General features: G+C 30.9%; 9 protein-coding genes and 2 pseudogenes across 16 annotated transcripts; 6 read left to right on the forward strand and 5 right to left on the reverse strand.

Moving 5' to 3' along the window:
- The first annotated feature begins 6,872 nt into the window (after positions 1-6,872).
- LOC129312423 (inactive TPR repeat-containing thioredoxin TTL3-like) lies at positions 6,873-10,735 on the forward strand. The gene is made up of 7 exons (XM_054955045.1): positions 6,873-8,168; positions 8,635-8,830; positions 8,944-9,116; positions 9,195-9,528; positions 9,728-9,926; positions 10,024-10,130; positions 10,330-10,735. Exons 1-7 carry the CDS (start codon positions 7,216-7,218, stop codon positions 10,483-10,485), a joined length of 2,118 nt encoding a protein of 705 aa, XP_054811020.1. The 5' UTR covers positions 6,873-7,215; the 3' UTR covers positions 10,486-10,735.
- Positions 10,736-13,659: 2,924 nt separating this feature from the next.
- On the forward strand, positions 13,660-14,844 carry LOC129312520 (uncharacterized). Its single transcript, XM_054955164.1, has 3 exons — positions 13,660-13,901; positions 14,006-14,050; positions 14,229-14,844. The coding sequence occupies exons 1-3, from the start codon at positions 13,740-13,742 to the stop codon at positions 14,640-14,642; spliced, it is 621 nt and encodes a 206-aa protein (XP_054811139.1). The 5' UTR covers positions 13,660-13,739; the 3' UTR covers positions 14,643-14,844.
- Positions 14,845-15,762: 918 nt separating this feature from the next.
- On the reverse strand, positions 15,763-20,392 carry LOC129313306 (14-3-3-like protein D). 3 transcript variants are annotated; one of them, XM_054956262.1, is made up of 7 exons: positions 20,172-20,392; positions 19,049-19,355; positions 18,873-18,960; positions 18,096-18,205; positions 17,860-18,008; positions 16,340-16,392; positions 15,763-16,254 (listed from the first exon to the last, which is right to left on the reverse strand). In XM_054956262.1, the coding sequence occupies exons 1-7, from the start codon at positions 20,242-20,244 to the stop codon at positions 16,252-16,254; spliced, it is 783 nt and encodes a 260-aa protein (XP_054812237.1). In that variant the 5' UTR covers positions 20,245-20,392; the 3' UTR covers positions 15,763-16,251. The 3 variants fall into 3 exon arrangements, with proteins under 3 accessions (XP_054812237.1, XP_054812236.1, XP_054812238.1); XM_054956261.1 differs by having other exon boundaries at positions 16,340-16,395; positions 20,172-20,390; XM_054956263.1 differs by lacking the exons at positions 15,763-16,254; positions 16,340-16,392 and adding an exon at positions 16,410-16,656.
- Positions 20,393-26,215: 5,823 nt separating this feature from the next.
- LOC129312433 (heavy metal-associated isoprenylated plant protein 28) lies at positions 26,216-27,285 on the reverse strand. Its single transcript, XM_054955057.1, has 3 exons — positions 27,152-27,285; positions 26,950-27,025; positions 26,216-26,880 (listed from the first exon to the last, which is right to left on the reverse strand). Exons 1-3 carry the CDS (start codon positions 27,155-27,157, stop codon positions 26,531-26,533), a joined length of 432 nt encoding a protein of 143 aa, XP_054811032.1. The 5' UTR covers positions 27,158-27,285; the 3' UTR covers positions 26,216-26,530.
- Positions 27,286-33,791: 6,506 nt separating this feature from the next.
- Positions 33,792-34,262, forward strand: LOC129313268 (protein AGENET DOMAIN (AGD)-CONTAINING P1-like). Its single transcript, XM_054956223.1, has one exon. The coding sequence runs from the start codon at positions 33,792-33,794 to the stop codon at positions 34,260-34,262; it is 471 nt and encodes a 156-aa protein (XP_054812198.1).
- A 7,973-nt stretch (positions 34,263-42,235) lies between these two features.
- On the forward strand, positions 42,236-42,712 carry LOC129313269 (protein AGENET DOMAIN (AGD)-CONTAINING P1-like). Its single transcript, XM_054956224.1, has one exon. The coding sequence runs from the start codon at positions 42,236-42,238 to the stop codon at positions 42,710-42,712; it is 477 nt and encodes a 158-aa protein (XP_054812199.1).
- A 4,886-nt stretch (positions 42,713-47,598) lies between these two features.
- LOC129314587 (protein AGENET DOMAIN (AGD)-CONTAINING P1-like) lies at positions 47,599-48,345 on the forward strand. Its single transcript, XM_054958065.1, has 2 exons — positions 47,599-48,138; positions 48,212-48,345. Exons 1-2 carry the CDS (start codon positions 47,713-47,715, stop codon positions 48,230-48,232), a joined length of 447 nt encoding a protein of 148 aa, XP_054814040.1. The 5' UTR covers positions 47,599-47,712; the 3' UTR covers positions 48,233-48,345.
- Positions 48,346-61,961: 13,616 nt separating this feature from the next.
- LOC129313035 (phosphoenolpyruvate carboxylase-like) lies at positions 61,962-65,969 on the reverse strand (annotated as a pseudogene).
- Positions 65,970-66,967: 998 nt separating this feature from the next.
- Positions 66,968-68,014, reverse strand: LOC129313270 (phosphoenolpyruvate carboxylase-like). Its single transcript, XM_054956225.1, has 2 exons — positions 67,886-68,014; positions 66,968-67,327 (listed from the first exon to the last, which is right to left on the reverse strand). Exons 1-2 carry the CDS (start codon positions 68,012-68,014, stop codon positions 66,968-66,970), a joined length of 489 nt encoding a protein of 162 aa, XP_054812200.1.
- Positions 68,015-74,308: 6,294 nt separating this feature from the next.
- LOC129314351 (phosphoenolpyruvate carboxylase 2-like) lies at positions 74,309-80,986 on the reverse strand (annotated as a pseudogene).
- Positions 80,987-138,092: 57,106 nt separating this feature from the next.
- On the forward strand, positions 138,093-142,199 carry LOC129313356 (protein LIGHT-DEPENDENT SHORT HYPOCOTYLS 10). 6 transcript variants are annotated; one of them, XM_054956365.1, is made up of 2 exons: positions 138,093-138,863; positions 141,842-142,199. In XM_054956365.1, exon 1 carries the CDS (start codon positions 138,292-138,294, stop codon positions 138,817-138,819), a length of 528 nt encoding a protein of 175 aa, XP_054812340.1. In that variant the 5' UTR covers positions 138,093-138,291; the 3' UTR covers positions 138,820-138,863; positions 141,842-142,199. The 6 variants fall into 6 exon arrangements, with proteins under 6 accessions (XP_054812340.1, XP_054812343.1, XP_054812344.1 ...); XM_054956368.1 differs by having other exon boundaries at positions 141,855-142,199; XM_054956369.1 differs by having other exon boundaries at positions 141,864-142,199.
- The last annotated feature ends 1,928 nt before the right edge of the window (positions 142,200-144,127 follow it).

Raw genomic sequence — 144,127 nt, forward strand, 5'->3', positions numbered from 1 at the left:
TATCTGAACATGCTTAGAAGTTTTACCAACAAATGGTGGGTAGTTTGTGTGAACAAAATGCTATTCTTGAAACAAGACCATTTAATTTGGTGTTTTAAAAAAGAAAAAAAAAAAAAGAAAACGTTTAATCACAGTCATGGTCATCGGAGGCATGCTGATTTATTAATTATGATGACATGCAGGCACAACCATAAGATTCCCAAATCTAAAGCAAAAGAATGAAGGGACAGGCATGGATGAGACTTGCAAGTTGGCTTGCACTTTAAAAATTAAATAATCCATAACATATTTAATATGATTTTCTCCCCAACAAGACCAGGAATATGATTAAATTTAGTTAAGTTGCTTAAATACCTTACAAATTTAAAATTCTCTTAAAAATGTCCAAACTGGGAAGTACTGGACTATTTTTATTCCCCAAAAAAAGTTAATATAATTAGAAACTAGCACTTGCTTATTCACATGGACTTTTATTTAATAAAATAATTTAATTTTAAAATATAATTTTTTATAAATTTTAAATAGTCATTAAAAGCATTTAAAAATTCATCAATTACTTCTAAAATCATTGAAATAATTTATATTTTTAAACATCATAATTTTAAAAAGTAGTTAACTATATACTTCTTACGTTAAAAAATATAAGGTATTTTTTTAAAAATTTGATATTAAAAAATGTAAAGCATTTTTATTTTTTTATATGTAATCATTATTTTTTTTAATATCTCTATTAATAAATAATTTTATATTTATTCTAGAATATTTAATAGAAATAAATATAAAAAAATAAATTTAATTTAAAAAGTAAGTAATTATTTTATTAACGGATGAGATTCGATTAAAAATATTTTATTTTTTTAACAAAATGAACATATATATTTTTAATTGAATCCGTGAAGTTGATGATTAAAAAGTTGCTTTTATTGACGTCCTCTCTCGTTTAACCGGACACATTATGTCCACCGTCATAAAAGGTTAGGGCTATTTAAAATTATTTTTACTTCATTATTTTGAAAATTAATATTTTACAAAAACATGTTTTAAAATAAAAAAAAAAAATATGGTTATTCTTTTCATTTTTTTAATTTTTAGAACAATAATTTCATAATACTTCAAAGATTTTTTATTTTTTTATTTTTTGAAATAATATTTTGTTCTTTTATAATCCAAAACGCTCTGTGAAAACATTTTTTTTCATTCTAAAGAATAAAAAATAATTCTCAAAGAGATTGCCAAAAAAAACCCTAAGATTCTCTAGTCCCTATAGCCTGAGTTGCTAGTTAATTAATTGAGAATCCTTCATACTTTAATTTGATTGTTGTATTTTTTATTAAGATAATTTTATTTAAGATACTATTAAATATTAAATATAAATATATTTTTTAACATGAATTTAAATTACGATTCTCTATATTATAAAGGATTAGTAATGTAAAACAAGAAAGAAAAAAGAAAATAAAAAAAAAAAGATAGATAGTAGAGAAAAGAGAGTTAGAGATAAAGGAAAACACAAAAAATAAATATTTCAATATTCAACTCAATTTATTCAAAATTAATGTAAATTTAACTAAAAAACTTTAAGGCTATTTATAAACTAGAATATCAAAATAATAATAAATGAAACATTAACCTAATTTTAAAAGATAATTAGGATAATTTAAATTTACATATATAGGTATCCTATTTATTGAAAAAAAAATCTAAAATAATCATAATAAAGATACTAATGAGAAAATCTAATTAAACCCTAAATAATTTAATAGATATTTAATATCTTTATTCAAACAGTCCTAATAAAATAATTCTAAATATGAATCTTATTCATATTTCATCAATTAGCTACATCTAACGCCCATTGGGTGACCTTTTTTTTTTTTTTGTTAGCGCTGCAAATAGACTTAATTAAAAATCTCTCTCCCTCTTTCTCTTATTTTTTTTCGAAGACAAGAATAAATTCATTCTCTTAGGTCAAGAACAAGATTTGAAGCTTTGAGTTTGACAATTGATTACACTTGCCTGTACGAAGACGGACGAAAGGTTGTTTTTTGGCCCCCTTTGTAAAACTAGACAATTCAACAAAAATTAGTTCGTGTTCATTAAATCCTTAATCATAATTTTTATTTATACGATGTGGATATTGAACCTTCATCTATTATATTCTTTGTACTCTATTAGTTTTCTAACAGCTCATTCATCAGGCTTAACAGCACCAAACATGCGTGTCTAGTTATTTAGTAATTCAGATGGTTATTTCCCCCCCTGAATTCTCATCCAATTACCCAGCTTTTTTCACACGAATATCTTTATTTTTTTAAAATATTTGAATATAAGTGATATGAGAATATGAAAATAATATTTTTATTTATAAATAACTAATTTTAAGTTTTTACTAAAGACATAAAATTTTATTATTTAAATTAATAGAAGATAACAACTTTAAAAATAATTTTTATTACAATTATAGAAACTCAATATGATTAAACTTCTTATAAAACTTCTTATACATGTGACAACGGTAAATGTCTTTTAAAATCTATAAAATTGAAATAAAATGATTTGCAGCGTCAACGTTTGGCGCTGCCTCAAAGTTGATTGAATTGTCACAATCCTTGCTCTAAATTTCACCGACATCGCCGGCTCAACATGAATTAGAATTTAGAAAAGATAAAATAAATATACTTAATTTTTAAAAAAATATCTAGAATTTTAAACAAAACAGTTAAGAATAAAATTTTAATCTGAATTTTTAAGATAATAAGTTCAAAAATTCAAATGATTCATTATAAATAATTTCACCTTGCATTTTGTCTCTCTTTCTCGGTGTTCATCACTCACTTCACTATTTTATTTCACGCTTTTTTCTGGTCAACAGGTCAAACCTCTGCATATCTGTCATCCACAAAGCAAAAGCATGGAAGCTGGAGAGTGTCCTCAATGATTCTGTCCTTCCAAGACTTTTGCTTCCCGTTGATAAGACATTTTTTTAAAACATTTTAGTTTAATTAGTGATTTAGTGGTGCAATTTCTTTCTCCTTTACAAAAAATGCAATTTTTATTCCCTTCCAGATTTGTTCACATTGGAACATCTTGGGAGTTTATCATATCTGCATTTTGACTTAAATTTTCATTTCTATGTAGAAAATTGAGAGCTGGAAACGTTGCAATTAATTGGGTAACTTGGGTAAAAAAATATTAAATGGAGGAACAAGGAAAATTAAGGTCTTACATTTAGGCATGATACTTTTCACACTGTTCTAATTACAAGATATTTTTAAATAATATCACACATTAACGATAAATTTATTAAATATATTTTATAAATTTATTTTTTAAAAAAATAATATAAACTTATAAAAATACTATTCATTTAATAATTTATATTTTATGATATTTGTGAGAAAATATAATGAGAAATGTTAGGTTAAAAAATATCATTAATAAAATATTATTTTTGTTAAAATATTTTATATTTTAAGATGTTAAATGTTTTTCAAAAGCGTTTTATAAATTGAGTTAGAGGAAATATTATATTCATCAGATGGATTATTAATTCGTATGATAGCATGACAAATGTATAATGTTATAAACAAACTGGTGAATAGTTTTTAAAGTTCAAGAGTTGTTTGTTATTAGGTTTATGAGAGATAGGAAAAGGTAGATGAAAATTATTGATATTCTGATAATGTTGGTGCTTGAATTATTGTGACCAGTGATCGACAAGCGCGTTTCAAATGTAGTGATGTGAATAGTCGGTGTCTCGTTACCTGAGGACATGTTTGCCATTCATTATTTCCAGCAACCATACTATCCTTCTTCATATGCTCGCAAAACTTAATAAATTTCTAATCTTAATCATAGGAAGCAAAGATGTATTATATTAGCTAAAAAAAGAGTAATATATATGGCATTTTTTTAAAATATTTATGATCGTTTGTTATATATATATATATGTATATATTTTATTGTTAACTTATATTAAGCAACTTTCACGGTAAAACAATTTCACCCAACCAAACGTCCAGACCAGGTCATACACTCACTATTGTCGTTTATTAGATCATTAAAATTATCTGAAAATTGTTTTGGTTTTTAAACTTTACCCTTAAAAAATACTCCCTCCATTTTAAATTATTAAACACTTTTTAAAAATATTCAATGTCCTAAAATATAAAACCATTTGATAAAAATAAGGTTCCATTAATGATATTTTTTTTAATATTATCCTTTTTATATATTATTTTTTTAACATTATTTCATTGAATATTAAATGAAGGATATTTTTTAAAGTTTATATTTTTACTTTAAAAATGTAAAATTTTAAAGTATATTTAATGAATTTTATTAATATATAAAATTTTATTTAAAAATATCTTATAATTTAAGTTGGCAGGAGCACCATGCACTAGCCGGGGACATATATATATATATATATACTCTACCTAATAAATGATGAAAAAGAGTTTTAGGTTTGACTAACATATTATGATTAAACCAAATATTAATACATGTGGCGTACTGTATCCGCAGAAAAATAAAATGAAGCAGAGGACTAAATTTTATATGCGTTTCATATTTGTATGAAGCCAATAATTGGGCCAAGTTAACATGATTAAGCAAGAAGGTGACCTTGAAGTTTGAACCGTTCTTCGCCTCATTTAATAGTATTCATGGTAACTAAGTTTCTCAATAACTTTTACGGCTAATAAAATACCAATAATAAAGATGTTTTTCTTTTTGTGTATACATTTATTGCACGTCCTGCATGCGCGTGCCAAGATGGATTCAAAATCAAATGTGTGAACTAAATCAGCCTGAAAAGGGAAATAAAAATAATATAATATCAGTTCACAGCGAAACTTTTTTTAAAGGAAAAATCACAACCAAGAAACATATTCACAATTAAAAACTAATTAATTTTAATTTAACATTACAGTCCTAAAATCATAATTGTAATTGATCATGATTGTAAAAATATGTAATTGCCCTTCATCAAGTATATCCTTATCATAAATAAGTTATTATTTATAAAATAATAACACTTTATTTTATTTTAACAAGAAATAATTCATATAGTGGCAAGTCTAGAATAAAGTCATTTTTATTGATAGAACCAAGCATATTCATGTGATAAACAAGTCACTATTCACAAAATAATAACACTCCATTTCATCTTAATAAAAAATAATTCCTGTAATAAAAATGTTTCCATTAGCAAGTGCATTCATGCAGTGAACAAGTCAACATTCACAAAATAACAACACTTTATTTCATTTTAACAATAAATAATTTTCATAATAACAAGTTCAAAATAAATCATTTATATTAATAGAATTGAGTGTATTCATGTGGCAAATAAGTTACTGTTTGCAAAACAGCAACACCCCATCATATTTTAACAAGAAATAATTTCCTTATAATTCATCAAAGATACAATTAGGATGTATTTTTACAATCACAATTAATTATGGTTAGGGCCTTAAGGACTACAATGTTAAATCAGAATTTGTTAATTTTTAATTGTGAATATATTTCTTCAAGGGTCCTTCTTGTGATTTTCCCTTTCTCAAAAGCTCTACACTAAAATTTCAAATTAATGTTGCTGACATATTCAAAAGCAAAGGAAGATCGAGCAATAGCGCATAACATATGAAGTAACTAATGGATTACATGTGTCAGCACATTAAAAATAAACATCACGATAGCCATTGTATGCATTAATTTAATTGCGAGATATCTATCTATTGTTTTCAGTATGATGGGAAGATATTTTTGCTATCGGCGGCACTTTCTCTTTGTGCTTAAAAAAAAGGTAACTATTATCCATTAATATAAAACAATTTGTGCGTGCAACGATAGTAGCGCTGTACATAAATAGTGAATAGTATAAATTGTTTTAGGTTCTCTGGTCTCATTTTAATAGTTAACTAATTATGATAATTATATATATATATATATATATATTATTATTTAAAAAAAATTATCAATGAATTACCAAGTACTCCTCCGATTTACTTTATAGGTTACATTTTAAAAAAATGAAGTGATTTACTTTATAAGTTATTAGATTGATAATGATATTTTATTTTAAATGAAACATCTAAATTCCTTTAAAAAGTAAGAGAGAGAAAAATAAAAAAAATATTATATAATTTATCTATCTTTTGAGTATTATCTTTATAATTTTATAAAATTTTATTCTTTATATTTTTATTATATTAATATTAATGAAATTAATAAAAATAATTTATAAATAGAATTACGTAACAATTGAATCAACGGGTCGAAATGATGTTATTATGATAGTGCATGCAGTTCCGTTGGTACATGCCCCAAGCAGTGCGGAATCTCATGCCTGAATGCCCGCCAAATTTAACTGTGGACATCAAGTACACGTAAGCACTTCTCTCTGCGTAGTGTAGCACCGGAATCGGCTCTACAAATAATGTCTATTCAATCTCGGTAGGACAGCAAATTTTGTACTTTATCATAAAACATAAAATCAAGTTAGGAGATTCAAAATTAAAAGCCTTACCATCCATTGACACTACACTTTATTATTTTCCTTACTCACACTAAAGTTAATGCTCTCTAATCATCACATACATTACTATTACATGGAAATACCGTCACTACTATCCCAACATAATTAATGATTTAGATTCTCAAATTTTATGAATTATCTTTTTGCAGGGTGATTGGGGTTATAAAAGGGGGCTAAAAATAAGAATACCGAAAATTATGGGCATGGATAGAAAGTGGAAATGCAAATTATGTAATAATGCTTCCTGTTCATGGGGGTGGTCCGTCGTCATCGTGTTTAAAAGGAGAGAGAAGGAAACGTAGAAATATCCTTAACAGCTCGGGAAGGGAAACGCGAGGGAAAGAGGGAGAATCACAAAGAAAAATACGGGACGGTACTTCTCTCTCTCCCTCTCCTGTCATTTACTCTTTCTAGCCTACCTTCATATATACGTTCTTTGCTTCCTCACGGGACGCTATCCCCTCTCTTACAATTTCTCACTCTCCCAGTTCTCTTCTCACACGCCGTCTCTGTTTCTTAATCCCCATATGCTCCTTCTACCATTATCTTCCTTTTCAAGTTTTTTCTGTCCTGCACATATCGGATTCGCTGGTATTTTCTTCTTGTAGTAACTGGGGCTCGTATTTCGGGGAATGATTTTTGGGTCAAACAACGCAGAATAAGAGACAAAAAGAATGTCGCAGACTGGGAAGTCGATGCGGGGACTGGGGTTCGATTCTCTCGCTACTCGATTCCGCGATTTGTTGAGTTCTGACGAAAACAAGCCTGATTTTAAAGAACTCGATCTGGGTTCCCCTGTTTCTCCATTGAAAACCCGCGCTTCAGTTAATCCTGCCTGCGCCGGCGCTTCCAACACCTCCAGCTGCAGCTCGAGCTCCTCTGCAGGTTCAGTTTCCGGCAGCAGAAATGCCATAGCCAAGTTGCCCAATAAACCAGACGGGAAGCCCAGCAACAACTGCGGCGAGTCCCGTGAGACCAACTCGAACGCCTCCGAGAGCCTTCGATCCGCTTCGGCATCCCGGCACACCAAGCCGGGTCATAGGAGATCAGTTTCAGCTGGAGCCCCTTTAATATACTCCAGGGGAAGTTTTAGCGGCTCGGTGAATAACAGTCATTCAAATGGTGCAACTTCAGGGACTAATTTGCTCCCGGCCGGCAATATTTGTCCGACGGGGAAGATCTCAAAAACCTGTTTGGCGCCTCGAACGCCCAATAGAACTGACGTTTTGGGTTTAGGGGCGGTAAACTACGGCCGAGGCAACATAATGTGCGGTGGCGGGAAATTGGGAAATGGAAGGCACATTATCGTCGATGACAATGTCAGCGGGAATTCTCAGCTCGGAGGGGTTTCGGGCATTGTGAAGCGGGCAATGAGTGACTCTGATCCTGAGGGGGTGAAAAAAGCTGGAAATGAGCTCTACAGAAGCGGTTACTTTGCGGAGGCATTGTCGTTATACGATCGCGCAATTTCCATATCGCCCAAAAATCCTGCTTATCGGAGTAACCGTGCGGCAGCGTTGACAGCACTGGGGAAGTTGGCTGCGGCTGCAAAGGAGTGTGAGGAGGCTGTGAAATTGGACCCTGGTTATGCCAGGGCTCATCAGAGACTTGCTTCACTTTATCTGCGGTTAGTGCTCCGTTCTACTCCTATCAGATTTTTTTTTTTCATTGATTATAAAGATGGATCTTGTTCAACTTATCACACGCTACTTGTATCATATCTATGCTTCCATAAGTTGCTTCTCTCTTGATTATGTCGTTGATGGACAAGTACTGATTTGCTCATCTTTTATCTCTGACCTCCTTTTGATATGTGAATGATGATTTTAGTTTTGGCATCTGTCACGTGGATTTGGTGCTGGTTACTGTGAAACTTGAATAGTTTTCCTAATTTTCAGCCTTATCTTTTATGTTCGAACTGTTTTTCTTTGCTTATTCATTCGATATTGTGACAAGAATTTCTTGTTCTGCTCTGCAGTAACCTTTTCCTTCGTCAAAGCATGTAGTATAACGTTATATTTATCTTTGGAATATCGAAATTTTTGCGGGCTCATTTAATTCAGGTTAACATTTTAGATGTGGAATTTCTTCAGCTTTGGGCAGGTTGAGAATGCCCAGAGCCACCTCTGTCTCCCTGGAAAACAGGTGGATCTATCTGAACTGCACAAGTTGAGGTTATTGGAGAAGCATCTTAAACGATGTGCGGAAGCACGTAAGGTTGGTGATTGGAAGAGCGCACTTAGGGAATCAGGCGCAGCCATTGCTGTTGGAGCAGATTGCTCACCTCAGGTATAGTCTACTCTTACGCATACATGATACATGTAAACATATATAATTTGGAATTCTCAGTGATACTCCACATATAGTTTCTATTCCCTAACTTGAGCGAGTTTTACTTGCAGCTTGTTGCTTGCAAAGCCGAAGCCTATTTGAAACTTCATCTACTCGAGGATGCTGAGTCTACCCTCTCAAACATTCCAAACCTGGAGATATGGTCTCAAGCCAAGTTCTTTGGCATGGTTGGTGAAGCATATGTTCCTTTTATTCGAGCTCAGGTTGAGATGGCCTTAGGAAGGTAAAAATCATCAACTTCCAATGCAAAAATAGACATGAATTTTAGGTGAATGAGGAAAAAATGATTCTTTTTTTGCAGGTTTGAGAATGCAGTAGCAGAAGCAGAAAAGGCTAGTTTGATAGATTATAGCAACGTGGAAGTTGCAAAAGTAGTGAATACTGTGAAAATGGTGGCAAGAGCTCGCTCTCGAGGCAACGATCTCTTTGGATGTGGAAAATTTTCTGAAGCTTGCTCTGCTTATGGAGAAGGCCTCAAATATGATAGTTCCAACTATGTTCTGTTCTGCAATAGAGCTGTATGCTGGTCTAAACTTGGGCTGTGGGAAAAGTCTGTTGAGGACTGCAACCATGCTTTGCGCATCCAACCAAACTGCACCAAGGCCCTTTTCCGTAGGGCTGCCTCAAATTCAAAGGTGAACCCTTTTGCAATGTGCCTGTGTTGTTTGTTTATTTCTTTTCCTTCTTTTTGGGCATTACAGTTCAAAGTGTTGGCTTTGTCTAATTGTGAATTCTATTTTTGAGTAAATTATAAGAAGACTTGAGCCCTGGTTGGAAGGATGATTGCTGCTGTTCTGTTGACTAAAATGAAGTGTTTCATAAATTTTGCATCAGCTTGAAAGGTGGATAGATGCTGTAAGAGATTATGAAGCATTAAAGGGTCAACTTCCCAGAGACAATGAAGTTGCTGAGTCTCTCCGTCAGGCTCAGCTGGCATTGAGGAAATGTCGCGGGGAAGAGTGTGGTTCAAAGCTTGGTGTTGAGGTTGAAGAGGTCTCTACATTTGATAGATTCAAAGCTGCAACTGCTTCTGGTATTTTCAACTCTTTGTTATTCTCTCCCCAGCAGTGTTAATTCAGGATTTCTCTTGCCTCGTTGGTTTTGTCTAAAGCGAAAATGTCAACTTTCAGGCATCTCAGTGGTTCATTTTAAAGAGGGATCTAATGAACTATGCCAAGAAATATCCCCTTTCATAAATAAGCTCTGCATTCGGAACCCATCTGTTAAATTCATCAAGGTACACTTTTAATGCCCTTTTGAGAGGTACAAACACTGATGATGCTAAACACTGACACAGGAAACAACCCAGATATACACACGTTGTAATATGGCAAAATTTGAAGAATCATTTGGTGTCACACCTGCAGTTTTGGTGGTTATTTTTTATGCAAATTACACTTCATGCTTTTTAGTTTGGTCCAAAATTAACTTTTCAGGTGGATGTGGAAGAGTGTGTGAGTATAGCAAAAGCTGAGAACATAAGAACTGTGCCTACCTTCAGAATATATACAAATGGAGAGAAGGTGATGGAGATGATAAGGCCAAGCCATCAGTTGTTGGAGGACTCTTTGAGGAATTGTAGTAGTCTGTAGCTTCCATAATTTATACCCGTTAAATTTTTTTAACTCACAGGTGACTCGGCCAAACCATACCAGTTGAAGAAGGTGCTCCAAGAATGCACAAAACTCTCCTTAGTTCAGAAATATTAGGAGGATCAGTTTTTACCTTGATACACAAGGTGCATACAAATTTTTCAGAGCTTTAGGCAGATAAACCTCAGAAGAACCATTTTCTTGTTGAATAGGATTTTCAATTATAAATGTAAATTTTTTTCCTTCTTTTCTTGGGCGTGTTTCTCTATGGCATGATCCCTCATGCCAGCTTTATCACAGCAATAATTAAAAACTCAAATTTGGAAAATTTGGAAATTAGGAACATGGCAGGAAGAGAAGGCTGTAAAAAGCGTCCAAAATTAATTATTGTACCTTCCGTTATGTTGCTTAAGAGTGAGACAGAGAAAAAGATGATGGAGAAAGAAAATGATTATGAGGCTTGGCTGGGAGCCATTATTTGGCATCAAGCTAGTACTTGATATTATAGTTTAGATTCTGTGAATAATGTCTAGTTTGATTCTGTGAATAATGTCTAGTTTGGCAATTCTCTTCTCTTTTTTTTTTTTTTGGATGGTCTAACTTGTCATTTCGGAACCATTGATTAATGAGTCACGGAAACAAAAGCCCCAGGATGGACCTACAACAACTAATTGAAGCATCATCTCGAAAAAGGGAAGAGAAAATAGTTTCTTTTACTGAAGAAATATTGTTAAGCTTGAATCCGAACCTACATTTCCACCTTATAGGTTGGAGAGTTTAAAATGCTTTTAATAAATTGACGAAGTTTTGAATAGTTTCATTGTATTAACTATTAAGGTTTATAATTTTTCAATATATCAATAATATTGGAAAGTTTCTGTTATGGTTGAGAATTTGATAATTGGGAAAATGACAATAAAGTCTCAAAAGATCAATTTTATACGAATTAAGTCCCAACTAATTTAAAAGGCCAATAAAGTCCCAGAGTCCTTAAATGGTATTTTGATATTATAGGAAAAGACCAAAACACCCTTCTTCAAGTAAAAGCTCGTTTTCTTCTCTGCCTGAACGAGTCTCAGTGTGCGACGCGAAGCTCTGTTCTCTAGGTCTGCGTTCTTTGATCCATACGGTGAACGAGGGCTTGGTTGGGCCAGGGGAGATTGATGTTTCTGGGGGCAGCACGCATAGCCGGCAACTGAGAGTTGAACACTTGAAGGAGAAGACGGAAATGTTAGCGGCGGTGACAGAAGTGAGAACCTAAATTTTAAAGGATAAAGCTCCAGTAATTTACAAGTGAGAAACTAAATTTTGCAATGCCTTTAGAAACAATTTGCAACTAGTACTACAAATTTTGAATCGAAGAACTATTAAATTTGTTGAAGAGTTAAATCCTTTAGGACAAAGCTCCAGTAATTTGCAAGTGAGAAACCAAATTTTGCAATGCCCTTAGAAATAATTTGCAACTAGTACTCCAAATTTTGGATCGAAGAACTATTAAATTCGTGGAAGAGTTAAATCCTTTGGGATAAAGCTCCAGTAATTTGCAAGTGAGAAACCAAATTTTGCAATTCCCTTAGAAACAATTTACAACTAGTACTCGAAATTTGGGATCGAAGAACTCTGATTTGTGAAAAATAACATGGGACTTTATTGGCCTTTTAGAATTACTTGGGACTTAACTGGTATAAAATTTGCAAGTCCCAAAAGACTAATTTTATACCAGTTAAGTCCCAAGTAATTCTAAAAGGCCAAAAAAGTCTCATGTTGTTTTTCACAAGTCAGAGTTCTTCGATCCCAAATTTCGAGTAATAGTTACAAATTGTTTTTAAGGGAATTGCAAAATTTGGTTTCTCACTTACAAATTATTGGAGCTTTGTCCTAAAGGATTTAACTCTTCCATGAATTTAATAGTTTTTCGATCCAAAATTTGGAGTACCAGTTGCAAATTGTTTCTAAGGGCATTGCAAAATTTGGTTTCTCACTTGCAAATTACTGGAGCTTTGTCCTAAAGGATTTAACTCTTCAACGAATTTAATAGTTCTTCGATTCAAAATTTGGAGTACTAGTTGCAAATTGTTTCTAAGGGCATTGCAAAATTTAGTTCCTCACTTGCAAATTACTGGAGCTTTATCCTTTAAAATTTGGATTCTCACTTCTGTCACCGCCGCCAACGTTTCCGTCTTCTCCTTCAAGTGTTCAACTCTCAGTTGCCGGCTATGCGTGCTGCCCCCAGAAACATCAATCTCCCCTGGCCTAACTAAGCCCTCGTTCACCGTATGGATCAAAGAATGCAGATCCAGAGAACAGAGCTTCGCGTCGCACACTGAGACTCGTTCAAGCAGAGAAGAAAACGAGCTTTTACTTGAAGAAGGGTGTTTCGGTCTTTTCCTGTGATATCAAAATACCATTTAAGGACTCTGGGACTTTATTAGCCTTTTAGAATTAGTTGGGACTTAACTCGTATAAAATTAATCTTTTGAGACTTTATTATCATTTTCCCTTGATAATTTGTCAGTAAATTATAATTGAACACTTGCCGTCAGTATCAATACTGTTATCAGCTAGCTTGCTAAAATGATACAACTTTTAAATAGGGAGAATTGAAAGTTAGGATCAAAACATTTTAAAATTTCACTACAGGATTGAGGAACTTATCTGATGTATTATGTTTATGGTTAATTATCAAAATGCTCTTTATCACCACCATTGATGGTTATCGGAACACTGCGGGCGATCGAATTAACTGACAGTAGAAGCTGTGGTTAATGTTTTTGGTTTATAAACTAATATTTGTATTAAATTTATTATGTTTTAATTATTGAACTTGGGGAAAAATAAAATATAAAAGCTATGAGAAAAATCGTATAACATTTTTTTAAAAAAATTAAAGGATATATTACTAGAATTGACCAACATATCATTTCAAAAAAATATTAATTTTTTGCAAGGTGGCTGTTGAATAAGTTGTGTTTTATATTCCATCGTTATCAATTATTATTTTACTAAAAAATATGGCATCAGTTATTATTTACTACTGGTAGTCGCCAAGGAGAGAGATGCAGGAGATAACAAACTAATTGTGACGAAGGAAAAAAAAATCAAAAAAGATATAACAAACTCAACGAACTCACGTGAAACGGAAGGTCCTATAAATACGCCTCATTCACATCTGATTTCCATTTCCCTCACTTGTATTCCTTTCTTAGTTTTCAGTTTTCACTTTTTTCTCTCACTCAGAGCTGCTGTGAACGATAATGGAGTGGCAATCGCATACGCACACCCAAATGCAAACTCAAGCGAGCAAGACCAGCTCCAGAAAACGACCGGTGAAGAAAGACAAGTTATCTTTGGAGGACTACCTCGATTTCCTTCACTCTCTCCAAGCGGTTGATCTCAGTATGAACCATCTCAATCAGGTTTTCTTTTCCTCTTATTCATTATTATTTATTGGTTAATTCCTTGTCTATTTCCGTGTTCGATTCGGAAGTTATTCATCCACGACCTTTGATTGATTTTGCAGATCATCTTTATCCACGGCTTCAGGAAACTCCACAAACAAACCAAGGTTATACACTTTCTCTTCGCACATGCTGGTTGTGTCTCTGTTTGGCTGCCGATAAAATTGAAATGAAAGAAATGTTACTGGTTTTCTGTTCAGTTTACTACTTTTCAAGAAATTCAAATTGAAATATCATGCAGAAAAACCGTAGCCGTCTATCATTGGTTTCTAATTGATTTCACAGAAAGTTCTGGTCGATTCTGTGAATGCGCTTGAACTTATGGATTTGCGGCGATCCACACTCAGCCAGAGTGTGTCTGCCTCCGCAACTCTCGCACTCGAGGATGTAATCGTTGATCTCAACGACCTAGGCTGGCAAGAGTGCTGTGTTACCTCCGTTTACAGTCTCAATTCTTGTACAGAGAACTCCCCGCCTCTCGATCAAAAACCGCAAGTCACCAGACACTTGCAGACCAGTTCTCGAGCCAAGACTTCTGAAAAGTCAATGGATGCTAATATACTCAGTGGCCTCCTCCCTAAAGCTTCGCAGAATAGCCGGCGAGCCAGGAAAATGGCGCCCAAGCGCAGGAGGATCAATGGCAGCGATGCTCTTGACTGTGCTTCGACTATGGATTCCGTCTCGCTCGCCTCTAACTGAACGCGGTGGTTCGTTTTTTTTTTTAACATACTTTAACTTCTAACGATAACGATATTGCTAGACGTTTCCGTTGTTAGTTTTTACCTTATTCTTTAATATTTTGCCGAGGTAAAAGTTTGATTACATCAGTAGCTGGAGAATACTGAATACATGCGCAACGTTACATCAATATTATTTCCATGTCCAAGTGGTTGAGCCCAAAGGGAATGAAAGTTTGGTGTACGGTTAATTTTTTTTTTTTTGGTCTCGATAACTTGAATATTTTGTTTACTTACGGGCATCTTATAGTGTGATTTTAAACTACTACATGAATGTTACAGAATTTTACTTATTTTTGTCCAAATGAAAATTGCTATCGCTAAGAATGCTAGCTATTATTGGTCTTTATACACTTCGATGCAAGTCATACAGTATCATGGCATAAGAAATTCAATTCTGGATACTCTTAGCACGACTTAAAATGTACCAAGAAAGTAAGAAATGAATCATTCACCTTCGGTATTCCTATGTACTCTGTTTACTATTAATTTGTTGAACGTGTCAGGTGTAGCATTAATTAAACATCTGTATAATTAAATAGAAATTCCTAGATTCAAATTTTATATAAACATTCATCAAGAAAAATTACCCGGCCGAGTGTTTCCCTCATGAAGAAAAATTTGTTGACTAATACAAGTAACATTCATCAACGTCAAAAATGGAGAAGGGCGTTGAGGACCAACAGCAACATTCCAGTGGTTTCATGTAGTGCCGACACTGCTCTACCACTCAAAGGAGTTAAAAAGTGACGACACTGCCACACACCCATAAAGAAAGAAGAGTGTGCTTAAAGCCCATTTTCGCTCATCTACTTTGCCTTCTTTATCCTTCGAACGATACTACATAGATATGCAGTCTAACTACAGACTAGAAAGATCCTTGAGTCTAGCTTCCACCTTCCACCACGTTATCTTCTACAGTATCAAGTTCCTTACTTTCTAGCACGACGGAGAGACCAATAATGTAAATGTGCTCACTGTCAACAAATCCTCTAATGACTTGATTGGCGATTATTTGTTATTATTAACATGGCACACACTTTTAGTATAATAGATCAACCTAAGAATCTTGGAGATTGAAATTAAAAACACCGTAAAAGCATTACGGAAGAATCTTAATACCAGTAGCTCCATACGCGGCTGCAGCATTTTTCATTGGTACACGAAAATACACCATAAACAATTCTCACTAAACCCTCCTCCCCCCAAATAGAAAAGGAGGAAAGCTTGGGATGAAACAGGCCATTTTCAAACACCACACAGAATGAAACAGACCATAGTATGGCGCAAAGTTTTTTCCCCTGCTGGGAAGTGTGGCCAATCGACGAGAAACATAGAAAGGGAAAAATAAATAAAACTAAAAATTGCGACCCTACCACTAGCTAATACACAGATGAGATACAGGCCCTCACGCCTAACCCCGAACACATATGCTCTTTTTTTTTTTTAATAAAAGAAGAGGAACCAGTCTAAGTCTGGTTCACAGTATTACAATCAGCAAATAATAAAGTCTTAAGAGAGTCTGGGGGACGAACACATAAGCTCTTTAACAGTGCTACCTCCCATCTACCTCACTGCACGGATGAAATGAGATGGATATATTAGATCAATCAGACAAATTATTAATGATATCTAATCATCAAAAAAGAAACTACTCACTTCTGCATCCTCGCCTCCGCCAACCTTGGCAGTGCCATTCACTTTCTGGGCATCTTCTGTAGCAGCAGCAAGAGAAAAATGCAGCAAAACTCAGAGTGCCAGAAAAGTAGTGCCAAACAGAACAAGATCCTCGTAATAATTGGTCAAAACAATCAAGTGCGATTTGCAAAAACGAACAAGATTCTGACAATGCTAGCTCCTCAATTCAAAGATCTTTCGGCAGAATCGGATATCAGCAAGCGATGAATAGTTTAGCATCACAAGGATATTAAAAAGTCACTCAGATTCCTCCCTGAAAACTGTCACTTATCTAGATTCTATACCAAAACAAATGTCCATTAATATTTCATAAGATAAATTTATCTCAAAGCATCATCATTTGAAAATTTACAAAACCCAGCTTTTTCACAAAACAGGGGAGGATAAGAAGTTACAATGTGCAGCCTAACCTACCAAATTCAGGTTTACCTTCATTTATAAGAGCCTCAGTTAAAGCTCTAAAGGACTGACTGCGTGGTGCACATGTGAAACTCTCGGCAAATATCAAAACTTCAATAACAGTGTACTTTTGCGTATTTGATTTTCTTTTCTTTATTGGCCCATAACATTTGTAAATTCGATTTCCATCCAATGGTATCCACCATGGCAAAGGCATGTAGAAACTTTTTCTTAACATGAACATAATTGTTACTTCATGACTGGAAAGACTATAAGGTAGATCGAATGAAAAACACTACCTAAGAAATAGATCATCTATTGTAAGTTAGTAAGCAGCATGTTACTCTTTTATAATCAATATTTCTAAAACATTTTCTATTTTTAAATCTATGTTACATCACTGAGAACAGAATCAACTAACGCCTAATACTAAACATACGTAACTAGATAGCCAAGTTCAATAATATAAAAATAAGCAGCAAAGTGCTGCATGGTAAGCATACCAAAGATAATAATGAAGCAATGCAACCAAAGAAAACATTTATAGTTACTGAAAGCTTTTCAAATGCAACAATTCAAATCTCCAGGTTCCACTAAATATCAAGAGGGATCATCAAATTAGTCCCAGTATAATGAAGAAACGGTCAAAAAAGACACTTGAGAAACAAAAGTGGTTTCCTTTGCATGCAAAGGGTGAATTTCTAATTCCATAAGAGGTAGTAATAGACTTCATATCGGTGATTCAAGAATACAAGAATCAATAACAGTAGCAGACAGTACAAAAGAAAAAACAGACATGATTTAAATTCCCCAAACTGAATGTGTATATATGCTAAGCACTTTCAAGTAACTGAAAGATATCAAAACGCATATGATAAGAAAAGCAGCGTAGATGAAAACAGACATGATTTAAATTCCTCAAACTGAATGTACATACATGCTAAGCACTTTCAAGTAACTGAAAGATATCAAAACGCATATGATAAGAAAAGCACCGTAGATGATTTCAGAAATTTATTCAACAAATTGGAAAGAAAAAGAATGAGAAAATGAGTGAATTATTGGTCTTTCAAATTAATTACCTCCATCTTCTGGGATGTCAGAAGTCCACAGGGTAAGGTTGTCCCTGAGAAGCTGCATAATCAACGTGCTATCTTTGTATGATTCCTCGTTCAAGGTGTCAAGCTCCGAGATAGCTTCATCAAAAGCTTGCTTTGCTAGATGACAGGCTCTGGAAGGATAAAAATACATTATCACAACCCCACATGAAACACAATAACATTAAGTAGCATTTCAGAAAGAAATAACACCTACAAACCTTTCAGGTGAATTCATGATCTCATAATAGAAAACCGAAAAATTTAGAGCTAGACCCAATCGGATGGGGTGTGTAGGGGGTAATTCAGCCTCTGCTGAAGCAGTAGCAGCCTACAATGGAACAAAACCACGTTAGTTGTCGAAGATAAATGCAACAAATGACACAGCACTCATAAGAGAAAATTAATTTGAGGAACAGCTCTTCCAAAATGAAAGTGGTTAAATATATGCCAAGAGAAGAAACTTCCAAGTTCTTTCTCTCAAGCTGAACAGACCTATTGTCAGATAGAAACAAAACAATTGATAGATATCATTATGAGATACAGTGGGGAATGTGGTGGATAAAGGAAAAGGGCCAAACAAACTCAGCATAAGCATAGCCAGCTACACCAATGAATTAACTAGAATTTCAATATGCCTTGACAAGAAAGGTTATTTAATCTCCAGATATTGATGGGATCCAGGTTCCAAACATGGCTTTGTGTTCTCGACATGATAAAAAACAAATAAAATAAAATCATGCACCAATAATTAAAAGATAATTTGGATAATGATGCTCATGAGAAAGGAACTCATTATGTCCGTTGGATTATCTAATCTAATAAAATAGAAAACCCCAAATCTATTCACTCAACCAAAACGAGAAAAAATAAGAAAATTTTTCCCATGGACCTCAACTATATTAAACAGGTATAACTTGTCCTAACTGAACCCAGCAAATAATAATCTGTTATCATGTAAAATGCTAACATCATAAATCAGAGAATTTGAATTGCACCTCATATGCTTTCATAGACTGATCAGCTGCCTCTTTCTTCTCGTTGCCAGATTTGAACTCTGCAAGATAACGATAATAATCTCCTTTCCTGCAACCGGAAATGCTATTATTTTCCTACAGAAAACAAATCATAGTAGACCAACATATTCAGGAGGGAATAAGACGTAAGTGCTCACATCTTATAGAAAAACACAGTTGATTCACCAGCTGTAGCAGAAGGTATGAGGTGCTCATCAATCACTCTCATAACATCATTACAGATGTTGGAAAGCTCTGATTCAACCTTGTGCCTGTATTCCTTAATCCGTCTGGCATTTACTTCATTTCCTTTTGCTTCTTCTTTTTGCTCTATTGAGGACAGTATCCTCCATGATGCTCTGCGAGCACCAATTACATTCTTATAACCAACAGAGAGCAAATTTCTCTCTTCAACAGTCAGCTCAACATCAAGATTTGCGACCTTCTTCATAGCATCCACCATCTCTGTTACAATTGGAGGCAGGAACAATATGTTGTAAATCAAATTTCGTAAATCATAACAAGTTAACTGTTGAAAATCTGCAGTCAAAATAAAACAGCCAAACACACTCCTTCTGAGAGGGGGAGAAAAAAGAAATTCGTTGACAAAATGACACAATATTTCATGGGTCCCGCCAAAACCAACATGCAGTTGCCCAAAATCTGATGTTTGTAAGGAATTTAAAGCAGTTCAGGCTAACACTAAAGCCCTGATTGTTGAGGTTATAAAACTTAAGAGACTGCCCAGGATAATTCAAACCTTTCAGCCGAGAAAAACTAATAGGTATATTGTTCAGGGAAGTTGCTCAAAATCATAAATTCCCCAAGATTATTCGAAGTAACCATAGCTACTGATTTTTTTTTCAAAAGAATGAAATCCTGCTTGGACCGATGGATACTTGATTGCATCAGACTCTCATTATATAACTCAACGGGGAAAAAGTCAAACTAACTGAAATCTCAGAAAATTTTTGACGAGCTTGATTTTGGCCCGACTTTGAATTAAAAACAGCCATATTTAGTCCAAAATCCAAATCAAGTAACTAACCAATACGAATTCGAAGCAACAAAGCTAAACCTTGGAACTAAATTAGCGGAGAATTAAACGGGATCAAACTTCACGGAGACCGAAAAAAAAAAAAGCATATGGATACTGATCAGACAGGAATCGAAGTAAAGCTCACAACTCTAATCTATGAGAAAACAGAAAGAAGACATTATATGCGCAAAAATCTACTCGATTAGCATACTAAGAGAGGAACACTAAGAAGAAGCCCTAACCATCGTATCGCTCGGCCTGCTCAGCGAGCTTGGCGACATAGACGAAATTCTCGCGCTCTTTGGAGGAAGCCATGGCCGATCTCCTGGAGATTAGGGTTGGGGGATTCGGGCGATCGGGGCACCGCTCGGCGGAATCTCAGCCCTTTTGCTCTTGTAGCGGAGGCCTGTGAGACAACTTAGAGAGCGTCGCTGTCGGAACAAAAAGGCAGAGTTGTGTGAAATGTCAAGTACCCCCTCCCCACTGCCCTTTTTTATTTCCTTGACCCGCCTTGTCTTTCTTGGAGTTCTCCACAGCAATCCCCTGGAGTTTTTTAAAATAGTATTTAATTTTCAATTATACACTTAATGCTTATTACTAATGCTAATTTGTTGAGGAATTTAACTATATACTTTTTTTATTTAAAAATATAAAATATTTTTAATTATTTTATTTTTAATAAAATAATTATTTATTTTTAAATTAATTATATTTTTTTATATTTACTCATATTTAATAAAATATTTTACTATAAAAAAATATAAAATAATTTATTTAATAAGAATAATTTTTTAAAAAATAAAAATTATTTTTTAAAAAAATAAAAATATCTTACATGTTTTAATATTTAAATTTTTAAAAAATATTTTATATTTTTTAACAAAAAAAATATATATTATATATTTAAAATTCTTTGTACATCAATTTTATCTCAATTTTAAAATTCAATTTTTATTAATTTAATTTTTTATATTTTTAAAAATTTAATGCTAGTTTTTTAAGTTTTAAAATATGAAATTACCTCTCAAATTAATATAATGTGTAAAATATATTAATTGACCTGACATGTATATATAATTAAATAAAAATAAATTAATTTTTAAATTAGTTTAATTTTTATCAACATAATCTCTTATATTATTTTTTGTTTTTTTTACTTTCTAAAATTTATGGATATGATTTTTCTAACCTAAATAATAATTATACTTGTTTACATGATTATACACGTTTTTATGATTTTAAAAATTTTTACTTTTTGAAACAATAAAGTTTAAAGGACAAAATCAATAAAAAAATAAATGTGATGCTGTAAATTAATAAATCAGAAAAACTTAAGAGACTATAAATTTTATTATATTATATTTTTTATTCTTGAAAATTTATATCACGAGGTTTAAGAAATTGAACTTAAATTTGATTTATTTCTCCCATCTCCATTTTTCTATTTGCTTTGCTAGAAGTGGTAGTAGTAGAAGCATGGTAAAGTGACTTCAACACGGGGAGGTTCAAATTATACTTGTTGGGTGGATAAAGTGAAATAAAACTATTTAAAAAATATTAAACTATAGTTATATAAAGTTAATAAACTGATGGGGGTATTATAAATAAAATAATTTTTTTGTGTTATTATTCCTTATGTTAGCACCAATCATCTCCTTAATAATAACGTGACGTTTTCACCAACTTTCTTCCCCCGAGTTTTTGTAAATGGCTCACATCTACTCCGTAGTGACTCAATTACAGGGCACTTTCTATAAATATTTTTTGGTCCATAAAGCAGGCCATGAGTTACTAATTATATATTTATATTATCTATATTAAATTTATTAATTATAAAAAATGTAATATAGATTTAAAAAATTTTAATTTAAGTAGGAATAAAATTAAAAGTTTATTATATCTTCAGACAAAATTAATAACTTAAATATCTTTTCTTAGTTTCAAGAAGATAGTTGAAGATGTCTTATACTCCCTCCATCTTTATATATAAAGTATTTTTTATAAGTGTATTTTGTTTTCAAATATAAAAAGTGTCACAATACTTTTAAATAATTAGATAATTTTGCCTCTATCTTAAAAAAAGAAGATATATTCATTATATGCTTTACCCATCACTACCGTAACATTAATTGATGTTATTAGAAACAAAGTTAAAAAATTACTATGATTTAATAGAATTTTAATTAAATTATCAAGAGGTCTCATGAAATTCATAAAATACTTTTAAATTTTAAATCTTATGCATTTATAATTTAATTAAGGGTATTAATAATTAGATAATGATTATTTATAAACTTGTTAATATTTTCAGTTAAGTTATAAATGTGTAAAATTTAAAATTTAAGAATATTCAAGTTAATTTTATATGACCTCTTGGTGATAAGTTGCTTTGTGTGGGATTTAGGTGTACTTTTCCCAACAAATAAATATGAAGGTAAAACGAATTGAAACGTGCCACGTTACCCCCCTTTGGCCAATAGGAATAGGATTCTTCTACAGGGTCGACAAGAACGGGGCTGGTATCGTCGCCGCACCCGATACCTTCGATAGCGTCGTCACGTGCTGTGCTTGGCTTGACTTTTGTTTCTTTTTATGTTTTTTGGATTAATCCTAAAAATAAAATAATTTGGTTCCTTCAAACATAAGCATCAAGTTGGCCAAGAAAATACAAGCATCAAATTTTATTCACTGGATATGTTTTAGTCCACGATTCAAATCTTTTCTTTAATCAATGGATGAGGATATTCATTCTTTCAATTTCATGTGGGATAATAAAGAAATTCCTAAATTACTAATTAATAACTCTGCTTATAAAGTAAAAATGAGCCAGAATTAGTTGAGTCCTCTTAAATCTGCACTTACCTAAGGTTTCCACGGGATTTATATTTTTGCGCTTGCTTTCTTGGGTGAAAAAAGATTATATATGAACCTACAAGTTAGAATTTTAAGTAGTCAAAATGTTTATGGGTAATTAACTTTGCAAAGGGTCATGATTTACCATTGAAAAATATCTTCATATTCAATACCTAATCATATCTTGTAATGGCAGAATTAAGACCCTAAATTAGAGAATGTAAGATAATATTAATTTAATAATTATATTAAGACTTAAATTATAATATCATAAATAAATTAATTATTGTTTTTAAAAAATATATTGAACAGGTTGATATTTTTTTTATATAAACATTAAAATATGCTTTTTATATCTTATTTTAATTATTAAAATATTATATATTTGATAGAATTTTAAACCTAAATATTTTTTTTTAATCGAGGGTGTAGGTGAATTTTTTTTTAAAGTAAAAAGGTATATTTGCGCGCCTTTACTTTAATGTAGCTAGCTAATATTTTAAATATAATTATTTTTAATAAGAGGACATGTGTATGATAAAAAGAAAAGACTAATGTCTAAAAGCTAAGTTTTTTAATCATTTTTTATTTTTTTGAAATTTAGTCTAAGACTAGAACATTTAAATTCATAAAGCCAGGGATGTATTGAAGTATCGAATGTCCCATTGCAACAAATATGCTGGTTTCTTTTTTTTTTAATCTAAAAATTTTGAATTCTTATGCAGGCATTATTTATCTTTCATTTTAAATTCTATTTTTTTAAAAAATAAAGGTTATAGAGTAAAAATACTATCAAGCATTTTTGTTAGAGGTGCCTAATATTTTAAACCTTTTTTAAAATAATTTCACTCTAAGACATTTAAAAATAGTACAGAGTTATCTTATTGATGATTAGATTGACTATATTTGTCAAATGGTAGCCACCTAGCACTAAGGGACAAAAAAGATTAGGAAAGTTTATCAAGAGTTACTAGCATCTCTATTTGAGCCATCTAAGCTCACCTCATGATCTTTATATATTGTTGAGATCACCAAGTTCATTGCTACTTTTATCTTCCTCCACATCACCATGTTGATTACTACAGCTTGACTGCCACAAGCTTGCAAGACCTAATCTTAGACACTCTTGCAGCCGCCAAAAAGCAACAATCTACAAGCAAAATATAAAGTCGACATAAAATATATTTTTTTCAAGCAGGATAGCCAAGCGAAGTTGGTTGAAACAAGTGAAGGCAATATTAAAACATTAAAACCTAAACAATTTCATATGCTTGTTTACAATTTATGGCCACCACTATGCTCACTTGTATGCTTGATACAAGTATTGATACCAGATAAGCAAGTAGAAGTTGTTTGTGTTTTTTTAAAGCACTTGTTAATAGAAATCACATAGATTGTACTCCAAAGCAACTTCTAAAGTTGAAAGAAATGGATGCAAACAATACTATCTTAAAATTGAAAGAAATAATTCAAGAAATTAGGGCCATTTTAGCCAAGGATAGGCTAGTAATTCTTTCGTTGAGTAATGAATTGCACGGCCCTCGTTTGCTAGAGGATTGCAAGATTTGTGATTATTTTGAGATTGAGATCAATTTGAGATTATTGACTATTGTCACACCAACGACAAGTAATGGGACTAATAATGGCAGAGGAGGAGGCAACATCAACGGTGGAGGATTGAAGAGGTTAAGGGTAATGATGCTGATAAAGTCTAGGAAGAAGAAGATGTGAGGACAAATGTAAGAGGGGCAAGGGGGGTGCTTCCCCCTCCCCCAATTTGATTGGCCCTTGAAAAAATTTTAAAATTTTTTTTATTTTACTTGTAAACAAAGTGAAAATTAATGTTAGCTCCCTATATTTTAAGCATTTTTCATTTCTACCCTCTCATATATTCTTTTCTAGATTCATGCATGAGAATATACTAATAAAAGTGAATCCAAGTGATAATGCTAGTTCTTGCATCTGCATATAGAAAGAGAAAGATTGTAATAAAGATAGTGCCTTAGAGAACACATGAATGTGTTCTTGTTTTAGTTTTTTAAAAATGTTAAGTGGCTACCAACTTGATGATTAAAGTTAAATTGACAATCAACGCAAGGCAATTTTCTAATCCTTTTGAAAGTTTTATGATAAAATTGTTCTAAAAAAATTAAAATATTAGGCATATATAATGAAAAAGTTCCAAAAAAAGTTTACCCTTTAACTAAAAAATTAATACCTCAAACATGGTTTGCTAAACAAGAGGAGCAAATGATAAAAATGAAGGGAAAAACGTGCATCTCTACGAATAATTATAATCCTAAATATAAGAACCAATTAACAAATTCATATAGATTAAAAAATGAATCAAATTAGTTGTTTGTGGAAAAGATATACACAACTGTCCCTCTAAAACATCCTTTTTAAAAGATTTTTTATATTAAAATCTTTTTTTTTTTTAAATGGACGCACACACATATACTTATCCCTTCTTCTCGAGCAAATGGTGACCCGCTAAAGAAAAGAGTAACAACACACACTCACTATACTCACAACACGCCCTCCCTTTCGCTATGCAGGATAAAGAATTCATTGCTACCGTCTTTAATGAGGATGTATGTTGCTATTGAGTCAATAAACTCTTGCTAAAATTAGCATTCTTGCATTATCCAATCAACAAGTTTAATTAACAAATAATAAATATGAAAAATTACAAAGTAAAATTTTACATTTGGACTCAGAGCAAAGTCTCAATCTCACTTTACTTGTACAATCATATGAGTAGTATTTATAAAATAGGAACGCCACCATCATCGATTCATCCTTATTATTATTAGGGTTTAGAAAGAGGCAACATTATGGCGTAGATGTAGAGGGAGAGTGATATCAATAACTATGAAAAAGCTCATCAGTCCTCGCTTTGAAATCATTAAGAAGTTGCTCCAACCAAAAAAAAAGAAAAAGAAAAAAAGAAATCAATAAATCATCATGAAGAAAACTGCACACCAGCCAATTATTGCCAGGTTGGGAGCGGGTGTGTGGGGTCCAGTTGAGCTTCGGACTGTAGTGGGATTCCCCTTGTGGGCCTCAATTTACAAATTGGGCTTATCGTAATGGGCCTACTGGACTCTCGTATATTTAAAATGGCTTTTATATTTTATATGTCTTTTTAACAAGACGAGAAAAATATTGGCCCCAAAAAAAACACCAGAAAAATAGATATTTTTGTAGACCCAGTAATATTCTTGGAAAATTAAATTAAATTAAATTAATCATATGGCTCAAAAGAAAACTCACATACTCAAAAGCATGATTGATTGATTGATTGATTATGAGCACATTAATGAACTAACATCCTATATTTTGGTGTATTTTGCTCCATCAAACCTTTATTAAGAGTCATCTTTAACAGAATTATGGGGAATTTTAAAATTGACCCAACAAAAAGTCACACTAATTAAAACAACAATTCACTTTGGTTTGCAATCAATTGCAAAGACCTTGACTACATAGCAGTACGAACAAAAAATAGAGGTCGTACATACATGAACCAAACCACAAATACCACATATACAGAAACTGAAGGTCTACGTACAAAGATCGATTTCTCGTATAAGCAACGTTAATCAGATTTGATCTGTATTCCTCAACATGAACGTAAGGGTCCGTTAGAATTCATTATTCTAAAGTTCTTAATTAATCAACCCGGGTTTTTTATTTTGGAAACTCTGCAAATATGTCTTAATTATAAGATAAGTGATTATATACATCACATAATGGAGCAAGCATGAGGGTTGTCATCACTGAAGGCAGAGCCAGCTTGATGGCCAATGACAGAAGAATAAGAGGGATAGTAATAGTGACGAGGATCGTCGCTGTCATAACCATGCTTGTAGTAGTTGTAGGATGAGCTTGGCTGAGACGCATACAATGTCACTGGTCCATTACAATGGTGCTGCTGATAGTACTGCCCCTCTTGAAACGCCGTCGTGTACGGCAGCTGCCACACTTCCGCCCTCCGCCCCGTCTTCCTCACCGCCTTCAGAACTTTCTTCTGATCCGCCCACCCCGTCACCGTCACCTTTTGTAAACTCATGTCCACGTCCACGTCATCCACACCTGAAAAAATAAACTCTAGAAACTTCACGGATTTTCTCTCTCAGACGATCCATTCCAAGGATTATATACCTTTGAGCTTTTGAAGTGCACTCTTGACCTTGCTTTCACATCCAGCACAATCCATGTGTACTCTCATCTCTATGATCTTGATGAAAGAAAATAAACGAGTTTCGTCATATGCATATCAGAATTCCTCGTGCAAATACATACATACGAAGAAAAATGTCTCTGCATATAATATAGAAACAAATGAAATCAAGAATCAGTGTACCGTCATGATTTTGGTGGTATTGATTCGTGAGAAGTTGTTGCGGAGAAGATTTGAGCGTTTTGGGTTGCGAAGAGGAGGTGGGTTAGCCTCGGCTTATATAGAAGAGGGGGCTTGTTCTTGGAATGTGTGTTTTTATTGTTCTTATTTTGAATAATGAATTAATTAGCGTAAGAGGGACATGTGAAGATTGAATTGAATACGGGCTTGACTTCACCGACTTTTATTAGTTTGAAGGGAAATATATTGAGATTTGAAGCAAAGGGGTCCAGCCTATGCCTTTGTTCATGGATCAGAGACCATAATTAGTACGTGTAATATCTCGCTTTGTTGTACTCGTATATATTCACTTCATAATTTATTAATTAAGCACTAATTGTAATTAATTATATACGTGGCTTTTGACTTTGTGTCTCTTTTCTTCTTTTTCTTTTTGGTGAACAGCGGGGCAAAACGCCCAATCAATTATAAGCAAACAAGTCTCGGGCAAGCTATTCCCAAGTTAATTGACTCTGTCTCTGATCAAACTGGTAGAATAAATTAAAATTACGTATATATCACGTATAAAGAACTTATCTATAAATAGGTTTCTAAATTTTTAAAAATATAACTAGATTTCTTGAAATTTAAGTGTAACTGAAATTTTAGGTGAAAAGATCTTTATGCTTCTACTTACGGAAAAAAAAAACCCCAATACACTAAAGTCATGTTTGTATTCATCCTTCACTTAAATTGTGACTTATAAATAAAAATTTTTAATTCATAAGTCATATTTTATGTTTTATAAATAATATATTGAAGTCATAGTTACTCTTGACTTACAATTATAATTTCATAATTTATAAATAAAAAATTTTAATTCATAAATCATATTTCATATTTTATAAATAATATATTGAAGGCATATTTACTCTTGACTTACAATTACAACTTTACAGTTTATAAATAAAAAATTTTAATTCATGAGTTATATTTTGTATTTTATAAATACAAGTACATTTTTTTTCCAAATATAATTTGATGTATTTTAATATTGTCTTTGTGCTCCAACTATAAATTACATTCAAGTCTCAATGAATTTGATTATAATTTTTAAATTTTACAAAACTTATTTATGAATAATTTTTTCATAAATTGAACATAATCTTTCTATAAGGATGAAGGGAGTTCATTGGCCACATCCTTATATATTACTAGCTTTATCTCTATATGTAAGAAGGTTTTAGTATATTTTTTAATAAATAGACCGTTATACCTCTTATTATATTGGAAAGAGAACAAGAAAAGTATTCATAAATTTACTTTGAAAAAATATTTATTTTTTATTTACAATAAATAAAGGAAAAATTAAAATATTGTTATGCTTTTAAGTAGATAACCAATTGCTGTTGATTCATGTGATTTATTAAAAATATCTTATATATAAGAAAAGAGAAAGTATATTAAATTTAAGAGATACTTATTACATTTTTTGAGCTTGGCACAAATTTTTTTGGATATATATATGGGCCGAATACTTAAAAAACATTACTCTATTTGATCCTATTTATAAGATATTTTTTAAAAATAATTTTTGGTCCAAAAATATGGGACGCCTTGTAATAATTAAATCACTTTTTTCAATTTTACCTCCTTTTGATTAGTGTAAATATATTTAATGTAGTTATATTATTATTTAAAATCAAGGGTAAAAATAAAAGTACATCTCATTTTTTTATAATATCAAGAAAAAACAAACTTTCCTTAAGACGCATGAAGCAATAAAAAGTGTTCTATGATAAGGACCGAAGAGAATATTTTGTTAAACTTGACTATACATTTTTTCAAATTTAATTATTTAAATTTGGCTCAAATTACCAACTAGATAACGGTGTGATTTGCCATACATGATGTGTTGTGTTTAGCATTTTGCTCTCTAATTTTTCCTTTATAAGAATAATATTTTTTTTTGACCTGAACTTTATAAGAATAATATACTACCGACGATGTAGAAATTATATCTACTGCAAAGTCCAAACATGACATGAGCATGAATTTTGTAGTGGCAAAAAAGCATGGGATTTTTTTTTAACCATCATGGAAAAATGTAGTTTAAATAAAATATTAGAAAAATTATATTTCAAAAACATTAAATATTTTACATAAGCATATAAGTTCTTATTTTTTAAAATTGAATTTTGAAGTTTTCTTTGGCCATCTAAAGAGTAATCAGTTAACAGTTATGCACTTGCTACTCCCTTCTTAATAAAGAAAACGGTAGAGTTGAGTATTTCGAGGCAGAGCACATGGGAGCGACATAAGCGGATCATGTTAATCATTCAACGCTTCGACGACTTTTTCCGTTTTTCGTTATCATAATCAAACACACCACTAATGACGTGAGAGTCCAGTTTTGGCCCCAAATTAAAAAGTTAACATCCAATAAGAAAATATAAGGAAAAAATTAATCATAAGTCGAACGTAAAAATAAATAAATACCGATAGATCTCTCTCTTTTTGTTAATAATAAGTCACAAAAACCTTGGGAGTAAATATAGAAATTACCTATTATTAATACACTTATTACTACTACATTTAATATGGTAGTATTATGAAAAAGTAAATTTAACTGTTACAAATTATAGTATTGCGCACGCATTAGTGAGAACTCAAGCTTGACCAAAAAATTTAAAGGCCAAGCTTGATGAATTTGAGGATATTGAGTAGCTTCTTTCAAGTTAACGCTTGTTTGTTATTTATGATTCACTATTATTTATGAGTTTATACGTATTTGTGTCTTGAGTTTTAATAGCAAGTTTGTATAGTTTTCATTGTCAGAGATCCGTAGACTTGTAAGGTGAATATAAGTTGCATAGCTTATGAGCTTCTCCACGTCGAAATTCCATATCAAGGCTATTTGTCCTAATCATTGAATAAGTTTACTTGAACCGACTCGAATAAAATAGGCTGGATTCCCCTATGGTCCTGCATTTATTGTAAGTCCGAAAATAACCACTTTATCAGCTCTCAGCGTAGAATGCAGAATCGAATCATGACTTGCAAAGTGAAGCCAACATGGCTCTGTGACCACCAAGCCATGGGTTTGATCCGCAGAAATAACCACTTAAGAGCTTTAGGAATAATGTCTCTTGGGCTCTTAATTAGTTTGAATTGGGCCTATGTGGAACAGGACCAGTTTCCATGCTCATATCAAGGATGAGCACTGAATCATTCAAATTTTAATATGAATAATCCATATTTAATATATTATTATATATTATATTTATTAAAATAAGAATTTATAAAAATTATAAAATAATTTGAATAAGTCTTTTACTTTTAGTTTGGCATAGATTTAATTTAACGGCTCTAATTTAATATTAAATTTTTTATAAATAATGTATATTGATTATTCAGATACACTCTACAATCTGCATAATCCTGAATTGTACAGAATAAATCTGAATAATTAATTTATATTAATTATAAAAATTTTAATATTAAATAAGACCCTTTAAATTAAATCTAGACTATATTAAAAATAAAAAATTTATTTAAATTATTTTATAATATTTATATATTTTTATTTTAATATATATAATATATAATATTATAATAATACATTAATTTTAGACCATTTAAATTTTTCATCTGAATGGTCTAAATCTCATTCTATGGATGAGGATGAGCAAGGAAATTCAATCCACTTGGAACAGGGGTCACGCAATGCTCAGTGATTCAGTAGTGATTTTTATAATCTCCCAAGTTCCTAGTTCCCAAGCTAACAAGAGAAGGAGAGAAATTGACAATCAAGGATCCATGACAATTACTGTTGCTGAATTATAAAGATTTCAATAATAAATCATGATCTTTACTTTTAATAAATTTTTTAAGTAATAATAAAAAATTATAAATGATTAGCTTGTGATTTACAATCGAGATGTTACAAATAATTCAAAGTATATTCAATGGATTTGTTTAAGCAATTTATTTATATATTAATATAATAGTAAAAAAAATATGAGTGATTGATTTGTAATTCACAACTAATTCTTGTAAATTTTAAAGTAACATTACAAATAATTTCAAGTGTATTTATTCAATTTCTTAAATGTTTTGTCTATATATTAACAATAAAAAATTTAAAATTCACAACTAACTCTCATAAATTTTCTATTGATGCTATAAATATTCATAATTTTATTTAATAGATTTCTCAATTGAATAGTTGCATCTTTTAATTGCAAAGGATGATTATAGTTTGTTGTTGAGATCTTAATAGTTCAGAGTCTATAATTATTATTAACTAGGGATGCGTACAGGACTGGATGAGATTGGTGGGACACCCCTGTCCCATATCTTATGTCGAAACAAAAAGATTGAAATTAAATTTTTATCTCATGTCTCATCACAAAAGTCGTCTCATCCCGTTAGGAATAGAGATAGGGCTAGGACAAGATTGGGATGTCCCTCCGTCCCTATAAATCGAAAAATGTTAGAGAAAGGTCTAAATAATAACATTCATTAAAATTTTAAATTATATAATTTATTAAGTTTAAAATTAAAACAACATAAGTATATAAATTACAATAATTTAAAGTCAATGATTGAATTACATTAATCACAATTATACATTATAATACCAATTATAAGTGATCGCTAGCCTGTAGGAGTAGCAACAACAGGTAAGTTAAGTACAATATCAAATCATTATTCTTCTTACTTTAATTGAGATGTACTAAGTTAATTACTTTTTCAAAAATAAAACAAGAAATACGATATAAATAAAAGTTATTAAATAGATAAAATTAAGAATAAATTATATTAATATAATTAATATATTATAAAGAAATATATCGCTATATTTACTCTATGTCATTAAAATTATCAATATAAAAATATTAATTTTAAATAAGAATTACAAATATTAAAATTATAATTAATATAAGTATATATTATATTAAGACGGAAAGTTCGAATAATAATCCCGTGTCTCGTCCCATCCTAAATCTATTTTCTGTCCCATTTCATAAAATCCTGTCCCAATTCTTTTTGGGCTAAAAAGAGACTCATCCTTATATGATCGAGACGGGTACAAACTGAACACCCATATTATTAACATTTTTATAAGAGTCTTAATTGTCATTTTCTAAAAAAAAAATCTGACTTCTAACTATTCCATTCATTGTTAGTAGATTTGTAGAAAAATATTAATAAAGATTGATCTAGTTAGTAGGAATTTATTTCATAACTTATAAAATTATAAAATTTAATTTCACTGCTAATATAAAAACTTTGATACTGTATATCTTATAGTTTTGATGATCTAGTGAGACCCAACTCAGTTGAACTTAAAAAAAAAAAATGGCGGCAAAAAAAGTTGCATTGGAATGGATCCCGTCCAACTCGTTTCTGTCTTGCTCTTGTTGGCTGCTGGTAAAGTTGGGGGAAAAGCTGGTCCTTTCGCCATTTTTAACCGCTGGATTATACAAACGGTGTAGATCAATTTCATGGAAAGACGTTGTTTCTCCATTATCCATATTTATTTCTGACGGCGACTCTTCAAAGGCGCCAAATTTTTGTTGTGTTCCTTTTTTTTGGCCCCTTCCAATAAGCACTGCTTTAGTCAGTATATTGGGAAAAAGTTGGGGGGAATATATATATATATATATATATATAGGATAAAAATATAATAAATACTATAAGAATTCAAATAACAATTATCATATATAAATTTTATTATAAAATTTATAATTTTTTTCTTAAAATTATAAAAATTTAATAACAATTACAAGTTCGCATCTGAAATTCTAATATTTCTTAAATATTGTAGATATCAATTGCTATTCATAAATTTTATTTTAAAATTTATAATTATTTAAATTATAAAAATTCAACAATAATTTATAAGTTTAAATTAATGACAATTCAATCATTTACCTTAATTTCTTAATAACAAAAAAGTCCCTAAACATTTTAAGGGAATTATGACATTTTAATCTTTAAAATGTCATTTACATGATTTAAAAAAATTTTATTATCATTTTTTCTTTTATTTAAACAAATTGATTGACTTGGGTTTAAAAAAAACAACCTATTTTGAAGAAACTATATTCAGCCTACATAAATAAAATTTAAAATTATTCCGTTGAGACACACACACACACACTCCAATAAATTAATAATAATTTGGGTTTTTTATTATTTATGGTGGATTTGAACGCCTTTCTTTTCAGATTTAATTTTGCTATACACATCAATTAATCTCACCAAAGGCAATATCGGATTAAAATTTATATCAGTTAAATTTGAATCTTCCCTGAATGAGAATGATATAAAATAAATAAAGATAAGTAGATAGCTTTCTAAAAATAAATCATGATTTTTTTTAAGAAATAAAAGCTACGTTACACCGTTTCAATTCTATCTAAATCAATCCTCAACCTCATATGATCACCGGCCAAAAATATTACAAATCATCGCAAACTTATTGTCCTCCGTGCAAATCAGGAGAAAAATCTCATTATAAAATTAGATATGTCTTATCTGATATATTTCTCGATTGAAATAGGCCTAGTTTATTTCAATTTAGGCATATTAATAATAAGCAAAACAATACATAATAATATTTAATCACTCGAACCATCTTCGTATCTCTGTATCAATGGGAATCGCTCACTTTTCTCCTTCTTCATCTCCATCCATGTCTCTCACCAGAGCCAACGGTTTCTCTATTGGCCAGACCGTTGAAGTCATCAACAATTCTCCCCTTTCTTACTTTGAAGCCACCGTAATCTCTCGCCTCCCCAATGGCTGCTACGTCGTCGAGTACAACTCACTAAATGACGACGACGAGGAAGACAACCACGATAACCGTTTCTTCACAGAAACCGTTTACCCTAACGACCTTCGTCCTCAGCCACCACCTCTCGTTGTTTCAGCCGCCGGTTTTTCTCTAAACCAAAAGGTGGATGCATACGAAAACGAGGGCTGGTGGGTTACCACTGTTATCGGGAGAAGAGACTCGAATTACTATTATGTTCGCTGTGTCACCGGGGACAGTGACATTGTGGTTCATTCTTCTCAGCTTAGGGTTCATCAAGACTGGATCGGTGAACGTTGGGTTTTGCCCTAGAGGTTACATTTTTTTAAGATTATTTATTTTATTTTTTTGAGATCAAGACTTTATTATCTGACAATAATTGTATATAAATAATTATTAAACTTACCAAATAATTATACACATGCACATATATATATGGATTTAAATTCTTAGAAATTGGGATTGGTGAATTTTTATAAAGTTTTTTTTTAGGATTTTTTTGGGTCAAATCTTCCTTTTTTAAGAAAGAGAATATTCTATATTTTATAACAGATAATGAAATGAGTGAAAACATTAAAAAAAAAGGGGAAAACTTCATCAAAATTCAGTCGTCCTAACCTCAGAAAATTTAAATTTAAATATTATATATGTATGTATGTATATTTCTTTATTTATATCTATTCTAAGGAATTTGATATAAGGCGTACGTGCTAATAATAATTTATGAATAATATTTGGTATTTATATTGACACGTTGTCTGATGACTAGATACTGATGAAAGTTGTGGCTTCTAAGTAGTACTACTCCTATTAAATGTTATATATGATACTCTCGTTATTAAAAAATTAAAATATTTTTAACTAAAATTTATTTTTTTAATAAAGTAATTATTTATTTTTTAACTGACCCTATCTTTTCTTATTTATCCTTATTAAACACCCTACAATAAATATAAAGTCATTATCAACGGGGACACTTAAAAAAAAGACAATAATTATACCTTAAAATACTAAAAATATTTTACATTTTTAAATATTTAACTTTTTAAAAAATACTTTACATTTTTTAATTTATAGAGTATTAAATTAAGTGTATGTTTGTATTGATTAATGGCCAAAATTTGGTTTTTGATGGATGTAGATGGTACTGGGCTTAAGACCATGCGTAGGATATTCAAGTCGGGCCTTGGCCTTTTTATGAAAAATGTTTTAGAATATGGAAATGATGGTTGGTTGTGTTTGCCCACCCTTCATGCTCAGACTCTAACCCATTTTTGCTATCTAATTTCGCCTCATGATGTAAAAATAAAATGTCCTCTAAATAGTGGGACATGTTCAAATCTACGAACTTTAATAAATTGATACAAATCCACGGCCCAAAAAAAAAATGCCATAGTTCATTATTAGTTATTAGCTGTTTATAATGTATAAATAAACGGAATTTAAATTTTATTTTTAACAAGGTCAACTCATGGAGTCATGTAAGCTAATATATGCCTGCTTCAAGATTGGTCATGTTTTTTTGCAAGTCAACCCTTTTTTTTTTGTGTGGGTTGTGGGGTCAACTTATTAGGTCAAACCTATTTTCCCAACTCTATATTTAAATAATTCTTAGATATAGAAAAAATAAAACACTTGTAGAAATCTCTTTTAACTGTTTATTAAAAACAAGAGACAAGATCGTATCATATTCATGTTGGGTACATCGTAGGCCTTCCAAATCATCGCTATTCACTCAAGTCTAATATAAGTCATATTTGCCATAAACTTCACAAAGACAACAAGGGGAGTTGAAAATAGGTGAACTTATTTAATCGGTAAAAAATACTAAATTAAATTCTTAGATAACATTAATTATAATAGAATATATTTCTCCGTTTTCTTATATGATTTTATTATCAAATCTAATTGATGATAGTTTTTTTTTAAAAAATTTAAACTTGAGATTTCATATTTAAGTGGTCATTGCCCATTCTATTAGGATCAACCACTGATGGTGGAATATATTTTTCATAACTTTTTTTTATATAAATTAACTCTCACATTTAATTTCAAACAAAAATAATTTTGAAAAAGAAAACTAATACCCCAAAACAGGACTTATATTTTAAAACAGAATAGAAATTATAGATTTGGACTTTTATTTTCAAAAATTTAATTTTAAGCGTTTAATTAAAAAAATTAATCTTGATTCCTGATTTCTTTTTGGCCCACCGTCTAATCCTGATTCATCTGCACACCAGACAATAAATACCCAATTAACACGAAGGCAAGAAAGAAAACCCAATCAACCAATTTGTCTGACCGCACAATTCGTTTTATTGAGTATTTTTTAATAGATGAATTTTAGAATATTATTATTATAATTAAGTCTATTAATTAGAATTTTAAAATATAAAATGTATCAAAATAACTAGACTGAAATATAAGCAGTCTAATTTTAGTTTGTTGTATCCAAATTAAGGACGGAATTTTTCCTTTTTTTATTTTAATTTTTATAAGGAACGGATTTTTTTTTTTAATAAGATCAGTCGATGTTTTATCAGTATATTTTTGCAATTCATTTGAATCAGCAGGGCCACAAGGGTAAGGTCAATTCTTCGAATTCATTTTTAAAAGACATGGATCTAAAACGATAGTTATGAATTACACGCAAATGATGCAATTTACAAACCACAATACGATTGATTCAGAATAAAATCTGAAAAATAATTTAATAAAATAAATGACGGCTGTTCAAACTTATTAATCAGAATCTGACTTAAATCCCTTATTTATATATTGCACTTTTTTATTTAAAATTTGTAAAATTCCTTTAAATTTATAGTAAATTTATGCCAGTAAGAAGAGAGTGACTCGATATACTTTGTAATCTTATTCGAAAAGTGCATTATATGTATTTTACTACCAGTAAGAGATATTTAGTAATCTATTTTTTTTTCCTGGTAATCATATTTAGTAATCTATTATTCTTTTTGTTTTTCATGGAATCGATGAAAAATGTAATGAGATATTTCTATTTCAACACAGAATTTAGAGATATATTGAGCTAGGCAATCTCATAATTTTTTAAGGGTTATTAAGCATTTTAAATCATAAGCTACTATGCAAATAGTAGTCTGGACCTTAAATTTTTGGAATATGTAAAAATTTCTTTTAACTTTTAAATTTTGAGCATGTGAAACCTCACCGTTAAGTTGGAGAAAATAAAGTTACGCTTATAGTTGTAAGTCTTAGTCGTAAGTTGACGTGGCATTGATTTTAATTTTTAAAAACAATAGCCATTTTTTCTAATTTAAAGGTGGGGTTTTGAGGGAGTTTTTACCCATTTTAAGAGCTTAAGATTAAAGATGCTATATTTTCACAGTAATTTAGAGCCTAGAATGTTCACTATCCATTTTTTAAAAGAAAATCCCATAACTATTATTTGATTTTTTTTTTGCCAACAACTATTTGATTCACACTTATCAATCGAAATATTTTAATACATTTAATCACTAATTGAACAAAATGGCAATGGCATGACTTAAATAGTTAACGTGATTTAAGTGATTGAACGAGGGGTTCGTGTTCGGTGCTCAGTAAGGTGCTCATTCATCAAATAAAATTTGGGCCTTCCAGATTTAATTTGGATGGCCAGATTTTGTTAATTATTAATTTAAATTTAAATTTATCAAAATAAAAATTTATAATTTTTTTATAAATAGATTCATCATCAATCTAAAGAGTACTAATTTAATTTAGGTAGTCTAATTTAATATTATAATTTTTTAAATTGACTATCTACATGTACTCTGAATAGTCCATATTTGATATTAAATGTTTATTTGTAAGATCCAAATTTAAATTTTTATTTTTTATTTTGATGAATACAATATTAAAAAATAAAATATATAATCTTTTAATTATAATTTTTTAAAAAAATTATAAATTAAAAATTTTAAACCTGAACTGTATAGAATACATCTGGATAGTCAATATATAAAAATATAAAAGTTTTAGTATTAAATTAGATCTTCTAAATTAAATATAGATTATATTAGTCAAAAAAATATTCATTAGAGCTTTTTTATAATTTTTATAAATTTTTATTTTTTAAAAAATATAAAATAAAAATATTAAATTATTTTTTTAAATCTGAACCATTCCAATTAAAAATCTAAATGATTCAAATTGCAACACCTTGATAAATACCACGGTGCCCATGAGGGTGATGAGCACCCAAAATGGTCCCTTGAACGACAGGCTTTATTTGTTTGTTTGTTTGTTTTTTCTCAAATTCATTGAATCGCTGATCATTATATATGCAGCGCGGGATATATATCCTTGAAGCTAACTTTTCAATTACTTTTAATAGCATACTTTTATAATTTAAAATTTTAACATAGCTCTTTTTTTTTTGTTGACAAATTCAATACATTGTATTTAATTTCTTTGACTTCAATGTTCATCATTCGCGCTAAATATATCATTACAAATATAAACATTCATAAATTCAACAAATTCTTAGAAAATCACTCAAATAGAAAAATAGCGCGCAATAATTAATGTAAAACAATATATAATTCACAAAAAAAGAGAGTAAAACAATATACAAAGGGGCAATGACATTAAAGGATCAAAAGATATAATTAAACTTCTACAAGGACCAAAATAATTGGAAATCTGAAACAAAGACAAAAGATTCCTTTAGTAAATTGGCACAAGCATTTGCTACTCTCATTACAACTACCAAAAACAAAAATTTACAAGTGAAATTTATTAATTTTTAATGAGAAAATTTGTCAAACATATTATCATTTTTGGTGATTGTCTCATCTCATATTATCCTTTGGATACTTATTTTAGATTTCCTAGTTTTTAAGTCCTCATTATTAAATAATTCAATCTTTAATCCTCTAATGTGATTTTCTCATAGAGTCTTGCTCAGTGCTCAATAGCCTTCAGTACACTCTCTGCATCAATGGGAATCGCCTATCTTTCTCCTCCTTCTTCCCCATTCGCAGCTTCCATCAGAACTCACAACTGCTCCATCGGCCAAGCCGTCGAAGTCGTCAACAAGCTTCCAGGTTCTTACTATGAAGCCACCGTAGAGTCTATTGTCGCAGACGGCTCCTACGTCGTCAAGTACAACGCAGTACTCGTAGATGACGAGAATTACAGTTTTTCCTCACACAATCGGTTTACCCTACCGACCTCCGTCCAGTGCCGCCGCCCGTCACCGTTTCACCCGCCGGCTTTTCTCTGAACCAAACGGCGGACGCTTACGATAATGACGGCTGGTGGGTCACTACCATCACCGGAAGAAGATCAGGCTTCGATAATTAACATTATGTTTACCGTGATGTCGTGTACCGTGATATCGAGTTCCAGTCTTCTGAGCTTAGGGTTCATCAAGATTGGATTGGTGGAAGATGGGTTTTGGCCTAGAGATTTCAAGTCTTGATTTGATTCGATTCGTCATCTGACTCTCTTTCTCTGGAGATTAAAATTTTTGGGCGTTTGGGTTGCAGTTGGAAGAAGTTATGAATTTCTGTTGAATTTCAAGAAGTTATGAATCTGTTTCCAACTTCAATGGAAAGCAAAATCATTTCTCCTCCATAACTTCCGAACTGACAATATTGAGACGTAACCAGTAACCACCGATCAATTAACAGGTAATCGGTTAAAAAAAAGAAAAAAGAAACAATTCCAGAACTTAACAGGAAAAAGATGATGGCTTGTTCCAAACGGCTTTTGAAAAATTACGGTCCCTAGTTAAGCACATGCAATTCCAGAGGATTAATCAACCCTAAGGATCTTGAAATCTTGAAGGAGCATTATCCAGCAACAAAAGGTTGAATGTGATTCTTATGTGTCATTCTGACAATTCAGTCCATTCTAGAGGCTTCCACGAGAAACCAAATACATGCATGCTTAGCTTGCAGTTTTATTAGCCATGCAAAAGATGCGATGTAAGTTGATGTTCCAGTTTTGAGCATATATAATTAGAAATTTCACAAGATTTTTCCCGTGGCCTGTATCATGACTAGATTGAGAGAATTTCAGCATAATTTTTTTGAATGATCTTTCCTTTTAATAAAATGATATTAATACCGATATTAATATTGTATTCAAAGTCATAAATAATGCAATTTATTCTTAGAACTCACCTATATATAGCTTAATATCAGTATTCCTGGCTAGTAATTGTCGTTCTTTGATTTGGTTTTAATTCCTTTGAAAATACTTAATTTTAAAAGTTACATATTTATTGAGTTAAAAATATGGAAAAGGTTAAATATTTATTTTTCGAAAGTATTTTTTTTTTTTGTTGAGGGGCTCAGCCATGAAACATAATTTATCACAAGTTCGGTTTTTTGGGGGAATGAACAACCTATATACACAAATCTTTTTTTTTTACTCATGATTTTTTTATCCAAACATTTTATTCAATAATTAAACTATGTACACATGTTAATTAATTTTCAATCTAAAACTAATGTAAAAATCTAAATAAGCAAATTTAAGTCTAAAATTAAAACTATTAAGAGGATAATTAATTATTCTTTTTAACTAGTTATTTTTTAATTTAATTTATCTATAAAATTAAGAAGAATAAAACTTTACTTCATGTATAACTAGCTATATTTTTCATGCATTACGTAGAGTTTGAGATAGGATATATATTAGTTCTGGTTTTATAAAAAAGTATGACTCACTATAGTTGTTATATTTTATATTTATATTAGTTCAATTTGTACTTGTAATAAAAGACTTATAAATAATACAAGGTTTTTATGAATTCAACATTTTATATCGAATAAACATTGATTGATATTCACATTGATCGAAGCACGTGCAACTATATGGCCGGAAAACACGAGTCAAAAATCCAAGTGGAGCGGACCCTATACGGCGCACACAAAGTTGGCCTTTTCTTTGAAGAAAAAATTGTTTAAAAAAATAATGCATTGGTATTCAAAAAAAGTATAGATATTGTAAAATTATAACTCATAAACATAAAATAAGTAAAAGATTTACAGTTTCAATATTAACAGTTTCTTATAAGTCTTATATTGAGTAAAAATTATTGTTAATATATTTGGCAAAAAATACTGATAGGCAAACTAGGCAAACATGAGTTAGATGCAAGGAGAGAGTTGATTTCAAAAAAGAAAAAAATCCGAGTTTTTTAGCCGACGAAAAAAAATCCGAGTTGAATGAGCCGATATCAAGAAAAATAACATGTTAAAAATCAGGCGATCATTTTTTTCCAAAAAAATATAGGGCTTGTAAAATTATAACTCATAAAGAGAAAAATATATATATTTATCCAAATCTATATATGAAATATTTAAACCAGGTTAAATCTAATTTGAATAATCAAAACTAGGGATAAGTTTCCATATTCACATTTTAAGATGGTATGAAATCTAAAATTAAATTACCGGGAATTGGTGAGAGTCATGGGATGAGCATCTAATCAAAATCAGATTAACACCAAAACTTTTAATAATGTACACCGAATATAACCTTCCTATTTTCACATATTAACTTTCCAAAAAAATCATGTTCCCCCCTGTTTCTTTCTTTCGTGCTATAAGTTTCCTATTTTCACATATTAACTTTCTAAAAAACTAATAATGAATAATCATCACCTACTCCCTTGATTTTTTTATTAGTCACTTCTAACTAACTCATCTAAATCAAAGCGAGTTAGTTAGAATAATAAAATTATCTTAAAAATAAATCACTTTTTAATTTGTCGTTAAATTTTTAAAAAATGATTTGACATGTGAAAATATTTTTTTTAAAATTAAATTATTATCCTTCTTTTATTAGAATTTGTTAGAGAGTAATTTTAAAATTTTACATTAAATACTACAAAAAAAATGAGTTATATAAAAGATCAAGAAAATTTTATAGGGTGTGATGAGTAATAAAAAGAAGAAGAGGGAGTATTTGATTTGAAAAATCTGATTACTTTCGACTTTCCTATTTTCAAATGTTCACTCCCTACCATTAAAAAAAAAAAGAAAAGAAATGTTCACTCCCTACACGACCACCCCGGTTCCTTTCTTTCGTACTATGAGTTTCACCAGCTCATCTTTTTTAATCACAAGTCACAGTTCAGGAACTTCTGATTCTTCCTCTTTTTTACCAGGTACTTTCCTATTTCTTAAAGAGCTGATAAATGGCCGTACCCTGTTTCTTCTATACCTAGTTTCATCTCTCTCTCATTCATTCATCAATAGCTCAAACTTTTCCTAATTCAGTCACAAAACCCTCCTCTCACTGTATCAATGGGAATCCGAACCTCTCCCGTTTGTTGTTCCTCAATGTCGATGCCTCCTTCTACAGTTTCCGTGGCCAGCTTCGCCCTAGGTGAAGTCGTCGAAGTCGTCAACAAGCCTCCCGGCTCTTACTATGAAGCCACCGTAATCTCTCGCCTCGCCAACGGTTCATACGTCGTCGAGTACCACACAAAGTTAAACGACGACGAAAATTACTGCTTTCTCACGGAAACCGTCTATCCTATGGATCTTCGCCCTCTGCCGTCAACCATTGACGTTTCAGCCACTGGTTTCTCTCTGAACCAAGTGGTGGATGCTTACGAACACCGCGGCTGGTGGGTCACTACCATCACAGGAAGAAAAGACTCCGATCCCGATTCCTATTTGGTTTACTGGCCTCCCGTGGACCGCGACGTTGAGTTCCATTCCAGCGAGCTTAGGGTTCATCAAGAGTGGATTGGTGGAGACGACTGGATTTTGCCCTAGAGATTTCGATGTTGTTGATTCGATTGGATTCTCTGGCTCATTTTTTTTTTCCTTTTTTTTTCCTGATTAGATTTCTTAAGTTGTATACTGATATTTCCCCGGTGTTTTGGAGGCAGTTCACGTTAGATGGATATATTTCTTGTGTTTCAAGTCAGTGGTCTTTGTTGTTTTTGACTCTGTATTGCTTACTGATAAGATTATTCGATTTTCATTTCTGGGAATTAGGAAATTTAACTTGTTAATTTTTCTGTTGAGTGGCTCAAATGTTTGATTTGAATTTTGAAAGAATTAATTTACGATGAGATTGCTATGGTCTTGTGGAGACTGGAGAGATATAGCAGTCAAACAAAAGAAAACAGAGCATTCGGCATACTGCTATTTAATTTAACTTGAAAGAGGGATTATTCAGCAACAAAAAATTGATTGTGATTATTATGAGTCATTCTGAAAATTCAGCCCATTCTAATAGCCATGCAAAAGGATGTATAAAGTGATGTTCCAGTTTTGAGCATGATCAGAGATTTCACAAGATTCCCCCGCCAATTTTAAATTAATTGTCTACTGTCTCTCCCAATTTTAAAAATTTAAATAATGGCATCAATAAACAATTTTAAGTTTTGTGTTAAATTAAAAAATTAAAAAATAAATATAAATTATGTTGAGTAATTTACTATATTAAATCCTATCATTTCCTTAAGTTTTTTAAGTGCGTGTTTAAAATATTATTTTAGCCAATTTATGTACTGAAATTTTGAAAAGTACTATTAAAATATATATTTATATAAATAAAAAAACATAAATAAATAGTAAAAAAATATATGAATGAATTTTTTCAGTATTTAAATTATTTTTGAATAACATTTATATTTAAAGAAGATGCTTTTTGATTCAATATATGTAACTTAACAGTCAACTAACAGTTGGATAGATGAAAATAAAACATTAAAAATAAAAAAAATTGTTTGCATTTTGTAACTATTTATACTTGGAGAGGTTCCTATAAGTTTCAAAAATACAAGAGATGTATTCGTAATTAAAATAAAATAGAGGGGAGGTCAAAGTATTTTACTCTTTTTTAAAAATAATAATGATTGGTATAAAAAATAATCATTTAAAACTAATGATATTAGTATTGGAGGATAGATAAAATTAAAGAACAAAATTAAAATTTTATATAAAGTTAGAGAACCAAATACTCCCCCCATTCAAAAATGTAAGATATTTTTAATTAAATCTAACCCTCAATAAAGTAGTTACATACTTTCAAACTAACTCTATCTTTTTATATTTACTCTTATTAAATATTTTACAATAAATATAAAGTCATTCATTAATATGTACACTTTTAAAAAAAGATAATAATTACACCTTCAAAAATTAAAAATACCTTATATTTTTTAACATCCAACTCTCTAAAAAATATTTTATATTGTTTAACAAAGGAATTATATAGTTTAGCCTATTTGTTAATATTAGCGCTCAAGATTAGTAATTGTCGTCTTTTGATTTGGTTTTGGGACAATAACAACCAAGTCCTAAGGGGCCATTTTATCCCAAAAAAGTCCCAACAAAATTTGAAATACAAAATAAATCCCATAGGTCCCTTAGCTGATATTATAATACATTGGAAAAGATTCAAATACCCTTGATAATTATACTAGAATATTTCAAATACATAAATTTGCAACTTATCCTCCAAAAATTGCAACTTCATTCCTTGACTTGCAGCTTGATTTCCTAATTTTCTTTATAAACACATTATTTTAACATTGAATTTTGAAATTGTTCACAACTCATTTTCTCAAATTTGCAAGACCATCTAATCAAACTTGCAACTCCCTATCTTGAAGTTATTTATGAACATATATCCCAACTCTAGCAATGAAAATCAAGTGGTACCACTGTGTCTTTCTCCACCATTTCCATTCACATAATCCAAAACACTAGACTAATAGGGGAAAGGTGAAGCCATAGGCGACAGGCCACCTAAGATGGAATTTGGCAAGGTTGATGCCTGTGAGATGCAGAACAAGAGTGAGATGATTGAGAGAAGGAGGAGAAGGATAGTGGAAGTAGCACGCGATGTAAACCAGGGCAAGATCGAGTGGTTGAGAAGTCGAGGAGAGTAGAGGTTGATGTTGACAATGTCACTGAAGGGAAGGAGGGGAGGCCACTGAGCTTTAAAGTTAAGAATAAGAGGAGGGTCAGGCAATAGGTGTGTTAAGTCACAGTAAGTTCGAGACATCGAGAGAAGAATCAGCTGCTAAAGTTTGGTCATTTAATAGGATGGCTTCACCTTTCCCATGTTATTAGTCCAGCATTTAGGCAATGTAATGGAAATGGTGGTGGAGGAGGAGGTGGTACCGCTTGGGTTTTCATTGTAAGAGTTGGGATATATGTTTGTAAATAAAATCTGCAAACATGAGAAAATGGGTGGCAAACAATTTCAAAATTTAATGTTAAAATATTGTGTTTCTATATAAAATTAAGAAATCAAGTTGTAAATATGGGAGGATAAGCTGCAAATTTTTATATTTGAAAAAAAATTATTATAATTACTAATGGTATTTGAGTCTTTTATGTTGTGTAATAATACCAACTAAGGACCTTGTGGCTTACTTTGTGTTTTTGAATTTTTTGGGACTTTAATAGGATTAAATAGTTCCTTTAGGATTTAGTTGTCATTCTCCCTTGGTTTTAATAGAAAAATCTTAATTTTAAAATTTAAATATTTATTTTTTGAAAGTAACAAAATTTCATGTGCTAATTTTTTGTTGAGGGGCTCGAATGTAACAGATATAATAATGGGTAAATAGACAAAAATCTTCACTAACGCTTTTTTTTTTTTAATGAGTACCCAATATTTTTAGATAAAGAAAGGCGCACCAATACCCATGAAAGAGCCTTAATGTGCGCACCCATCTCCAAACCATGAAAATTAACCAACATTGACTATTAAACTAAGATTTAGGCAAATGGGTGAAATTTTGTTGCTGATGACTAAAAGAATCTAAGCAAGTCGTTGTCTCCAACCCTCAAATCAATCACCACTCCTCCTAGATCCTTCATTCCTCTCACCATTTCTCCTTTAGTGCTTCCCTTCGTCGCAAAAGCCTTTTTTTGGGCTTTCTTGAAATGCCTCACTGCTCTCTTCCTCCATTCTCGAATTGCCACTGTACTCTGCCGAGTACACCCACTCTTGTCCTACCTTTGTGCAATTTACACATGTTCTCACTTCTTAATTTGAATTGACTACAACTATTTCAACAATGTGAGAATCTGTTTCTAAAGTATCATCAAACTTCCATTATTTATTCTGTGAAATAATTACATGTCGGAAGGTTGTAGCAAGCAAAACAATGGTTTTGAAGAATATTACATCACTACTCAATAAGCTAGTGTACATTGATGAATAGTCAAAGGAATCAATGATACTGAAGAAAGAGAAACAAGACAAATTAAAGTTTACACTGTGGATAAAAGAAGCTTTCACCCACTTTTCTCACTCTCCTCCAATCTCACTCTATAAAACCATAAAACAGAGAAATCCTTGCAGAAATGGCAATGGGGTCTGGCGTTTTCTGTGTTTCTTGATCCTAGTCATGGATGGAGCAGTTGGGTATCTTGGCATCAGGGCTGAAATTGAACAGAACAAGGTATAAAGATAGATAGAATTACATAGGAGATGACCGAGCATATAAAGATTAAAGGCTCAAAAAAGGAAGAAGATAGAATCACCCAGATCCCGATTGTGATTCTCAGATCCCTCATAGTTGCAAGATTCAACATTGTCGTCGTCCTCGTCAACATTGGCTCTGGCAGATTGCACGTCCATGATGGCATCACCATCAGCCTTAGAACTTTTTGAGTGGGGAGAGGGGGAAACCGGAAACATGAGAAGACTAACCAGAGAGCGAGAGGAAGGAGGTGGTCGATGTGGCACGCACCTGGCATGGATTGTGGGGCTTCAAGTTGAAATTAAACGACGTTTGGTAATTTTCATGGTTTGAGTATTCTTGCACCCTTTAAAATAACTTTAGAGAAACTCTTGCACCTTTTCACTTAAGAATATTAGATATTTCTGAAAAAAAAAAAACAGTTAGTGAGTAATTTAGCCCTTTTACCCTATAATAATTTATCATAAGTGAATTTTTGGATAAATAAAGCATACACAATTCTCTATTGTAGCCAATAATTAAACTTACAGATGCTAAGTTTTAATTTAAAAACCAATATAAAATATTTACGATTTCTTATAATTACGTTTTATATTTTATATTGAGTTAAAATTAATGTTAATATATTTGGCAAAAATATTGATATTGATACTAATTGATGTACAGGAAACTGGGCAAACATGAGTCAGATTCGAGGTGAGAGTTGATCTTAAGAAGAAAAGAAAAGACATCCAAGTTGAATTAACTTATATCACAAGTTGGCCTTTTTGAAGAAAAACATTTTAAAAATCAGGCAATGATATTTTTTAAAAAAGTAGTATACATCTTATGAATTATAACTCATAAATAGGAAAAAAAAGATATTTATCCAAATCTCTATAAAGTATTTGTGCCAGGTTAAATCTAATTTGAAAAATCCAAACTAAGGAGAATTTTCCATATTCGCCTTTTAAGATGGGATGGAATCTAAAATTAAATTAACGGAAAAAACTGAGAGTCATGAGATGAACATGCAATGGAAATCCCATCAACATTAAAACTTAATAATGTACACCGAATATAACCATCGATTTTTTTGAGAAAAAAAATTTGAGAATGAATAATTAATTGATTATCCAGTCCAAAAAAAATCATTGTTTGATTTGAAAAATCTGATGACTTGCCTATTTTCGCATACTTATTAACTTTCCAAACGGCCACCCCCTGTTTCTTCCGCGCTATAAGTTTCATCTTCTCCTCGTTTTTTCAATCACGAGTCACGTTTCAAGAACTTCTGGTACCCAGTTTCGATCATCCCTCTTTGTTCTCAAATCCCCAGAAACCATGCGTCCTCCAATCAAGAAGATCAACTTTTGCAGAGGCCAGAGCGTGGAAATCTCCGTCAAGGAAGACGGGTTTCATGGATCGTACTACGAAGCGAAGGTGGTTTCTCAGCTCGATAATGGCCTCTACGTCGTCCAGTACAAGACCTTGCTCGAAGACAACGAGTTCCAATTTCTGACTGAGACTGTGTACCCCAAGGAGCTTCGTCCTCTGCCTCCCGCCATCCCTGTTCGGAGGTTTTCTACTAACCAGAAGGTCGATGCTTTCGACAACGATGGTTGGTGGGTCGGCGTTATCACTCGAAAAGATGGCCCCGACGCCTATTTCGTGTATTTCGCCACCACAGACCAGGAGATCGCTTACCCTCTCTCTCAGCTCAGGGTTCATCACGATTGGATCGGCGGCAAGTGGGTTTTGTCTAAGAAAGTTCGTTCTTAGTTTCACTTTGAATATATATATATATATAAAATACATGTCACATCTCAGGGTAATCTTTCAGGAAGGGAGGGCTTTCTTGTGATTTCAATAGTTGTTATGTTACGACCCCATCAAAACTCAAAATCCACGACTATGGACATCTGATTGTAAGATTTAAGAATCAAAGGTTGTTCTGAAGGCCGATTATATCTTTCTTCTTGTGAGTTCCGTAATTAATTCTGCAGACAGTGCCTGCTTCGTCTTCATGTTGTTAATCCTTCGTGTTCTGGGATTTTCTTTCCTTCTGAAGTTTTATTGGTCCAAGAAACCAAAATTTTCACTGGCTGGCTAAGTTGCTGGCTCAGGGGCTCGTTGATTTTGATTCAGGCCTTGTATGTTTTTCGGCATCAAATCTTTTTTTTTTTTTTTACTGTGTGTTCTTCTGGACGTCAAAATAAAAAAGAGAGATGAGATTTGCCTTTCAATGTTGGCAAAAAAAAAAAAAAAAAGGTCTTTCAGTGTCTAAATAAATTGGGCAAGATATTTACAAGTTTTTATTCTGACGTCTCCTGTCAAATTTTGCCGATGGTGACTTGTTCTTCTTTGTTGTTTTGTTTCTAGTTCCAAGTTCTATAGTGTCTATCTGTCATTACTGATTGCCAAGGTTTCAGGCTGCGCCATCTTTTCCTTTTCGCTATAAGAAACCAATAAAAATATAAATCAATATAAATTATAATATATCATCCTTTGACCTAAAAAAAATCATCAATACTAAATATCAATATTAATATATATCACTATTCAATATCCAAAAGTATATTTAATTTTTCATGTCATATAAAATATATGACAAAGTTATGTTATATATAATTTAATTAATTAAGCTGTTTTTTAAAGGAAAAAATAACATATAAATCTTTAGAATAGACTTATTTACAAGTAAATCCTACAAAATTAAAAAACCACAAGCAGGTTCCTGAGAAATTTATAATTATTATTTTAATTTTTTATAATTGTAACTTCATATACTTAATAATTAAATCGATCAGGTATTAATTACAAGTTTAATACTAACTATATACAATTATATCATCAGTAATTTATAATTATCACTTCAATATTTTATAATTATAACTCACATATTTAATAGTTAAATTGATAATGCATTACTAATAAAGTTCAACACTAATTATTTACAACTATCTCTTCAATAATTTATAACTATCACTTCAATATTTTATAACTATAATTTTACATATCTAATATTCAAACCGACTATGCATTATATTACTAACAAAATTTAATATTATTATTTATGATTATTTTATTAGTAATTTATAATTAACACTTCAACTTTTTACAATTTATTTCAAATAGTTAAACCGATTATTTAAATGTAATAAGTAAGGGAAGTATTGTCTTTACATTCTAATTTTAAATTACACTCAAATCTCTTGAGATTTAATTATTATTTTTAAATTTTATGAAATTTATTATAAATAAATATGCCTATGAAACCTATATGTAATTTTTTTTTATTTACATGTTGCTCCAAACAACCAAGCTTATCAAAGAGGATTGGATCTTCTAAATAGTTAAATTCTTTAATTGTTAAAGTATTAAATTAATATCAATATATATATATATCATAAAACTTATTCCAAGGTTGATTTCTTGCTTTTCTTATAATATAACATATATAAAAGCGTGCAATTATAAATAATAAAAAGTTAACCTTTTTTCCGTTTTTGACAAAAGGAGTTTGTCCATAGAAGAGCCCAAATTTTTAAATCGAAATATGTGTTAGTTGCAGGGTTCTTTAACCCATGGTGTGAAGGATAATCCACGCGCGGTCCCCAGCTTCCATATCTTGATGCTCTTACTAATCATACTATATTCTAAAACCCAATTGGTTATTTGTAAACAGTCAGACACTCTATAAATATATTTCATTTTTTTATACTGATCAAAACGTTTCCACGAATTTCTTTTATTTAAATTATAGTTAATGCCTTTCTGTAAGTCTCATTTAAATCTCATATTTACATCGATGCAAGATGGTTCAGTTGAAAGGGGGGAAAAAAAAGACTTTGACCCCCACCTTACATAAGCATGGCCGGTTTAAGCTGATCTGTTATCAATACAAGAATTTTGTACTTTTGTTACTATCAATATCTCTATATTTTTTATATAATAAATGACTGGGTTATATTTGAAGTTTTGAACATTGCCATGTCGGATTGATAATACTCTTTTTAAACCATAACATAAAATATTTTTTAAAAACCTTACTTAATTTAAAATATAAGATATTGAATAACTTTTATAATTATTTTTTTAACTATACCCTTGTTTCATTTATTACTATTTTTACAAAAATATTCATGCATTAAAGTTTTAATTATTATTATTATTATGGCTTTTATATAACGGTATTTAATAAGGATATAATTAAAAAATATAATTTTTTAAAAAAATAAGATTTCAACCAACATTTTTAAGAATTGAGAATTCATTATCAATACTCTATATTTTAATTAGGAGGGAATAACTCTTTTATAGATGCCCTTTGTATTTATGCATTCTCAAATTTGAGATGGACGAATTTAGCTTTTCTTTGTTAAAAATGCTAAAGCTAATTTTTGCGCCCCAATTATAATGTTGTTTTGCATGTAGCACCCCATGGGTTCAATTCCAGATCTGTTCTTGATTTGAGACCTCATGGCTAAACGACGAGAACTCTTTTCATGTGACAGCTGACACTTGTTAATCGTGATTTTTTTAATTTTGAGATCAGAATTGATTTTGTTGATATACTCTCCCTGTTTTTTTAATGCAAAGCAAACTTTAAAATCTTTTCTTATAAGTCCTTCATATAAGATGAAGTTAATATTTATTACTGTTTTCGATTTTACATCTTGTTTATTTATTATTGTTTGAATTATCCTAGATAATTTATTATGATTAATAATTGTAAAAAAAGTGCAAAAATAAAAAGTTACATATTTTTTTAACACTTTTAAGATATAAAGTTAGTTAAGTTCATCTTATATTAAGAACGAGAGAGTATTATTATCTCCACAATCACATTATTAACACAGAATTTCAAACTATAACACTCAATTAACATCTAAACGTTACAATACTTCTTGTCCTTTAATTTTGTTTTTTAACTCACAAGGAATTAATTAAGATATGTTTGACAAGTACTTAATTAATCTGGCCTAAACATTAACTAAACTACAACTCTCAATTATTCAATGCCTCATCTCATATAACATATTTAAAATTGCAAATTAAACTGCATGGTTCAATATATTTATATATATATCCAAATTATTCAATGCTAGTTATATTCAATTCAATGCAGTCACATGTCAACTGTGACTCCGATATTCAGAGAAGGAAGGTGCGTTATAGAACTCCCAAAGGGACAATCGGCCTCGGGGTTTGCTTTTTGTCAACGTTAACGCCATGACTGAAATTTTATGTGTGCGCTCTGTCGACTGTGAAGATCACAAGTTAATCCACACAGGAGGAAGAAGAAGAAGAACAAGAAGATGGGAAGAACATAAGAATATTCCAAACTCTTCAATTCATTCCTTAAGATTCTGTAACTACAGATAATGGAATTTGAGAAACATACAGGATGTATATGAAAAACACATCATTTTCCCTTCTTTGACAATACAGAAACATACAGAAGCTCAAGGAAATTAGCTAAATAGCTCTGGCTATATATATATATATATATATTATATAATCAGTTGGTCCCATTGGGCGCACCAGAATGAGCATGTCCGTTCTGACGGTTGGAAGGGCCCGAAGGAGGAATCGGAAAGCCTTTAGGAAGTAAACTGAAGGCATCTTCCAAGCCGCTTAAGCTGATCTTCTTATTAGGGACGAAGAATCTTCTAGAATGAAAACCATCTTGCTCTTTAGCTGAGCTGTGAAATCTGGCTGAACTCGCCATGTCGCCATTAGAGGCCAGAAGAAGAAGAAGCATGAGAAGCAAACAGACCAATTTTGGGGAAGCCATTTTAACTCAAGGTTGCTTCAGTATCTGATGAGCATCGACAGAGTACAACAGTGCATATTTATAGTCACAGAAGAGGGAGGGTGTAACGCGTGATAATGGGCCCTTCAGAACGACTAGTGATTGTCTGTAGCGAGAGAAGACAAAGTCGGGGTAATAATATCAGCAGAAAAACTGGGTTTACTTGGCCACTGGAAAGTAAGGTAGGAGAATCTCAGTTATAAAGTTGATCTGTTACTTCTGTTCATGCTTCCCTCCCAGTTCCATTCACATGACTTGGGTTACAGCAACGCACAACTCCATTTTAAAAATATAAGATAGTTTTAATTGAATTATTCTCTCAATAAATTAATTAATTATTTTTAAACCAATATCATATTATTATATTTGTTCTGATTTAATAGGATGTCTCGTTTAAAGGTGAAGAGTTAAGTGATTTATTTATTAAGAATATTTTTGAATAAAACTCAGTATTTACCCACTGAAAAAATAAAAATGCATTATATTTTTTAATATATAATTTCAGAAACAATATTTTATACTCCCTCCATTCAAAAATATAAGATATTTTTAATTAAATTTCACTTTCAATAAATTAATTACCTACTTTCAAACTAACCTTATCTTTTCATATTTATCTCTATTAAATACCCTACAATAAATATAAAGTTATTCATCATTAGGGGTACTTTAAAAAAAAAGACAATGATTACATTTCAAAAGATTAAAAATACTTTACATTTTTTAACATCAAACTTATCAAAAAATACCTTCATTTTTTAACAGAGGAGAGTATTTTTTAATAGGAAACTATTATGGATGTTCTTTGGAGTAGATTTTGTTTGAAAAAACACGATTATCAGTCCTTGTAGTTTCATGAGATTTTTCTTTTAATTTTTATAATTTTTTAAGTATTGTCAGTCCCTATAATTTCAATAAGGTTGGGTGACATTTGTCACTCAGGTCCCTATAATTTTAGTATTTTTAGTCTTTTTTAATGGGAGACTATTATGGATGTTCTTTGGAGTATATTTTATTTAAGAAAGCACAATTATTAGTCTTTATAGTTTTATCGAGTTTTGCTTTTAGTCTCTATAATTTTTTTAAGTATGTTTAGTCCATATAGTTTCAAGAAGATTGAATGATGTTTGTTATTTAGATCCTTATAATTTCACCTTTAAGAAGAACTACAAGGACTAAAAGCAAAATTCAGTAAAACTATAAAAATCAATGATTATGTTTTTCCATTTTATTTTAATGAAATATTAATAATTTAAATAGTATTATTATTTACAAATATTCACCCACAATGTACAAATTAACTGTTGATATTGATAATTTTTTCAAAAAATTAATTTAATTAAGGGATTTGTAATTTAAAACTAAATGCAGTTTTTTGCAAATATAAAAGTTGAGTTGCTAAAAAGCATTCAGATCTTGATTAGACTAGTTGAGTTAATTTTTGAAAGAAGAATTCTAAATTTCAAAGAATATTTATAATAAAAATAATATTTAAACAAATAAATATTAAAGTATGAATACTTTAATAAGATATTATTAAGATAAATATATTATTTTTAATTACTTACTAGTATCTGTGTATCAATAATTGTAATCAATCACTAGGTAGCCAATCAAAATTAAATTTTAGTCTTTTACATGTAAAAGAAATACTCCCTCCATTAAAAAATGTAAGGCATTTTTAACCGAATCTTATCCATCAATAAAGTAGTTACCTACTTTTAAACTAACCCTATATTTTTATATTTATATCTATTAAACACTCTATAATAAATATAAAGTTATTATCAATAGAGGCACTTTTAAAAAAAAGCAATGATTACACCTTAAAAAATTAAAAATACCTTATATTTTTAAAATCTAATCTTTATACATTTATCACTTTTTATTTATTTGTAACTCATTGAAATTAATCTATGTTAATTTTCTTATATTGTATTTATTTATAATCATTTTGGTCATTTTTAAAAATTTTTGAAATTATTTTGTATAATTTTCTAGTCAATTTTCAAATGTTAGAGGGGAAGCTTACATCGTAAACGAGTTTATGATCCCAAACATTTGCATATCTATAGTTTAAAAGTAAATTTGTTCTTTAACCCAAAAATTATAATCATAACATGAAAAATTAAATGGCTTCTTAATTTATTTTTTTCTTTTATAATTTTTCAATTCCTTTAATTGAATTCAATTATTTACGTTTAACTTTTGACATCTTAATTATTATTTTTTTAAAATATTAATTTAAATTATTAAAATTTGATCAATACACTTAAAAAGTTAAGGTAAAAATTGAAAATATATAGATAAAGAATTGAGATATTGATGTCCAAAAAATGATTATTTGACTCATTTTAATGCACTTCTTTTAAATGTGTAGATCAAATTGTTAGAATGTACATGTATAAAAGAATTTGAGTTGACGAAGGAAGTTTTACATTAAATAAAATAAAATTTAATAACTAATAAATACTAAAGTAAAATGACCTTAAAACTTTAGTTTTGAGGTTTTGCATTAAGACATGTCATTCAACTATTACCATTCACGTATTTGTTTACTTCCTCATTTTTAACAAGTGATATCAAAATTATATTTTGTATGGGATCTAGAAAGCTTATATTGTGCGCATGTTATAGTTACAAAAATTGGTGTCACAACATTTAAAACTCAAAAAATTAGTTGACCATGATGACACAAACTGAGAGCCCAAATTCAAATTTCATGAGAGATCAATGCTAACAACACCATTCTAGACTCCTCCAACCTCCCTAGACCGCAAGGTTACCATTATAAGGCCTGAGAGATCACCCTTAAATGTGAAATTGTATTTGCTATGTAAGGATAATAATGAATGGATAAATTAAATGTAATATTTTAGAATAAGTTTGTTCACATTTTACTTGATTGATGGGGACAATTGATAAAAATGGGCCATTAATTCTCATAATAGATTAATTAGTTATAAGATTCGATCAGGAGGAACTGAACAGTTTTTCAAAGACAAGAAGAATTATCAATTAGTTGTGGAGGATGAATGTAAATTAAAGTATAGATTTATAGTTGATAAAATAAATATAAGATAAGTGACATTTTCAAGTTCTGATATGTTTGATCATTTGATTATTTGTGGTTGGGTTGAATAATTTTTATCTACAGTATGTTGGAGACCATATGCTTATTGTTAATGTGAGATTCTTTGCCTATTTTTTTACTTCCTCATTTCTTGTACTTCACTTTTTATTTTTAATAAGTGATATTAGAGTTAAGTTTTATTTGAGACATATGTGCCTGTATTGCACATGTCAGAATTCCCAAACTTGATGCACTATATTATTTAAAATTAAAAGAACTAAATTGAAAGAAGCTAAGATTTGGTATTTATGACATCTTTGATATAAAAAGCTGAATGATTTTTAAAAAATTATTAGAAGTCTTAAGGCTTCAAGTTAGAATGTAAGATTTTTTCATCATTCTAGCATAATTATTTTCTTCTCTCTTTTTTATTAATCTACTTACACTTCTTAACAAAGTGGTATTAGGATCATATTTTGACTTAATTTTTTTAAAAAAATTATAAGATAGACATATCATTGTTTGAGATACATAAATGACTTATTTTGATTTTAATAAGTGCTAGCAAAGCTAAATTTTATTTGAAACCTAGAAGGATGTATTGCACACACATCAAAATTCTAAAAATTAATGTTTTACATAATTTAAAACTTAAAAAGTTGACTAACTATGATAACAAGAAATAAAAGCATGAGATTTGTTATTTGTGGTATTTTTTATGAAAAATATACAATTTCACACTTAAAAAAATTAAGTATTAAATTTTCTTTGTTTCATATCATGAATGACTTTTACATTATAATTATTAAAGTAATTGTCTCTTTTTTAATCTAATTTCGAGATAATTAAAGTTGATAACATCATTCTCAACTCCTTTAGCCTCTCCAGGCTCCACGTTTGGCATTGCAAGACTTTGGACATCACCCTTAAACATGAAGCTATAATTGCTATATAAGGACAATAATGAATGAATAATGTAAAAGTTTTTGAATCATTTCTCTTCTAGTTAAGCATCAAGTGTAATATTTTAGAATAATTCTATTCATATTTTGCTTAGTCACTCGAGTGTAAGTGGTAAAGATGAGATAATTAGATATAATAAAGAGATTTATGATACACATTAGGCTTGTTATTTGGCAACAACTAATTCTCACAATAGATTAATTAGCTATAAGATTAGGTTAGAGATTGAATATATTTTTAGAGACAAGTAGGGTTACCAATTAATTGTAGAGGATAAATACAAATTAGAATATAAATTTATAATTGATAAAGATGAACATAAATGAGATTCTCACGTCTTGATGTGTTTGACCTTTTGATTATTAGTGGTTGTGTTAAAGAATTTTTATCTATAGCATACTCAAGATTATATATTCATTACCAATGCGAGATTCTTTGTTTATTTGCTTACTTCTTCATTTTCATGCTTTATTTTTCTTTTCTAACAAGTGATATCAGAGTTATATTTTATCTGAAACTTAGATGCCTATATTGCATAGATATTAAATTCCTCAAAATTAGTATGCTCCACTGTTTAAAACTCAAAAATTAAGTTGATAAAAGCCAAAATTTTATATTTATAGAGTTTTAATATGAAAAACTTAATAACTCACAACAAAAATAGTTAGAATTCTCAAAATTTTAAATTAAAATATAGTATTCTTTCATTATTTTAGCATGTTTGCTTTTTCTCTCATTTTTAGTTGCTCGCTTTCACTTTTTATAAAGTGGTATTAGAATCATGTTTTGCTTTAATTTTTTTAAAAAATTATAAAACAAGCATACCACTATTTAAGATGCATTGGATCTTCATTTTGGTTATAAAAAGTGATATCAGAGTTAGATTTTATTTGTGACCTAGAAGCTTGTATTACGCACTTGTCAGAGTCACAATAATTGATATAATATGCAGTTTGAAAGTTAAAAATTTAATTGATTATAATAATAAAAGTTGAGAGCACAAAGCTTATTATTTGCACTGTGTTTGATGGCAAAACATACAATCTCACACTCATAATAAACCTAAAAAAATTTAAGCCAAGCTTGATCAAGTTCGGGTTTGGCCCGGATAGCCAAATAAAAAAATAATGTTTTTAAAAAATACATAAAATGTAATAAATATTAATTAATTTTTTAAATTTTTTGTCATTTTATATTAAAATACTATGTATTTAAGTACTAAAGGTAATAATAAGCTAGGCCTTTAATAGAGGCCTACAGTCTAGCCTATTTTATGCTTAACTTGTTTTAATTATTAAATAGGCTTAGGTCAAACTTAGGCTTTTAATTAAGCTTATTTAATTAAACAGGCGAGGCTTAGTTTACGAGTCCAACAAGTCAATCTATATATAATATAATATATCACAAGTATATTAGTTTTACCATTTAATTTTTAATTAATCAATTCTTTTTTATTTTTAGTTATATTTTCAATCATGTCGCACTTATATATTAATCTTAATGTTGTTACTTTGTTGTTATATTCTATTGTAGTTGCAATTATTATATATTATAATTAATAAATCTGGTTATATATTGTATATTATAATATCCCAAAGTGTATTTGAGATATTTAAAATTAAAATGTGAGCCTATTTAAAAGGCTTACTCTTTAAGTGGGCTTTTAAATATGTTTTTAGATTAAGCCAGGTTTTACATAGGCTTATGTCTAAATCATAAAAAAAGCTTTATACAAGCTTCAAATCAGGCTCAGACGTTTGATTTACCACACATGTTCAGACCTATTTGGCCAAAACTTAACTTGACTTAACCTATTTTCACCCCTATTGAGTCCATGGCTATAGTTATTTTTTAAAAAAATATTTATATTTTTATATTTTTATTATTTTTAATCAATAAAATATCTCAAAATAATATTAAAATATACTTTAATATTTATTTTTATATTTTAAGACCTACTTTTTTTAAAAATTTTTTAGTCCTATGCAATGTTTGAGCATCCAAAAAATATATTTTATATTTTTTATAAAATAAGATAATTAATTTTAAATTTAAAAATTAAATTTAAAATAATTTTAAAAATAAAATTTGCGCAAGTACAAATTCTCATCTCTACTCCTAGATAAATATAATAAATAGAATAATATTTTTAGATAATTATGTAGTTATCGTTCACGTCATACTTAATTAAAAATTAAGAATAAATAAAGTAAATATCCATTATATGTAGGAGTTAAATAATATAAGTTAAATAAAAAATAATTCTACAAAAAAGTATTTTACTTATAATTAAATAAATTTTTTTATATAATATAATGATGACTATTTTTTTTCATTTTCTTAAAATCAAAATTACAATTTACTTAAAAGTTATTGAAAACTTTGAACTAATTGAAGCAATAATTTTAAGTTAATGGTTGAATGGTAATTGAATTTAGATCAATTTGATCATAATTAAAATAATATAATTTAATTAAAATATATAAAATATTTATATATGACCATAATAAGAGAAATATTTAAACAATTAAGACATTAATTTATAAGTGACGGAAACATTCATGAATAAGTTACATATAATACAACAAAACAGTAATAGAGTTACTTAGGTACAAAGTTGATAAGTTTTCATTTTTTATTTCATTCTTTTAAATTCAAAATAATTTTTATGTTAGGCCGAACAAGTCTAACCTACTCGAGTTACCAGCTCTAGGTCCCATGGAGCAGACTTACTTATAAATAAGTCCTATAAAATTTAAAAAGTATAGTTAGGTCCCTTGGGACGTGAATGTAATTTGACATTAGTGTAAACAAATAATAATGCCCCTATTAAACATATATACATTACACTAGTTAAATAATTTATAACTATAACTTTAACTTTTTATAACTGTAATCTTATATATCTAAGAAAAAATATAATTTTTAATCCTTATAGTTTCATTGAGTTTTGTTTTTAGTCCTTATAGTTTTTTTTCAGTGTTTTTAATTCTTATAATTTCAGAGAGATTGGGTGACTTTTATTTTTTAGGTCTCTATAATTTTTATTTTTTAGTGGTTTTAGTCCCTATAGGGACTGAAAACACTAATTATAGGGAGTAAAAGAAAAATTTGATGAAACTATAAGGGCCAAAGATTATGTTTTCCCTATATCTAATAATTAAACTGATTAGTTTAACTATCGAATATGTGAAGTTACAGTTATAAGTTGAAGTTATAGTTATAAATTATTGATAAATTAATTATAAAATTAATGTTAAATTTTGTTAGCAATACATGATTGTTTAATATTGGATATATAAAGTTATAGTTATAAAAAGTTAAAATTATAGTTGTAAATTAATTATTTAATTAATATAACGTATGTTTAATATGGATATTATTATCTTTGTAGTCTAATTCCAAATTGCACTCAAGTTTTGAGGAATTTGGCTATAGTTTCGAATTTCATTGGACTTATTTTGTGAATAAGTTTGCTCTATGGAATTAATATGTAATTTTTCCTTACTAAAACAAGTGTCTCTTCTTCAACCTGTTTTCTAAACATAGATTGAGCCTTTTCAATCTAAATTAAAATTCTATGGGAGATCAATGTTTGCAACATCATTCTCAACTCCTCTGGCCTTTCTAGACTGCATGATTGCTATTGCAAGGCTTGGGAGATTACCCTTGAATATGAAGTTGTATTTGCTACACAAGGGCAATAATGAATGGACAAAGTACAAGTTTTTGAGTTCTTCCTTTAGTAGCAAAGCATCAGGTGTAATATTTTAGAACAAATATGTTCACATTTTACCTAATCATTGGGGTACGGCTAGTAAAGATAGGATAATTACATATAATGAAGAGACTCATGATACACAATGGATGCCTTATTTAGTGGCAACTAATTCTGACAATATATTAATTAGTCATAATATTACTTGGGGCCTTTGTAGTTTTCCAAAAATAAGGAGGATTACTAATTTGTTATGGGGAATAAGTTCAAATTGGAGTATAGATTTGTAGTCGGTGGGATGAATAGAAGGAGAGAGAGAATCTCAAGCCTTATACGTTTGATTGGAGTGGCTACATTGAATATTTGTTATCTATAGCACGCAAGATACAATACGCTCACCGCTACTGTGGTGCATGAATCCATTCTATGCACTTTAAACTCGCTTTAAATTACACTTGGTAATACGTTTAAAAGATTGCAACATTCTTCCAAATTTTTATGTTTCTTCTTCAAAAAATTGTCCATCTCATTGTCCATGTGAGGGTTGTTTCCTAATTCAAATGCAATGTACTAATCCCAGCATAATGATATTAACATAATAAATGTATACAATTGTTGTAAATAAAGTAATTTTTTTTACCGTATATGCTTTACTATAGCCCTCCGTTTAAATGTTTTTTTTTTTCACTTGATTTGAATATCAAGGCAAAATTACTATCTCGACCAAGGGAACTTAGCTTTAATTTTAAATTAGTTAAAGTATAATTTGTCTTCTAACTTTATATAAATTTTAATTTGGTCCAGTAATTTAATAAAGTATCTTTTAAATCCTTTAATCCTAACAACCTTAGTTTCATATGATTATATTTTGTGTCAATTATGATTATTTTAAAAAATTAAACTTAATATGTCAATATTTAAAAATATTTTATTAATATTTAAAAGTTTAATATATGAATTTTTTGTTGATAAAACAAATGATGTTAGAATTAAAGAACTAAAAAAATACTTTATATTTTATAAAATTAAGATATCAAAATGCAACATTAAATAAAGTTAAAGGATTTAGCCTTTTAAATTTTTGTATTTATTGTCAAAATAAATGCATAATCTATAACAGGATTGTTAGTTGGGCACTAGATAATGATAACGGATTCTGTGTGATATATTATAAATCTGTTGTACCATATAACACTCAATTGTTTCATCAAACGTATCAAATGGGTGTCAATGAACCACATTTTTCACTCCAACTCAAGGATGCTAATTAGAAAAACTCTATAACTTCGGAGACTGAAGACACATTAATTCTTTAATTACGAGGGCACGAAGCTATGAAACAACAAAACAACCAAATAAAGAGTCAGAGAAGTCGAGGGGTTAAGACCATTTTGGCGCAAACCAAAACCCCAAGTTTTTATTTTTTGGGCAAAAAAAACCCAAGTTTATATAATCACTATAATATCCATATCTCCACTGGACATCGATCATAGAATACAAAAATATAAATTTTTTTAAACTGTATAAATAACATTTTAATCTCTTAAAATATTACAATTTTTTTAAAATTTTTAAAGACTTTTTTGTTATTAAAAAATTAATATAAATAGTCAAATTGTCCTGAATTCAAACTCGTGAATTATTGTTGAATTTTTGTAATTTAAAAAAAATTATAAATCTTAGAAAAAAACTCATGAATGATAATTGATTTTTACAACATTTGAGAAATATTAAGATTTCAAATGCAAATTTATGAATTACTATTAAATTTTATAATTTAAAAAAAAAGTTATGAATGTTAAAACGAAATTTATAAATGATAATTGATATTTAAATTAAGGACAATATATTATTTATATTAATTTCTTAATAACAAAAAAATTTTAAAAATTTCAAGAGAATTATGGCATTTTGAGGGATTAAAATATTCATTTTATATAATTTAAAGAGAGTTTATTGTTATTTTTCAAAAAAAAATTGTCACAAAATAAAAATAAAAGGGAAAACATCTTAGGAAATGTTTAACCAGTGTTTTGCATGCCAGCAGCAATACCCTTCATGGTCAAAATAAGAGTGTCCTCCAGATCAAGAGCATACTCGCTTGTTGGGTTACGATTTACAAACTCCGCTATTGGCTTGCTTGATTCCATGTACTCCTTCGACAAATGCGGCCTTAGTTTCACATGATGGTCTGGATCGCGGATTCGACTCATAGTGTAGGCTTGAAAAACATTGAGAGCTGTGATTAATTTAAGGCGAAGTCGGAGTCTTTGCATTAAGGATGGGTCACCTTCAAGAACGTCCTCGTGCCCAACAACCAACATGCATGATAGAAAAGGAAGCAACGTTAAGCATCATATGGATATAGAGAAGGTAAATTATATGCTTCAACGTGAAACAATTGGATAACTAAGACACATCTCTTTGAAAGTCATATGATACAATAGCAGCTGAACTACAGAATTTAAGGAATTTAAGCAACAGCAGCAGCGAAGTATACAAGAACACTAAAAGGCAAGTTAGTACCGTAAGATAAGTTTACCTGGAGAAGAAGGCTTTCGGTTTCTTCATATTTAAACCTTAAGCGCTCTCCAAGAGGCAGTAGTTCTTTCGACACTAGGAGTTTGTCATGAAAATCAGTAATTTCTGGGTCTCCTTTGGCGAACACCATCTCAATCAAAGCAAGAGTGACTCTGAAGAAAGGCCATTGATTATACATATCTCGAAGCATTTGGAGATTCTTGGGGTCCTTCTCAATCACATGCTTAAATGCTGACCCAAAGCCAAGCCACACTGGCAGGTGAAACCTTGTTTGGGTCCAAGCAAAGATCCAAGGAATAGCCCGAAGTGATTCAATGCCTCCACTTGGCTTTCTTTTCAAGGGTCGGCTGCCAATGTTCATACGTCCATACTCCAACTCAGGTGTTGCCTGCAGTAGCAACGAGAATTAGTGAGGAAAGACGTTGCAAGAGCCTTGGTGAATGAAAAAGAAAAAAAATGAAGGGGAAGAGAAAGTAAAGAAATTTTGCGATAAAAAATATTTTGAAAATAGTATGGGAAGAAAAGAGATAGTTAATTATTAAGCCATTATAGGCAGCAGCTCAGACCCAAAAATAAGATTCTGACATAAACTTTATTAATGAGAGATTTTCAAGAGTATCTTTCATTCTTAGGCTGATAAGAGATAGAAAGTGAATGGCACTTACGCGCCGGAAGTATTCAACAAAACGGGGTTCGTGGAAAACAACGGACCGGTACTCCTTTGTTGCAATAACTGCATCTCATTCATGAGAGCTCGCCATTCTGGTTTTGGGGACACAGGAGGAAGCATTCCATGCTCTAACGTTGCGGCAGTGAAACGCTCAAGTGTTCTGAAGCACAAGTGTTCTTCCCCAAACGACTGTTCAATCACTTCACCTTGAACCGTTACACGAAGTGAGCCATGAACGGTCTCTGGTGGCTGAGATAGTATTGCACGATGAGAGGGACCTCCTCCTCTTCCAACAGACCCTCCTCTGCCATGGAACATTGTAAGCTTAATGCCAAACTCCTTTGCAACCTTTATGAGCTCTTCTTGTGCCTTGTACAGTGCCCAAGCTGCAGAAAGGCGGCCAGCATCCTTTCCCGAGTCTGAGTATCCTATCATGACTTCTTGCTTCCCATTTATACGGTTTCTGTACCAATCTATAGAGAACAGACGAGCTAATGCAGCAGGAGCAGCCTCAAGATCAGCAAGCTTTTCAAACAAGGGGACAACCCTTAGTGGCTTTTTTACATGACACTCACGCTGTAAAAGCTCTACAGCAAGCACATCAGATGGAGATGTTGCCATTGAGATGATGTAGGCACCAAAATTGTCTGGTGGAAGTTCCGAAATGACACGGAAGGTTTCTAACACATTAGAAATTTCTTCAGTTTTAGGAAGATCAGGGCCAAATAGAGGACGCTTTCCACTGAGCTCAGACAAGAGCCATTCCTGCCGGCGTTCCTCAGACCATTCTCGATAAGAACCAATACCCAAGTGCTTTGTAATTGCGTCCATAACATCAGTGTGCCTTTCTGATTCTTGACGAATGTCAAGCCTCACAAGTGAAAGTCCAAAAGTTGAAACTTGCCGTAAGAAATCAAGGAGGCTTCCATCAGCTACTAATCGGTCACCACATGCACAGAGTGATCTATAGCAGAGTTCGAGAGGCTCCAGGAACTATAATGAAAACAAGAAGAATGGTTAGGGGAGGGGGATGGTGGCAAAAGACCATTGATGTAAGCTGCTATTACAATACAAAGGCAAGTTGGTTACTGGAAATTATTATATCATGCCTCGCATTAGGTATTTCCTTTGCAAAGCTGTAGGTTTGAGGTAATCTGAACAAAGTCAGGTGTTAGGCAGCTAGCATCTTATCTCAAGTCCGAGTTTCTATTACAGCTAGTTAGCTAACGATATATTAAGGAATGAAGTCATTACGTTGCTAGAAGTTCTATTGTTTGTTGAACCCCAATGGTAAATATTTAGCATGTTGCTACAATTTCTAATAGTAAATGACCAATGTATTAGAAGCGTACAAGAAAAAAATAAGCTCTGAAGTAAAGAGAGAGAGAGAGAAGCATATATTGTATTTCTTAACATTACCTGCTCAACATTTGTGAAGGTTGTCTCCTCAGGGATGTCAGAGGTCCCATTAACTAATATTTGACAAGCGTGTTCACGAGTATTATACAGTCTGTCTCTCACATCACAAAGAATAACACTATATGGCTCGTTAGGAGGAATCTGTTTTGAAAACTCTGCATCAATCAAGCATCAATCACTATGACATTCAAGGCCAATAAGAACTAGTTATCAAAATATTCAACAAGTACCAAATATCTGATAATAATAATTTAACCAACATCAACTATAAAAAGGTTCATCTTTGGTTTGGAATTGGTATTTTCAATTTTGAGATCTTGTTCAGTTTCAGTAGTCAACTAGTTTATGACATGTTAAGTAAAAGCAATTACATATTATGCTGTTATAAAGCCAACAAAAGTTAGAAGCATCCTTCAGATAAAAACATAATATCAGAGCTACTAACCAATATAACGTTTTGCATCCCTCTTTGACAAACTATAGAGTTTATCAGCACAAACATGGAGCTCGTCATTGCAGCGCCACATTGACAACTGCCAAACAGAAAAAGGAGTTAGAACTAAGCAAGTTGTGCAATAAGAGCAATGGCCTTGATGCTACACAGGAAAAATTGAAGGTATTAACCAGCCTATATTATACCTCAGACATAAGACCTTCTATCTGAGAGAAGTACAAGTTAACAGCCATCATTCTAGCCAGTAAGCAAACATCTCTAGTAACTTCTGGGGTTACTCTGGGATTTCCTGCAACAAACATGGGGCATATTGTAAGGAAGCAAAGAACTGTATAGTGCAAGATTACAAGCAACGCTTCAAATGGCATGCAGAAGAGAGTGATGGTGAGAGTCCATTGAAGAAGAATCAAGGGCCAGGTAAACAGATATCTTAGAATTTATGCCACATGAATACATAGAAAAATAAAAGGCAAGGAAATTCAATGATGTGAACATTACTTTATGAGGAAAGGTTTGGTAAGCAAAATCAAATGAATATGCATATTAATTAATTGCCTGAGGAAAAGAAAGATACCATCACGATCCCCTCCCATCCAAGAAGAGAATTGAATAACAGGGGCATTATATGGCACACGTTCATTTATTCCATTGTTCTTCAGAGCTGTGTCAACTCGCCTCAAAAACTTAGGCACACCTTTCCAGATTGTTTCATAAAAGTAGCTCATTCCTTCCCTCATCTCGTCTTGAGGGGTTGGAGGACTCCTTCTAATTTCATCTGTACAAAATGCAGCATGAATCTGCAGGTTAAGTAAAACATCATCAGAGTTATACCTTTTCCACATCCTTTGCCGTCTACAGTTTGGGCCATCAAATCATGGCTATAAAACACATTTACTTCCAATAATGTCAATAAATATCTCACTAAATAGATATAAAAAAGGAAGTTCTAAGGGGAACAGACAGATTAACACAGTTAAAGCCAACATCAATGATGACTTTCACTTGACTAGAGTGAAAGAAATAGCAATATATATGAAGAATCATCGGGCTCTGATTAATGTTTAGTGTGCACATGGCAATGACAAACTTATATTTAAGGATAATCACATTCAAGAAACTTATCAAATTCATTATTCGTAGGTGGAGTTTTATGGTTTGGCAGCGTCAACATATCACTGTATATCCCTTTGTCTCAGTGGAATATACGTGGTAGAAGGGCATGATTTGGGTATAAAACAAGTGGTCCTATTATATATATATATATATACATACACACACATATATATATATCATACTATTACTGTCTTTAAGTTAAATTACCTGTTTAAAACTTGCAAGTTCATTGGAGAAAAAGGTTTTTATTTGGGAAGGAAAATATATGTATTTGATATATATATATATATATATATTCTTCAAGTTTAGGAATTCATTGATTTTTTTTTTTGGTGAATAAATGTTCTATAATTTTGAATCATCAATGATTAAAAATATAGACACTTGACTTGGGTGAAAGAAAGAGCAATATACATGGAGAATCATCTGGCTATGATTAATGCATTGTGTACATAGGAAATAAACCAAATTATATTTAGGGAGAAGTACATTCAAAGACCTGACAAGAAACTTATTCAAAGACAATGACTAATATAAAATAGACCATTGTTAAAATGGGAATACGAACTTGTTTTTTCTTGAATAAGACTTGTTATTAGTTTTTGTCCGCGAATAAATTTCTTACCAAGTTTTTGGATGTAATTTATTACTCACCTCTCTCTGTAGCTTTACAAGAGGATCCTCCTTATCTATTGGTGTTATATCTTGAATGGGTTGGATTAAGATATTCCTTATCCTGAAAGAGGGGGTAATCTTTGTCAATAGAAAGATTAAAAAAGAAAGAAAATTGTTGAGTTAACATAAGAAATGAAATAACATAGCATGCTTTTCTAGCTACGGACAGACGGAGTAGGATGAGCAGTAAGGACCAAATCTACAGTTTGGTTCTTCAAAGCATCAAAAACTTCTTGAGGAGTCTTCTTCTTCACAAGCTTGTTGAAGGTCCGTTCAATGTCTGATTCAGTGTTCTCATCATCCGAGTCACAATTCTCTATTAACTCAGTCTTTCTTTGGTAGGCCATCTGAACTTCCTCAGCCAAGTTGGCCAAATTCAGCTTGTGAGAAAATGACTTGGCCACCATGATTGAGTCCCCAGCATCAAGACCAGTCAGCTTGTTCTCGAGCTGCTTCAACTTGTCAGGGTCATGCTCTTCTTCATACTCAGAAGACAGCTCATAGCAATCTTGAACCTATTCATCATCAGATCACTAATTCAGTGAGTCATAAAACGCAGACTCTAGCAGCAAATTTTATGTGGCCATGGGGTTGATGTGTTATGATTAAACATTTACATGCATACACATATATCCTCTGATTCCTCTAAGAAAGGTTAATTTATATATGACCGCAAATGAAAAATTTCCATAAAACCACACTCCGATTAACACAACTGCTCAAACCACGGAAGATCAAAATGAAATCTATATAACGCAAAAGATCCTTGAATTCCTTGGGGAATAATTAACTTGGGCTTCCAACACCTGGTGCATTACAAAACCTTGATCAAAACCGATAAATGCGTAACTTTATGGATGAAAAATTTGCAACATTGATCAGAATGAAGAAATAAGCCTTACCAGGTGACTTTGTTCTAATAGTTCATAACTTCATGAAAACTCATATGGGCTTTCAGAAATCAGTAAAAAGTCTGTCACAAAGATGATCTTTCCCTGACCCGAAAACTAACCTAGACATGAAATACCACACTGAAAGGCGTAGAATAAAAACGGGGCAAAAAATCATAATACCGTTTGTGTGATGTCTTTGCCATGCAAATCCTGAAGAACGTTAAGGAACTGGTCCATCAACAAAGCATCATAATCGCATAAATCTCCCGGCAGCGCCAGCAACCTCGTTGGAGTATCAATGGAACCCATCTTCTCAATATATTGTTACGGTGTGTTGACTCAATGCAGTGAGCTCAGTCAATGGCAAAGCAGAATTAAACTGGGGGAATCAAAAATTACAAAACCTGTAACAGAAATAGAGATAGAGAGTGTGATCAAAATCCTCGAAGACGAAGTTAATAGGCTCCGAAGCAGGTGCCTCTGATCAAGGAGCTAGAACAACGTGAAGCAACAAGGATACGTAGAAGGAAGGCCTCCAATTTATAGGCTCTCAGTTATGAGTGAGAAGAACTAAGAATTTTTTTTTTTTTTTTTTGGGTACAGAACTAGAGAATTTTTGAGATCATCACCCACGTTCAACACAAAATTCAACGGGCCCACGCTCGTTTAAAGTAAATAAAACCTGACATGGAAGGTGATAAATGCGGTTCTTTAAATTAATCTCTTTGATAAATGCGGTTGTTTAAACATATTTTTTTAAAAGAAATAGAAATCCGAGATAAATAAATATTATAAGATTGAGTTAAAAATATATCATTAGATATGAAATTATACATTGATTATATTATAATATATTGGTCCTGATAAAAAATTATAATTTACTATTGGTTATATTATTTTATGTATAAACATATAGACTTTTTGTTGCTTTGATAGTAGGCCATAAAAATGTTGCTTTGATTAAAAATGTAATATTAATTCATAATACAATGCAAGTAGTTGCAATTGAATGTTTTCTTTAAAAAAAAAAAATCATTCGGTTGACGCGTTGACATTAATGGTTGAAGTGCTCAAAGTAATAAATAGTGAAGACTTTGTTATCGTAATAAATGAAATGCTTTTTTGGCCCAGAATAAATGAAATTTTTACGATGCATATTTTGATTCCATTGATTGCATGTCATTACTTATTAGTTCAGGAAATGAGATGATACAGTAAAAATAAGGATAAATGACAATTTGGCCTTCAACTGGATATTCAAGAATATTTAGAATTCAAAACTTCCTCTTCTTTTTTGTTTAAAACATTTTTACTCTAAATATTTAAAATCATTGCAATCTTCTCCATCAATAACTTTAAAGAAAAATTAATCTTCGGATACTTATAGTTTCACCAAATTTTAAATAAGGTCCTTGTAATTTTCTGTTGTTTTAACTAGGTCCTCATACTTAGTCCTTCCGTCTGTAAATCTTTCGCATTCCGTTAGTTTAAGGTGATGGGGGATGACGTGTTTCTAAATAAGGTCTGACCAAGAACACATAAGGACATACATTGCCACGCATATTAAGTAAACATATTGAGGTGTTGCCAAGAGGAGTCGGGTTGTATAGATCGAAAGGAGAAAGCTGTTTGGAACGAGTAAGAGTTCAAGACAGGGAAGGGAAACCATCAAATTCTTCTCTGGGAGATCAAGAAAACTGTAGACAGGCCAGAGATCGAGGGAGATCATTGAATTCTTCTTTGAACTATGGGTCTAGATTTTTTTAAAAAAAATTATTGTCATGTTCCAATGGACTTTCCGATCCTGTGGAGATGATAATGCACATTCTGTAATGGCGAAAGAGTATCTCATATAGATGATTTTTCTAAGAACTGAATACACGCCCTTTTTTATGTTTGCATTCATATTTAATCATCTCAGCTCACACACACCTAACGCCTAGAATAGTACAATGTAAAGGATTCTCTGTATATCTCTGTTATTACGACAAAAAACCGAGGTTATCAAAATAACTTCTGAAATATACATGTATGTATGTTTATGTATATGTATATATAGTGTAAAGTTTTTTTTTTTTTTGGGGGTACGTCTAAAAGCTTATCTTGCAAGTATTGTCATGCACACGTTAACCATCTTGATCCACGTTTAGTGGCCATTAAAGCATTTTCTATTTTTCATACGGCTAATAAATCGTACTATTTTGGTTGTTATAGTAAGGACTTTGGATATGATTTTGCTTTAATGCATCACCAAATCATAAAAGGAAGCCAAAGTTTAGGGAATATTGTCAAAGAAATATAAACTCCTGAATTTATAGTATAATCACCAAAAGGACTACAATGGGGAATTAAAAAGGGAGACAAAGTGGCGATGCCATAAGGCCAATTGAATGTCAAGACAACTCAAAGACACAGTTGCAAAGACTTCAAAGATGAAGGTGGTAAGCACATTAGAGGAGATGGCACAAATCAAGGCATTGTAGTATGAATGGACTCAAGGTCGGCGAGATGCTTGGAAGAAGAAGGTGAGTAGAACGTTTTGAGGTCCTGTATTAACAATCAGTAGATCGTTCAAGGTTCAGCGTCTGGTGAGGTTTCTTAGTTGCCCTGTTAGCATGGGTTTCAATTTTGATCAAGCATGTTGTGCCACTTGCTACAACAAAGTAACTACATATAAAATTTTAATGTCATTTGTGCACGTCATGGTCCTAAAACTATTTTTCAGATTTCTAACGGCGTAAATTATGAGGGGTGTATTTTGAAGAAAAAATTATAGGGATCAGGATCAAAACAATGTAACACTATAGGACTGAGATGTGGCTTTCCCTTAACTTTAAGAGTTAGTTGATTAAAAAATTAAAAAAATATTTCAAAAATTATTAGAAAAAACTAAGAAATTACATAAAAGAAATTGTAGAAATCATAGTTTAAGAGTCAAATTGTTATTTGATTCTACAATAATGTTGACATGTTTAATTTTAAAATAGGAAAAACATGATTTTCAATTCCTACACTTTACATATGATTTATCATTTGTTTCTACACTTTATTTTAATATTTTAAGTCCCTACAGTTTTCTCCATTTTCACTTTAGGTCTCTACACTTTCAGAGGGGTGCTAATGTGATATTAACGGTGTTAATTTGCTGATATGGATAATAATACCGTTAATTATATAGTGACGTGTTAGTTAATGGCTAATGTGTACTTCTCCGTTCAAAAATATAAGGCATTTTTTAAAGAGTTGGATGTTAAAAAATGTAAGGCATTTTTAGTCTTTTAAAGTATAGTTATTTTTTTTTCAAAAGTGCCTATATTAATATGACTTTATATTTATTATAGAGTGTTTAATAGGGATAAATATAAAAAATAGGATTAATTTGAAAGTAGATAACTACTTTATTGGGGTAAGACTCAGTTAAAAATACCTTATATTTTTGAACAGAGGGAGTTTTTTTTGAAAAAAAAAGCTTGTGTGTATTTTTTGTAGGAAAAAAAACTGATGTGTATTTTTTAATAATTATTATATATATAACAATAGGATTTAAGATTACAAGAAAATGTTACGTGTCCATTTTTAAGTTCGCAACAATTCTTGCTTCAGAGTATTTTTCTTGTAATTTTGTGCTCCAAAGTCAGGTTTAGTGTTAGATTCGAGATGGTTTATTATTTTTCAATGTCTATAAAATATATTCTTTAGGTTTGGGATTAGGACAAATTCTTTTCACTTTTTGATTATTAAAAAAAAAATACTCCCTCGGGTCCTATTTACAAAACATATTTTAGAAGAATTTTTTTGCCTGAAAGATAAGACACTTTGTAATAATTAAATTATTTTTTGAATTTTACCTTTTATTAATTAATGTGAAAGTATTTAATGTAGTTATATCATTATTTAAAGCCAAGAGTAAAAATGAAAGTACATATCATTTTTTATGATATTAAAAAAATGAATTTTTTAAGATGCGTAAAATGATTAAAAGTGTCTTCTCATAAAGATTTGAGGGATTACATATAAGCTTTTTTTTTTTTGTCATAGAAAAAATACACATGAGCCACCAACTAATATGTCATCCTATAATTAAAAATGTATCTACATCAATATAATTAACACCGTTAATGCCTCATCCACACTCCTTTAAAAGTGCCAAGACCTAAAGTGTAGACAAAAAAAATGGTAGGAACTTAGAACACCGAAAATAAAATGTAGGAATTAATGGCAAATTACGTGCAAAAATATAGGGATTAAAAGTTGTGTTTTTTCTTTAAAATAAAATAAAGTTCATATAATTTTTCAAATACTAACAGAGATGATTTCGGACTTGTTACCATTACAGGCTCAATTCGGTCATACCTCAAACGCAAGCAAACTCTATTCTTTAGCAGTGGAACAGAGTTGGGGTTTTGCGAGATTCTTCCCAAAGAACCTCGCATACTTTTATGATTTTGCTGAGGATCTCCATGCATTGCAGCTGCATGGAAATCCAAAATGTTGCGCTGCAATGTTTTTCTCTTGTCTTGTTCTGTTTCGTTTGCTTTGTTCCAGGTTTTGCTTCCTTGATTCATCCAGATATGCTCTGTCCAATGTCATGGATTTTCCTCATATCAAGCTTTGGCTTTCAAAATCCTTGTGAGAAGATTTACTAAATCAAAACTTGTATGATTCAGTAATTTACTCGCTGCACTTAAATCAGTTCATTGTGAATTAGCTTTTAAGCCAGTTCTTCATATCATCATTGCGAGTTCAACTCAACAACATTTGCAAGATCAAGATAAGCATGATTTGAGCTTTGCTTCTCTGGGTTTCGTATGTTTTTCAGGTCTGTCTGGTGTCTTTATGGTGCTCGGTGCATGATGCCTACATGTTTCTTTTGAGCCTGCTTGTCCTCTGTTATTTTCTTTTGTCCTGCTATGTTTGGCCCTTAAATGTTCTGCCAAGGGGTTTTTTGGGTCTGTAATTTTTTTTTATGTATTAATAATATTTGACTTTATTTAAAAAAATACTAACTGAGATAAATATAATTTAGTCAGATTGGCCTGCACATTTATCTATTATCTATTTACTATCTACCGTATTATCTTCTTCTTCTTTTGCAGAATATTATCTATTATCTTTTATATTGTATAGGATATAATATTATATTTATGTCTCTCGCTATAATATATTATATTCATGAAGAGCTATGATTCCGATAATTGTAGGACGAGTTATTTTATTTTATTTTTATATTCATATTATTATTTTTTAAGCAAATCATAAAAATAAGTAATTGTTTATAGGGGTAATTGATAATCTAATCAAATTTCATATCATAATACAGTATCATTTAAAAGATAAACCCATAAAGATCTATTTATTTCAAATAATGAAATTGAAAAGTTGAAAAAAAAAAGTGTTTTGAAAATAAATTAAAAAAAGTTATGTCTCTTTCTTTTAAACAAATATATCAAATGCAAACACACCTCATACGCACATACCTACATAGTGACCCTTATGTTAAAAGAAAAGGTAACAAACATATTCCTTAACCGTATGGAGATAAAACCGATAACCTCTGCTTTTTTTTTTTTTTTTACTTAAAAACATGCATTCACATATTAATAATGAATACAAACAGTTAGTTCACATAATGAAAACTTTCATTAACCATTTCCCCGTATTAAAGTAACCTCCCTTTTTTTAAAAGGAGCATGACATGCTATAGAATTAAGAAGCTCTTGTTAAGTATGTCTTCTTTATTGACATAAAATCAACTATATATCCATACCTATTTATATCTACATATATCGATATAAAAAGTTAAAAAACGCAGCCATCAACTTGCCTCTAGTTGATCCACATGTTACCTTTGCCCCTGTTTAATTTTAAGCCGTGCCATCTCTTTCTAAGATAAAAGTTCTAAAACCAAATATTTCGAATTTTAAAGTCAAAGTTTCTCAGCTCAAAATTATTATTTCGAATAAAAAACATGAAATTAGTTGATTGGTGATATGATAAAAGCATACAAGAATAAATAAGGGAGGATAAGCATTAAAATTTTGGGATGTTCTTAATATTTTATTCTTAATATTTTATTTTTGTCAAAATGTAATAACTAAACATTTTAGTAATTTTCATTTAATTTTTTAAAAATAAAAATATATACTCATTTTATTCTATATCTTATGTTTTTAAAAAAATCTCCAAATGATAAACAAAAAAAAATTGAATTTAATAATCTTGTGTAAATTTTCCTCAAGAGAGAATTTTCATAATCATTCCAATAAAACGATAGGGAAAAACTAACAACAAAAAAATATATTTTAGGTCATAAAATTGTTCAAGTAAATTTATTTTTAGCTAACAATTAATTTTAGAAAATTTGGACACAATTTTTTTCCAAAAAAATAAGTCACCTGATTTTCTTAAATTGTATTAATAGTTGACTAGCTTCTACATTTAGGACCAAAAAGAATATAATAATAATAATTTAAATAATGTCAAATATTAAAAAGTTCTACTTTGGTTTTGAAGTGGTATCGTGTAAGACGTCGTTTAGTAGTAGTTAACCAGTTTACGACATGTTCAGTAAAAGCATTCAATATGTGCCATGCCATCATAAAGTTCACAAAACAAAGTATCATCATATCACGGAGATCATAGACAACAAGAACATTATATATATATATATATATATATATCATATCACGGAGATCATAGACAACAACATTATATATATATATATATATATAGCTGCAGCCGAAACATAAAAATCAAAGGAAATGTTTAACCAGTGTTTTGCATGCCAGCAGCAATACCCTTCATGGTCAAAATAAGAGTGTCCTCCAGACCAGGGGCATAGTCGCTTGTGGGGTTAAGCTTACAAGCTCTGCTGCTGGTTTGGTTGATTCCACGTGATCCTTCGACAAATGTGGCCTCAGCTTCACATGGTAGTCTGGATCACGGATTCGCTTCAGAGTGTAGGCTTGCAAGACATTGAGAGTCGTCGTGTATGAATCGCGAAGTCGGAGTCTTTGCTTTAAGTATGGGTCTCCCTCAAGAACATGTCTGTGCCCAGCAATCTTCAGGCAGCATAGAAAAGGAAACAACATGAAGCATCATGTGAATGCACGTAAACGAGGTGACAAACTTCAACTAGGCTAGGTGTAAAAGTACTGATTATGAGATCCTAATTTAGAAATTAAAAGAAAAGAACTATTAAACAGTAAAGAATTTGACCAGCATCATTGAGTTTTAAGACGTGCCTCATCCTTGCTTGGTTTAGATTGAGAGAAAATTTGAAAGAAAATAGGAAAGAGAGAAAACTAGGAGAAGAAATTTCCAGGATTTTCCATCCCTAGTGTTCCTTCCCCACTATTTTTCTCCCCATCCAAATAAAGGGTTAAGGAAAAAGTTTAAAATGTTTAACTCCAAAAACAGAGGCATTAAGGAGAAAACGGTCTGAAGTAAATACTATCAATGTCTATAATCGATCACTGCCAAGCTTTCAGCATATAGGCATGAAGTTATGATATAATAGCGGCTGAACTACAGAAAAGGAACTTAATCAGCAGCAGCAGCAGCAAATATAAGAACTCAAAGGAAAGTTAGTAGCATAAAATAAGTTCACCTGGAGAAGAAGGCTTTTTGTTTCTTCATATTTAGATCTTAAGCGCTCTCCAAATGGCCGTAGCTCTCCAGACACTAGAAGTTTGTCATATAAAGAAGCAATTCCTGGGTCTCCCTTGGCAAACACCATCTCAATCAAATCAAGAGTTACTCTGAAGAAAGGCCACTGATTATACATATCTCGAAGCATTTGGAGATACTTGGGGTCCCCCTCAATCACATGCTTAAATGCTGACCCAAAGCCAAGCCACACTGGTAGGTGAAACCTTGTTTGGGTCCAAGCAAAGATCCAAGGAATAGCCCGAAGTGATTCGATGCCTCCACTTGGCTTTCTTTTTGAGGGACGGCTGCCAATGTTCATACGTCCATACTCCAGCTCAGGTGTTGCCTGCAGGAGCAATGAGAACTAGTGAGGAGAAGAAAGAAATTGCAGGATCCTCAAAGTGAATGGAAAAGAAAAAAAAAAGAAGGGGAAAGAAGATAATTTTCTAAGCAAAATATTTTGAAAATAATTTGGGAAGAAACCAGATGGTAGCTTATGTACTCATTATGGAAAACTGTGAGCATAAAATAAGACTTTGTCATAAAACATCATTGATGAAATTGGAATATTCATCTTAACTATACCCTTGTTTTGGAAGAGTTCACTTGCATTGGGAGATTTTCAAGAAGCATCTTTCTGAGGCTAATACAAGATAGAAGGAGACCAATACTTACACATCGGAAGTATTCAACAAAACGGGGTTCCTGGAAAACAACAGAGCGATACTCCTTTGTTGCAGTAACTGCCATCTCATTCATGAGAGCTCGCCATTCTGGTTTTGGGGACACTGGAGGATGCATTCCATGCTCTAACGTTGCGGCAGTGAAACGCTCAAGTGTTCTGAAGCACAAGTGTTCTTCCCCAAACGACTGCTCAATCACTTCACCTTGAACCGTTACACGAAGTGACCCATGAATGGTCTCTGGTGGCTGAGATAGTATTGCAAGATGAGTGGGACCTCCTCCTCTTCCAACAGTCCCCCCTCTGCCATGGAACATCGTGAGCTTAATGCCAAACTCCTTTGCCACCTTTATGAGCTCTTCTTGTGCCTTGTACAGTGCCCAAGCTGCAGAAAGGCGGCCAGCATCCTTTCCTGAGTCTGAGTATCCAATCATAACTTCTTGCTTCCCATTTATGCGGTTTCTGTACCAATCTACAGAGAACAGACGAGCTACTGCGGCAGGAGCAGCCTCAAGGTCAGCAAGCTTTTCAAACAAGGGGACAACCCTTAGTGGCTTTTTCACATGACATTCACGCTGTAAAAGCTCTACAGCAAGCACATCAGATGGAGATGTTGCCATTGAGATGATGTAGGCACCAAAATTGTCTGGTGGAAGTTCCGAAATGACATGGAAGGTTTCTAACACATCAGAAATTTCTTCAGTTTTAGGAAGATCAGGGCCAAAAAGAGGACGCTTTCCACTGAGCTCAGACAAGAGCCATTCCTGCCGGCATTTCTCAGACCATTCTCGATAAGAACCAATACCCAAGTGCTTTGTAATTGCATCCATAACATCAGTGTGCCTGTCTGATTCTTGACGAATGTCAAGTCTTACAAGTGAAAGTCCAAAAGTTGAAACTTGCCGTAAGAAATCAAGGAGGGTTCCATCAGCTATTGACCGGTCCCCACATGCACAGAGTGACCTGTAGCAGAGTTCAAGAGGCTCCAGGAACTACAAGGAAAAAAAAAATGGTTGGGTGGGGGGGAAGGAGGTAAAAGTTCAATGCCATGCATCAAGTATTTCCTTTGCAAAGCTAAAAGTTCAATGTAATCTGAACATAATCAGGTTTAAGGCAGCCAGTATCTTATCTCAAGTCTCAGTATCCACAGATTCTTATGAGATTAACATTTTAGACATTAAGGGGCAAAACTACCAGTCTACCACTATAACATGACAAGACGGTTAGTGAAATTATCATATCATGCCATGGATCAAGTGTTTCTAAGGCTAAAAGTTCAATATAATCTAAACATAATCAGGTTTAAGGCAGCCAGTATCTCATCTCAAGTCTTAGTATCCACTATCCACTGATTCTTATGATATTAACATTTAAGACACTAAGGAGCAAAACTATTGTATTCCTACAAGTTCTATTGTTTGCTGAACCCTACAGTCAAAGTTTTAGCATACGACCTAGGTATTAGATGTGTTCCAAATGAAAGCGAAGAAAAATAAAGAGAGAAGCATATATTGTAGTTCTCAACCCTTGTCTTTATCCTTTCACAGAGTTTATTAGGTCATAGTAAGAACACTACCTGCTCCACATTTGTGAAGGTCGTCTCCTCAGGGATGTCAGAGGTCCCATTAGCTAATATTTGACGAGCATGTTCACGACTATTATACAGTTTGTCTCTCACATCACCAAGAATAACACGATATGGCTCATTAGGAGGAATCTGTTTCCAAAACTCTGCATCAATCAAGCATCAATCACTATGACATTCAAGGCCAATAAGAACTAGTTATCAAAATATTCAACAGCATCAAATATCTGATGATCATAATTTAACCAATATCAAATATAAAAAGGTTCATCTTTGGTTTGGAATTGGTATTTTGAGATCTTGTTCAGTTTCAATAGTCGACGACGACGATGACAACAACAACAATAATAATATCAGAGGTACTAACCAATATAATGTTTTATACCTCTCTTTGTTGAAACAACAATAACAACAACAATAATAATATCAGAGGTACTAACCAATATAATGTTTTATATCTCTCTTTGTTGAACTATGGAGTTGATCAGCACAAGCACGGAGCTCATCATTGCAGCGCCACATTGACAACTATCAAACAGAAAAAGGTGTTAGAACTAAGCAAGTTGTATGATGAGGGCAATGGCCTTGATGCTAAACACAGGAAAAATTGAAGGTAGTGACGAGCCTATATTATACCTCAAACATAAGATCTTCTATCTGAGAGAAGTACAAATTAGCAGCCATCATTCTAGCCAGTAAGCAAACATCTCTAGTAACTTCTGGGGTTACTCTGGGATTTCCTGCAACAAACATGGCACATATTGTAAGGAAGCAAAGAACTGTATAGTCCAAGATTACAAGCAACACTTCAAACAGTATGCACGAGAGAGTGACGGTGAGCGTCCATTGAAGAAGAATCAAGGACCAGGTGAACAGATATCTTAGAATTTATGCCACATGAATCCATAGAAAAATAAAAGGCAAGGAAATTCAATGATGTGAACATTACTTTATGAGGAAAGGTTTGGTAAGTAAAATCAGAAACAAATATGCATATTAATCAATTGCCTGAGGAAAAGAAAGATACCATCACGATCCCCTCCCATCCAAGAAGAGAATTGAATAACGGGGGCATTATATGGCACACGTTCATTTATTCCAATGTTCTTCAGAGCTGTGTCAACCCGGCGCAAAAACTTAGGTACGCCTTTCCAGATTGTTTCATGAAAGTAGCTCATCCCTGCCCTCATCTCATCTTGAGGGGTTGGAGGACTCCTTTTAATTTCATCTGTACGAAAAGCAGCTTGAATCTACAGATTAAGGAAACATCATTAGAGTCCTGGCTTTACCACTGCCATTTCTATCTACAATAATGTTAATAAGAATCTTACTAAACTGACACTAAAAAGGAAGTTCAAAGGAGAACAGACAAATTAACACAGCTAAAGCCAACATCATTGACAATTTTCATTATAGATCACAGATCACTTGAGTGAAATAGCACTAAACTTGGAGAATCATCCGGTCATAATTAATTTATATTTTATAGTGTATTTATGGAACAGCAGAGTTACATTTAATATTCACCAATTACTCACCTCTCTCTGTAAAGCCTCATCAAGTTCCTGCTTATCATCAGGTGTTATATCTTTAGCGTATAACTGGGTTAAGCAATTCCTTATCCTGAAAAAGGGAAAAATCTTTGTCAACAGAATTTTTTTTTTCAAAAAAGAAAAAAAAAATGCTCTGATGCTAGAAAGCATAGGCACTGCAGCCATGAGGCAAAACTGGCACGAATAGAGCAGAATGACAACATTTCAAGCATATACATGAACATTGATGTGCTCCAACATGTCCAATACAAGAGTCCAACACAGACATGGCTCTATCTTAAAGTATCCATGCATTATACATCTTCAATACCAGAACTAGGAGTAGTAGGCTATATCACTAGATGTTAAAGTTTATACTGCAGCTAATTGATAACGTAAGAAATGAACTAACCTAGCATGCTTTTGCAGCAAAGATCTACGGACAGATTGAGTAGGATGAGCAGTCAGGACCAAATCTACAGTTTGGTTCTTCAAAGCATCAAACACTTCCTGCGGGGTCTTCTTCAATTGATTCACAAGCCTCTTGAAGGTCTCTTCAAGGTCAGATTCAGTGATGGCCAAGTTCTCGTCAGCAAAATCACCCTTCTTTAATAACTTGGTCCTTCTTCGGTAGGCTATCTGGACTTCCTCTGCCAAGTTGGCCAAATTCAGCATGTGAGAAAATGATTTGGCAACCACGATAGAATCCCCAGCATCAAGACCAGTCAGCTTATTCCCAAGCTCCTCCAACTTCTCAGGGTCATGCTTCCCTTCATAAACAGCTGACAGCTCATAGCAATCTTGAACCTAACAACATCACAGCACTAATTCAGTAAGTCCAAAAAAAAAGAAAAGACTCTAGAAACAAAAGTTTGCGTGGACAGGGGAATGACCGATGTATTATGATTGAAAGTTAAAATTTAAAATTTATGTATGACAACAAAAGAAAAACATCGACAAACCCATTCCAATTAACACAATCGCTCAAACCACGAAAGATCAAGATGAAATTCATAAAACGCAAAAAAATTCTTGAATTCGTTGGGGATCATTAACGTGGGCTTCCAAAATCTTGTGCATAGCAAAACCTTGATCAAAACCGATAAATAGAAAACCTTGTGTATCACAAATTTACAACATTAATCAAAATGAGGGAATAAGCCTTACGCGGTAATCATGTTCAAAGAACTTCTTGACAAAGTATACAGGCTTTAAGAACAAAGTTAAAAGTCCGTCACAAATGTCATCTTTCCTTGGCCCAAAAAACCAAATAGAAAAGGGGGCAAAAATCGCAGTACCGTTTCTCTGATGTCTCCACCATGCAAATCGTGAAGAATGTCAAGGAATCGGTCCATCAACAGAGCATCGTACTCGACTAGCTTATCATCCTCAGACACCTTTCCCGGCGCTAGTAACCTCAGCTGAGCATCAATGGAACCCATCTTCTCGATGTCCCGAGTCGTCATCTCTCTCTATCTCCCACTCACTCTGAACTTATGTGGAACTCTCTATCTAACCCAGTCAAATTCAGTCAAGAAGGCCAAGTAATTAGGTAATGCTTGAAATTTAGCACCGAAAAACACTATAACGGTATGTTGATGCACTGAGCTCAGTGAATGGGGAAATAAAATTAAGCGGGGGAAGATGTTACAAAGCTAGAGACAGAAAGAGACAAAGGCCAAATTCCCGGAAGACCCAGATTATGATGATCCCGTGGGTTTGAAGCTAATAGGTTCCCGAACAAACTACTGTCGCCCTCCACCGGAAAAGCACAGTGAAAGGTGAAGAGCTTCACTGGGTGCCCCTGATCACGGAGAGAAACAACAATGTGAAGCACAACGGATTCATGGAAAGGCTTCCAATTTATAGAACTAGCCTCCGACTGTCACCCTCAACGAATGCCGAAAGATAAGAAATAAAATTATTTGAATGTAAAAAATAAAAAAAATTAATTGTTCGCAAGAAAACATAAATAAATAATTTAAATAATATTGACAAATTGTAAATGAACAATAAAATAACAGCGCATGTCCATTTTAACTACCGAAACGCATTTATCACTCGCAGGAAAAAGTTTTGCAGATCATACTAATATTAATAAATACTAGAAAAATAGTAAAGCAGTCATATTTATCTCTTTTATTTTTATATTTTATATTTTAAATTTGATTGCACAGAAAAATATCAATAGGATTAAAAAGCAAAATAGAAACTTCCAGAAAGAAGGGAATCTTTTTTTTTTTTTAATCAAAAGACGGGATTTCTATGAAGTTGGGAATCTGAAAGCATTTCACGTATATTTTTTATCTAAAAAGTTAAACATGCGTTATATTAAATCATAAACAAATGGTCTTATTGTAGAAAAATAAATAAATGTATGGTCTTATTATGGGTTAATTAAAAATATAATATCAATATACAAGTAGTTACCTTTTTTGCTATTCAAAATTATTTGGTTCAAATATTTAAATTTTTTATAATTTTCATTAAAAATGTAAGACATTTTTAATTAAATTTTACTCTTCAATAAAATATGTCTCCCGTTTCTATTTGTAAGAGAAAAATAATATTACACAATTTAAAAAAATAATTAATAATATAAATTGTGTCTAAAAATAAAAAATTAGACTACAATACCTTTGATTAATTGTGTTAATCAAGTCTTTATGCATTGTTTCTTATAATTATGAATGATAAAATTATGAAAGATAATTTAAAAAATTTACAATAAATGTCTATTGAAAAATATGATTTTGTTTATATGTAAAAATAAACTAAAAGTGATAATTTTTTTTATAAATAAAATCAGATGGAGTAGTTATTTATCTTCAAACTAACGCTATTTTTTATATTTTTTCTTATTTAATAAGAGTACTTCCCTTTAAAGTAAATATAAATAATTTATTCAATAAAGATACTTTTAAAAAAATAATAATTATACTTTAAAAAATTAAAAATATTTTATATTTTTTAACATTCAATCCTTTAAAAAATAATTTGCATTTTTAAACGGGGAGTATTTGTTTGCAAACTCCTACTTGATTCTTTTTAATTATTAATTGATTTGATATGTATATTATACTATATAAATTTTGAATTTTTAAATTGATATTAATTGTTAGTGGTTAATATTAATTGTTAAAGCATTATTCTTTGCCTGGATATGCTTTCCATTTTTTTGTTACTCATTAGTATCTTAATAAAGATAATTCTATTTGAGCACTCTAAATATGCCTACCATTTATATGTTTAAGCATTGTTTTTTTTTTTTTACCTGAATTTAAGCATTGTTGAATGCGGTTTTTTTTTTTTTTTGGCTACTGAGTTTCACTGAATAGGCTTTTTTGTTTCCCCGGGTCAGAGTGTTTTATTCAATGGGTTAGACTTTCGGCTTTGACGATAAATGTATCGCTTATTACGGTGCACTTCTTGGTTGCAAAGTCATGCTTTTGGAAGATAAGCTAAATACGTTTAAAATAGGGTAAAAGTATAAATTTGACCCTAATTATTTTTTCAGGAGCATTAAATAATCTATATGATAAGATAATATAAAATAAATTATTAACTTTAAAAAATGAAACATGCAACGGCCTCTGTTAATTTTTATTTGACAAACGTAAATTTTTCACATGAGACTCACAATTTTTGATTAAAAATGACACATAGCATCCCGCCTCAATAAATAAAAGTATAAATCTAATTATGAATTATTTTTTTAAAAATATTGGATAGCCTTATTACATAAAAAAACAGACCATCCAATGTATTTTCATTAATTTTAGCCAAATGTCATTATTTTCAGACTTTTTGAACCCACAATAAGTCAGTCTATCTAATTTTTTTACCTTTATTTTTAACCTTAGCTCAAAGAGAAAGGATTTAAAAAGTTTTTATTTAAAAGTATTTACGAAAACAATACCAATAACGTAGAGAAAGAGAATAAGATTTTGTTTATCCTTTAAAATAAAACAAATAATTCATATAATTTTTTTCAATTACTCAAAGAGACGAATGCATGGGTTAAGTAGTTGAATTGGTCTTCGGACATGACCTTGAAATTAAGCTTAACTATTTTTGGAAGATAATTTTTTGACGCAATTTATAATTTTTGCATGAAATCTATTTATTCTCAGGGTGTAAAATTGAGGAATCGCTTCGTGTGATATAGCTTCTCCTTGTTTTAAAAAAAAAAAATTTGCCCAGCGATTATAGCTAGTTATTATAAGAAGAAAAGCCGCCTTTTTATCAAATCTATCTGGCTATTTATTTCTTAAATTTGATCTTTCCTTTCCCGATCACATTTTCATCAATACGGAATTAGATCCAATATTTAGAGTGTGTTTGGTTTTTCACCATTTAGCATTTTAAATCTACCTTTTAACATTTCAAGTGTTAAATGTTGTTTAGATTTTTTTTTTTCATGTGAACAAAATAACTTTTTGAAAGTGGGTTAAAATGTGGTTGAAACATGGATTTTGTAACATCCTAAATTTTAGATAAAAAAAATTATGAAATTTAAGTTTTTTTTTAAAATGATGATAATAATAGGAATTTATATTATTTGAGGTTATTTTAATAATATGGGTAGGCATTTAATTATGAATTTAAAAACTTAAGTTTAAAATTATATAAGAAATATTTTGTTAAGATATAATTTTAAGATTTAAAAAAAATTATGTGTGTGTGAGAGTTTAAAAAAAAAAAAGAAAAGAAAGTAAAAAAAAAACGGGGAGGGGGTTTAGTCCAACATCGGTTAGATGTGGGAATGAAAGGCACCTCCGTATGAAAAGAGGAGGTGCATTGTGGAGGAAGTATAAGGAATTATTTATTGCAATTTGTAAAAATTGCAACTAAGAGCCCAAGATGCAATTTGTGAAAATTGCAAGTAATGGCCCAAAGGTTTGAATAATTAAATTCAAACCTATAATTTTTTTTAATATAATTTTGGGACCCACAATCCTATTTTTATATTATTTTTCTCTCTTCCTCTCACGTTGCTCGGCGTCTTCTTGCAAGGGGGGATTATTTTCTTTTTCTTCAGGTATGTTCTAACTTTCCTGTTTAGATTAGCATTTAAAAAATTTATTTAATTACAAAATTAATTTTATAGTTATTTTCTAAATAATATTAGCTTTTTAGTGATATGATTATTTTGTAGGATAGAGTAAATATTCTGATTAGGATTTTTTTTCTATAGGATAGTTAATCTGATTATATGATGGATTAAAAATATAGGTTAAAACTCTTAGGGATATAATAAATATTATAGAATACTTTCTTGAGTTTGAAACTCATGTTTAAGAATTTTTGAGTTAAAATCTAGATCTATATGGTTGAATTTATGTGGAATTTGAGATGTAGGGATGAACTTCTGATTATTAAATATTTATTTAAGTATGAATAGGTATTTTTGAGGTTATAGAAAGGTGATTTGAGACTTCAGGATAATTTTAAAATTTTTAATTTATTTTTGGATGATTTTTAGAATATAGAAGGATGAAATTGTGATACTAGAAGTGATTTGAGGATAAAAAAATAGTTTATTAGGGTACGAGAATTTTAAAAAAGAATTTGCAAAGTTAAATGAGGCATAAATCTTAAATTAGTGTTAATATGAATTATAGATCTAAGACTTTCTAACTCTTTAAATTAGAGTTATTTATTTTAATGTAAAATTAATATATAGTATTATGAAATAACTATGTAGATTGTGTTGACAAAGATAGTAGTGAAAGAGGAGTTGTGAAGGGGAACTTGTTATTCAAGACACAAGGTAACCATTATTAATGTGTTGTGATGAGTGTGTTGTGAATGGTTATGTGTTGTTTGTTGTTGAAAAAATATGAATTATTGAAAATAAATACTGTATATACTTGTTTGAAATTATTGCCAAGTGGTAGAGGAATGTGTAACATCCCAATATAAATTTTAATAGTTAATTTGGGTTAATAGAAAATTAAAAAAATAATAATTTAAAAAAAATAAAAAAAATAATAATAAAATAATATTATTAAATTATTATTATAATAAAAAAAGGTGTAAAAACAAAAGAAAGGAAGGAAGAAGAAGAAAAAAACGAATTTGCTTCGTCCGCCGCCTCAACAGTAACAGTAATAAAATAATAAAAAAAAGAAGAAGAAGAAGAAGAGAGAAAATAATTAAAAAAAATGTGGGACCCACTGAATTTTTATAAAAACTCACCTGTTCCTTCATTTCTTCATTCCTTCTTTCGTGCGTGAGCTTCGGCAGAGAGAGCATCTGTGAGCCAAATTCACCGGTGCAGGGTTTAAGGTAAGAGTTTTTAATAGGATATTTAGGATGTGATTTTAAGCTTTTCAAGACTAAGTAAGTGTTCTAAAAATTTTTCTTAGTCATCCTTTTTCTTTTGTTTCTGAGTTTGTAGTGGTAGAAAATTTAAGATCTGGAAGAGGGATGAATTTATGTTGAATAAATATGGTTTTTGAGGTTGTTAGTAGTATAATAAATATTCTAGAGTATAAATTTATTGGTGATCTTTGAATTTGTGGCTTATGGATCAAATTCTAAACTAGATCTGAAAATATATGTTGATTTATTGAGGTTTAGATGATTATTTGGGATGAGAAATGAATTATTATGGTTATAGGATTATGATTCTAAGCTAGAGACTTAATTTTTAATTTTTGAGTATTTTAGGTACGAATTTATGAAATAAAAGAAAATTTTGATAATAGAAATTAGTTAGAAGTTGATTTTTAGATTATTAATGTTTGTTGATAATTAAAAGAGGAGTTAAAAATTATACTTAATAGTATTAACTATAGATTTGTATTAAGATTGAGATTAGGAATATGTTATATTTTAATTCTATTATTAGAATTATTTTATTAGTTTCAAAAATTGAAACTAATATTTATAAATAATATGTTATTTGTAGATTGTATTACTGGTGAAGATTGTGGTGAGAGAGAAATTTTAAGGAATAATTTATTGAAAAAGCCACAAGGTAACCATGCTTTTAATTTGTGATTAGTGTTACTTCATGTTAATTGGGTGATTATTGAGAAAATTATGAATTTTGTAATATTGTATAATTGTGCAATATTATTATGAATTTGTTTGATTATTGTGGGAGGTGTTGGGAGACTTGCTATTGTTGTTGTATTTATGTGCCACGTGGTACGCCCCTATTGGAGCTCAATAGGTGGCTTGTAAGGGCTCGGGCTAATCTACCTTTGGCCGGGTAATTTAGCACCGAGTGAGGGCTACGGCTCGAGGTTAATGGAGGGATATAAGGATGGTTGTTTGTGTTTATTATAATATTCCTTATATTGTTGGAATTATATTATTTTTAATTCTCACTTAGTAAGCACACACTTAACTGTTTGTATACACTATCATAAATTGGCTTTGGTTACTGGGACTTTTGAGTCTCATTATGTGGTTAACAATTTTCAGGAGAAGAGCCACGAGTGACACGTGGAGGAGTCCCAGAGGCTTAGTGGTATAGATCCACTGTCTCTTTTGAGTATTTAATTTATGATTTATAATGTATTATATTGCCAATATTAGGGCTTTTTGTTTATTGTCAATTATATGAATATATAAATGTAATCATGCCTTTCAAACTATTTCTATTTTTATTACAATTTGGATGACTGTAATTTTAATATTTGGTTTACTTTGGATTGGTTAAAATGGCATGATTATAAGGCCAAATAACTGGCTTGTGTTGAAAATTTATTAAATTGCTTATTTTACTTGTTGGGAGTATAAGGATGGACAAATGTGATTTAGTTTACTTGTTGGGAGTATAAGGATGGACAAATGTGATTTAGCCTAATGGCATGTGGGAGGTAAAAATTTATCTGAAATGTTAATTATAAAATATTTTATATTGAAATTATTGATATAAAAATGTGTTGGGTGGCTGTAACCCAACTATGGTTGAGTTAAATTATTTAAAAAAAAAAATTTTGGTGTGTTACAGAATGGGTGAAGAGACTCGAATCCATCTTTCGAGTAGTCACATGCACCAGCAATCAAAAAGTACAAGTAGCATTAGTACTCCTAATGAAAGGAGCAAGAGATTGGTGGGAGACAGCAGGGCCCAGGGATGATTCTACATTCACCTGGGAGGAATTCAAGGAAAAATTATTCAGGCATTACTTTCCATCAGAGTTAAGGTCTGAGAAGGAAGCGGAGTTCCATGCCTTTAAGCAAGGGAACCTCGATGAGGACACATTCATTGCTAAGTTTCAGGAGTTATCTAAATACTCCACGTACCTGCAGTATAGAGATGATTCTGAATGGAAGGCCAAGCGCTTATTGGAGAAGGCTAAACCAGAATTGAGGGAGCAATTGGCTCATCTAGATATCCGAGATTATGACGACATGTGCATAAAACTACAAGTAGTAGCTCGCAGTAAGAAGGAGGTCAGAGAGAGAAGAGGGTTATTCATATAGTAGACCCCCAACCTACCCTCGACCCACCGGAAGCATTATGAAGAAAAACCATCAGGGTTCGAGTAGCTCATGGAATCAAGGAAGGCAGAAGGGCCCATTTCAAAGGGGCCAAGGATAGAGGAGCTATCATAGTAGTTATCACGGGTCATGGAGGAGCCCAACAATATCTACCCCTACCCCGAGTACAGCGAGCTCTCAGCAGTGCACTAAATGCGGGCGTCGTCATTTCGGACAGTGCTGGGTCTGTCACATTTGTGGGAAACCCGGTCATATTGCAAAGTTTTGTGGGGACAACCAGGGCTCAAATATGAAGAACCCTTCCCAACATCCTACTGTCTCTGGCCGTGTGTTTGCTCTTACTCAGGATACCATGAACTCCCCAGATACCATTAGAGGTAACATCAAAATCCTTCATCATGATATTGTTGCACTATTTGATTCGGGTGCTACACACTCTTTTATTTCTGAAACTTGTGTAAAGAACCTTGATTTGCCTATGTGTATTTTACCTTTTGATATGAATGTGTCTACTCCTGCGGGAGAATCTATGAGGACTACTAAGGCATGCCTTAACCTAGTAGTCAAGTTTAAAAATAGGAAAACAACTATGGACTTAATTATCCTACCATTGAAAGGTATGGATGTAATTGTGGGAATGAATTGGATGGCTGCAAATGGTGCTATCCTAGATGTAGAGAGAGGAGTGTGTCTTTATCTTCTTTGTCAGTGACCCCAGTCGAGACTCAAAATCATTTTTCTTGTCGGTGGCGCAAGTTGATAGATGTATGAAGAAGGGTTGCCAGGCCTACATGGTTTTCTTCTCTATCCAAGCTGAGATTGATGAAGGCGTGAAGAATGTCCTAATTGTCAAAGAATTTGCGGATGTATTTTCAGACGAAGTCTCCGGTTTACCCCCAAAGCGCGAGGTAGAGTTCTCAATTGAATTGGTACCCGGTACAGGGCCAATTTCTAAGGCTCCTTATCAGATGTCCCCTTCAGAGTTAGCAGAACTGAAAAAGCAAATTGAAGAGCTACTTGAGAAGGGTTTCATCAGACCAAGTGTTTCACCTTAGGGATCTCCAATCCTTTTTGTAAAGAAGAAGGACGGAAGCCTCCGATTGTGCATTGATTATAGACAATTGAACAAAGTAACCATCAAAAACAAATATCCACTTCCGAGAATCAATAATTTGCTGGATCAGCTTGTGGGATCCGCAGTTTTCTTAAAGATTGATTTAAGGTCAGGGTACCACCAATTGAGAGTAAGAGCGGAGGATATACCTAAGACAGCATTTCGGACGAGATATGGGCATTATGAATTCATGGTGATGTCGTTTGGACTTACGAATGCTCCTGCGGTGTTCATGGATTACATGAATAGGATCTTTCGACCCTATTTAGATAAGTTTGTAGTAGTGTTTATTGATGACATTCTTATTTATTCAAAGGATGAGGAGGCTCATGGTGAGCATTTAAGAATTGTCTTGCAAGTTTTAAGGGAAAATAAGCTTTATGCCAAATTAAGCAAGTGTGAATTTTGGCTCCAAGAAGTAAAGTTTTTAGGCCATGTTGTGTCCAGAAATGGAGTTGCAATAGATCCTAGCAAGATTGATGCAGTGATGAAGTGGGAACAGCCAAAATCTGTGATGGAGATACGAAGTTTTCTAGGTTTAGCAGGTTATTATCGTCGCTTTATTAAGGGATTTTCGCAAATTGCGATGCCCTTAACTAAGCTGACTAAGAAGGATGCCCCATTTATTTGAACTGACAAATGTGAAGCTGCTTTCCAAGAATTGAAAAAGAGGTTAACCACTACTCCAGTGTTGACTATTCCTGACCCTGTGGTGCCGTACACTCTGTACACTGATGCTTCTTTAAAGGGTTTAGGATGTGTTTTGATGCAAAATGACCGAGTGGTTGCCTATTACTCCAGACAATTGAGACCACACGAGAAAAATTACCCTACTCATGATTTGGAGTTAGCTACAGTTGTGTTTGCTTTGAAGATATGGAGACACTACTTGTATGGATCTAAGTTTCAAATCTTCGGTGACCATAAGAGCCTGAAGTATTTATTTGATCAAAAAGAGCTTAATATGAGGCAGCGACGATGGATGGAATTTTTGAAGGATTATGACTTTGAATTACATTACCATCCGGGTAAGGCTAACGTAGTAGCTGACGCCTTAAGTAGGAAGACTATTCATGCTGCACATTTGATGGTTCATGAATATCATTTGTGGAACAGTTTTCATGATGTTCCAGTGGATGTGATTGAACCTCAAATAGCCGCACTCCAGGTAGTAGACTTTGAGAGCAAATTTTGGGAAGATCTCAGAGTCTCACAGCAGAGTGATGACTACTTGAAGAATATAAGGAAGGAGATAGTGGTAGGTAAAGCCCCTAAATTTTACCATCTCTGATGACACAGTGATGAGATATAAAGGTAGAGTTTGTGTACCTAATGATCCAAGATTGAGGAATATCCTTTTAGAAAAGGCTCATAGGAGCAAATATACAATTCATCCAGGTATAACTAAAATGTACCATGATTTGAAGCGAGGTTGGTGGTGGCCAGGAATGAAGAAAGATGTAACCGAATTTGTTTCTAGATGTTTAACGTGTCAGAAGATAAAGATAGAACATCAGAAGCCAGCTGGAACACTGCAGCCGTTAGATATTCCAAAGTGGAAATGGGATGATATTCCATGGATTTCATCACTGGATTGCCAAGAACACCCTTGAGTAAGGATGCTATTTGGGTGATAGTAGACCGACTCACCAAATCGGCTCACTTTTTGGCGATCAAGTTTACCTCTACATTAGAGAAATTTGCTGAGATATACATTAAGGAGATAGTTAGACTTCATGGTATACCCTCTAGAATTATGTCAGATCGTGACCCAAGGTTCACTTCAAACTTTTGAGGTGCGCTACAGAAGGCTATGGGTACCAGACTGAGTTTTAGCACCGCATACCACCCCCAAACAGATGGACAAACAGAGAGGACCATCCAGACTTTGGAGGACATGTTGAGAGCTTGTGCCATTGAACTACCAGGTAGTTGGGATAATCATTTGCCATTAACTGAATTTGCTTATAATAACAGCTATCATTCTAGTATTGGGATGGCGCCTTTAAGGCCTTGTATGGAAGGAAGTGTAGATCGCCTTTGTGTTGGACAAAATTAAGTGAGAGGAGTATCATTGGTCCAGAAATTGTAGAGCAGACCACCCAGAAGATTGCAATGATTAAGCAAAAATTGCTAACTGCTCAGAGCCGACAGAAGAGCTATGCTGATAAGAGGAGACGGCCGTTAGAGTTTGAAGTAGGAGATCATGTATTTTTGAAGGTTTCTCCCAGTGACAGGCATTGGTAGATCCATTAAGGAAAAGAAATTGCCACCTAGATTTATGGGCCCGTATGAGATCTTGGAGCGAATTGGATCTGCTGCATATAGAGTTGCATTACCTCTACAGATTGCAGGTATCCATAATGTGTTCCACATATCACAGTTGAAGAAGTACAACCTGGATCCCTCCCATGTTATTGAACCTGAAGAAGTAGAATTGAGGGAGAATTTGACCTTTAGATCCGAACCGGAGCGAATTGAGGACTTTAAGGACAAACAACTACGCAATAAGACCATGACTTGTGAAGGTGATTTGGAAGGGTGGAGCCCTAGGTGATGCTACCTGGGAGACCGAAGAGAGTATGAGGCGCAGATTATCCACATTTATTTGCTTAGGTACATAGTTTCAAGCTTACCAGTATTAAATTTTGAGGACAAAATTTCTAAAAGGAGGGGAGAATTGTAACATCCTAAATTTTAGATAAAAAAAAATTATGAATTTAAGTTTTTTTTAAAATGATGATAATAATAGGAATTTATATTATTTGAGGTTATTTTAATAATATGGGTAGGCATTTAATTATGAATTTAAAAACTTAAGTTTAAAATTATATAAGAAATATTTTTTAAGATATAATTTTAAGATTAAAAAAAATTATGTGTGTGTGAGAGTTTAAAAAAAAAAGAAAAGAAAGTAAAAAAAAAAGGGGGAGGGGGTTTAGTCCCACATCGGTTAGATGTGGGAATGAAAGGCACCTCCTCATGTATAAAAGAGGAGGGCATTGTGGAGGAAGCATAAGGAATTATTTATTGCAATTTGTAAAAATTGCAACTAAAGCCCAAGATGCAATTTGTGAAAATTGCAAGTAATGGCCCAAAGGTTTGAATAATTAAATTCAAACCTATAGTTTTTTTTTATATAATTTTGGGACCCACAATCCCATTTTTATATTATTTTTCTCTCTTCCTCTCACGTTGCTCGGCGTCTTCTTGCAAGGGGGGATTATTTTCTTTTTCTTCAGGTATGTTCTAACTTTCCTGTTTAGATTAGCATTTAAAAATTTATTTAATTACAAAATTAATTTTATAGTTATTTTCTAAATAATATTAGCTTTTTAGTGATATGATTATTTTGTAGGATAGAGTAAATATTCTGATTAGGATTTTTTTTCTATAGGATAGTTAATCTGATATATGATGGATTAAAAATATAGGTTAAAACTCTTAGGGATATAATAAATATTATAGAATACTTTCTTGAGTTTGAAACTCATGTTTAAGAATTTTTGAGTTAAAATCTAGATCTATATGGTTGAATTTATGTGAAATTTGAGATGTAGGGATGAACTTCTGATTATTAAATATTTATTTAAGTATGAATAGGTATTTTTGAGGTTATAGAAAGGTGATTTGAGGCTTCAGGATAATTTTAAAATTTTTAATTTATTTTTGGATGAATTTTTAATATAGAAGGATGAAATTGTGATACTAGAAGTGATTTGAGGATAAAAAAATAGTTTATTAGGGTACGAGAATTTTAAAAAGAATTGGAAAGTTAAATGAGGCATAAATCTTAAATTAGTGTTAATATGGATTATAGATCTAAGACTTTCTAACTCTTTAAATTAGAGTTATTTATTTTAATGTAAAATTAATATATAGTATTTGAAATAACTATGTAGATTTATTGACAAAGATAGTGGTGAAAGAGGAGTTGTGAAGGGGAACTTGTTATTCAAGACACAAGGTAACCATTATTAATGTGTTGTGATGAGTGTGTTTGTGAATGGTTATGTGTTGTTTTGTTGTTTGAAAAATTATGAATTATTGAAAATAAATACTGTATATACTTGTTTGAAATTATTGCCAAGTGGGTTAAAAATTATTTTTGTTTATCATGATGAGATATTATTGTTCGGATATATTCTTGTTTGGATATTTGAATGATGCATGACTTGTCAGGGTATTTTAATGTATGGTGTTAATGGGAATTTCTGTTCGGTTAATTATTACCACGTGGTAAGCCCTCATTGGACCCAATGAGTGGCGTGTCGCTTGGTCCAACTCACCTTTGGCTTCCGAGCATGGTGGAAAGGAGGATATAAGGTGCAGTCATGCAATTAAATACTTGTTCGGTTTGTTTGAAAATATTGTTCGGTTAAATGTTTTGTGTGCCCACTTAGCAATCGCATGATTAGTTACATCCGCATGCATCATTACATATTAATTTTTGGTTACTGGGACTTTTAAGTCTCATTCCCCGTGGTTAATATTTTTACAGGAGCGAATCCGATCGAGAAAGCACCAGAGGTGTAATTATGGTGTATGAGACACCATCTTTTACGTTGCCTCTTATTTTAAATTATACAATGTATCTTGTGCCAACTTAGGACATATCTTGTCTATGGAGCATGTAAACTCTAATCCTTTTTATTAAATGCATTTATATGTCCAAGAGGATTATGTCTATCCCTTTTGATTCATGACCTAATTTGAATAACATGCTATGAGGATCATGTCTGTCCCTCATGGTTCTAATTGCTTTTTGAGATATTTTAAGACCTGTGGTATATTGTCTTGGATGTATCATGGTAGAAATTTTTCTACCATGATAAGGGTGTATGATAAGGGTTCAATGAAAAAAAAATGATTTGTTGAATTAATAATTTGCGAAAAATCAGTTTGTAAATTTGAGGGTGTTACAGATTTGACAACTCAACTTTTTGATGGAGTTGAAATTACAAATAGAAGTTGGGTTGTGCATACTTTTATACTTTATAAATGATCATAACACTCTTATTATATTTTAATTTTTTTAATATTAAACTATACATTTTTTATTTTTATTATTTAACATAATAAATTTTACTCCCTCCATTAAAAAATATAAGGTATTTTTTAAGGAGTTTAATGTTAAAATCTTTTGAGATGTAATCATTGTCTTTTTTTAAAAGTGTCCCTATTGATGATAACTTTATATTTATTATAGAGTATTTAATAAGGATAAATATAATAAATTAGGTTAGTTTAAAAGTAGATAATTATTTTATTGGGGTGAGATTCGGTTAAAAATACCTTATATTTTTAAACTTGAGAGTATGTTATTTTAATTTTTTTACATTTTTTAGGCATTTCTAATTCTAATATATTATATTTATATAATAAAAATTATTAATGTATCATAAATTAATGTCATTTTTGGTCATTTCATATTCAAAAGTACATTTTAAAAGTATAAATTATCATTAATCCAAACAAGTTTACATTTATTAACAAACTAACCTTTGAAAAAATACATCCAAATATAAATTTCGTTACAATAATTGACTTTCATTAATAAATTAATTTTTATCAAATGAATTTTTATAAGCAAATTTTTGACAAACTAAAAATCAAACATACACTTAATGGTCTTGGACAACAGTTTCCATTATGAATTAATTGTTCCAATAAAGTAAATATTGCTCATATATTATATTGAATTTTTCAGAAATAAACAAGGGAAATTTCATTGAAGGCCCGTAGTAGGAAACTTAATTGCAAAGAAGGACTAGAGGAATTTAAAATTACCTTGCAAGATCGGAGGCTGAAATGAAAATAACTTTCCACACAAAATGAAGAAAATGTCCCTAGTTCGTTTTTAAAAAGGTCATCTCTTCAGCGTCAAATAATATTTCAGATTTTGATAAGTTATTATTCTCGAAGGTTGCTGCGAGAAGTTATTGTTTAGATTTTTACAAATTAAATTGCCATCTCTTGCAAGTGCCAAAATTTCGACGACAAATTATAATTTAAATTGTGACAGGTATTTATTTAAAAATTTTTATTTTTGTATTTTTGAGAAGTTAAAATTCCAACTGCAATTTGTATCTGGAGGGATGGACTTTTTTAAAAAATAATGAAAGTAAAACAATAACTTAGTTCTCAAACTATAGTCTCAGGGGTATCCAGGCCTTCAAATTTGATTTTAATATATTTTTATCTATAAATATTTAAAATCATGGCAACCTTTTATGCCATTAACTCTGAAAATTATAAAAATAAAACTTCAAAAACTATAGAAAGAGCCCGAAAAACTAAAAAGGAAAAAGGACTAAAATAAAATTTATAATTTTTAGATATTTTTATATAAATTTTAAGGGCTTCTTTTGCAATATTTAGTCAAATGACATCAAAATTAACTATGGAAGATATTGCCACAATTTTATATATTTAGTGTGAAAATGAAAAACGAATTTTGTATTTTAGATGTTCTTGACCTATAACTTAAGAAACCAAATTATCATTTTATTCTTAATAAATAAGCAAAGAATGTTTGCATCATTTCGTTTGTAAAGTTATTTTCATTTCATTTCTCATCTCCCAGAGTAGTTTCGCATGCCTTTCATCTGTTTTGAAATTAAGTTTTCACTAAGTGATCTTAATGAAATATTCCCAAAAAAGAAGACAATTTATTTTTTATCTGAATTTGTACTCCCTGAATATTATGACACTATAGATAAATATGCATGTGATGGCCCTCGTAAGTGTGTGAGATTAAAGTAATAAATTATTCAAAACATTTCAAGCGTCAAACCCACGAAGAAGTTATACTTTTAGTAATTTAAAATAATTAATAGTTTAAGAAAAATGGATAACTTTGATGAAAATATAAAGAATAAAAATAAATTAAGAAAATAATGGTGATGAAAATATAGTCACTTGAAGCGTTGGGATTTAAGATTCACCCTATATATATTGGTTTTTACCCTTTGAGTTAACTCTTATTAATTATAATGATAACTATTCCTAAAATATCATAATATTCTTTTAAATTATTAGTCTTTTTTAATTAGCGTTGAATTCGTTTACACAATATCCAAGCAACTAATTAAATCATAAAGTTATAGTTTAAGTTACTATAAATTTCTACAACTATCTTTAGCTTACTTATTTGTGTTTATTTTTTTAGCTTAGTTATTTATATTTATTTTTTTAAATAAGGTTCTTTCTTCACCTCTCAGTCCATCAAGATTATCCTAAATTTAATTAAATGATGGCCAGTTATTAAATCAAGATAAGAAGAAGATAAATAAATATAATTAAAAAAAGTAAAAATATTTCTAAATATAAATACAAATAGTCAAAACAAAGAAAATAAAAAACTAACTCCCCAATTAGGCTACATCCTATCCCAAATGGATAATTTAAAAACATATAATAAAATCAAATAAAATCATTCTGAAATTTTTAATTATAAAAAATGATCACACAGAAAATTAAGGAGTAAAAAAGAAATAATTATGATTTATAAAACTCCTCAATAATTTCGCTTTTAGCCTCCAGAATGCTTCTATAAGTTTCAAATATCTTGGAGAAAATTCTTGAAGTACTCAAATAAGTAATTGAATGCCTTTTTTCTTGATTAAGAGGAGTTTTATAGTTAAAGTGAAGGCTTATCTTTTTGTTCCTTATTGACATGAGACTCTAATATATATATATATATATATATTATTTTTTTTTTTTTGTATGTATCTCTCTTCAACTCCGCCTATGTTTATAGCCGGTCCCAAGCCCGGGTAAAGGAGGAGGGTTGTGTTAGGCCATCAACAGCCAATGTAAAAATTTGTTGAATCTATCATGAACATGGACAATAGACGTTATAATGTTAATGCTAGGTCGTTGCCCGTAAGTAACGCGCTGCATGGCTCGAGTACAGTGATAAGTGAGTTAGAGCCGCTGCATCGGCGCCCGGATGTAGTGTTAAATGAGCAAGGGCTACCGCGTCATTCTGGACGCACGCGGCTAAAGAAGTTAGTCCATAAGAGCAAAATTAGATTTGGTACTTGGAATGTTGGGACATTAAATTGTAAATCTGTAGAGGTTGTAGGGGTTATGATTCAAAGGAAAATCAATATCCTTTGCTTGCAAGAAACAAAATGGCGTGGAGAAGAGCTAAGGATATTCAAGGTTTCAAACTTTGGTATACAGGAAAAGTAAGTGCACGCAATGGAGTAGGCATCATTATAGATAAGGAGTGGAAGAAGAACGTTGTAGAAGTTAGCAGAATTGGAGACAGAATTATTTCTTTAAAAATGATAATTGGACGTGAGACTGTTAATATTGTTAGCGCTTATGCGCCGCAAGTCGGGACAGAAGCCAGTCTTAAGGAATTATTTTGGGAGGATCTGGAGGGGTTGATTCGACACATACCACAGAGTGAAAAGATTTTTATTGGAGGAGACTTTAATGCGCATGTCGGGAGGGAAGCTGGTCAGTATGCGAGGGTGCATGGTGGTTTTGGTTTTGGAGAGCTAAACAATGAAGGGCAAACTCTTCTTGATTTCTCATTGGCATATGATTTTAAATTGCCAACACTTGTTTCAAGAAGAGAGATGAGCATCTCATCACTTACAAAAGTGGAGCCTCAAGGTCGCAGATTGATTTTCTTTTGGTTAGGAACACAGATAGAAAACTTTGTAAAAATTGTAAGGTGATCCCTGGAGATGCTGTAACGACACAACATAGGGTCCTAGTCCTTGATGTGTGTATTATGAGTAAAATCCAAAAACGTCGACAAGTAGTAACACCAAGGATTAGGTGGTGGCAATTAAAAGGTGAGAAGCAAGATATTTTCAAGCAAAATCTTTTGGATAAAGGAATTTGGGATTCTCAGGGAAGTGCTAACATCATATGGGAGGATATGGCTAAAAAGATACGGGAGGTTGCAAAAGTAGTTTTGGGAGAATCGAAAGGTTCTGGTCCGAGAGATAAGGAGTCTTGGTGGTGGAATAATAGTGTACAGGACAAAATCAAGTATAAGAAGAACTGTTTTAAAGCCATACATTTGTGTAACAATGAGGAAAATTGGGAGAGGTACCGTATGGCTAAGAAGGAAACTAAGAGAGCCTGTGGGTGAAGCTCGTTCCAAAGCTTTTGAAGAATTTTATAAGAACCTTGAGACGAAGGAAGGAGAGCAAAATATTTATAAGATTGCCAAGAGTAGGGAAAGAAAATCAAGAGATCTAGAACAGGTAAGGTGTATTAAGGATGAAGAGGGAAGAATTTTAGTTACAGATGATGAAATTAAAAATAGATGGGAGACTTATTTTTCTAAACTTTTCAATGATGGAGAGGATTCATCTAGTAACTTGGAGGATTTAGTAACTGGTGAAGGAGAACAAAATTTGTCATTCTATCGAAAAATACGTGATAAGGAGGTAAAGGAAGCTCTTAAGAAAATGGCAAATGGTAGAGCTAACGGACCTGATTGTATATCTATCGAAGCGTGGAAATGTTTAGGTGAAGAAGGGGTGAGATGGTTAACTAAGTTATTTAATGTGATTTTACGGTCCAAGAAAATGCCTGATGAGTGGAGGAGAAGTACATTAATTCCTATTTATAAAAATAAAGGAGATATTCAGAATTGTACTAACTATAGAGGGATTAAACTCATGAGCCACACAATGAAATTGTGGGAGAAAGTAATTGAGCACAGGTTGAGATTGGAGACAAGTATTTCTGAGAATCAATTTGGTTTTATGCCAGGTAGATCAACTACAGAGGCGATTTATCTACTAAGGGGATTAATGGAAAAGTATCGTTGTAAAGATAAAGATCTACACATGGTTTTTATTGATTTGGAAAAAGCTTATGACCGTATACCAAGAGAAGTGCTTTGGAAAGCGTTGGAAAAAAAGGGAGTACGGATTGCTTATATTAAAGCCATACAAGATATGTATGAGGGGGTAAAAACTAGTATAAGAACGCCTAGTGGTCAAACAAAGGATTTTCCTATAAAGATTGGACTACATCAGGGATCATCTCTGAGTCCTTATTTGTTCAACTTGATTTTAAATGTTTTGACGGAACATATTCAAGAGGAAATCCCGAAATGTATGCTCTTCGCGGATGATATAGTTCTTATAGCAGAGACAAGAGAAGAGGTTAATTGCAAACTTGAGTTATGGAGGAGGACATTGGAGTCGAAAGGTTTTCGTCTGAGTAGAAGTAAGACGGAATATTTATATTGTAAATTTGGTAAAGGACTATTCGAAAATAATTTCGAAGTGAAATTGGGAGATCAAATTATACCTCAAGTGGAAAAGTTTAGATATTTGGGAGCCATTATTCAAAATGATGGCGAAATCAGTGGAGATATTTCACATAGAATTCAAGCTGGGTGGTTTAATTGGAGAAAAGCTAAAGGAGTTATTTGTGACCGTAAGGTGCCTAATAAACTTAAAGGAAAGTTTTATCGTACTGCTATCAGACCGGCAATGTTATATAGTAGTGAATGCTGGGCTCTAACGGGACAGCAAGAGCATAAAGTTGGAGTAGCAGAGATGAGAATGTTACGATGGATGTGCGGACATACACGTAAAGATAAAATTCGAAATGAGCACATACGTGAAAAAGTGAGGGTGGCACCTATTGAGGAAAAAATGGTAGAAAATCGGTTGAGATGGTTTGGGCATGTACAAAGAAGACCAAGGGAGGCACCAGTGAGAAGAGTGGAACATATAACTTTGAGTCCGATTAAGAGAGGTAGAGGAAGGCCTAAGAGAACACTCTTGGAAGTTGTTGAACGTGATCTCTTAATTAATAATATTTCTAAAAGCTTAATAAATGATAGAGCACAATGGCGTCTTGCAATCCATGTAGCCGACCCCACCTAGTGGGATAAAGGCTTGTTGTTGTTGTTGTTGTTGTTGTATGTATCTCTTCTTCATTCTTTGAAAATCGCGTCCTCTTCACGTTATCTTTCCAGAATATCTCGTCTCCATGTATGTATGTATGTATTTACATCCTGTGACGATAGCTTCCCGCATTTCCTTCCTTCATATATTAATATATTACATATTTTCTCTTTCTTTTGTTTATTACATTTTCCTCTTTTGTTTTATTTATTATTTTCTTACAAAATATAAAAAATAAAGATATGAATAAATTTTATATCAAAATTTTTTTATATTATAATTAAGTGATGAGAAAAAATATATAAATATTAATTAAATATATATGAGTTCTTAATAAATATAATCAAATTAAAATTAAAATCTACACCTATTTAATTATAAATATGCACTTATCAACATACTTGGATTACACGATGAAGAAAAGTTTGGAATTTGATTCCCTAAGGTAATCAACACCGACAATATATTAAGGACATTAGATCAAGATATGATATGCACTAATTATATTCTTAACCATCAAAAGAAATTATTATCTTCACAAGAAAAAAATAATAAACTTTCTTGTCTCATTTATAAGTCGCATTCTATAAGGTGCATTTGATTTCATTTATAAATCACAATGTGACTTTGTAAGTAATATTTAAAAAATATTTTTAAAATTACCCTTTATAAAAGATAAGTAACATGACATCACTTTTTATATTTATTATATAAAGGTATATTTGAAATTATACATATTTTTATTTCTTGTATTTTTTTATATTGATATTGATGAAGTTGATAAAAATAATTTATAAAGAGGGGTGAATGAGTACAAAACAACCCTGAAACAAAGCTAATGTAAGAGGTGAATTATGCTCCAAGCCACTCTCGAATAATTACTTTAGCACAATAATTTGATTGATTAACCATCATTAAACCGATCCTCTCTCATTCTAACAAGCCGTGATTAAAATTAAAATTTTCAATTAAAAAACAATTATTTGAAATGATCTAAAATCATTGATCATACATCCTCATTTCTGACACTCATTTTAATAGAAATTATTTTAATTTTGTTTTTTTTAAATACACATAATATAAAATTGGTTTTTTTGAAAATTTTAAACAAACAAAACACTTTTTTAATCAACGAAAACATAAATGGTGGAGATATGATTGGAACAATTCAGATATTCGGAAAATATTCTTATTCGAGGGGCGTGATAAAATTAAGAGAAAAAAGAGTTCATAAAAGGTTTTGGGGATTCTAGAGCCAATCCCAAATTCCCAATACACATGTTTTACGCATTGACCGATAATTTTTTTAGCTTTTTATAAATTATATATATTTTTTCTTTTTTTTGCAGTACTTTTTTGAAAGCGGAAAGGGCAATTGCTTACAGGGTATGTGCGAGAGAATCTTCGGGGCGAATAAATATGGGGTGAATTTGGGAGCACACGTCCCAGGGCGGGCTAAAGCAATTGAATATATTTTAGATTTAGATTCGCTTGATTTTTTAAATAATACTCCCTCATTTCAATTTATAAAACATTTTTAAAAATATTTTGACATTATAAAATATAAAATGTATTAATAAAAAGAAATTTTTATTAATTATATTCCCTCCCTTAAAAAATATAAGAGATTTTTAATTGAATCTCATTCCCTAATAAAATAATTACCTACTTTTAAATTAATCATATCTTTTCATATTTATTTCAATTAAACACTCTACAATAAATACAAAGTTATTATCAATAGGGACACTTAAAAAAAGACAATAATTACACCTCGAAAAATAAAAAATGTCTTGCATTTTTAAACATCTAACTCCTTAAAAAATACTTTTATTTTTGAATGGAGGGAATACTTGTTTCAATATTATCTTTATTTTTATTATATTTTCTCTATTTATTTAATATTTCTTAAATAAAATTATATTAAATTAAATTAAATTAAAATATTTTAAAAATATAATATTGTAAAATTATTATTATTTTCAGGTAATTTTATCAAAAAATATTTTTATAAATTAAGATAAGGTGGTAGTAATTATTGTTATTATAAATGAAAGGGCCTATCAGATAAGTTCCCCACCACAGAAGCTTATCACCAGTAACTTTCTTCATTTTGGGCCTTGTCAGTTGACATGTCTAAGCTTTCAAGTTATTGACTCACTCACATTCAGTCACGTCATCAGATTTCATTTTTAATTAATATCATAATTACTTTTTATGAAAAAAAAAATACTCATTTCAAACGTTACAGTTGAATTTATTATGCATGGAAAAATACTGTTTTATCAATATTTTATTATAATATTTGAATAGGACCTTTTTTTTAAGGCGTCAAATTACTTTCATTCAACCCAGTCGGTGGCAGTCAAATTTAAAACTTTAATTAAGTTAATTTCGAAGAACGGAAGCATAATGTTTATTGAATTGAAAAGCACGACGTGGATCAATTGACTGAACAACTTGAGCATATATTTTACAATCAAATGCTGCCTAGTCTTTTTTTTTTTTGGAAAAAAAGGTTTTGGTTGTATTAAATAAAATAAAATAGATTAAAGTCAAAAGAAAATGAGATATTTTATTTATAAGCGCCAAGAATGACAAAGGAGAAGACTAAAGACTTTTAAAGTCAATGTTGTTGCCCATGATCTATGGAGATAACTAAAGTCTAAAGTTAACATCTCTTGCGTCAATTAGTCTCGTTTATTATCGAGTGAAAGGACAAAATTGTTCTAAAATTTTTTTTTTTCAGAAACGCCTAATATTATAAACTTTTTTTTGACAACAATGTTATCTCAAAACTTTTCAAAGCAACATTGCTCTGTCATTAAATATTGCATTAGTTGATGGTTAAAGTGTAATTTTGATCATAAAATTTTTTCACTTGACCTCTTTTTTTTCATTTCCCCTTGTTGACGAGGCATTAATCACTATCACATGATGTCATTGTTCTCACGTTCATCCTTATTCATCTCTTTCTTCATTGTCTTCTCAAACCAAACTCCAATAAACTTTACGATAGACGACAAGATCCCATAAACTTCGATACAGATGCCGAAGAAATCAAGAAAATTTAGTTAAGAGTGCAACTCAAAGAGATAGAATGCAACCCAAACAAGACGCGCCGGTGAAAAGGGGCCTGATGAGGTACAATTTTACAAGCTTATCCAAACAAAACTCACCAATCAACAATGTCTGAGTAATGAAAATAGACTCAACACATACTTGGTGCATGTAGAAGAATCTCTATACCACTTTAACCCCACCAATCATCTCTCATTAAGATTGCAAAAGATTTTCACTTTCTGAGAAGAACAAGTTCAATTGGCCAAGTCATGTGAACAGAGGCAAGAGTATTTAGCTAAGCTTCCTCTTCTGCTCTCGGAGAAGAGAAAGCCTCCAACTATGTGTACATACAAGAAAATAATACTCATAGAGCTCTAAAAAGGGCAATATACTTTAGCGATCATCCTCAGTAAGTATTTTATTGGGCCTTCTACAATATTTTCCATATTAATACTAAATTAGATTTCAATTTCGTAGGAAAGTAAATAAACACTCAAGATATATTTGCTATCCATTTGAGCACCTCGCTTTAATTGCAAATTACAAATCTAGTTGCAAATCAAGTAATTTAGGGGAACGATGCATCTTTTGGAATTTATGTAAAGCAAAGCTAAAAGTGCAAATCCAAAACACCGTTCACGAAGTTGTTGCCACACCGTTGCTTCGTTGAACCTACCATACCACACGTCTGGATTGATGTTCCAAATCGACTACGCCCATGCAGATTGCTACTATAGATCCGTCGACTTTGCCTTCAAGTCTATTCTATCTTCTATTATTCTCTAGATCTGTCGACTTCACCATCAGGTTTGCTTGTTGACTTCGCCTGTTCACTAGGCCATCTTTTCCATCTTCAAAAAGTAAAATAGCAAAGATTGTGAGATTGCGAACCAATTGGGGATGGCGAGACTTCATCGGCCTTTGATTGCTTGAACTGAAACCATGATGATATTATGCCCGATGAACCAGTTGGGGACTGCGAACCAATGATGTTGAGACTAAGAACTAGTGAGCTTTATTGAAGATAAGACGAGACCATAAACCAGCGTTCTTGGGTTTGATTCTCGAGCACATTGAAGTTAAAGAGGGAAAGGAAGGGAGAAAACGAAAGGCACATCTAAGGCTCTATTAGGGCACAGCATTGGTTTCTATTGGTGATATTTAAAGGCTCTTCAACACCCAAGTTAAGTAACTCATGCCTTTTTCTTCCCTTCTCTATCATATTTATGAAGAGTCAAGTTCCGGTTTGAGTTAGGAGAGTAATTTTCAGTCCATAGGAGTTATGAATTTGAACCCATTGATTAAAATAGATATAATGAGAGTGGTTTATAGTATTTAATCCTATATTAATGATTTTTGAAGTGTTTGGTTCATGGGAGTCATTAATATCCAAAATTCATTATAAATGATGTTGTTGGTGGTTTTATGACTCATTAATAGTGATTTAATGACTCAACAGTGATAATGTGGGTCAATGGAATCAAATAAACCCATTAGGTATGGATTGATCGTAAATTATAGAATTGATAGAGTATAGAATGTGGAGTTTAATGTGAATGAATTTTCAAGAATGAGATGATGATGACGACAATCTTGTGAAATGTTTATAGATTGACTCTTTTGGAACCATTTAAACTTAGGAATAGCTTTGGAAGTGATTAGTGTGAAGGGTAAATTTTTGACCTCTCAAAAGTTTGAAATAATCAGAAAAAATCTATTTTGTATAGATGTATGTTAATCAAGTAATTATTGAAATTTCACTTGTTGAAGCTTATTTGTTGATAAAATCTATGAATGCAAATTTTGGTAAAATGATGAACTTGTGAAAGAGTTTAAAAAATAAAAACCTCTTACATGCCACCTATTTATGATTTATGAACTGACTTATGGCATGTTATTGTGAAAATAAAAAATTGTGATGTGTGCCATGTTGAGTAGTTGGAGTGTAGGTATATGAATTTATATGACATGAATTAATCTATATGAATGCATAAACATGTGAGTTGTCTATAGCATGATCATTGACAGGAGTTCTCATAAGGAGATGAATAGATGGTTAAATCCATGTGGTACTAGCAATAATCATTGGAATCAAAAACTTGCCTTGACACTGATCATTAGAATCAGGAGGTAGCCCATATCCTATGGTTAATTCGAGACTATCCTACTTGTTCTACGAGGGACTTGAACCTAATAAGTTTCTACTGATTTATGAAGAGACTAGATTAGGAGTACGACACCCCATTATTGTTAGTATTAGGAGAAACCAAATTACATAATTGACCTTAGCCGGATAGCTTCTCACAAGTGGAAGGCTGGGTTGGTTCATAAAGGACGTAGCTTCTGAATAACCACCAATTTCATGTTAAAAGTGACAAGAATGTATAAGGTTGGCATTTGATTATGCAATTAAATCTGACTACATAGTTGTTATTATTGTGGTCCTGTATGTGTTAGGAGTGTATAGTTGGTATTGCGACCCCGATATGTGTACTATCATTTAATGTGATTATATGTGCTTAAAGCTCGGTCACATGATTGTTAGTATTATGGGCCATGACTATGCTTATCATATGTGTTATATTTGTATTTATTTGTCTATTTGTGTTTGTTTTGATTAATATGCAAATATATAGATTAGGTAAAATTTGGGTACCAAGTAGTTTATACTTACCCTTTAATTCTAAATATTTTCAAGGCCTAACTCATCGGATTCAGTTGGGGGAAAGCGTATTGAGTTGTAGGATTATGGTGAAAATCCTACTTTCATGCCTCTCTACTCTGTTTATGTGTATTTATATTGTAAAATTGCCAATTAGGTCATATGTCATGAATTTGAGCTACTTGCATTAGTTTTGTGTCTCACTTGTGTATTTTGTGTCCTGGATTAGTGAGTTTTGATTGTAAATCTTTGAATAGGGTTAAAATATTTGTGCAAGTAAAAATATGTGTAATTTAAATGATTTAGAATGAAAATGGTTGTTTCGTGCAAAATTTTTCTCCCCCTAGTGTTTTATAAAATTTGAGGTTGGGTGGTAAATTTGAGGTTTATATGTTTTTGTTTGAGTATGGTGCGTTGCTCAGGTCTTCTAGAATTTGTTGAGTGTGGTTGGATGGTTGATGTAGCCTTTTGGCACTTGTATTTGAGTTGGCACATCATTGTTGTGAGTTTTATGTAAAAAAATGGTAAAATGAGTTTTGGTGTCCAACTTTTTATAGAAAATAAATTTGAGCATGAAACTTGTGCCATTAGCTAAAGTTAGGAAAAAGTTCTGCATGAACACCAAAACCACCTCAATCAAATGTCAGACGGAGATTTGGAATGCATTGAAAGTCACTCCTACTGTTATCAAATGATAGCAGTTGTTTGCTGTCAAACTTTGTGTAATGTGATGTGGCACATGGCACAAAGATGAGTGAGCTGTGACACACTGACACATAGCTGCAACGCATGTCATGTTTTTCTGCACAATTTCACTATTTTGGGTTTTGAAACTCAATGTTTTGGGTCCTATATGATTTCTAGGTTTTCGTATTATTTTGAAACTCTGATTTAAGCAAAATAAAAGTGTTTAAGAGAGATTGATTTCTTGAAAGTATTGGGATCCCTTGGCAAATGGTTTTAAACTTACTTCTCCCAATTGTTTATGCGTTTCCCCATTTTAAATTGGAAACTTGATTCTATTATTTGTAAATTACAAAAATTTAATAATTCTTTGTGGGCTTAGTCCTTGATTATCTTGATTTTGGCATTAATGATGTTTATTAAGTAAGGATATTATACTATCAACCCTAATGGCAGGAAAATATTGCATCATTTTGGAGGGTTTTGAGGCAACATTACTTCCTAAAAAAATTGGAATTCCAGACTACCTTGGATAAAAAATTTTAGAGCATTTTTACCATTTTGTCCTTTATTTTCTTACCTTCATTGTTGATTGTTTGTGCAATGTAAATTAGCAATGCATTGTTTCAAAAACTAGATTGAACAATAAATCAAAAATACTAAGATGGATAGCATAGAAAAGAAAGCCTTAGTTTGAGAGTGCGAGGGATACATAATTAACCAATAGGAATTGGATTAAAAATGCTAGAGAAATGTCTTCTTTGAATCTAGCTATCAGAATGGAGAAACATCATGGTTATCACGTTTTAACCAATTAAACCAATAGTCAAATTAATGATACAATACAACACAAGTTTTATCTCACAAGATGAGGTAAGTTATATAAATTACACAATGTTATTATACTCTATTATTAAATCAGTGACATAAAAGTTAAATAAAAATAATATATAAAAATAAAATATAAAAAATGTAGAGAGTACCATTTCCAATTTTGAAGGTGTTCAACCATAGTATACTAAGTTTTAATTTTTCTCATTTTTCCATGTGTATATTTTTATTTACCTCATCTTCTTAATGCAAATGAATTTTTAAGTTTAGTTTAATTCATACAATGTAAATAAACAAATCATTAACTCAAAATGTTACTATAACAACCTATAAAGAAGTTGACATTATTAATTTTAAATTGAATAAAAATTTATACTACTAAAATAAGATTAAAAAGAAAAAACAATTCAAAACGAGTAAATTAGTTAAATCGAGATGCTTTTGTATTCTGATGGTGATGTGATTGTCTCAGTTGCCTTAATTCTTAAAACATTGACGTGATGTGATGCCTTCTTGCATTGTATCTTTAAAATTATTTATTTTCACTTAAGATACATCATACCACATTATTATCACCTTTGGATCATCGCGCATGATACAAAAATAAAGAAAAAAGTATAATTATTAATTCTTATATTTTTAATATGTTTTAGTATTAGTTTTTATACTTTTTTTTTATTCCAACTCCCTTAAGTTTCATTCATGTATTTGCAACATTAATTCTTATACTTTTAAATATGATCGTAAGAATTTAACGATGGCTAACATGCATATAAACTCTATTATTTTCTGTGATGATTTGATAAAATTATGATTAAGTGGAAGACAATGAACAAGCATAACATAAAATAAAGATCCTTAAATTCACAGTAGATGAAGCTTAAGAAAGAAGAAAACACATAGTTAAGGTACATAAATAAAAAATTTAGTAGTCATTTTGCTCATACAATGTTCGATTCATCATAATTCTACTTACTCAACAGCAAAATTAAGTAGAGTTATGTACAGATCGGTATATTTAACTCCATTAATAACGTTACCAACGTATGAAACTAATGAGACTTTGGCCAACAAAATAAAATAATATGAACTAACATCAAAACATATTAAATGTAAAGGGATCAATAGTTATATTTTCTCAAAATAAATTGTTAAATATGTAATTTGGAAGCCTATGTAAGTGTGTCGGAGTAAGAAGGATGCTTTAGGTGTAGGTGAAGTGCAAAGCGGCAAGAAACAAGCACATTCACCTGGTGCTCCTGGTTTTGGAATAAGAAAAATTAACTATAAACGCATTGATCTTATGGAATAATATATATATAGAACGAACGAATAAAGGGGAGGCAGAGGGATGGATTGTATAACGGGTTAGTTGGTTAGGCATGCTTATATGCTGCGCTCATATAATTATAGCACACAAACGGCTTATCAGCATGATGCACATTATGAATCAAAAGAAACTTCTATATATATAAAAAAATTCTAAAGAAGCTAATTAAATTATACAGGGACAATTACAAATAAATCTCAGATTAAAAAAACAAGGACAATACTTATTTACTCACTCTTATATGTTTAATATACTTTTATTTAATCAAATCTTTTATTTGATCTGATATCCAATCAAATCAAGATAAGTTGATTTTAATATGCTGTTAATATTAATAACAAGATTTTTTTTCTTAGAATAAATAATCTATAAAAGATTTATATATTTTGATTTAATTAAAAATAAGTACTTTAAGTATATAAAGTTAAATATATAATTTTTTTTAAATAATTACCAGCAAGTCGCCTTCATTTGTAAATATTGAAATTTAACATGAAAATGTTTAATTTTAACTTATAAATAAATTTAAAAAAATTAATTTCTTTATTCAGGACCTAATTTTAATTCTCACAAATATAAGAGGAATTACATATAAGTTCTGAAAAAAAAAAAGGGAGAATGACCTATAGGTCTAAAGAAAACTAATTAATTCAAATTAGATTTTAAGTGTCAAATTTTAAAAATTTGTACGTTCAATTCTCAATTTTATAATTTTGTTACAATAAATTTATAATTTATATTCTAAATTTTAATAGAAAAAATAAATTTATTTATTCTTTGATCATGTTAAAATTCAGAAAATAAGTTACAAATTTATCATAATAAAATTATAAAATTAAGAGTTAAACTTATAAATTTTTAAAATTTAATATTTGAAACCTAAGTTGAATTAATTAGTTAATTTGGGACCTCTGTTTCATTCTCCCCAAAAAAAATAACTTCTTAAAATCCTCTTCACTTGTATGCAAAAGTTTAATTTATGAATATAGGAATTTCATTTGTAAATAGACTGAGAAAATAATTAAGTTTTTCTATTCGAGACCTGTTTGTAATTTTCCAAATAATATGTAACATATAAAATAAATGACATAGGCCGTGAGTTGGTGTGCGAACAAAAGTAAGTAGTGCGTGGATCGTGTGATGACGCCAATTCAAGAGCGGCGTGTGTTTTGAGGATTCATGTTGTCATTTATTTACTTAATTAAACACTTTCACGCTGCCTTTGATAATTTGCCAACAATATATCCCCTTTTATTTTTATTAGAAGGCATTTTTTAAAAGAAATGGATGGTCCTTATCTGATAGAATATTAATTAAGCCTTTTTATATTATTTATATTTAAAATTATTAACTATGAAAGATGTTGTGATGTCAATTGAATTTTTTTTATTTAAATATAAGTAAATTTAAAAAACTATTCTATTTTTAAATAAAATTAATAGTCCAACTGGCTTTTATTGGTAATTAAATATATTTTATAATAGGCATCCAAGACCCCATTGGATATAAACGATAGTTTTTAAGAAAATGTGAATGGGAATGAAAATGAGAGTGTGAATAAGTTTTAAAACTCATGTTTGATATAATATTGGAATGCTTAAATAATTTTGATTTAATATATATAATTATAATTACAAAAGATTATGATACCCTCGTAAAAAAAAAAAAAAAAGCCTTTGACCATATTCAAGCTCCCTTTACGAACATAAAAAACCTTTCCTTCTCCAAGCTTGCGTTGGAGAGATGAAGATTGAAGAAAAAGATGAAGGCTTCAAACCTTATCTCATTGTGCATCCCAACATTGTATCTCATCTCGTTGAACCTCTCCTTCATCCACTCTATGTTTTTTGCTCTAGAATCTTGCTTTCTGCTTGTTGTTGCTAAATGGCAACATCATTGTCTTTCTTCTTTGTGCTTTCTACTCTATGCTCATTGCTATGCCCCTCAATCTCCTTTGTGCTTTTTGCACATTATTGTCTCATTGTTGTCCTTCCTGTCAAGTGTTCACAAGTGCATTGTCCAATTAAAGAAGGATGAATGATTACAAATGAGCATTCATAGATAATGTTTGCATATTTAATAAACTTTATTAATATATGAAATTTTATCTAAAAATATTGTATAATTTAAAACGAAGAGAGTCTTAAAAATAATGTGTAGACCTTTCTTCAATTATACTCTTTCCAAGAAAATAGCAGGATGTGGAGGAAAAATATTTGTTATATGTGAATTTAGTACATTTTAGATTCAAATTTTACACTTGAAAATATTTTTTTAAATAACTACAAAATTCATTTATAACTATAAAAAACAAGTACAAATATAAAATAAAAAACAATCAATCATTATACACCTCTTAAAGAGGTGGGTGATGATCACCTGAAAATGTTTTAAAACAAAAAAAAATCATGAATGAATGTCCACCATCACAAGTTAGGATTCTCTCTATGAAAATAAGTGAGGGCTGAAGAAAATAGCAAGCAAGGCTGTGGCCCAGAAAACAAAAAAAAATAAGAGACAAAACACAAAGCAAGCGCACATTCATGAGTGGATAAATGAAAATAAAAACAAAGTGGGCCCCCAAACTAGAAGCCCAGAGAGGAATCCACTTCCATTGTATTAGTTGCCACCAATTTGGGCCTTCTATAGAATCTCTCAATTAACAATTTGATGGTACAAATGCCTGTGGGTTGCATCTAAGAAAAGGAGTTAATTTCTCATTATATAGTGGATTAAGGTTTAAATTTTTATTAAAAAAAATACTAACATTTAGTATTCATCTGTATTTCAAATATAATTATCTTTAATAGAGGGATATCTGAGCAACAAAAAAAACTTGATCATACAAAAAAAGTAGTCTTAACTAATTTATGTGGGAAAAAGCTGAATATATATTGACATAAAAAGTGGGATAAAGTCTTTTTATTTATAATTTAGGGGGGAAATTATCAATTTCTTCTTAAGTTCTTGTGATATTACCTTGATTCATTACTACTCTATTTTTATATATAAGAAAAAAAATTATATTACATAGCATAAGAAAGTTGATTAATTATAATAATTATATTTAAAAATGAAAAAATTGGATTGAAATGTCATTTGTTCATTAATGTAAGCCTACATTAATTACTTTTCACTAATGTAAATTATGATGAGTACTTTAAAAAATGTGCAATAAATTCTTATTAAAATAGATGATTATGCTTATAAAAAATAGAAGTGAAAAGTAATATTTTTTTTTATAAAAAAGAATGGAGGGAGTACCACTTTTCGAACCATACTGCCCCTTTACATCTTCTCACAAATATAATCAAGTTCAAGGATTTTTCTTAATCTTTATTTTTATAATTTTTTAAGTGAAGTGGCATGAAAAGTTGTAGAAAATCAAGATTAATATATATTCCCTTCGTTTACAAATGTAAAAGACATTTTTAATCTTTTGAGGTGTAATCATTATTCTTTTTTCAAAAGTACCCCTATTAATTAATAACTTTATATTTATTGTAGGGTATTTTATAGAAATAAATATAAAAATATAGGACTCGTTAAAAAGTAACTAACTACTTTATCAGAGGGTAAGATTCAATTAAAAATGTCTTATATTTTTAAACGGAAGGAGTAAGAATATATCTTGGTCCAAAAGCTTGTCTTATAATTAAAAACGAGGAGACTAATATTTTTTTAACGCCTCTTTTGTTTCGTGGCATTAATTTTCTCATGAATTATGAGAACACAGATGCTGTGTTATCCAAAAAACAAAAAAAAAAAAAAAACGGAACGTTAACACTGTGCTTGTGTATGTTCATATAAACTTATATATCTATACATCTAATAAATCAAGTATAATATTCCCGAGCTTGAATACTGCTGCTTTCAATATACGAAACTCTGGCAATGTACGGTCATAAATAAATTTTTATAAAAAATACAATATAACACGTGATGATAAAGAATTTGGAAAAAATAATCATTTGATTTTTATAGTTTAAACTCAGTTCCAATTTAATTCCTAAACCTTAACTTATTGTAACTTAGTCCCTATAACTTCAATCATTTAAAATATTAGTTCTTATATCTTTAAAATAAAATTCTAAAAATTAAAATCATGTTAAAATTTAGAGACTAATTTAAAATTACTAAAACTATTAAATTGATAAAAATTTAATTTTTTAATTTTATTTTTTAAAATATATAGATTAATATTTTAAATTGTTAAAACTATAAGTAATAAGTTGCACTGAATTAAAGTTTAGGAATTGAGTTATAATCGAGTTAAAATTTTAAGAATCAAATTATAAAGAGTTAAAATTCAGTGACTAAATTACAACCGAATCAAAATTATACGGATTAAAAAATAATTTTTTTAAATATTTTTTAGAAGAGTTTTAGAGGCTGAGCATGCCAAAAAAAAAGAAGAAGAAGAAGAAGAAAGGATTCGTTTTTAGAAAGCCTGGTTTCAGTTTTGGGTCCAGAATATGAAGCCCACAGGCACAATGTGAGCCACTGTATATCCCGCAGCAATTGTTCATGGATGTACAGTCTCATCATTCACCCCCACTAGCTTATTCGTATGATGATATTGACATAGATATAACTTTTTTTTAAAAAAAAAATCCAAGTTTCACGAGAGATTTTGTGCCTTTATTAACCTACTGTTTATCTTCAGTATCTGTTATTCAGTCCTCGTTTAATTAGGTTTTTTTTTTTTTGCAGATATTCTTTTATTCTGTTAGGGAGAGATAACAACTATTTGCGCAAATAAGACAAAAAAATCTTACCACAATTAAATATTTTGATGTCATTTTTTAACTTTTAAGTAACGATGTTAGCATGTTACCTTTGCCAATATTTTTTAACCCGTAAAATCTCATTAAATAGTCTAATTAGTCGTAGTATCTTCTTGATCTTCACCTAAATACGACCCTTCGATAGTGATAAGGATTAATAGCTCTACCATTTTCCTTTTTGCCCCCATAAGAATCTTCATAATCTTGCCAATGCAGATCATGCGATAAAACACAAAATTTTGTCTGTCTTCTCGAGCTATCAAATCCTCCAAGACATAGTTAACCATTCCTTAATTGGAAAGTTTGTGGAATTGTATGTCTCTTGTCTGTTTTTAATATCTTTATTTGTGACAAAAAGAAAACTTCTCTCTCTACAATTCATACATTTTCTTTTTTTTAATATCTTAATTTTCTTTCTCTATTTTTTACAATCTTGTAAATCCTTTGTCCCCCATCCTTCTCCCTAGCTAACCCATTGTAAAACCCCTCAAACATTGACACAAATCTAGAGGGTCAATAGAGAAATTCATATAATGCATTAATGCAATTAAGATGGCGAGGCTTGACCACATAGGGCGAGGCCCAAAGGGTGAAAGTGACATGTTTGGAGGAGCCAAAAAGGTCCCACACATATATAACAAGTTTCAAGTTCAAGGATACAAGCCTATTGTGTCTAAAGATTTACTATCAAGTTTTAAAGGCTCATTGATGGAAGTCTAATATATCAAGAAAGTATCTAAGGAGGTTCTTTTATGGTGATCTATATGTTGCAAGCCCAATCTAATAGAGAACTCAAGTTCCTTGAAGAGGAGTCCAAAAACTAATCTAGCAAGGGCCTAAGAGAGGAAATTGACATGAATCAAGCCCAAATCATTAAAGTTGACAACCCATTTTCTTTAAGAAAAACCTGCCCAAGGCCTGAGACAGTAAAGATCCAACCCAAAACATCCAAACCTTGAAGAATACTTTCTCATCATGTGATAAATGTAGGGTATGAAGAAGCATTTTTTTGGGAGCTTATTTGAAGGCATTATATGACATGATTCCTATCTTGTCAAGCCTTCAATACAAATTTGAATCATTTTTTATTTTGTTTAAAGTTTGAATTTCAAGTCTTTATTAGTTTTCATTTTCATTTTTTGCTTTATTGTTTGTTCCCTTTTATTTATTACTTGATTTAACTTAGTGATTGAGACTTTAGTTATTGATTTCTTTTAAATTCTTCTATTTAGTCTTTATTGTCCAATCTTCATGAATTAGAGAATCTTTCTAATTTGCTCAAGAGGAGGCACCATTTTTGGAGGGAGTCATCTAAGGTTAGGGTTTTTTAAGTCTTAGCTTCCATTCTATTTCCTATAAATAGACCCCCTTATATACTCTTGCTACACAATATTATGAATGAGAATTTTCTCTTGAATTTAGTAAAATTCTTTGTGTGAGCAGTACTTATTTGTTGGAATCTTGAGGTAAATACAGACGTGATTAAGAGTCTAATCAATTCCTGTGATATCTTAAAAGTTAAGATTGTTAGAAGCATGTGTTCTAGTTATCCTTTTCCTTGATCTTTATTTTTCTTTATCATTTTGTTTATCCTTACTTTCATTCCTTACTCTATGCTCATCCCCTTATTTCTTCATTTCACTTTTATTTCTTTTTATGTTCTAAGTTTTGTCTCGAATTAGCATGATCTCACTTTTGCCCACGTATCAAACATTTTAGAAGGTTAAAAAGTAATTATATAGAAATTTTGTTGAATAAGATCACTGGTAACAATTAATCCATTGTATCTCTTAAAAATGTTTATTTTAAATTCAAAATCAATTAACTTAATTATTAGTTAATATTTAAAGTGACTATAACTAAACAAATCATTATGTGGGTTCAACTCATCATAGAGACTTTTTTTTTAAAAAAAAAGAAAAATTAATCATCTAGTCCTTATAATTTTGATTTAGTTGTAACCCTATTTTTGAACTTTGATTAGTTGTAACTTAATCTTTCAACCTATTTGCATTGACAATATCATCAATTTTTGGGCCAAATAATCGAATTTTGAAAAAATTATCCAAATAGCCAAAAAATTTGATGATTGATTATAAAGTTAGAATCACATTTTGAAATAAGCTACGGAAGGTTGTTTATATATTCCATTTTACTATTAAATAATATATTTTACTTCTTAAATGAAGTCTAATAAACTTAATAATATTAAATACAACTTTATCAATAATTTAATTTTGAAAAGTAATGTTCTTTATGGTAATTTGTACGGCTAAAATTAATTTTAATATCCAAACAAATTATGTTAAAGCTATAGGGATTGAGTTGCAACAGTTAAAATTTAGAGATTAGGTTACAATTGAGTCAAAACAATAAAGATCAAGTTACAATGAGTCAAAATTTAAGGATTAAATTATAATTTACTCAAAATTTTAAGAAATGAAAAAATGATTAATTTTCTCTTAAAAAAACAATAAGTTGTCTCATGCGGATTTAAAATTTGAATTCAAAGTGACAAAGCACATACGCAATCAAAAGTGTAGAAAGGTCCCATCTCAATTAAATATAACATGATTAATTTGATTTATAAAAAAATTGTCAGTGATAAATTAAAGGATCAAAATCTTAGTGATGAAACTCAAGTAGTCTTGAATATTAAGTAACGTACCAAACCCGGCAATGATTCGAATATCTTTGCAGCTACAATATAATATAATTAATTTCAAATCAAGTACCAGTCCATGTAAATAAATATTATTAACTTTAATGATGTGTTGAGTTAATTTCAAAAATTTTATGGAAAGAATAAGAAGAAGAAGTGACTGGGGCCATTATACGTTTAGACGATAAGCCTGCACAAAAATAATTTTCCAAATGAAGACAAAATTTTGCAGTAAATTTAGGGCATTACATACATGCATGAACATGACAATTGTGCGGCTGCCGTTTTCTGTTGATTTCTTGCCCAGGCCCAACTTGCTTCTTTAATTATTCCAAATATTTCTGCATTATATATATATATATATATATATGACTTTTATTGCATTCAGATCATTCTGACTCATCTTTAATTAATAAGTTAGCCTCCATTGTTCTGTCACGAGCATTGATTAGTATCTCCATTATCCTTAAGATTATTTTGGACGCCTTGATTATTATATATTTTGTCACATCTCATTTAACAATTACAATTTTGAATGAATCAGTGACTGTACGTACACTTGGAATTTCATTTATAGGTGCTTGTTTATGAGAAGACGAGATAAAGTTGGTGAACCGTGCGTGCGCTTCAAGAAATTTAATTTCTTACAGTGGTAATATATACACACTGATTTAACCATCTTTTAATATTGATTAATTTTGTTAATAATCAAAAGGATTGGACAATTAGTGAGATTTTTGTGCCTTGCTAATGCTTTTGAACCTTAATTAAGGCTTGAGACCTGATACACAGGCGACTGATATAATATAATCATATACTATATATGCATTTTGCTGAAGAAACAAAGTTTGTTAGCTGCGATTGAACATCCTCTCTCACGAAGTTAATTGAAAATGGAAAATTTCACTAAACTCACAAATCTTTGACTAGCTTAAATTGCAATTAATACATTTCTAAAATAGACCAATTATAAGTTAAATTATAATTTACTCTAATAAATTCCATCACAGTGACCTTTCTACCGTCTAAATTAAACTATTCATGCGTAACAAAACTACAACTTGATAAAATCCGACTTATCTTCTCTCTTATATTGTATTTAATCTAATTAAGCATAACTTAGTAAAATGTAAACGAGTGCTTGGATCAAAGCTGAATCTTGTAGGGTTAAAGTAACGATTTTCAGCATATGGTGGTGATGATGGAACTTATCATCCGCCTCAAGTGATGATGGAAAAATTAAAAGTGAATAAAATAAAAGAGGAGGACCGGGATGATGAATCATACTCAGTACTTATAAAATGGAAACTTTATTGATGATAAACGTATGGTGGGGGGTACTGAGATAGCGCAAAAAAGCAAATGAAAAGAGATTGAGTGAAAAAAGTGGGATGATGTGGGTCTGGTGCTATACATGGCTCATGATCATCATCATCATATTCATAATTCATAATTCATGAGAGGCAAACAGTTGAATGAGAGAGTCCAATCAGTGCCTGAAAAAGATATCAAATCACCAACAGAGACAAAGCCTCTTGTGGGGTTATACATGTGTCCTATCTCAGCTTACCCAGCTTGACAAAATATTCCCACACAGGACAGACAAATATCAGCACTTATTTTTGTGAAATATATATATATATATATATATATATATATCCATCACCATGAATAAATCACGCACCAAACCACTCATATCATCATACTGGCTACACGACAAGCTTAATTTAGCTTTCTTCTCTTCCTCTTCATCACTATAGTCGGTAAAGCTTTAACCTACATTCAAAATCTGATTAAAACCGTTTTGCTGCAACTTATAATATAGTCATGCACTGTACTGCCAGGACAGTTTTCATCAGGGCCATACTTAATTAATGTTGCCCTAATTAAACGGTGAGTGGAGCACAAATGGACAGGAGCAATGAAAGGACACTACGTATTAACTCAAAATTTTAAATTTATTAGTCATTTTCTTTACATATTTCATATTACTTAATAAACTCAATTTTATCCATGTAAGCCTTTTCACACTGTATTTTCTTGTGTTGCAGTGAGGAATATATAGCACTAGCTGCTATTTCCAAAATCACTCGAGAATTGAATTGGTTTGGGGGACAAAGTCGAAAACAGTCCTGATTAATTATTAAAGGAGCAGGTATAATGGGTTTGCATGTATAAAAATAAATATGCCTCGTAACATATATATGTAAGTTTGTATAAAGTAAGAAGTGTGGATAGACAAGGCATGGGAATGGAATTGGGGGAGGAATATTAGAGATGAGGAAAATCCTTAACTTTGTGCACTTACTAGAAAGGCATATAATCATGGATGTACCGTGGAATCTAAAGAGGTGTTATCATTATATCTGTGCACGTTTGCATGTCACCTAACAACAAACAAGTCTCTCATCATTCAAGAATTTCTAACGACTTCTATTAATGTGAGACAACTAATACTGCATAATGCCCTTGCTTTGCTTTGATTACGTTGAATCACAAGTCAATATGGCTGACACATATTTGTGAACAAGTTGGATTGCTATAAGATTATGTTTTTTCTCTTTTGCTTATCTCTTGCGCTCTATATATGGAAATGTCCACTTCTTGCACCTCTTTTCACTCTTTCCCTTCACAATATCATAATCATTCTTCAAGAGAAGAAGGGAAAAAAAATCTCGAATAGTATGTTGTACGACGCCGATCATTACTCTCTCTGATAAATTTAGCGTGTTTAGTACGCATTTCTGATAGAATTGTATTGTCAGCATTCATCATGGAGTTAAAGAACATCATAAAAATTTAGTCATGATATTAATTAGTGGTGAACAACAGAGACCAATAATTCTCAGAAGATGGTTGCTCTAAATTATTCAGATAATGATTGATTGATAAGTCACAACTTTTTATATGCATAATAAAATAAGACATGTCGATAGCAATAATAGAGATATTTATTTGATTCAACTCACATGTTTTTAAAATAAAATGTTATTTTGATTTAAAAATTGTTGAAGTATTTGAAATTTTCACATGTTAATTAAAAACTACATTTACCTCATTCCTCATGTGAAAATTAAATATAATTGGATATAGAGAGCAATTATATGATTAATTATAACCTTATTTTAATAAATTCCTTCAAGAACATATTATACATACACTTCAGGAGTTTCTTAAAACCAATAATATAATATTAAGCTCTAGTCTTAAAATTTGCCTCTCTAGCTAGACCTCCCATCTCTCTCCCCTAACAAGCAGGAAGCAAAGGAAATGAGATTATCAATGAAAGGAAATTATAAATTTGTGTGGACATGACATTGATTTGAAAAAGGAACAACTTAGAGAACAGTGAAAGGACTCATAGCCTAATAGTTTCAAGCTTTGCCCCCAATAGAAAGGTATCTTTACGCCTTCCAAATGCCCATTAAAGTGATGAACAGTACATTGTGGGAAAGAGCAACAGTTAAATATCAAGACTTTGTGCGTGGCAATGAACAGTATGTATCAAATTTTAAATTGATTTTGGTCAACTTCAATAGAAGAATATATTCATACAACCATTTTGGGGAGGGGGATTGTGGATCACTACGTAGAATGGAAACTGAGTTATATGATGTACTCATCGCTATCTATTCTCCTCGTGCAATATAATATTCTGCTTGGATTCGTCAAATTGTGAAACTGAGGATGGCAAGTTAATGGTTATATAACAAGACAATTAATAAGCTATATATAACATTAAGTTAGTGGTAACTTGCTAGCCAATAATTAAATATCATAAGCTTGCTTCTTCCCTGAAGTCTTACCAGAACTGTGGAATCTATGGAAAGTTGTTATATCCAGAAATAATCCATTGGAGGAAATTAAGTTTACCAAACACATTAAGTGTAAATAAAGTAACTATATATGTAAAAGAGGATGATAAGGCGATTTGGTACACACCATAATGATGCAACAATCTCTTGACAAACAGAAAACTAGAAAAATGACATACAGGATCTGTAATTAATTACCCAGTAGAGAACCAGCAGGGAGATTGAGGGATTGATTTCTAAGAATCACAATATTTTTTGCCTCTCTCTAAAGTAATTATGTGAGTAAAATTGGAGATTCTCTATGTCAGTTTAAGTCCACTTCTTGTATGCTGGATGCTTGTACAGACAGTTTCCATGTTTTTAGGCAACTTGATGGTACCATATTTGTGTACATATAGAAGCATTGCTGCAAAATGACGTACTGGGAATTCAATTATATATCTGCACTTGCAGAGGCAGTAAATAATGTTTTAATACAACAAAACTAATAAAAAATATATTCCATTTTACATGTAATAACTTTAATTTAATTATCAGCAACAAATACTCTTGAATCTTCAAATGGTAATTATTAACTAAAGATCAAAGGGTGACTTGAGCATGCCAACTGTAATAATAGGTTTTATCTCAAATAGATAGGTTCAAATGAAGAAGAGTGAACAATATTCTTCTTTGCTTTTGGCTGTGCATATGAAAATAAAGGAGACTTGTTCATCATATGTATAAAAATATCTTACGGTATGTTTGAATTAATGAGAATTTGATTTGAATTTGATCCAAATTCCTCATTTAGATACACAAAAATTTATGAATTTAGATTTAATTCAAATCCAAATCCATTTCCTTTTATGATTCATTTATATTTTCAAATTCATTCATTTCTAATATATTCTAATTATTTGAAATTCTAATCATTTTAAACATCTTGTTTTCTTTAAATTTTTCACTATTGAAATACCTAAGACATATCTAGAACTCCACATATGGGGGGCCAAAATGAAAGCTGTGTGAATAACCGGCCAGGGCGAGGGTAAAATGAATTTTAAATTTTTTTTATAAAAAAACCTTTTTTGAGAAAAAATTTGGAAGGGGGAAAGGACCACTTCTTGCCTCCATGTAGATCTGTCATGTTGATACCTCTATAATTCTTATATCTTTTCTTATCTCTCTTATATCTTTTTGATTAAAAAAAAGAATAAATTCATCATTCTCAATTTTCTATTTTTGTTTCGAATCTCATTTCATATATTTTCTTTATTTGAAATTTTTTAAACCACTCAAATAAAGAATTTTAAATGTAAAATTTGAAATTAAATTTAAAATTTTAATACAAACCCATTATTCCAAATGATACCTGAAATTACTTGGTTTGGTCTCACCTCATGATTCTATATATCCTTTAATTTACCTTTTAATAGCTTTGTAGCTGCTCGAATAGCTAGTATTGATATTTGCCTATGAAACATGAATAAATCCACACAGGACAACAGTAATATGAAACATTACTTTGAACAGAAATAAAATACTGTCAAGAGTTGTCCCTTAATTAATTAATTCTCGTCTATTTCAAAATGAGAATACATAAAGATAACTCAAGCTCTATAATTAATGGATCAGTGATATATATAATTAGTGAGTGCATTTAATAGCATGTGCATTGGATCCTCTTTCAGCGGCACTCACATCAGCTAGATATGTTCGATATTGTAGCATAATGTAAGGGCAAAACAAAAGACTAACGTCAAGAGATGTCTTCAAGAAAGGTCGATCGATTACATTACATTACACCTGAATACATGTTTGAGAGATGTGACGCGGATCAATATTCACAAATAGCACTATGCATGCAGCTAAAAACTTTTCTGATAAAAGAGGGGTGGGGGACAGAGTTTGGAGACATAATTGGCGCGTAATGACCGACAAGGTGCACGTTCATTCTCATCTCTTTGAGATGACCATTATTGAGATCGAGCATGTCCGATAAGAGCCATAATTAAGCACGACTGCACGAGTACTGGGGAGGGAAGTTCATGCATTATATATCTGTAAATAAAAAAGAAGGAATCATTAGCCAAGACCAATCAAAAAGAGAATATAATTCAAATGACAATTTCAACATATTTCTGCTGCGTATACGAAAATCAAACTCAACCGAAAGCAATCGCTTTTTATGCCATCAGGTTGGGCTCAAAATAGTTCGTTCTTCAACCCTAAAAGTACTAGCTTTTTTTTAACCTGATGTTATTAGGAAAATTGAACAGGAGGATAAAAATTGTATCCATTCAATTCTTTATTTTTTATCAATATTATGACAACTCCTTAGTTCCCCCTGGAAATGCTTAGTTTTTCAATATTACTAATAATATAATTTTTTTCAAGAATTTCTTGATATTATTTGTCATTTCCACATGTATTATAAATAGTGAAATTTAATTATTAAATAAACATATAGAGATTTGGATTTTTTTTCAACAGTATTAGACACAAAATAACTAGTTAGAGAGAAATAGAAAATGTGATATATGCCTGATCAAGTTGAAAAAAATACAAGATTGGAACATCTCGATGTTTTATTTACCGAACAACTGTACACTCGTCATGCTGTGATGATTAAAGAAAGAACAATATATAGTGATCAAGGATATAAAGAAATCCATAATTAAAAGTCTAATTAAAGATATTCAAGAGAAAAGCAAGTGATCTCTGACTCTTCTGAGGACTTCCTTTAATTTCCAAGCAGTCAATTATTGGTGGCATATGCTTACCATGCTTTTTAGGTTTGTCTGTATTTCAAGGGAAGAGAGAGAGGGGGGGGGGGAGATCAGGGGAGGGAATAGTGACGTTGAATTACCATTTGATACTTTTGAGTGCTGAAATAGGGGGGGAAATTGAACTTTCATAACAAACTTTGATCCTACCCTTAAATGCTAGACCTAGTAGCTAGGATTAGTGAGTCCCTGGGAAATTAGTAGTACTTTTTTTCATGCTTGATTATATACAATAATACATTTGCACACGCACACTCACGTGTGTTAATTTCTTGGTCTTCTCATTTCTTTAGGTAATATATACAGGAAATGAAAAGAAAACGCCAAATTTCAAACTTGAAACAGTACCTCTCAGCAGCATGAAATTTTGATCCAACGTCAGATCGAGGTTCGATATCCTTTAAAGTGGTTAATTAACACTCCTATCGTTAAAAAATATTAAATATTTTTAATAAAATCTTATTTTTTAATAATGTAATTACTTACTTTTAAATTAATTTTATTTTTTTATATATCTATTGTTATTAATCACCCTATAATAAATATAAAGTTATTTATTAATAAGAAAATTTTAAAAAAATAATTACATTTCAAAAGACTAAAAATGTATTATATTTTTAAACATTCAACTCCTCAAAAAATACATTATATTTTTAAATGGAGGGAATAATTGATAAAGTTTGGGGTGCTTTATAGTTAAAATACGGGGTTCTGCACGTGAAATTTGAGCAATCGAATCTAAAATATATATATATATATATAGTCAAAAACCTAGTCCATCCACCTCCTCTCACGATGTATTTTTTTCATCTTTAAAAGAAACATGGCTATTATTATGCCACGCTTTAATTTTAGTTGAGGGAATTATCATGATTTTTTAAATAAAAAATATTTAAATACATATGAATGCAAAAAAATATAATATTATGTTTTAAAAGTTTGATGACAGTACTCTATTATTCAAACACAATAGTACTGGACATTAAATACTATATCACATACATATACGCGCTCCATTCATTAATAAATCAACTTTATATATTATCCCTAGAATATATATTACATTTTTTTTTTGGGTCAAAGGTAGAATGTATATTAACATTAACCCGCTTTTAAAGGCCTTTTTCATTAAAATGATGTCACAGTATCCGTTCAAAAATAAAAAATATTTTTAATTAAATCTCACTTCAATAAAGTAGTTACCTACTTTCAAACTAACCATGTCTTTTTATATTTATTCCTATTAAATACCCTGTAATAAATATAAAGTCACTATCAATCGGGGTATTTAAAAAAAGGTAATAATAATACTTCAAAAGATTAATAATACCTTACATTTTTTAACATTTAACTTTTTAAAAAATATCTTATATTTTTTAACAGAGGGAGCATATAAAAACCCCATTTAACTTAAAATTAAAGAAAGGGAATAAAAGAAAGATGATGAATAAAAACAACATGGAAATTAAATTCCCCATCTAGAATTGACGAGAAGTAAGGAAAGAAGAAAGTGGGATTACATTATTAAACTTGGCACACCTTGAACCAAATAATTAATTGAAATATATATACAGAGGCATCTTGTCGGCATTTAATTAGGAGGAGCTTGTTCTGGAAAGGCGTTTTGTCGGGGGAAGAGAACACGGGCGGTGAGCCGTCCAAATTTGAAAAATTAGGACCAAATTGATAAAATTTAAGCTAATTTAATTATGAGAATGAACGAAGAATGAAGAAAATGTTAATTTATGAGAGTCTTGGTCTTGGGCATTGGGCATCTATAATTCTATATAATCTTGGAGGGTGGGTCCCCCGAGATTGGTCGGTTGTCATCTTCGTGGAAGTGACTCCATGACTTGTATATCACAAAGACAGTTCTTCCGTGTTCCATTTTTATTTTGGCACATAAAAAAGTCACGTTTTAGCTCACGCCAAAATTCCTTCACATGCGCCTTTACCTAATCCGCCTTTCATCAGAGTCCTGAGTACTCCGGCTTTGTTCACAGTCTAGAATTTCAATTTCAGAGTATTTATTTGGGAAAATTATCCAAAAAAAACTTCACGGGCAAATTAATTGTTAAAAGGGAGTTGGAGAGCTTTGATAAATGAGGTCCTTCTGTGACATCATTATAGTGTTGTTAAAAGACCAAAGTGCCCCTAACAAATCAGATTTGAAAATAAAATAAAAAGTTCAACCAAGGGCTTCCGCGGGCGGCGGAGCAAACAAATAAAGAAGAGGAAGAACTGGTAGCATTGGCTTTTTAACTTCTTGATGACTTGAGAATTAATCATGCGATACCAAGGCGATAGTAAGACCCAGGCGATAATGCATGCAATTTATGGACAAAAATCATAACATGGGTAAGGTGGTTTTTGGTGGTTGAGATTAGAAGCAAAGAGTAGTTCCTTACATAATTGGAATTCTACCTCTACTATTCAAATAACTAAAATCTCGTACTGGTTTTTTAGGATATGAGTTTAGCAAATCCTGAAAATGTGTCTTTACTAGGTATACCTTTCATAGCAAATTACATGGGAAAGGGATTGTACTTCATAGCAAATTACATGCATTTCTGGAAGAATTCTACATATGCATAGAGGCAATTGCATTAAAGGAAGACATGTTGCATATGTGTGGTCAATTTCTCATTCGTGAAAGATGTTTACATTTCGTTGAAAATTCTTGCATATACAGGAAGACTAGTTGCATATGCTTGATGTCATATGCACCCATAACAAAATGGACCTTTAAAAAAGATGCATTTCATATAACGATGATTAGTTGCATATAAGAAAGAGTTTTGCACATAAAAAGAGTCTATTGCATAAAAAGAGATCTGTTACATATACATGGTTAGTTTCTCATTCGTGAAACATAATTACATTTTGTTGAAGATTTTTGCATATAAGGAAAAACTAGTTACACATCCTTAATGTCCTATACACCCGTGCATCGCACATATGACATTTGTTTTTAGAATATCATGATTATAAATAAAGGAAGGAGCTATAGTTTTTTTTTAAAATATGATTAAGTTTTCAAAATATCTAAATATTAGTTCATTTTTCATGAAAACGCATAGATATATATATATATATATATTGAAAATGGGAATGGATATTCTCAAAATTTGCTCATTTTTCATAAAAATACCAAAGGATATTATGAAAAGCAAATGGTTATTTTGAAAATTTATTCATTTTTCATGAAAACACCTATGAATATTTTGACAATGCAAATAAATATTCTAAAATTTTGCTTATTCTTCATGAAAACACCAAAGGATATTCTAAAAACACAAAGGGTTATTCTGAAAACACCAAGGGATATTGTTATATATAAAGCTATACCAACTTAAAGCATAAAGAACAATAACTGAACACCAAAAAATTGAATAAAATCCAACTTCATTTCATTAAAATATAAAATTATAAATGGTCTCTCTTCTACAATTAAACAAGTCAATTAGCATTCCAATTGATAAATAACACAACCCAAAACAACATGTTCTTACCTCTCTTAACAACATAAACTATGTTACGATAAAAAAATATAGAATCTTCTTTCAGTTCTTCAGGTGATATAGGTGCTATCATTGCTATTTTGGCTTTAGATTAAGGTATATTTTATTTTAGCTTTGGATTAAGGTATATTTTTACTCCTAAACTTTTTCTCAAAGAGCAATTTTATCCCTATACTAATAAGTGAGGCAATTTCACCCCTAAATTATTTTTTAAAGAGCGCTGGACACTTTATAGAAGGGGTTTTTTGCTCCTAAAAAAATAGTTTAAGGGTAAGATTGCCTCACTTATCAGTATAGAGGAAAAATTAGTCATTGAATACAAGTTTAAGGTAAAACTGCACATTAATCCTTTAACTTTACTAAGGCCTTTTTGGTTTGTCGCTCTATCATCATATGGCTTTAGATGGATGCTCTAATTGCAATCCAATCTGTTTGATGATAAATAACTGAAAGATTCCCAACAACTTGAACGTGGCAGATAGAATTAAATTGATGTGAAGAGAGAAAAATTCAAACTAAAAGCATTACACAATTTGAGACATTTTTTACAAAACTACAAATGAAATTAATAGTTTAATAGGGCAAGTTTGCCAACGCATGTTCCACCTCTCACCAGCCTAATGCTAAATGAAATAGGCTTACTTTCTTATACAAACTAATTGAATAGAGAGTATCTTCTATCATAGAAGGACAGAAGTTCTTAGTTAATCCATCACATAATCTAACTTCCCTGAAAAACATAAACTGTCAAACTGATAAAGGAAAGGGATCTCCAAGAATTAGTGTATCAGAGATCTCAGAAGAAGCATTATCAAGAAAATTTAAGCCATGCCTTTTAAAATAGAATCCATGAATGTTCACCACTTTATTCAGTGGAAACCATACCTTTTACTTAATGTTTGTCGATGCTCTTTCTCGTACTAATCTAGATCCAAATTGTTTGTTGAAAACTTGGCTTTTGGGATAGATTTTCAAGAGCAAAACAAACGTGAAAGCTTAAATCAATAGGAATAAGAAAAATAACCAAACTTGAAAGCTTAAATTTGAGAGCCAACGAACCCTAATCTCTCTATTTGCTCCAAATTGCTTATGCATGACATTACTCACCAAAATATCAATTTGCATGCCAACTCCCTCTCCTTAGCATTTGTCAGGGAGACACCATTAAGGAAAATGCTTACCAAGACAAAACAAACTTGAAAGCTTAAATCAATAGGAATAAGAAAAATCACCAACTTGAAAGCTTAAATTTGAGAGCCAACGAACCCTAATCTCTCTATTTGCTCCCAATTGCTTATGCAGACATTACTCACCAAAATATCAATTTGCATGCCAACTCCCTCTCCTTAGCATTTGTCAGGGAGATACCATTAAGGAAAATGCTTACCAAGGGTTAGGGAAGCTCTCACAAGAGAATGAGAGAATTTTCAAGAGAGAAAGGAAGATTTTCTTAGAGGTAATTTAATCTTTTTACCTTCAAACATATTGTCAAGAAAGGAAAAAGTTTCCTAAGTCCTTATGGGTAAATAAATTTGCATTGCAGTAGAGTCTTTTTGAATAATTTTCCCTATTTATTTTTTATTTGTTAAATTTTTTAGGAAAATGATAATTAAAGATCCAATAAGATCATTAATTAGGGATCTTAAATTATTGAATCTAAATAATATACCATAGTTCTTATTTAAAATTAAAACATACATGAGTTTATAAAAATTGCCCTCAAGTAAATGTAGAAAAGACACTATTGAAATTGCTATATGATTTGGGATTATTATTATTTTAGTTAGGAAAATCAGGATCCACAATTGAGAATAATTTACTTCTCAATTTGAAACTAAAATTCAATTATAAATTTTCGAAAGGTAATTGTGAATATACTATTGTTCACTTGAAAATTTATCAAAATCACTTTTGAATTTGAAGCCAATCACTTGTAAATTTTTATTCTCATCACTATACAAGAAACCACTTAGAAAATTAAGAAAAAATGCTACTAAAATTACTAAAGCTTAGGATTATCGTTAATTTCAATTGAAAAAATCAGATCTCAAGTGTTATGGGTTGAAACTATTGAAATTACTATTATAAGTTGAGACTATTTTTAATTACCATTTCTAAGTGGGAATCTCGATTTTTCTAATTGAGATTAATAATATTTCTAACTCATAATATAGTAATTTCATATATCGGAGGTAATTTTGTAAACTCGTAAATGTTTTTAATTTCAAGTAAGGATTGCCAATTGTAATTAATGGTCTCATAGGGTCCTTGATTGTCAATTTCCCTTTTTTTGGCCAAAATTTATTGTTACAAGTTGATAGTAATTTATTAGAAAGAAGAGTAAAATTGGAAGTTTATTTTTTTTACAATTTTAAGGATTTAAGTAAATTTCTTAATAAGGATGAAGTTAATTAACTTTGCATTATATTCCTTCCATCCTAGTTCATAAGACACTTTGGAAGTGATTATAATTGTCTCAAAATATAAGGCACTCTGACAAAATAAAGCTTCATTAATAATTATACTTGGTTCAATATTACCCTTACCTCCTTATTATATTTGTCTCTCTAATTAATAGTCCCTCTGAATTACAACATGAATTATTGTTAACTAATTTATATTTTTTAAAAAAAGTTAGTTCAAATCGGGTTTTGTAAAAGTTTTCATGTACATCTTTTCAATCATGCTCTTGAGTGTAATAAATATAACATTTGACTTTTTTAAAATATCCTAATTAATTACTCAATAAAATAAGGGTATAATTAAAAAAAATAATTAAAATATAGCTAATGTCCTATATATATTTTGGACTAAGAAAAATTTCAAAAAAATAATTTATATTATGGTCCGAATGTAGTATTTACAAATAAAACTATATTAAATAAAGAATATTTTTAAAAATTTATATTTTATTTTAAAAAATTATAAAGTGTATTCAATGAACCATATTAGTAGACATAATTTTATTAAAAAAGGTCTTGTAAACTAGGACAGAGGGGAGTATTTATTAAATGAAGGTGATTTTGCTTCATTTATAGATACTTTGATTTATATATATAAACTAATTTCCAAGGCAGGGTTTGCTTTTGCATTGATGAAATTACACAAAAAAATTACGTCCTCTCAACATTCCTGTAGACAATTTTTTTTATGTTTCCAAATGTCTCAATACAAATAGATACATAAAAGAAACCACATGCAAAAAAATGGCATGATTCGAATGGTGAGTTTTCTATGAATTTTACTTATGTAATAGAGATGTATATATACGTAAATTTGACCAAAATAAGCTTGAGTATATACTATATAGTAAAATTAATAATTGGTAGGTAGATACAATAAGCTTGAGTATTTAATTAATGAGTCTTAGGCAAGAGGGTGATGATCTTAATTTTCATTTGAGAGCGATGGGTGACAAGCCAAACATGGTGGACCCCCTAGCTCCTCGCAATCAAGATGGACTCTTTGTACGAGCCCAACCGTGTTAGGTTAAGTTTACTTTTTAAAAAAAAATTCATAATTTTCCAGAAAAGGTAAATTTTTTTTTTTGAAAAAAAAATGTGCGAGGATTAGAACCCTACTCATGTCGCTGCTTATAGATGCCCATGCCCCGCCCTTAATTTTGAACGCGGCAGCCAATAGGCGGACCAATTATTTCTGTGGCTTGGATGACAGATACTCGCGTGTATGTTTATATCCTATTATACTCATTCTAAATCATAATACAAATTATTGTTAATTAATTTACTCGTTTTAAAAAATGGTCAAAGTATTGATTTTCTAAAATTTCTTACATCTTTCCAATCGCATTTTGAGTAGAATAATATAATATTTGATTTGTTCAAAATATTTTTATTAATTACTTTTGAGTAAAGCATAATAAATTAAGTAGGATAATTGACCAATATATATATATATATATATATAACCTACCTAATATCTTGTATATTTAGAAGGGCTTAAAGAAAACATCATATATTTTGTGGCCTGGGAGAGGATATACAACAATTTCACAAAGTATTTTGAATTATATTTTTATATGATGTACAAGTTAGATAATAAATTAAAAGAAAATGTGACTTACTTGGAGCAGTTAGAAGAAAAAAAGAGAATTTTTTTTTAAAAAAACTGAAATTAATGTGTTATGCCTTATGCATGTAAAAATTAAAGAGAATTGAATACACAAACACATACATTTCAACAAACAATATTTACATGTTATGAATCGTATGCGGTATGCCATATTTCCAAACTCATACAAACAAAAAAAAACTCATTTTTTTTTTTAAGTGACCAAGGGAATTGACATGGGCATGGCGCTAGAGACAAGCGAAGTTGACATTATTTATAATCCATTTGACTACTTACAAATTTCAATTTATGAGATATATAGTTACAGATAGATTATTAGATATGGGCACATGTGTTCTATACCAAGCATATAATACGAATTGTATCGTCCATCAATTATTAAAAGTACATCTTTTTTTTTTTTTCATATATATTTCAATATATATAATAATATATAAATTGAATATACCAGTGATGAAGTACATTAATGATGTCGATATATAGCCAATTGCTTCAAGTTGGTAATCACATTGTCAGCACGTTAAAACGCTATGTTAATGTCAGTAACAGTTTAGATGATAAATCTGAAGAGAAACATCGATCAAGTTGGGTATGTTTATATATCATGTTCATTTTCTTTAGAGTGGTAATAATCTATAAATTTAGTACATGTTCGGCTTAATGTTAGAAATAATCAAACCCATGAGACAGAGATCCAATTAAATTAGAATATGTAATGTCAAAATCAGTGACATTAAAAATAAGTATCATCAATTAGTACACATTTTAATACTCACATTGAATAGAAAGTTACTCTAAAATAGGAATAGGGGGGTTTAAGGTCCCTTGAACTAATTTTTAGGAGCACCCAATGTCATATTGATGCAGAATGAGGGGACGGAAGAAGGGGAAAAGATAAGAGAAAGAGGGTAGATATAGAAGAAAAAGAAATTCAAAGAAGAGCAAATTAATATCAGTTTTTATTTATTCCAAAAAGACGTACAAAAGCAAATGCATTAAGGCAATATTTACAAGCCTTAACCTAACTTTATAAATAAAATATTAAAAGTAAAATATTCTATAAATCATAATAATTAAATGAAAATATTCTAAACTAGTTTAAAAGATTAATTTATTCAAATTAAATTCTAAGAACATTCTTATAAAATAAAAATATTAAATCTAATATATTTTGTATCTCTTACCTACATAAATTCTCTGTCATAGCAAGTAAAATTGCCATTGAAATAATAAATTATATAATGGTCAAGGATAAAATGCTACGATTTAATTACTTTAACGACTAACATTGTTATAATTTGACTTAAATTTATTTCTAAGTCAACCAAATTAACGATCAATGTTTAACATTTAAGTCAGGATTTAGGTTTTATGGCAATGGGTGTTATATATGTATGTATGGATGTGTGCACGCGCATCATACTATATATATATATATATATATTTTGATACATACACAGTACAAACAAACGAGGACACTAATTTGAAGAGGAAGGCACTCAACCAAGTCTAAAACAGAAAGTTTCTGAGAAAGTTTTTGTGGGTGATAATAATGCGCTAGCGCGGGGGGTATGGTAGGAGAGAGAGAGTGAGACGAGAGAGTGTGTGTGTGTGTGAATTGATACCCATGTACTATCTATCTATCTATTGGGTACATTCTAGAGACTGTGTCCACATTCTGGCACTCCTGTGCCTTTGATAAGGACAACCAACGAAGGACCCCAAATGTCAAGACTCGATCCGCTTTTGCATCTCCTTACCTCCTCTTAGCATTCAACATTTATATCTTCATTTCATCCCTTGTCTCCAAAAAGCCTTGCATCTTATTCTCTCCCGTCTTATTTAATTTATACCTCTAGGTCTTAGTTTATAAAATATTTTAAATAAATTACACATCTTGAGGGCAACAAACTCTTTTTTTAACGAGAATTTGACATAGCTACGTATTTAAGCTTAAAACTCAAGATAGCTAGGCTCGGCGCTTATAGTTTTAACTACATTAATATATGTAAAGTAATCAATAAGTCCGTGTAATAAGAGTATTTAACACCAATATTAAATTTAACCCCCAGCAACAGCTTGTAAACCCTCTGGCTATTTGATGACAATATTAATAACAATGGCACAGACAATTAATGTCCTATGTAGAAAAGAAGAGAAGCCGAGTACAACGTTGATACAAGCTATGTGTGTAGGCTTACAGTTCTACACGTACAATTAAAAACGCATACGTTTGCTGCAGTACTCGAGTAATACGTCACTGGGTGTATAGAACCATGTACAGTACTCCTAATAATATTTCCAAAAACACAACTTTTATGAAAAAAATGTACATTAATTTATTTATGCATAATTTAGATTAAGTGATATCCTAAAATTTTGAATTACCCAGGGCCCTTTAAAATTACAAGGAATTTTTTTAGATTGAATGTTAAAAAATATAAGGAATTTTAATTTTTCAAGGTGTAATTAATAACTTTTTTTAAAAAAAATATCCTTAATGAATAATCACTTAATCTTTTACTTTTAAGTGAGACATCTTATTAAATAAAGACAAACATGAAAGATAGCATTAATTTAAAAATAATTAATTAATTCATTTGGAGTTATAATTTAGTTAAAATGTCATATATATTTTAATGGAGGGAGTAATTATTATCATATTAATCATCAAGAAAATATTCATTAATTAGCCCAAACTAACCGAGCTAATCCTGAACAATAATGGTCGCCGTATCGTTTTGAGGTGACAAATATATCTAAATGAATTGCCAACCACATCCATGACAGCCACTAAGGTTTCCCATTTGTGGTGGTGTTCATAAATTTCAACAATCACAAATCACAATTATTCATAGGTCATATTATATATATATATATATATATTAAAATAATACATATGTTAAATTGGATTCCACGTCTCCCTAAACCTGTCCTTTTATATAAACTTAATTCTGCCAAACCACCGAGAGTCCTTAGAGTGAGAAGTCGACAAAAACATGATGAACGATCCAAATCTCGACTTAGAAAACCAGTACTGCTGTTGATCGTTTTATCCTCGTTTGAAAATGGAGTCACATCCATATGTTTGTTGTCCAAAGTTTAAGGAAGGTGTCAAAAGCCTAAAAAAAAGTTCAAAGGTAAAGTAAAGGTTTGATTCTTTTTGTTATATTTGTACATGGCCGTCAGTTATATATAGATTTTTGCTTCTGACACTCATGGTAATTTGCACTAATATTTATTGAAATTAACTTGTTTGATACTCCACACTGAAGGAGACTTCGTTCCATCAATATATGTTGTGGGGAAGAATTATTTGAGAAACAAAAGATTGAAGAGATTGGGAAAGTTCACCTAAAAATCCGCAATGATATAAATCAAAGAAACTCTTTATATAAGATAATTGCCTCTTTATTTCGGTGGCTACGTTGGCTTCACATGGATTGAAGTAATAAAGACGGAATAAAAGATCGCATTTCCTCAACATTTAAAAGTTCAATCTCAACAATTTTGTTAAGAAAACTCACAATGTTAGAATGAAATTAAAAGATTGAGTAGATGCTTTATAAAAGATCAAAATAAAATTAATGTAAAATTAAAAGACTAAATATACATTTTTGTCAAATATATAAAATTATAGAGAACATAAGGAGAAAGATGGAGACAGTACAAAAAAATATTAAAATAGAGATAAAAATTAAAGACAGCCTAATTATTGTCTCTAATAGAGATAAAACTAAAAACTAGTTATATTTTTAAAGACGGATTTAATTTTAAAAAATATTGTAAAATATAGATACATATTAGAGATGATTTATATATGTCTCTAAAAAATGAATCACAAAATCCATCTCGACTTCTGTCATTATTCATTAAAAATTTAATTTTTAAAAATTAAAATGTTAGAGACAAGTTTACAGACAAATAAATTTTATCCCTAAACTAGTCATTTTCAAATCTATCTTTAATATTAATTATATTTTTTTAAATTTAGAGACTGAAGTTGAGACATATTTTTTTATAAATTTAAAGACAAAAATTTAACCATCTCTAATTCTCTCTCTATATTTCTTTAAAATTTCATAATTTTATTTTATTAATTTAGAGATGAAATTAGAGATGATTGAAATAAATATATTAGAGATGAAATTATTTTTACTTCTCAATGTGTCTCTAATTCAAAATAAAGACAAATAATAAAGTTCTTTTGAAAGAAGTCGCTAACAATATTTTATAACAACACATTAAAATAAGAAAATAAAATTAAAACTTCAAAATATCTATGAAATTGAATATTAAGAAGAATTAATAAAAATACATTTAAAATGACTATAAATAAATTTATACAACTAGAATCAATTATTTAATGCAAAGTATCATTTTATGCTAATGTTCATTTTCAGCATAGGAAGGAGAAAATAATTTTTTTGGAGTATATAAGAAAATAAATTATTTTATTGATTATATAGTATAACTTAAAATTATATAAATAAAATAATATCTAATTTATGATAAAAGGAAGTATGTATTAATATATATATATATTATATATATATAACATATTTATAAGATTTTAAATTTTAAATTTGATAAAAAATAATTTTTAAATAAAAAAAATTATATGAATATGTTTAAATTAAATATCTAATTGTATTCAAAATTTATTAGAATTCATTAAAAAATTAAAAAAGTTTCAAAATGACAATTAAAAAAATTATATGGTCATAATTATTTTTTTAAAAAATTTTAAAAATTAATTGAAAAATTACAGATAAAATTTATTTGTCAGAAAATAATGGAAAATATTTAACCATTTTAGGAGAATATTAAAAGATAATTATTTATTTATTAATTTTTGAGAATAATATGGAGAAAAGAAAATTAAAAAAGATTTAATATAAACTCAAATGATATATATTTTTAAATAAAAAAATTATATACTTAATTATTTTCATTTAAAAATAATATTTTAATATTAAAAATGTGTTTCATTTTAAGTTCATTTTCTTAATAAAATAACATTTTGTCAAAAATATAATATAAATAGTCATATAAATAATTTTATCACATTAACAATTGAAAAATAAAATAAATATGTGCATATATTTTTAATAATATATTATTTTATATATGTGAATGTAGTTAAGTAACATATATTTAATTTTTTGTAGAATATCTGTAAGTGTATTTCAATTCAACTGGCAAAGAAGGATGACCTAAGGCTTGAAAAGTAGGAGGTGAGGGGATAAAATCTTAGCTTTGATATATTTTATAATAAATATGTGATGTGGCAGGTGGTGGCGGTTGACATGGCATGAGGTGGTGACATGATATGTGACATGACATTAGTTGACCTACACATGGGCATATGAGTTGGCACGTGGAGATGCTCACATGGTTGGTGAGGTGTCAAGTGATGTGGCACTGACATAGCAGTAGAGACCTAAGAAATTTAATTTTTATTTTTTAACGACAGATTTAGATATTATTTTATTTCATCTCTATCATTTTTGGAGTATTTTATAGCAATAGATTTTTCATGAAAATTAGAGACGACATTTTTTATTTTAAGATAAAATAAATTCATCTCTAATCAACGATAGCTTAAAAATTCATCTCTAATTATTTAACGATGCAACTTTTTAAAATACTACTATATTCGTCTTTAAATTCATCTCTACTTATTTAAAAAAGGATTTTTCACTAGTTAGAGATGGATTATAGTGCATCTCTAAACAATTTTTTTTTGTAGTGAGAGTTTGTCAAAAAAAAAATTTCAAGTCCGCATAATTGATGGGAAAGAATCTTGATTAGTTGTGATATTCAAATAAGAACTCAATAAAGGGAAATATTTATCCTCAAAGTATCACGCTGGGGCATCCAACATCCTTAATTAACAAAAGGGGCAATGTTGCCCAATTTTGATAGATTCAAACTATTGATTATGGGAGAAATTATTTTAACATGATAAAGCTGAGCTATTTGCCACGTCACTTTTTCCTTTGGTTAAAACATAGATTTATATCATAAAAAAACTTCTTATTTGAGTCTAGATTTAGACCAAGCGAGGATCATCATTACCACTGCCGTAGCTGAAAGAGTCATCTCAAGCTCCAACTTGGAGATTTACAGCGGAGTAGATTTAAAAATGATAGATCCCTTAAAAATCAGAACAGCCAAACCCAACAATAAAAAATAGCTTCAACAAATTTGATCTTACAAACTTTAGTGGCTTAACATTGATATCTCAAACAACCTAAAAAATCTAAGCTAATATTACATTAAAGATGAGATGAAAATGAAGGAAGCACCACCACCGATGAGGAAGAGGAGGTTAGAAGGGCTTCTACCTTTAGAAAGCAAAGCACCCTGCACACCGTGCAACGTGTCTACACAAAATTTTATCCCATTGAGCATCTCTTCTTTTTTCGTCATTTTCAAATTATGAAGTAACGAGAAGATCACCAAGAATCCAACAATTCTTAGTTCTTGAATAGCTTCTACGAGAACCCTCTCTGTCAAAGAAGCCCTTTGATTTGTCAGTTCCATTGCAAAATTTACCCTTTAAATTGGGGCTATTCTTGTTCTTACCAGACCCAATTTCAATTCCTTTCGGGTAACTTTCCCTAGAAGAAGCCGATTTCTTGAACTTAATTAACCCAAAAGACAATGAAAGCCGAGATCGACCGACATGAGAGAGGGGGGAGATATTGCATTAAAGAGATAAAGCAAAGCCAAGAAATAGTTGAAATACCCTTCAATATAATCAGAGCTCCACTTGCTAAAATTAGTAATGGAGGAGGAGATGGGGTTGTTTCATAGATAAAGAGAGAAGGGTGTGGAAGAGAAATTATCAAAGGCACCGGATTCGAAGAAGGATTAAAGTATCTGACTTGAAGCATCTAAAGGAGCGAACCTTAGATATGCATTTTAAGTTCTTCTTCACTAAACTAAATTTTTTCACTTTAGCAAGAGCTTCTTACTTTGGATGCCACACAGGCATTCAAGGCCGGTGTGCCCTTAGGCAATTAAAGCGGTTGCCATAAGCCTCAGAAAATGGTCACTTATACCCTTTATGACTATTATTATTTTTTCGTTAAGCATTAATGTTAATTATATATTTACATTTAGAATGTATTACTTCCTTATATTCTATATAACAAGTCATTAATAAAAGTGATATGAAGATAGATATAAATAATACTTCCATCGGTCCTCATTAGGTGCTTTCAACAACTTCACTGAAACCAAGGAATGGCAATTAACTCATTTAATATGTCTTAGAAAAAAAAAGAATTTCAACTTTACCCTATTAAAAATAAGAATGGAGATATGCACTATATACGATGAGCCATAAAATTAAATTTATAATAGAGATAAAATTAAAAAATGATAATAAGTGATCTTCCATGTATCTTATATTAAGGACTAAAGAACTTTTTTAGAAAATGTCCTACAGTAAAAATTGAAAGGAGTAATACATCATGCCTGGTAAAGAATTTGCCTTAGGTCTCAAAACTCCTTCACACAGCCCTATAGGCATCGCCAACAAAGTTAAAAAAAAAAAAAAAAGAGGTAGATGTCCATGTGGTATGCCACATACGTATAGTCAAGTCAACTAAAAGTGAACTGTTTGAGTCTATCAAAATTGGACACATTGCTCTCTTTTAAAAATTGGGGAAAACATTGACCCTTTCATTAGTTAAAAATGCTAGACACCCTTGGCATGATACTTCGAGAGCAAATTTGGACTTGAATCCTTGATTTATAATAGAAGTGCCTAAACTAAAAATGAGCAAACATGCTTTTGATTATCCCAAAAACATGTTTACAATTTAAGGGCAAACAGCAATAATTGTACTCCTACAAGAGGAAGAGGGAGGTGGGAGACCTTTTTTTAATTATATTATATGAGAAACTGTCACATATTTCATTGTTTTTTTTATAAATAAAATTACAAAATTCAAAAAATATTAATGATATTTTTTCAAAAAACATTACTCCTCATATAAAATCAAAATTTATTTTCACGAAACAATTTTGTTTCATTAATTATGAGAGTAATTTAGTCTAAAATTTTCAATTTAAAACATAATTATATATGTTTAAGCAATTTTGTTAAACCGTCAGTGATTAAAATGTGCTTATATTTTGATACTGAGGAATACTTAATAATAATGAAAATGCCATTAAAGAAGTATATAAGAAAAAAGATGAAGAGAAAGCAACTGACGTGGCCCATCTCATGTCTACTCAGTGTTAGCTAGCCCAGTGACGCAGTGATCTCCGTCTTCCTCACTCTTTCTCCTCCTCCTCCTCCTCCTCCTCTTCCCCACTCTCCTATTCCTTTCACCTTTCACCTCTCTACAAACAAACAGTGACAAACAAATCTTCCTGATCGATCTTACTTCATTATTCGCATATCAGTGATACCCCCAAGAACTAACATGTCTAGTAGTGGCATGGATTTAACAGCAGAAGGATCGTCTTCTTCCTCGAGCCCTACACTGAGCCGCTATGAGTCCCAAAAGAGAAGGGATTGGAACACATTCGGGCAGTACCTCAAGAACCAGAGGCCTCCAGTGGCTTTATCTCAGTGCAATTGCAACCATGTGTTGGACTTCCTTCGCTATCTGGACCAGTTCGGCAAGACTAAGGTTCACCTCCAAGGTTGCATGTTCTATGGCCAGCCAGAGCCGCCGGCACCGTGCACATGCCCTCTCCGGCAAGCCTGGGGTAGCCTGGATGCTCTCATAGGCAGGCTCAGGGCTGCCTATGAGGAAAATGGTGGTACCCCTGAGACCAACCCTTTTGCTAGTGGCTCCATAAGGGTGTACCTTAGAGAGGTCAGAGAGTGTCAGGCTAAGGCTAGAGGCATCCCTTACAAGAAGAAGAAGAAGACTGTTTCTGCTACAAATCAAACCAAGGGGACTACTGATCATGAATCTTCTTCTACCTTGCACTTCTCTAATTGATTGATTCCTCCATCCCCTTTGATGATTCAGCTTCCTTAAGTATGGTAATTACTTAGTTTTTCGCTTTTGTCTTGATTGATGATTTGATGATTATCTCTTTAATTCAGTCTCTCGATCACTTCTCTTAACTATATATGATTTTCTTGATTCATGATTTGATGATTATCTCTTTAATTCGGTCTCTCGATCACTTCTCTTAATAACTATATATCAACTGAATTCAGTTCACTGAAAAGATCACATCGATGGATGATTTTTTTTCAAAAGGAAACTTGCTGTCAGATTGTACTAGTTGTCTGAGAACTAAATTGATGAGAGAACCCTTGAATGTTTCAAGAACTCTTCTGTTATATGTTTATAATTTAATGTTTGGCTGTACTGTGTTTATACTTGGATGATTAGTTGTATTATATTGTTTGTTTCATGAAAGACTAGTTGATTTTAGATGTTACGTTTTATTGATTTTTGGCTTTATTAATTAACAATAAGAGATATATAACTAAATCACAAGGAATGAAATTGAAGTTAGTGACAATTTTTAGTTGATTATAAAGCAGGTGTGTTGCATTGGTAGTCAAAAATGAAAAAGGGGAAGCAAATATATATAGCTGATGTACTGAGAAAAACAAAAATTCCACTTGTGATCACTTTGTGCCGTTAAGCTAATAGTTGTCAGAATTAAAGCATAAGATGTAATTGGCACTAATTAATAGATAGGCACTACTGATTGTGCAGAAAAGCACTGATTTGTGGCAGTATATCAATTAAATATTCGCCATCGAACACTTTCCCCTAATTTGGCCTTTCTAAGATTCTGCAGATTTTTTGTCCCATGAATAATTAAGTAGCATATCTTACACTTTCTCAAGTGACTCAGCATCAAAATAAACAAATCATTGAAAGCACTTGATTAATTAAGGTTTGAGGTTTCTTAAAAATCATGTTACCAAATATAAAATTGTTAAAAATGCATGCTTTTTGCGAGGGTTTTCCAAAGTCACCATTTTATACTAACAAAGTCATGATTGAATGGAATCTTTCGGAAGGATGTTGGAGAGAAACCTGATGATGCTAATTAAATATTAGAGGCCTTGTTAATCAGTTAACCTTAACGTTAACTATTCTTACTCTCAAAATAACCTTAACTATTCCCACTCTCAAATCTTAGCTATCATGTCCCACTTACAGCAATCTTTCGTGTATTTTGAAATTTGTGTTCCTTTTTCTCCACTGTGCTTCTTTATATTTCACCCTGCTTGTACCTTCAATTAGATTTTGCGTGTCGTCTAACATCTGATTCTGTGGGACACAGTAGTTTTATTCTCTTCATGAAAGTGCCATTTATTTTCAAGGGTGTGATTATAATAATTATAAGTACAATATTAATCAATACATAAAAATTTGAGGGGAAATCAAACTGATGTTTGGTTAGGCAAATGCTTGAGCCTTGTGCTTCCCATCATCTCACATGATCTTGTCGGCTATATATAGAACTTCAAATACCAGTTGGAATATATATATATATATATATATGAGACTCGTTCTTGTGTGTGTGTGTGTGTGTTGAATATTAAATCAAGTTGATGGATTTAATGGTGGTTTAATTTGTCTGAAGTGATTTAGTCTACTGATCAATGAAGCTGTCAAAACTTGTACATAAATATACGTGTGTGTGTCTGGATTATTGAGCAACGTACAACACTTGTGTGGTGCAAAAGCTTAACATAATAATAATATGGATACAAAAATCATGTGTAGTTTATAGGAAATATCAATAAGGGAATATTACATCAGTACTGTCGGTTAGCTGAGGGCCGGAGGCCCTATTTAGGGTTTTTGCTTTGTTTGTATTCGAGAACCAAAGTACCACGCACACACTTTTTTACTCAGCAGTTTTTGTGCTGGGAATCTGAAATAGTTTAAAGTATATCACATTCTCTTTTGTTCCCTTATCTCAAAGATGCTTAATCTGTCATTTGGGTTTAAACATGCATGCTTCATGCCTGCCTCTCCCCTCCTCCCCCCACGGAAGCCTCTTTTTTTTTCCTCCCTCTTGTTTTGGCCCTTCCTTTACACACTTTTAAAAACCTGAAGTAGTGCCCAACTGTTTAATTAGTATAGAGTGCTCATCATATATAGCTACAGGAAGATGTTTTATTTTCTTTTTATCACTTGGGTGCTAGAAAATTCTTTCTTAAATAACGTAATCCTAGGGGTTAAATTCCCTGCTCTTGTATGGTCTTTAACATAGCTTTGTTTTATTACGATCAGGATAGACGCTTATAGCTTTACTAATCTATCTCTATTTACTAAGTCAAAGTCTAGTGTACATATATATTCTTCATATATTTCAGATTTGATCTTGGTGAAGTAAAATGACAAGACTTTTCATATATACATGCTAGTTCTTTAAGGGTGCTCGCGCATGAACCACCCATGTTCTTTCAAATTTATTCATATATACCTTATAAGATTGGCCTTCGTCCGAGAAATCTATTCAAACTTTGAAAGAATTGATCACCTGAAACAATGCATGTAAACATGATTAATTATGCACTTTCGTTGCTTAGTTGAAGATAATTAATTATTAGATATATTGCTGTACTTTGGCACCATGGTTCTTCTAACATTTCCCCGGAAACTCGACTGGAAAAAAATAATGAAATTTACTTGTTAAATTTATTGATTAAGAGTTCCTTCTTAATTTACTCAAACTCTACTCAAGCAATCCCTATTATTCCCTTGTTATTCTTTCATATCAAGAGTAGCACTTTAGATGCAGAAGAAATGCACCAATTCCTAGCTAGCTAGACTCAACAACCAAACACGTACTTAATAATAAGTTTCCTGGATACGATATTTACTCGGTGGCATACAATGCCTGCTGGGAATTATAGGCTAACATGTGTGCGTGAAGCATATATATAGTATAATGTTAAGCGTACGAGCATGGACTGATGATAGTTGGCCTCATTTAATAATTAGACAGAGAAGTGATCGGTGCTTATAATTATTCTGACAGGATGAATTGGTAGGTGTATCAGATTATAATGAAACTGGAATGAGTTGCTCATCGATTTGCTTGCAAGGCGCAATGAATCTATTGGGAAGCTGTCTTTATGATCTCTCTCTCTCTCTCTAGCTGTTTCACACATGGATGCATGGCATGGCATGCCACGCTTGAAAGTCTGTGTTATACTTGGGAATTAATTTTTAAGCTCCTTGCAGAACCAAACTCTATCTCATTATTATTTCTTCTTCATCACTTGTTATATGTGCCCCTTATCATTTGAGTGTTAATCAATTTCTTGTAATCCACCCCTTCATTTTCATTATATACATTACATATATACATATATAACATAATTTTAATTTGCTTCTTTTTGCATCTGCTAGTTAATTATCAATTATTTCCCATCGCTTCCTCTCTCTCTCTCTCTCTCTCTCTCTCTCTACAATGAACATTTAATATGTACCTTTTTTTTTCTCCCTGTTCTGCTTGTTGTCCTTACCTGTGAGAAAATCCAGAAAAGACAGACCCATGGCAGGTGTCATTTTTAATTATAGAAGTTACAAAGACAGGAGACAATTTTCCGAGGTTTGTGGCTATACATGTGTGAACAATAATGAAAACGAGGAATTAAGAGAGCTGAAAATCTGTTAAGCATTAGACAGATATGTGAAGCCTTATGATGTGTGTTCCCTGGTGTCATCATATGATCGATTAGGAAGAACTTGAATATCTAGCTAGAATATGCATGTATGTATAACCTCCAGGTTATTTAAAACATCAAAAGTGTGTATGCGCGCGCGCGTTTCAAAAGGTGTTTTAGACGGCACCAATTTGCTTTAAAATCAATCTATATGGTCCAGTGACAATTTCCTCCACTTTTGAAGACCAAAATATATGATTCATGAGACATAATTATAATTAAGCGTTGAATCAAGGTTCAATGATTAGTAATAGTATTAGTAGTATTATACATTTTCTATTTAATTCATCGTTAATGTCAAGTTAATTTAGATGACTTGGCTCTTATTCTTTCCTTATTGATTGAGAATTAACACTCCTCTAATTCTATTTATAATGCATTTTTAATATGTTTCATTGAAATCAATAAAAATATTAAAACTTATTAACTCTATCTAGAAATTTAATTATTTTTAACTTTATTTATATTAAATATATATACTTTAATAACATATTTTTTAAGGTAAAATAGAAAAATTAGTAATAAATTTTATAAGGTGATTTATAAATAAAATAGAAAAAATCATCTCTCTGCCATACAAATAAAATTGGAAGGAGTAAACATTAGAAAATACAATAGAAAAGTAAATAATACTCTAATAACCTTTATTTGATTAGTCAAACTCATTCTCTTTTTCAATTTTTTTTAAATAATATCATTGATATTATTTATATATATCAACAAGTGAACAAAGTTTTGTACAGTTTATATGAACTTGAATATGAGATCTCATGTTTAATTGAATGGTTACAATATTTATTGGTCTTCTAGTGAAAATTATTATTACTAACATAACACTGAAGTACTGCAATCAACTAATAATTAACAACATACGCAAAGCTGATAATTAATAAACCAACACTAAATATTTTAAAGAAAACTAAATTAAAGCTTCTATAAATACGTCTGATTTTCTAGACAAATCATAGAAAAGAAGCCCTTTTTAACAGTTTTATAGTTTAATTAATAGCACCGAGAAGAGTAATTTAATTAAATGCTGAGCTTGTCAACATGCCTGCGTGCGTGTAACAGTTTAATCCATACAAAAAACTGAAAGTAATTGGGATTCTGACTCCCATTAAATATGTCAGCTAACAAAGGGTTGATATACTTATTGGGAGAGTTATCAACATACATTTAACATGTCAGTGAAATTTTGATAAAGCAGTGATAATAAAATTAGCATACCTATAATGCATGCCATAGAAGAATCAATTTTTTTTTTTTTGTTTTTTGGGGACGAAGATTGATTTCTCACTCCTCAGATGTCATGTTATAGCTAGATTGTTTGGGGCCCTTCTTTTTTGGGTCACCTGCCATGTTATGGCTACAGTGCTGGAGGACCAGGAGGTTTTTTTTTTTTTGCACTTTTTCAGATGTCATGTTATAGCCCACTTTTTTCTTAAAAAAATTAAAAAGCTTACCTTCGAGGTTTTGAAATGAAGCCAGCTTTTTATCTGTTTAAGTTGGCCCAGCCGTTTTGGGCCTCAGTGGGCTCACGACATAGGCGTCCGAAATTATATTTTCATAGAGAAATGTACAACAATGCATTTAAT

The sequence above is a fragment of the Prosopis cineraria genome, unplaced genomic scaffold (genome assembly GCF_029017545.1).
Source record: "Prosopis cineraria cultivar Desert tree isolate PC_DT_omini unplaced genomic scaffold, ASM2901754v1 PC6, whole genome shotgun sequence".
Taxonomy (NCBI): domain Eukaryota; kingdom Viridiplantae; phylum Streptophyta; class Magnoliopsida; order Fabales; family Fabaceae; genus Prosopis; species Prosopis cineraria.

What these genes read in the sequence shown, in the direction of transcription:
- LOC129312423 (XM_054955045.1), top strand. Translation starts at nt 7,216, where the DNA reads ATGTCGCAGACTGGGAAGTCGATGCGGGGACTGGGGTTCGATTCTCTC. An exon ending in CTTGCTTCACTTTATCTGCG is followed by an intron (nt 8,169 to 8,634) that starts GTTAGTGCTCCG and finishes GAATTTCTTCAG; the next exon opens with CTTTGGGCAGGTTGAGAATG. An exon ending in GAGCAGATTGCTCACCTCAG is followed by an intron (nt 8,831 to 8,943) that starts GTATAGTCTACT and finishes TTTTACTTGCAG; the next exon opens with CTTGTTGCTTGCAAAGCCGA.
- LOC129313306 (XM_054956261.1), bottom strand. Translation starts at nt 20,244, where the DNA reads ATGGCTTCCTCCAAAGAGCGCGAGAATTTCGTCTATGTCGCCAAGCTC. An exon ending in GCAGGCCGAGCGATACGATG is followed by an intron (nt 19,356 to 20,171) that starts GTTAGGGCTTCT and finishes CAATTGTAACAG; the next exon opens with AGATGGTGGATGCTATGAAG. An exon ending in ATCATGAATTCACCTGAAAG is followed by an intron (nt 18,009 to 18,095) that starts GTTTGTAGGTGT and finishes TTATCCTTCCAG; the next exon opens with AGCCTGTCATCTAGCAAAGC.
- LOC129314587 (XM_054958065.1), top strand. Translation starts at nt 47,713, where the DNA reads ATGCGTCCTCCAATCAAGAAGATCAACTTTTGCAGAGGCCAGAGCGTG. An exon ending in AGTGGGTTTTGTCTAAGAAA is followed by an intron (nt 48,139 to 48,211) that starts GTTCGTTCTTAG and finishes GTAATCTTTCAG; the next exon opens with GAAGGGAGGGCTTTCTTGTG.
- LOC129313270 (XM_054956225.1), bottom strand. Translation starts at nt 68,014, where the DNA reads ATGGGTTCCATTGATACTCCAACGAGGTTGCTGGCGCTGCCGGGAGAT. An exon ending in GCAAAGACATCACACAAACG is followed by an intron (nt 67,328 to 67,885) that starts GTATTATGATTT and finishes GATGATGAATAG; the next exon opens with GTTCAAGATTGCTATGAGCT.
- LOC129313356 (XM_054956365.1), top strand. Translation starts at nt 138,292, where the DNA reads ATGTCTAGTAGTGGCATGGATTTAACAGCAGAAGGATCGTCTTCTTCC.
- LOC129313268 (XM_054956223.1), top strand. Translation starts at nt 33,792, where the DNA reads ATGGGAATCGCTCACTTTTCTCCTTCTTCATCTCCATCCATGTCTCTC.
- LOC129313269 (XM_054956224.1), top strand. Translation starts at nt 42,236, where the DNA reads ATGGGAATCCGAACCTCTCCCGTTTGTTGTTCCTCAATGTCGATGCCT.
- LOC129312520 (XM_054955164.1), top strand. Translation starts at nt 13,740, where the DNA reads ATGGAGTGGCAATCGCATACGCACACCCAAATGCAAACTCAAGCGAGC. An exon ending in GTATGAACCATCTCAATCAG is followed by an intron (nt 13,902 to 14,005) that starts GTTTTCTTTTCC and finishes TTGATTTTGCAG; the next exon opens with ATCATCTTTATCCACGGCTT. An exon ending in AACTCCACAAACAAACCAAG is followed by an intron (nt 14,051 to 14,228) that starts GTTATACACTTT and finishes TTGATTTCACAG; the next exon opens with AAAGTTCTGGTCGATTCTGT.
- LOC129312433 (XM_054955057.1), bottom strand. An exon ending in TGCACTTCAAAAGCTCAAAG is followed by an intron (nt 26,881 to 26,949) that starts GTATATAATCCT and finishes TTATTTTTTCAG; the next exon opens with GTGTGGATGACGTGGACGTG.